Genomic DNA, 101,524 nt, shown 5'->3' on the forward strand with positions numbered 1-101,524 from the left:
AAGACACGTGGATCGTCCTTGAATCAGAACAAGTACATTGTTAGTGTTTGACAGATAGGTTCTTCAGCTGTTTTTGGTGGGATGGAGAAGTTTATCAGTCGTCAGACTGGAAAAGAACACTGAGTTATCTGAAAGAAAAGGTTGTATGCAATATATATCAATATATTTCTTGACGCGCAGCACAAAATTATATTTACACGTATAACATATAAGTCAAATTTCAAAATCATAATGCAACTAATCACTAGTCAACAATAACAATAACAATAACAATTTTCAGTAGAATGAGCAACGTAACAGCGAAACATTTTGCCACTTCAAACCCGGTGTATAAATACAGTGTGGCCTTGTAAGATGAATCATAAAGACAGTGGAGAGATCTAGAGACGATGGGGTGAAAATGTTACTATAAAGAGTACTGTAACACTCTGGTCTGTAACAACATGAACAACACACATTTTTTCTTGTCATAAAATTCCAATCAACACACTTTAGGACAACTAGGTAAATTATCAAAACTGATTGTCGTTATTCCATGTGTATGTAAGAATTAAAGTCACCAAAAATGATCTGGTACCATTTTCATACATTTTTCATAGCACTTTTAGACGCGGATCTGCAAGTCTTTGCATGAGAAAATTGTACTATTTTGTATGTGATATCATAGATGTTAGAGATAGACTCTCCTGGTGGTGATACATGTGTAAAATTTGAGGGCTGTAAACAGACCTCTTCCAGTAAGCTTTACATGATTATGCCATCTTGCAGACTATAAATAGTTTTTAAAGAATGTACCTACATTTACAGCAACTATGAATGTCAAAAAAGGACATATCTTCGGAATCCCCATGATTTACACCACACGTTTCTATCTTCGTCAGGTCTCAATGAGGATGCCACTACGCCAGCGTCAGTGATGAACCAACAGCATAACCCTTCAGCGGATGAGATGATCACACAGAAACCCAAGCTATCAGTAGATGAAATGTTCACGGGTGAAATCCCAACAAAGTTGAAAACTCCGAGTGGTGACGGAGGGGGCGAGGAAGGTGCAGGGGGGCAGGATGGCACGGGCGGTCAGGATGGTGCAGGGGGCACGGGATCCGGAGGTCAAGATGGTGCTGTATCTGACGGCAGTTCGGTTCTGAATACCCAGGTTCTTGCTACATCTATGCTGTATTCATCGGCAATCATCTTTATCGCAGCTGCGCTTTATGTCTTCATAGCACTTGTATGTCTACCTGCAAGACGTCGTAAGAAGCGACGTGAAAGACAGCAAGTGAGATTCGAGCAAGAGAAGTTCAAACGGGAGGAGCACGAACTAGAACCCGTAGCTGTAACTGGTCCCGATGCTCTGCGGTGGCATACAACGGAGAGATCACAAAGTTTTGCATGGATTTAACATTTCGGGAATAAATTTAAAAACGAAACATTTTTGTAGTATTGAACATAACAATTCAGTTTAGTATGACATGTAAACGACTCCAAAGTAAACGCAATCTCCAATGTTTTAGTCCTGCTTGCAGACGGAACAAGTCGGAACTCGGTTCCGACATTGTCCTTGTTTTTGGACAATGTCAGAAGAGAGGTCAATACTCCGTCTGTAAACAGGACTAGCGGACACCGAACACCTAATTAGATTCATCAACAGCAACAAACGTTTTATATTATTTGACAAGGCCATCAATGTCGACAAAACTGACCAAGCAACCAATCGTCATATAAGTACATTGTACACGTATTTAAAGGCATGCATATGTAATTTCACAATTTGCATATTTTATGATATTTATATTAATCACATACTATCGCGTGATAATTACCTTGTAATAATTGGATTCTACATTGCATACAAATAATGGATTTGTATGCAATATTTGTCAGATTAATTTCATCTGATTAATTTGAAAGTGTTTAAAAAGTATTAGAAACTTCATGACAAACGAATATTGTATTTATGATCTCTGGATTCACAGTATTCGTGCATTTTCAGGGAAGCACTTCTCTACATTACATCAACTGTTACTGTAGATATACGTTTTTGGTACACATTTGAATTTACAAGTATTTGATATATATATCAAAATTTAAAGGCCGTATCCCTATTCTTATCCATAATCACAGATTCTTGTTATTTGTGAAAATTATCTTGAAAACCATTCTTGTTAACAGCTAACATTTTTTCTCAGAATGTTCATGTGTGATGGAGAACTGCATGGTAATTTTGCTTTGATTGCACTCCTGAAGCAGTTTGGAAAGACCATTAGATATGCGTTTATTTTATATAAACTATCATGTGTGAAGTTTTCAAGTGTAGTTTGAGACATGAATAGCACCATAAAGGAGTCAAATGCATCAATGACCTAATTTGCATACACAATTGATTTTATTCGGGGTGATATATATTCAGGAATGATATAAAACTTTGAGGTAATTGATTGGGAGACTCAATCTACCACATGTCAAGTCTTACCATAGTTTGTTCCAACATTTTCAATGTATACAGCTATTCAAGATTTTGGTTATTTTTTCATCACATGCCTAACAACCAAACTGAGTCTTTGTAAATGTTATAGCATATGCATTCATTCATTTATTCACTCATTCATCAAACTCTATTTAAAGAGGGTAGCCCAGTTGGCCAATGCTATTTTTATTTCTGTATGTAAGAGCTTATGCTTGTTACCTGTTCTTCTTTTACTATTTTTGTTGCTGCCACGAGCTTCCATGTATTTACCAGCATTTCTTTATCTCTTTATTTACATAAAATTGTATTTTTTGTCGTTATTGTGAACTCGTACCCGCCCAAATTTGTCTTAATTATTTATGTCTGGTCCATGGACTTTGATTAGTTCCTATGGAATTATTTCCATGGCCCTCACCAAAAATGTTCTTTCTGTTGCTTTCAAAGTTTGTGTATATATTTTTCTTCTCTGGTGGAATAAATTTCAATTCAATTCAATTCAATAATCTTCCCTATGACCCTCTGCATCAGCTAAGTGTTATAGGACGGTGTTGCTGCTGTCATTCCTGTGTACGTGTGTTAGTCTCTAAACCCTGGACTAAACATTTTATATTTATTTTAGGGCCTACAGTGTGAACAACTAATGGTAAAATATGCAATAAGACAAACATGCAATAAAACAAGTGATGTATAGCTGACTTGTGAGTGAATCCCATTATTTTTCCCATATCCCTGAACCTAAGAAGAAAATGATTTAGAATAGCATTGTTTTAGCGGATTGTTTTTTCCCCTCGGGATCAATCAGTCAATGAAATTTCTAAAGCGCCGATTTCCAGAGCAATGTTCTGGTCAGTAGCGCTGAATGGCTGAAGCACACCATATGCCTTGGGATAGTGTAAGCTTATGTTTGGCAGTCTGTCCGTTGGACTTCCCTCACATACTGCAGCACCAAACAAATACCCAACTATTTTAATTCCAGGTCACATTGTGATTAGGAGAGTGACAAATTAGATGTGCATGATGCAAGAAACATACAAATGTCTCCAAGTTTTTCATTCAGTCCAGAAATCCTGCTTCCATATTCTAGATGTTCATCACATACTTTACAAATTCACAGAGAGAATAATGCACAAACTGATATGTGTCTCTATGCCTTTTATTTGACAAAGTCAATATAAGATATACAGTATAGTTCTGTACACTTCTTTTACAAACTGTAAACATGAAAATTTTCACTAAAGAATCACTTTTGCTAATTTTGCTGGGAAAACAAAAAGCGCAAAAATAAGTAGTGACTAAAATGCCTTCACTGCACATGAACACATTGTACCAATCTGGTAATTAGTAAAAATTGGTGTTTGAGAACTGGCTGAAGATGTTAAAATTGCAAAATTTTGTAGTATTGAAAATATCATGAGTTTACAGTACATTTGAATGATTTACATACACTGCTTTGCATAGTATCAATATGTGTACTACATGTACATATATTTAGAGAGTTTCATTGATTTTTTCATATTCATTCCTTCCTTCATGTTTATGTACAGTGTACAGTTTGCATTATCTTTATCTGAAGTAGCATTTTACCCCCTAGGCTATGGCATGTTATACAAATAATGATTACATAATTTCTTGGTCAAGACCATGACTTCTGTCTGCTCACCACACTACACATATATTATTACAGGCATGCGTTAGAGTAAATCAACCTTCTTGTTCTATTTTGACCCTCTTGAAGTAAAATGTTACTACAGGTACTGAGAATTGTTATTCATGTCATGTGTCATATTTTGAAATGAATATTTCAAGACATACATTACTTCCATCAAGGTCAAGTTTAAATAACATAATTATGAACAACTGTTTCAATAATCAATTTTGGCAGTGGTATGCAAATAAAGCTGAATTACAATCTGACAGAAAATGTCTCTTCATGTTTTTGGTGAACTCTATTAGGATATACAAATTTCTCAGATTTTTACTTGGAATCTGAGAATTTCTAATAGATTCAATGACTCACTATATTCCATCAGAAAATAATTATTTTAACTTTGAAATCCAAGCACTCCTCATGCACTCACGATTGATTCCTGTGGAATTTACTATATTCCATCAGTAAATGTCATTTTTCATTTCATAACTTTGAAACTGAGGATTCCAAATGAGTGCTTCCTTCCGGAATTCACTGTATTCCATCAGAAAATGTCACTTTTCACATTTTAACTTTTGAATCCTCATGGGTTCAATCATTTCCTTATGGAATTTGGCATATCCGATCAAAAAGTGTTTGTATTTATGTTTTTACTCCAATATTACAGAAACCTTTCGTTAATTGCTTCCTTTAGGCAGTCTGTATACGCCACCAGAAAATATAAGTTTTTGTTCTTTGACTTTGGAATCTAAGAAATGTCTGAGTTCTTCTTCACTGCATTCTACAGCTGATGGGCCTTGCATAGCAAACATCTTTAACATAGAGTAGATACGTTCTAATGGTAAACTTTCTAAATTGGTCAGCATGCCCACAATGTATGACCAGAAAACCTGTAGGAAATCAAAACAAACAAGTTTGTGTAAGGTGCGATATTGTAATGTGAAGCTTCAATACTGTTTTGATAAATTCAATCTGTGTGACAATCTATACTTCTTGGATGTACAGAATGATGTGTTGTTCACTGAATTTGACTCTACCGAACAACGCAGGTTTTCCCCTGGTACGCTGGTTTCATGGGATGGCCCCCTCACTGGACTGCTTGGGAGACAAGTGTTTATTAACTTAAAGAACTATCTAGTATAAATAAAGATTATCATTATTATTATGTTTCCCGGGAAATTTGAAACAAATGTATTTGAAGGAAAGGATCTTGAGATTTGATGTCACAGATAGCACTAGACTATTTGAAAGTTGATGTGTAAAACTAGTCCAGCTGTCAAGTTGTTTTTATTTCATTTACTGTAGTTTTGTAGGACAATAGACAAACCCTATTGTTAAACAGTTTCACATGACTACTACAATTCAATGGCCTAACTATAAAATTTGTTGATCAAAGATCAATATGTATCAGATAACCATGACATGACTTCACTTTTCCAGTAAGTATTGAAAACCTTCATTAACATTTACCAATGTGACCTGGATTCAAACCAAAAGGTCAAGTTCTTACCTGGAGTTCTTCTTCTCTTTGATCTTGTGCTGATGCCATGGCAGACTCGGTTTCCTCATCACTGTCAATCATCATGACCTCATGGTTGCCCCGCCCACCTGGTCTTTCTTCTATTAGTACAAATGTATCTGTGGTCTGTTCTTTGACAACACCCTGACTTTGCCAGAATGCTATCTTCCGTCGTAAAGCAGCACTTGGTACCTGCATGACACTGCTTAATTCATCAACTGTCCACGTATCTGCAATAGTCACATAATACATCATACTATAGTATGCACAAATATCACATGGTATGGGTGATATATCCTGGCATTATACACAAATATCACATGGTACGGGTGATATATCCTAGCATTATACACAATATCACATGGTATGGGTGATATATCCTAGCATTATACACAAATATCACATGGTATGGGTGATATATCCTAGCATTATACACAATATCACATGTCTATTACTAGCAAATTCTAGTCTTAAAATTATGAGATCATCATCCACGTACACATCTCCAAACAAGCAGTGTGCCTTCTAAGCCAATTGACATACCACTGACAACAGTAATTTCTTGTAGCCACACCCAAATTTGGTATTCCTCTATCCCGTGTGTGAAGTAACTGACAAGAAAACCTAGTTCTTATCATTTTGAACCAGAACACAAAATATTGCCTATCATTTAGAGGGCACATTGCCAACAAGTCCAGTATTATGAAGTTCAAAAACATCCCCATCTATTCTTACCTTTTTCCTGGAAGTGCATAATGATAGTGGCGTGGATTGGAGACACAGATAAAGTAAGTTTCCTATCTTTTAGTTCTACATCGAGATTCACCAATCCTAGATGTGGTTTCCAGTTCAGTGTTCTCATTCCTTTCAATGTCTCATACTCCTTGGTGTAATTTTCCATGCCGTCTTTGATAGACTGTGGCAGCTCTAATTTTTCTTCACGGAAAGACGGCCAGAACTGAGCTGATAGAATCATGGTGTTTAAGTCTAAATGCTGAAATAGTAAAGATATACATGTGAAACTTAACTTTCACTGCTGAATTTCCTGGTCCTTTTTTTCAAATTTCTTTTTTATTTGTACATTTACAATATTAGTACTCTCTGAGACTGTTGAATTATCAGTTCTGTTTAGCGTATAAATGATACTTTATAATTCAAAAATTCTATTTTCCATTGTAATTTTCTACAAACAACATTATTTCTCATGGTTCTCTCCTATACCTTTTAGAGAAGTGGCTTCAAGCCTATAATTTCTCAAAAACAACATAATACATGTACTGTCACTCAATTAGTCAGTCAATCAGTGAAACTAGTCAATCAATCAATTGACCAATCCATTTATAGTGTTCAGTGCTTCCAGGGCAAAGTAAATTTCACAGGTGCTTTACAGTTAGAAATTGCCTCAGAGAATATATAAACATAACATTGCATTATTTTGTTAAGCAAATCTCCCTTGGCTATATTTTTTCAGCAAGATAACTTTATGTACATGTACATATAGGTAATAAAATGGTATTGCCATTCTGTTAAATAACAAAGTGGTTGAGAAAATGCAATCATGCAAACAGATAGTTTTATAGGACCATTTGATGAATGTCTTGACCTTTGACATGTAAATGTTGACCTTTGACCCATAATATTGACTCACATCATCTGCCTTCTCATCTTTTTCTTTCTTGTCTTCCTGTTCTCTGATATGTGTGTTAATTCTCTTAGAGTCAGCTACATCTTTCAGCATCACTTCACAGTAGTGTAATTGAGATTCTCCAAATCGAAGTTTCAAGAGTTCCAGGTACCGAATCTCACGGGCTGTGTCGTAATTGAAGCTAGACAGGATCCTATCGGCGAGCAATGTGCGGTACTCGTTGACGAATAATTCACGACTGCCATAGATGTTGACCAGCATACTAATGATGTCAGATGATCGCCGACTTTTGGAAGTCTTGGCTGAAATTTAAGATTGCACAATTTATTCAAATGATTCAACAATTTTCACACTTTCACTCCTTTTTATTTTGGTAGATATGTTTTTGTCTACAGTGCACTTTGTGAGTTGATAGAGAAACACTATTCCAGGAAATAAGGCATAAAGGAGCTTTTATGAACTTTGGGTTTCGGAGAGTCATTTCATGATTTTATATCATTTACAATTCATGAAAAATAACTTGAAACTTGTTCCCCATTCATCATTGTTCAGTGAATGACCTCGTCATGGCCATGCCCCTGTCTCGTGACAATCGGGAGACAGACATTGCATCTTGTGAATCAGCAGATATGCATTGCATCATGGAAATCAGCAGACATGCACAGGCAAAAGCAGAACATAAATGTTCATGATAGTTTCATTTACATATATAATAAGCACTTAACAGTTGTGAATAGGGGTAGTGTGGGTCCTAAAAGCAATTTTAAAAATACAGAAATTATGAGACTCCAGATGTGTCTGTTATGCACTCACATACAACCATTCCAGACTTGCATGACCTGTGTCAAGAGGAACTGAGAACTATTACTAATACTTGTATGCCGCCAGTGTTGTCATTTACTTTCATATCCTAATATTATGCAAATTGTCTCTGCGTGACACCTAAGGACTCAACCTGGTTTTTGTTTTCAGTGTAAATTATATACAATAGTACATTTAAAAAAAAATGATATATGTAAATGTACATGGGGGAAGTTTGAAATGTCACTGTTATGAGACTAACAATTTAGACAGTTACCAAGTAAGTACCAGGAAGTAAAAAGTTCAAAAAAAGAGTTTATACCTATTTGCGGTAAATATAAAAAAAAAACTGCCAATGGCGTTGAAGCACAACTGTAAAATTTGAAATAATAAAAAGAAAAAAATGTTCATCCACATGCCAATCAATACTTGTTACCCATGCAACATCTAAATATATTCTCCCAGTATTTCGGATGAGTACTAAGTCATTGAGGATGAATGATTCCCCTCATGTCAGCCTTGTCCCTCTGAGTCGATAAATGAGGGATACAGACATAAGGGGACTCATGAGTCTGAGATGACGTAGCACGAATGAGAAATACTGGGAGATTATTTATTTATAATATACAGGGACCCACTAATTTTAAATTAATTTTTTTTTTTTAAATTTACAGTGAACACACATTAATTTTATGAAGTGAAGGGGCTACAGTGCTCAGCTGTTCATTCACTTTTCAGAATGTAGTCAGCATTGCGACAGCTATCGTCGCTGCTACAACTACTAACTTATACATTTTGATCAGTAAAATCAAACTACAGACTTTCAGGAAGGGAGTATTTTGTCAACGACGAGACGTCTCTCAAGAGCAGTGACTATTTCTTTGACAAACTATAGACAATTTCATCGGAATAAATGAGAATAACCGAAAGACTGATGTGATCCATGTCATGAACAATTCTTAATCTAAACACCCTTAAGAATGTTCCCACCAAATTTCAGACCGATTTGCCCACTAGTTTTTGAGTTTAAGGTTTTTGACCAAAAATCCCATTTTTTGACCCAAATCACATACCGATGGTAAGATCATTTTGATTTGAACAATTTCCCAAGTAGACACCAAAGGTAATACACCCACCAAATATCATGGCAATCGGCCCAGCAGTTTTTTACTTCAACTTGTTTACACACACACACACACACACACACACCCACACAGATAGACAGACAGATAGACAAACAAACAGACAGACAGACAGACAGACTGACTCTTTGCCATGCCTATAGCACTACTGAACCTTATCAGTTGTGCTAAAAATGAAAGTTCAAAAAGGGAGCACATATGAATATGAAAGTTTATGTAAGTGTCATTGATACAATTAGTCAGATTATGAAAACACCCAATGATGTCATTGTTTCACAAAGGAAGTTACTGGAGTAAAGTTATACTCAGTTCAGTAAACACATGGTTTAGTTAAAACTGTGGCCTACACAAGCAAGGAATACAGATACAAGATCTTTATTTTTCAAACAGCCCATGGAGCTCTCTTTTGATGCTAAACAACCAATGTGACAAGATGTGGATAATCTACAAGTTACATGTTGTACTCCAGCTGGGGTTCCTACTCCTGACTGTTGATATTCCTGTGGTCTCTTCAGATGTAACATGTAAGGTGTACAACCAGTCATATGTTGACTGTAGTTGGAGAGAATTGGATAGCATCCCTGACAATTTACCAACATTTGCCATACATCTTAACTTGTATGGTAATGAGGTTGTATCTTTACCACCAGGCAGTTTAGCAAGTCTAAAACAACTGGAGTACCTTAGACTTCAAAGCAACAATATAGAAACTCTCCCTTCTGGCTGTCTACAAGGTCTTCATCAACTGAAAGTACTGATCATGGCAGACAATTCTATTTCCTATATTGAAACACATGCTTTCAGAGATGTCCCTAAACTAGAAATTCTTGACATGTCTTTCAACTATGACCTCAGAGGAATTCCAGACTATGTGTTCACTTCCCTGAAAAACTTGGTTACACTTGACCTGAGTCATACTGGAATTGAAATTTTGTCATCTACATCCTTGCAAGGACTTGTCAATTTACAAGAATTATATCTTGCTAGAAGTCCAATAACTGAAGTGGCAGATGGTACATTTCAAGACCAGAAGAAATTAAGAATATTAGAGTTGCTTGGTCACAACATAGTCTGTTTTCCTGGTCAATCACTCAAACCTTTGAGAAATATTGAAACACTCATTTTCTCAGCCATGGATATAGCATTTGATAGTGATTGTGGGGACATTGATCTGAGAGACTTTCAAAAACTAGAAGTAGTTTCTCTTGATTCTATCAACATGAATGATTCAAATATACAGAGTATAACATTTGGGGATATCCAACTGCAGAAGTTGGATTTATCAAACAATACTTTGAAATGTCCAATTAATGGTACATTTAATGCATTTAGAGCTACAAAGCTGAACTTACATGATAATTCAATCAATGGTGAATGTCTGGAGAAGTTACTGTATGACCTTGAACATTCTGATGTCAAATTTCTGTATTTGGGGAACACAAGACGAGAATTAGCAGTAAGAACCACAAGCACTACTTTCAGAGGTTTAAGGACATCAAAGTTAGAAGAACTGTTGATACTAAACATGTATGTTGAAGAAACCATCTTGTCTGCAGGAATTTTCCAATGGATGCCATATTTGAAAACCTTAAAAATAAATAGGAGTCGTCAATTAAAACTTCCAAGGAAAATCTTCAATGGATTACAAAATTTGAAAACTTTGGCAATACATAATAATGACATTGATGACATTGCACTTGGAGTTTTTAATGATTTGACATCACTGACAACACTGCAAATACGATGGAATACGTTTAAAGGTTCGTATACAATGAATGACATTTTAGAAAATTTACAGAATCTCACTACTTTACAATACCTGTATTTAGATAACAACTACATACAAGGTGGAGATCTTTCATATTCTTTAAGTCACATGACTTCCCTAATAGAGTTACATATGTCCGATAAAAGTGGAAATGTATTATTTTCTCCTCAAAGCATTGGTGTGGAAAAACTTCAAAATCTCCAAGCACTGTCAATTGGTTTTTATCCTTGGGAAGAATTTGCTCCGAATCCATCACTTAAAAAGTTTTCTTTGACCAGCATGATACAAACACCTGTTCGTTCAAAATTTACAAAAGGTTTTACACTTTTTTTTGACATTACAACAAGTTTGCAAACTTTAACTATCGACAATATACTATTTGAAACCATTCCAAACAATTCAGTCCCTTCTTTAGTATCATTAACACTTAAGGATGTCTATTTTAAAAACCCAGGTGATGTTTTTGAGTTCATTAATCTATTCCCCAATATAGAAGAATTGTCTCTATCTGGTGTAGAAGGTCTGACAAATAAATTTATGGTGGACTTGCTGCCAACATTTTCTCATTTAGAAACACTGACAATTATGAATACAAAAATCAGTGAAATTAATACACAAGCACTGAGAAATTTACATAATTTATCAACTTTTACAATTGAGGATAATCATTTAGACTGCTCCAAATGCAACATGAAGGAATTTGTAAAATGGATGAAAACTGACACAAAAGTCTATGTTGAACCATCCATTATCAAATGTGTAGAGCCATACAATATGAATGGAAAGTCTGTGTTAACTTTGACCTTTGGATGGGAATGTAATCTAGCATTTATGATTTCAGTACCTGTTACTTGTATTTTTGCCTTTTCAGCAATTTGTATAGGGCTTTGTGTTCATTTTCGTTGGTATATACGCTATGGTTGTTTCCTCATCAAACTAAAACGTGGTGGTTATCAACTCCAAGTCAATGATGAGGAGCAGCCATTGAATATCAGATATGATGCATTTGTTTGTTACAATGAAAATGACAGAAATTGGGTCATGCAGCAATTAATTCCTCATTTGGAAAACATTGATCCACCTAGTTTCAAACTCTGTTTGCATGAACGTGATTTTATGCCAGGTATTGATATTTTTGACAACATTCTTGAAAGTATAGAGACTAGTCACAAAACTATGTTGATACTGTCACCTGGCTTTGCACAAAGTGAGTGGTGTTATTTTGAGATGAGAATGGCTCAAGATCATTTATTTCGAGAGAGGAGAAATCTCCTCCTCCTTGTGTTGTTACATGAAATTCCTGATAATGACATGCCCCGAATTTTACGAAAGATGTTATTGACCCAAAAATATATCAAATGGACAGAAAATGCAGTTGGTCAGAGACTTTTCTGGGAGAAATTAAAAGTTGCATTAAGATCTGACAACAGAGTTAACAGAGTGGCAAATATTTGAGGTTTGGAAAGTGCCATTTTTGCCTTTTCAACATCTAGGGTTTTTTTTATGCATTTTTATGCAAGTCTTTATACTGTGTACAAGACGAACTATGTCAGTCACCTATAATTGATTGATAACTTCACGAAAGACATTCAACATGTTTGACTTACTAGTATTTCTGCATTTAATACACTTGTATTGATTACTGCTATCAACTTAAAGGAAAAGACAGCCAGGTTTTTTCTACCTTCAGTATGCTTGTATTGATTACTGCTATCAATTTACAAATATATGAGCAACTCATATATGATTTGGGTGATGAAATAATACGTTGGTAATTTTTCAATTTTGAAACTTGTAAGGAAGCCCTACTGCACTAAACATTTGGTCAACTTCAACCATCTTGTGGATTTCCTGCAAGGGTTTATGGGAAACATGTAGATGACATCATATATACCCCAGTTTCATTGGCTTGATATTCTCCATGTATTTGTGAAAGTTATTTGAAATATTCACATTTTCTTTTTGTTCAGTACCTTCCATGTTTCTGTAGACTGCACTTTAAAAATGTTTTCTGATTGATTGTATTTTATTGTAATATCACTGCAGCACAAATATCGAATTAATTTCTAAGAACTTGAAAAAATCATCAGTAATTTAGTTGAATTCATTGGATGGACTATTACAAGTATTAATATGTATTGTACAAATCTTTTCACTGACACTTTTTTTAAATAGAGATTTTGTTGCAAATAATTCGGCAGCGATTTGGTCAAATTTGATAATAAATAATTTGATAATGGAACACAGTGTCACCTATTGTTTGTCTCCTTTGTGTCAGGTTTGAATGAAATCATGATTGCATGTTAGAGGGTATGGCTGTAGAACCTTTGTAATAGCTCCCTTCCTGATGTATATCATGTGTAGATATTGATATATCAGAACAAAATGTCAATTATTGACATTCATCCACAACTTAAATGCCAGGGATACAATCCTTGGTTTCACATTGGTGCTACCTTATTAGTTGAATCATAAGGGATTCCTAGTACTCCTTGGTTTCACATTGGTGCTACCTTATATTAGTTGAATCATAAGGGATTCCTAGTACTCCTTGGTTTTCACATTGGTGCTACCTTATTAGTTGAATCATAAGGGATTCCTAGTACTCCTTGGTTTTCAGGATTCCTAGTATTCCTTGGTTTCACATTGGTGCTACCTTATATTAGTTGAATCATAAGGGATTCCTAGTACTCCTTGGTTTTCACATTGGTGCTACCTTATTAGTTGAATCATAAGGGATTCCTAGTACTCCTTGGTTTTCAGGATTCCTAGTATTCCTTGGTTTCACATTGGTGCTACCTTATATTAGTTGAATCATAAGGGATTCCTAGTACTCCGTGGTTTCACATTGGTGCTACCTTATTAGTTGAATCATAAGGGATTCCTAGTACTCCTTGGTTTGCAGGATTCCTAGTACTCCTTGGTTTTCACATTGGTGCTACCTTATTAGTTGAATCATAAGGGATTCCTAGGACTCCTTGGTTTTCAGGATTCCTAGTACTCCTTGGTTTTCACATTGGTGCTACCTTATATTAGTTGAATCATAAGGGATTCCTAGTATTCCTTTGTTCTGGATCAATTTTTTCTATAGCTCTATCAGTCAACTGTTCTCCACTACTAATGTTTTACCCTAATCTGAAGTCGGTCTTCAACAATACATAATGTAGTTCAAGATCTGAGGGTAATTAGTAATTATTCATTTTAATATTAATTGTAAGTTGTTAAATGCAAATGTAATGATAACTCACTATCAATGGAGAATATTCACAAACCTAGGATCATGCACTATAGTGTGGTTTAATATGCAAGGGGATCTGTAGACTCCTACATGTAGTGTAAAATCAAAGGTGATTGTTATTCATTTATGCAAATTATATTCACAAGTTTTGTTACCATATGCAAATTTAATGATAACAACTCATTATCAATGAAAAGTATTTATTTATATATAAGTATTCATTGATCTCTCTGATCATACACTGTATATGCCAACATATATGTACATCAACAAAGTTTGTACAATATTTGCTCTTTGTAATCTATATAGATATAACATTTTATAAAGGTTGAACCTTGCATTCCTAAAATATAGTCGACAAGTAATTATGCAAATTACTCACTCAAGCAAAAAGCTATATTAATACGATTTAGAAGACACATGTGCTTTGTCATCATCAATGTATCTACCAAATAATTAATTATATGAAAATTACAGAATTCATTAACATATTGCCTAATTACTGAAAATCATTATTTATGTAAATGCATTATCTATATTCATTTCATGTTTACTATAAAAATCTAATCAGTTTCAGCTATTACCCCAAAGTACCAACTTGCACCAAATTTCATTTGAATTGATATCGCTTTGAGGAAATGACATAGAAAGACACACATACACCAACACAGAGACAGACAGACAGACACAGACAGACAGACAGACAGACAGACAGACAGAGAACCATTTCAAAATATTCCTTTAGAACAGATAATCAGTCATAGTAAAATGTGACCATCCCCTGATTTCATTTTCTTAAATATGGCCCTTCGCTAAGAAATAATTTATAACACCTACCCCCTCCCATTCTGACATACTTCCACTATTTTGTAAACACAGAAGTCTCTCATATCACTGTTATATTTATACTGTTTGTTTATGATATCTGTACATGATAGTTGATAGTATGACTTTGTTTGATATAAACAATTCAAAAAGCTGCCTAAATTTTGAAGTTAACAAAGTTACCAATGCTTTTAATAGTTTTCATACACATAAACAAAAACCCACAATACACCAGGAAGTAAAATATACATGGATACCAACCGGAAGTAAAGAAAATGAAAGTTCAAAAAGGGTTCACATATTAATACGAAAAGCTATGTGAGAGTCATTGATACAACTAGTCAGATTATGAAAACACCCATCCCAATGATGTCATTGTTTCACAAAGGAAGTTACTGGAATACAGTTCTGCTCAGTTCAGTGTACACGTAGTTCAGTTAAAACTGGACTACAGAAGTAAGGAATACAAGATCTGGGAGATTTCTTTCCACACAGCCTGTGTTCTCTTTTGATGCCAAATAACCAATGTGACAAGATGTGGATAATCTACAAGTTACATGTTGTACTCCAGCTGGGGATCCTACTCCTGACTGTTGATATTCCTGTTGTCTCTTCAGATGTAACATGTAAGGTGTACAACCAGTCATATGTGGACTGTAGTCAGAGAGAATTGGATAGCATCCCTGACAATTTACCATCGTTTGCTACAGATCTTGATTTATATCGTAATGACATCACATCTTTACCACCAGGCAGTTTAGCAAGTCTGCAACAACTGGAGCATCTGGGACTTGCGAACAACAATATAGAAACTCTCCATTCTGGCTGTCTACAAGGACTTCATCAACTGAAAATATTGATCATAAAAACTAATGCTCTTTCCTATATTGAACCAAATGCTTTCAGAGATGTCCCTAAACTAGAAATTCTTGACATGTCTTCTAACCATGACCTCAGAGGAATTCCAAATTATGTGTTCACTCCTCTGAAAAACTTGGTTACACTTCATCTGAGATACACTGGAATTGAAATGCTGTCATCGTCATCCTTACAAGGACTTGTCAATTTACAAGAATTATATCTCAATGGAGGTTCAATAACTGAAGTGGCAGATGATACATTTAAAGACCTGAAGAAATTAAGAATATTAGATTTGAGTAATAACAACTTTGCCTGTTTTCCAAGTAAATCACTTAAACCTTTGACAAATGTTGAAATAATTCGATTTTCAGGCCAGTACTTAACATCTGACAGTGACTGTGACAACATTGATCTGAGAGATTTTCAAAAACTAGAAATAGTTTCTCTAGATAGAAATAATATCAATGACTCAAATATACAGAGTATGACATTTAGAGATGTCCCATTACATGAGCTGGTTTTATCAGGCAATAATTTGAAATGCCCAATTAATGGTACATTAAATGCAGTTAGAGCTACAATGCTGGACCTGACTGATAATCTAATCGATGGTGAATGTCTGGAGAAGTTACTGTATGATCTTGAACATTCTGATGTGAAAGTTCTGCACTTGGGAAACATAAGTCCTGAATTACCAGTAAGAATCACGAGCACTACTTTCAGAGGTTTGAGAACATCAAAATTAAAAGAACTATTGATACAAAATATGTATGTTGAAGAAACAAACTTGTCTGCTGGAGTTTTCCAATGGATGCCACATTTGAAAACTTTGGAATTAACTTTAAATCATCAATTTAAACTTCCAAGAACAATGTTCAATGGATTACAAAATTTGAAAACTTTGGGATTACGTGAGAATGACTTTGATGACATTGAACTTGGAATTTTCAATGATTTGACATCATTGACAACACTGCAAATACAATGGAATATGTTTAAAACTTTGTATACAATGAACGACATTTTAGAAAATTTACAGAATCTCACCACATTACAATACCTGTATTTAGATGACAACAACATAGAAGGTGGATTTGTTTCATATTCTTTAGGTCACATGACTTCTCTGATAGAGTTGGATATGTCACACAGTAGTTCAACTGTATTTGTTACTCCTCAAGCCATGGGTGTGGAGAAACTTCCAAATCTCCAATCACTATCAATAGATGTTTCTCCTTCGAGAAAATATACTATAAATCCATCACTTAAAGTGTTTTATTTAACCAGCGCAAGACAAACAAGTGTTCGTTCAAAGGATTTTACACATTTTTTTGACAATAGAACAAGTTTGCAAACTTTAACAATCGACAATATACAATTTGAAACTATTCCAAACAATTCAGTCCCTTCTTTAGTATCATTAACACTTAAGGATGTCTATTTTAAAAACCCAGCTGATGTTTTTGAGTTCATTAATCTATTCCCCAATATAAAAGAACTGTCTCTGACTGGTGTAGAAGGTCTGACAAATAAATTCATGGTGGACTTGCTGTCATCATTTTCTCATTTAGAAACACTGATCATTATGAATACAGAGATCAGTGAAATTAATGCACAAGCACTGACAAATTTAATTAATCTGACAAAGTTTGCTTTTGAGGATAATCACTTAGACTGCTCCTCATGCAACATGAAGGAATTTGTAGAATGGATGAAAACTGACAGAAAAGTCTATGTTGAACAATCCATTATCAAATGTGTAGAGCCGTACAATATGAATGGAAAGTCTGTGTTAACTTTGACCTTTGGATGGGAATGTAATCTAGCATTTATGATTGCAGTACCTGTTACTTGTATTTTTGCCTTTTCAGCAATTTGTATTGGACTTTGTGTTCATTTTCGTTGGTATATACGCTATGGTTGTTTCCTCATCAAACTAAAACGTGGTGGTTACCAACTACAAGTCAACGATGAGGAGCAGCCATTGAATATCAGATATGATGCATTTGTTTGTTACAATGAAAATGACAGAGATTGGGTCATGCAGCAATTAATTCCTCATTTGGAAAATATTGATCCACCTAATTTCAAACTCTGTTTGCATGAACGTGATTTTATGCCAGGAATTGATATATTTGACAACATTCTTGAAAGTATAGAAACTAGTCACAAAACTATGTTGATACTGTCACCTGGCTTTGCACAAAGTGAGTGGTGTTATTTTGAGATGAGAATGGCTCAAGATCATTTATTTCGACAGAAGAGAAATCTTCTCCTCCTTGTGTTGTTACATGAAATTCCTGATAATGACATGCCAAGAGTTTTACGAAAGATGTTACTGACCCAGAAATATATCAAATGGACTGAAAATGAAGTTGGTCAGAGACTTTTCTGGGAGAAATTAAAAGTTGCATTAAGATCTGACAACAGAGTTAACAGAGTGGCAAATATTTGAGGTTTGAAAAGTGTCATTTTTGTGTTTTCAACATCTAGGGGTGATTCAGACAACATTTTTATGCAAGTCTTTATACTGTGTACAAGACGAACTATGTCAGTTACCTATAATTGATTAGTCTAGGGGTGATTCAGACAACATTTTTATGCAAGTCTTTATACTGTGTACAAGACGAACTATGTCAGTCACCTATAATTGATTGATAACTTCACAAAAGGCATTCAAGATGTCTGACTTATTTCTGCATTTAATACACTTGTATTGATTACTGCTATCAACTTAAAGGAAAAGACCAGCCAGGTTTTTTCTACCTTCAGTACGCTTGTATTGATTACTGCTATCAACTTACAAATATATGAGCAACTCATATACGAATTGGGTGATAAAATAATACCTTGGTAAATTTTTCAATTTTGAAACTTGTAAGGAAGTCCTACTGCACTAAACATTTGGTCAACTTCAACCATCTTGTGGATTTCCTGCAAGGGTTTATGGGAAACATGTATATGACATCATATATACCCCAGTTTCATTGGCTTGATATTCTCCATGTATTTGTGAAAGTTATTTGAAATATTCACATTTTGTTTTTGTTTAGTACCTTCCATGTTTCTGTAGATTGAGTTGAGATACTTTTAAAATGTTTCTGATTGATTCCATTTTATTGTAATATCAGCACAAATATTGAATTAATTTGAAGAACTTTAGTTGAATTCATTGGATGGACTATTACAAGTATTAATATGTATTGTACAAATATTTTCACTGACACTTTTTTTAAATAGAGATTTTGTTGCAAATAATTCGGCAGCGATTTGGTCAAATGTGATAATAAATAATTTGATAATGGAACACAGTGTCACCTATTGTTTGTCTCCTTTGTGTCATGTTTGAATGAAATCATGATTGCATGTTAGAGGGTATGGCTGTAGAACCTTTGTAATAGCTCCCTTCCTGATGTATATCATGTGTAGATATTGATATATCAGCACAAAATGTCAATTATTGACATTCATCCACAACTTAAATGCCAGGGATACAATCCTTGGTTTCACATTGGTGCTACCTTATATTAGTTGAATCATAAGGGATTCCTAGTACTCCTTGGTTTCACATTGGTGCTACCTTATATTAATTGAATCATAAGGGATTCCTAGTACTCCTTGGTTTTCAGGATTCCTAGTACTCCTTGGTTTCACATTGGTGCTACCTTATATTAGTTGAATCATAAGGGATTCCTAGTACTCCTTGGTTTCACATTGGTGCTACCTTATTAGTTGAATCATAAGGGATTCCTAGTACTCCTTGGTTTCACATTGGTGCTACCTTATTAGTTGAATCATAAGGGATTCCTAGTACTCCTTGGTTTCACATTGGTGCTACCTTATTAGTTGAATCATAAGGGATTCCTAGTACTCCTTGGTTTGCAGGATTCCTAGTACTCCTTGGTTTCACATTGGTGCTACCTTATTAGTTGAATCATAAGGGATTCCTAGTACTCCTTAGTTTTCACATTGGTGCTACCTTATTAGTTGAATCATAAGGGATTCCTAGTACTCCTTAGTTTTCACATTGGTGCTACCTTACTAGTTGAATCATAAGGGATTCCTAGTATTCCCTGATTTTCACATTGGTGCTACCTTATTAGTTGAATCATAAGGGATTCCTAGTACTCCTTGGTTTTCAGGATCCCTTTTACTCCTTGGTTTTCACATTCGTGCTACCTTATAGTTGAATTATAAGGGATTCCTAGTACTCCTTAGTTTTCACATTGGTGCTACCTTATTAGTTGAATCATAAGGGATTCCTAGTACTCCTTAGTTTTCACATTGGTGCTACCTTACTAGTTGAATCATAAGGGATTCCTAGTATTCCCTGATTTTCACATTGGTGCTACCTTATTAGTTGAATCATAAGGGATTCCTAGTACTCCTTGGTTTTCAGGATCCCTTTTACTCCTTGGTTTTCACATTCGTGCTACCTTATAGTTGAATCATAAGGGATTCCTAGTACTCCTTAGTTTTCACATTGGTGCTACCTTATTAGTTGAATCATGTGGGATTCCTAGTACTCCTTGGTTTTCACATTGGTGCTACCTTATTAGTTGAATCATAAGGGATTCCTAGTACTCCTTGGTTTTCAGGATTCCTAGTACTCCTTGGTTTTCACATTAGTGCTACCTTATTAGTTGAATCATAAGGGATTCCTAGTACTCCTTGGTTTCACATTGGTGCTACCTTATTAGTTGAATCATAAGGGATTCCTAGTACTCCTTGGTTTTCAGGATTCCTAGTACTCCTTGGTTTTCACATTGGTGCTACCTTATTAGTTGAATCATAAGGGATTCCTAGTATTCCTTTGTTCTGGATCAATTTTTTCTATAGCTCTGTCAGTCAATTGTTTTCTACTACTAATGTTTTACCCTAATCTGAAGCCAGTCTTCAACAACACATAATGTAGTTCAAGATCTGAGGGTAATTAGTAATTATTCATTTTCATTTTATTCATTTGTTGTTATATGCAAATGTAATGATAACTCATTATCAGTGGAGAATATTCACAAACCTAGGATCATGTACTATAGTATGGTTTAATATGCAAGGAGATCTGTAGACACCTACATGTAGTGTACAATCAAAGGTGATTAGCATTCATTTATGCAAATTATATTCACAAGTTTTGATACTGTGTGCAAATTTAATGATAACAGCTCATTATCAATGAAAAGTATTTATTTATTAAATTATTTATTTATATATAAGTATTCATTGATCTCTCTGATCATACACTGTATATGCCAACATATATGTACATCAACAAAGTTTGTACAATATTTGCTCTTTGTAATCTATATAGATATAACATTTTATAAAGGTTGAACCTTGCATTCCTAAAATATAGTCGACAAGTAATTATGCAAATTACTCCTTCAAGCAAAAAGTTACATCAACATGATTTAGAAGACACATGCTTTGTCATCATCAATGTATCTACCAAATAATTAATTATATGAAAATTACAGAATTCATTAACATATTGCCTAATTACTGTAAATCATTATTTATGTAAATGTATTATCTATATTCATTTCATGTTTACTATAAAAATCTAATCAGTTTCAGCTATTACCCCAAAGTACCAACTTGCACCAAATTTCATTTGAATTGATATCGCTTTGAGGAAATGACATAGAAAGACACACATACACCAACACAGAGACAGACAGACAGACAGACAGACAGACAGAGAACATTTCAAAATATTCCTTCATAACAGATAATCAGTCTTAGTAAAATGTGACCATCCCCTGATTTCATTTTCTTAAATGTGGCCCTTTGCTAAAAAATAATTTGTAACACCTAACCCCCCCCCCCTCCCATTCTGACTTACCTCCACCATTTTGGAAATACTGAAGTCTCTTGTACCACTAGTATTATATTTAAACTGTTTGTTTATGATATCTGTACATGATTGTTGATAGTATGACTTTGATTTGATATAAACAATTCAAAAAGCAGCCTAAATTTTGAAGTTAACAAAGTTTAATATCATTGTTTTTAGTTATCCTACACATAAACAAACCATCGTACCCCAGGAAGTAAAAGATACATGTATACCAACCGGAAGTAAAGAAAATGAAAGTTCAAAAAGGGTTCACATATTAATATGAAAAGCTATGTGAGTGTCATTGATACAATTAGTCAGATTGTGTAAACACCCATCCCAATGATGTCAATGTTTCACAAAGGAAGTTACTGGAATACAGTTCTGCTCAGTTCAGTATACACGTAGTTCAGTTAAAACTGTGGACTACAGAAGTAAGGAATACAAGATCTGGGAGATTTCTTTTCACACAGCCTGTGTTCTCTTTTGATGCCAAACAACCAATGTGACAAGATGTGGATAATCTACAAGTTACATGTTGTACTCCAGCTGGGGTTCCTACTTTTGACTGTTGATATTCCTGTGGTCTCTTCAGATGTAACATGTAAGGTGTACAACCAGTCATATGTGTACTGTCAGAAAGGATTGGCTAGCATCCCTGATAATTTACCATCATTTGCTACAGATCTTGATTTATATGATAATGAGATCACATCTTTACCACCAGGCAGTTTAGCAAGTCTAAAACAACTGGAGCATCTTGGACTTGGAAACAACAATATAGAAACTCTCCATTCTGGGTCTCTACAAGGACTTCATCAACTGAAAAAACTGATCCTGACCTACAATTCTATTTCCTATATTGAACCAAATGCTTTCAGAGATGTCCCTAAACTAGAAATTCTTGACATGTGTTTCAACTATAACCTCAAAAGAATTCCAGATTTTGTGTTCACTCCCCTGAAAAACTTGGTTAAACTTGAACTAAGTTTTACTGGAATTGAAATATTGTCATCAACATCCTTGCACAGACTTGTCAATTTACAAGAATTGTATCTCAATGGAGGTTCAATGACTGAAGTAGCAGATGATACATTTAAAGACCTGAAGAAATTAAAAATATTAGATTTAAGTTACACCAAGTTTGTCTGTTTTCCAGGCCAATCACTCAAACCCTTGAGAAATATTGAAACAATTCGTTTTTCAGACAAGTACTTAACATTTGAAAGAGACTGTGAGGACATTGATCTGAGAGACTTTCAAAAACTAGAAGTAGTTTCTCTTGATAGAAATAATATTAATGATTCAAATATACAGAGGATGACATTTAGAGATATTCCACTACAGGAGCTGGTTTTATCAGACAATGATTTCAAATGCCCAATTAATGGTACATTTAATGCAGTTAGAACTGCATGGCTTGACCTCACTGGTAATCAAATCAATGGTGAATGTCTGGAGAAGTTACTGTATGATCTTGAACATTCTGACATCGAAATTCTGTATTTGGGGAAAGAACAAACAGTATCATCCCCACTAAGAATCACAAGCACTACTTTCAATGGTTTGAGAACATCAAAGTTAGAAGAACTGTTGATACAAAATATGTATGTTGAAGAAACCAACTTCTCTACTGGAGTTTTCCAATGGATGCCATATTTGAAAACTTTGGAATTAACTTTGAATCATCAATTTAAACTTCCAAGAACAATGTTCAATGGCTTACATAATTTAAAAACTTTGAGATTACTTGAGAATAACTTTGATGACATCCCACTTGGAGTTTTCAATGATTTGACATCATTGACAACACTGAGAATACAGGCGAATATCTTTAAACGTTTGTATACAATGAGTGATATTTTAAAAAATTTACGGAATCTTACCACATTACAATACCTGTATCTAGATAGCAATGACATAAGAGGTGACACTCATTCATATTCTTTAAGTCACATGACTTTGTTGATAGAGTTGCATATGTTTTACAAAAGTACAAATGCATTCTTTTATCCTCAAAGCATTGGTGTGGAAAAACTTCAAAATCTCCAAGCACTATCAATAGGTTTTTATCCTTGGGCAGAATATACAACAAATCCATCACTTAAAGTGTTATCTTTAATCAGCATGATACAAACACATGTTGATTCGAAAATTTCCGGTCTTGGAGGTTTTACACTTTTTTTTGACAATACAACAAGTTTGCAAACTTTAACCATCCAGAATATAGAATTTGAAAACATTCCCAAAAATTCAGTACCTTCTTTAGAATCATTAACACTTAAGGATGTCTTCTTTAAAAACCCAGCTGATGTTTTTGAGTTCATAAATCTATTCCCCAATATAAAAGAATTGTCTCTGACTGGTGTACAAGACTTGACAAATAAATTCATGGTGGACTTGCTGCCAACATTTTCTCATTTAGAAACACTGACCATTATGAATACAAAAATCAGTGAAATTAATACACAAGCACTGAAAAATTTACATAATTTGACAAAGTTTGCTTTTGAGGATAATCACTTAGACTGCTCCAAATGCAAGATGAAGGAATTTGTAGAATGGATGAAAACTGACAGAAAAGTTTATGTTGACCCACCCATTATCAAATGTGTAGAGCCATACAATATGAATGGAAAGTCTGTGTTAACTTTGACCTTTGGATGGGAATGTAATCTAGCATTTATGATTGCAGTACCTGTTACTTGTATTTTTGCCTTCTCAGCAATTTGTATTGGACTTTGTGTTCATTTTCGTTGGTATATACGCTATGGTTGTTTCCTCATCAAACTAAAACGTGGTGGTTATCAACTCCAAGTCAATGATGAGGAGCAGCCATTGAATATGAGATATGATGCATTTGTTTGTTACAATGAAAATGACAGAAATTGGGTCATGCAGCAATTAATTCCTCATTTGGAAAACATTGATCCACCTAGTTTCAAACTTTGTTTGCATGAACGCGATTTTATGCCAGGTATTGATATTTTTGACAACATTCTTGAAAGCATAGAGACTAGTCACAAAACTATGTTGATACTGTCACCTGGATTTGCACAAAGTGAGTGGTGTTATTTTGAGATGAGAATGGCTCAAGATCATTTATTTCGAGAGAGGAGAAATCTCCTCCTCCTTGTGTTGTTACAAGAAATTCCTGATAATGACATGCCAAGAGTTTTACGAAAGATGTTACTAACCCAGAAATATATCAAATGGACTGAAAATGACGTTGGTCAGAGACTTTTCTGGGAGAAATTAAAAGTTGTTTTAAGATCTGACAACAGAGTTAACAGAGTGGCAAATATTTGAGGTTTGGAAAGTGCCTTGTTTGTCTTGTCAACATCTAGAGGTGATTTTTGACAACATTTTTTATGCAAGTCTTTATACTGTGTACAAGATGAACTATGTCAGTCACCTATAATTGATTGATAACGTCACGAAAGACATTCAAGATGTCTGACTTATTTCTGCATTTAATACACTTGTATTGATTACTGCTATCAACTTAAAGGAAAAGTCCAGCCAGGTTTTTTCTACCTTCAGTACGCTTGTATTGATTACTGCTATCAACTTACAAATATATGAGCAACTCATATACGATTTGGGTGATAAAATAATACCTTGGTAAATTTTCAATTTTGAAACTTGTAAGGAAGCCCTACTGCACTAAACATTTGGTCAACTTCAACCATCTTGTGGATTTCCTGCAAGGGTTTATGGGAAACATGTATATGACATCATATATACCCCAGTTTCATTGGCTTGATATTCTCCATGTATTTGTGAAAGTTATTTGAAATATTCACATTTTGTTTTTGTTTAGTACCTTCCATGTTTCTGTAGATTGAGTTGAGATACTTTTAAAATGTTTCTGATTGATTCCATTTTATTGTAATATCAGCACAAATATTGAATTAATTTGAAGAACTTTAGTTGAATTCATTGGATGGACTATTACAAGTATTAATATGTATTGTACAAATATTTTCACTGACACTTTTTTTAAATAGAGATTTTGTTGCAAATAATTCGGCAGCGATTTGGTCAAATGTGATAATAAATAATTTGATAATGGAACACAGTGTCACCTATTGTTTGTCTCCTTTGTGTCATGTTTGAATGAAATCATGATTGCATGTTAGAGGGTATGGCTGTAGAACCTTTGTAATAGCTCCCTTCCTGATGTATATCATGTGTAGATATTGATATATCAGCACAAAATGTCAATTATTGCCATTCATCCACAACTTAAATGCCAGGGATACAATCCTTGGTTTTCACATTGGTGCTACCTTATTAGTTGAATCATAAGGGATTCCTAGTACTCCTTAGTTTTCACATTGGTGCTACCTTATTAGTTGAATCATGTGGGATTCCTAGTACTCCTTGGTTTTCACATTGGTGCTACCTTATTAGTTGAATCATAAGGGATTCCTAGTACTCCTTGGTTTTCAGGATTCCTAGTACTCCTTGGTTTTCACATTGGTGCTACCTTATTAGTTGAATCATAAGGGATTCCTAGTATTCCTTTGTTCTGGATCAATTTTTTCTATAGCTCTGTCAGTCAATTGTTTTCTACTACTAATGTTTTACCCTAATCTGAAGCCAGTCTTCAACAACACATAATGTAGTTCAAGATCTGAGGGTAATTAGTAATTATTCATTTTCATTTTATTCATTTGTTGTTATATGCAAATGTAATGATAACTCATTATCAGTGGAGAATATTCACAAACCTAGGATCATGTACTATAGTATGGTTTAATATGCAAGGAGATCTGTAGACACCTACATGTAGTGTACAATCAAAGGTGATTAGCATTCATTTATGCAAATTATATTCACAAGTTTTGATACTGTGTGCAAATTTAATGATAACAGCTCATTATCAATGAAAAGTATTTATTTATTAAATTATTTATTTATATATAAGTATTCATTGATCTCTCTGATCATACACTGTATATGCCAACATATATGTACATCAACAAAGTTTGTACAATATTTGCTCTTTGTAATCTATATAGATATAACATTTTATAAAGGTTGAACCTTGCATTCCTAAAATATAGTCGACAAGTAATTATGCAAATTACTCCTTCAAGCAAAAAGTTACATCAACATGATTTAGAAGACACATGCTTTGTCATCATCAATGTATCTACCAAATAATTAATTATATGAAAATTACAGAATTCATTAACATATTGCCTAATTACTGTAAATCATTATTTATGTAAATGTATTATCTATATTCATTTCATGTTTACTATAAAAATCTAATCAGTTTCAGCTATTACCCCAAAGTACCAACTTGCACCAAATTTCATTTGAATTGATATCGCTTTGAGGAAATGACATAGAAAGACACACATACACCAACACAGAGACAGACAGACAGACAGACAGACAGACAGACAGACAGACAGACAGACAGACAGACAGAGAACATTTCAAAATATTCCTTCATAACAGATAATCAGTCTTAGTAAAATGTGACCATCCCCTGATTTCATTTTCTTAAATGTGGCCCTTTGCTAAAAAATAATTTGTAACACCTAACCCCCCCCCCCCTCCCATTCTGACTTACCTCCACCATTTTGGAAATACTGAAGTCTCTTGTACCACTAGTATTATATTTAAACTGTTTGTTTATGATATCTGTACATGATTGTTGATAGTATGACTTTGATTTGATATAAACAATTCAAAAAGCAGCCTAAATTTTGAAGTTAACAAAGTTTAATATCATTGTTTTTAGTTATCCTAGACATAAACAAACCATCGTACCCCAGGAAGTAAAAGATACATGTATACCAACCGGAAGTAAAGAAAATGAAAGTTCAAAAAGGGTTCACATATTAATATGAAAAGCTATGTGAGTGTCATTGATACAATTAGTCAGATTGTGTAAACACCCATCCCAATGATGTCAATGTTTCACAAAGGAAGTTACTGGAATACAGTTCTGCTCAGTTCAGTATACACGTAGTTCAGTTAAAACTGTGGACTACAGAAGTAAGGAATACAAGATCTGGGAGATTTCTTTTCACACAGCCTGTGTTCTCTTTTGATGCCAAACAACCAATGTGACAAGATGTGGATAATCTACAAGTTACATGTTGTACTCCAGCTGGGGTTCCTACTTTTGACTGTTGATATTCCTGTGGTCTCTTCAGATGTAACATGTAAGGTGTACAACCAGTCATATGTGTACTGTCAGAAAGGATTGGCTAGCATCCCTGATAATTTACCATCGTTTGCTACAGATCTTGATTTATATGATAATGAGATCACATCTTTACCACCAGGCAGTTTAGCAAGTCTAAAACAACTGGAGCATCTTGGACTTGGAAACAACAATATAGAAACTCTCCATTCTGGGTCTCTACAAGGACTTCATCAACTGAAAAAACTGATCCTGACCTACAATTCTATTTCCTATATTGAACCAAATGCTTTCAGAGATGTCCCTAAACTAGAAATTCTTGACATGTGTTTCAACTATAACCTCAAAAGAATTTCAGATTTTGTGTTCACTCCCCTGAAAAACTTGGTTAAACTTGAACTAAGTTTTACTGGAATTGAAATATTGTCATCAACATCCTTGCACGGACTTGTCAATTTACAAGAATTGTATCTCAATGGAGGTTCAATGACTGAAGTAGCAGATGATACATTTAAAGACCTGAAGAAATTAAAAATATTAGATTTAAGTTACACCAAGTTTGTCTGTTTTCCAGGCCAATCACTCAAACCCTTGAGAAATATTGAAACAATTCGTTTTTCAGACAAGTACTTAACATTTGAAAGAGACTGTGAGGACATTGATCTGAGAGACTTTCAAAAACTAGAAGTAGTTTCTCTTGATAGAAATAATATTAATGATTCAAATATACAGAGGATGACATTTAGAGATGTCCCACTACAGGAGCTGGTTTTATCAGACAATGATTTCAAATGCCCAATTAATGGTACATTTAATGCAGTTAGAACTGCATGGCTTGACCTCACTGGTAATCAAATCAATGGTGAATGTCTGGAGAAGTTACTGTATGATCTTGAACATTCTGACATCGAAATTCTGTATTTGGGGAAAGAACAAACAGTATCATCCCCACTAAGAATCACAAGCACTACTTTCAATGGTTTGAGAACATCAAAGTTAGAAGAACTGTTGATACAAAATATGTATGTTGAAGAAACCAACTTCTCTACTGGAGTTTTCCAATGGATGCCATATTTGAAAACTTTGGAATTAACTTTGAATCATCAATTTAAACTTCCAAGAACAATGTTCAATGGCTTACATAATTTAAAAACTTTGAGATTACTTGAGAATAACTTTGATGACATCCCACTTGGAGTTTTCAATGATTTGACATCATTGACAACACTGAGAATACAGGCGAATATCTTTAAACGTTTGTATACAATGAGTGATATTTTAAAAAATTTACGGAATCTTACCACATTACAATACCTGTATCTAGATAGCAATGACATAAGAGGTGACACTCATTCATATTCTTTAAGTCACATGACTTTGTTGATAGAGTTGCATATGTTTTACAAAAGTACAAATGCATTCTTTTATCCTCAAAGCATTGGTGTGGAAAAACTTCAAAATCTCCAAGCACTATCAATAGGTTTTTATCCTTGGGCAGAATATACAACAAATCCATCACTTAAAGTGTTATCTTTAATCAGCATGATACAAACACATGTTGATTCGAAAATTTCCGGTCTTGGAGGTTTTACACTTTTTTTTGACAATACAACAAGTTTGCAAACTTTAACCATCCAGAATATAGAATTTGAAAACATTCCCAAAAATTCAGTACCTTCTTTAGAATCATTAACACTTAAGGATGTCTTCTTTAAAAACCCAGCTGATGTTTTTGAGTTCATAAATCTATTCCCCAATATAAAAGAATTGTCTCTGACTGGTGTACAAGACTTGACAAATAAATTCATGGTGGACTTGCTGCCAACATTTTCTCATTTAGAAACACTGACCATTATGAATACAAAAATCAGTGAAATTAATACACAAGCACTGAAAAATTTACATAATCTGACAAAGTTTGCTTTTGAGGATAATCACTTAGACTGCTCCAAATGCAAGATGAAGGAATTTGTAGAATGGATGAAAACTGACAGAAAAGTTTATGTTGACCCACCCATTATCAAATGTGTAGAGCCGTACAATATGAATGGAAAGTCTGTGTTAACTTTGACCTTTGGATGGGAATGTAATCTAGCATTTATGATTTCAGTACCTGTTACCTGTATTTTTGCCTTCTCAGCAATTTGTATTGGACTTTGCGTTCAATTTCGTTGGTATATACGCTATGGTTGTTTCCTCATCAAACTAAAGCGTGGTGGTTATCAACTCCAAGTCAACGATGAGGAGCAGCCATTGAATATCAGATATGATGCATTTGTTTGTTACAATGAAAATGACAGAGATTGGGTCATGCAGCAATTACTTCCTCATTTGGAAAACATTGATCCACCTAATTTTAAACTCTGTTTACATGAACGCGATTTTATGCCAGGTATTGATATTTTTGACAACATTCTTGAAAGTATAGAGACTAGTCACAAAACTATGTTGATACTGTCACCTGGCTTTGCACAAAGTGAGTGGTGTTATTTTGAGATGAGAATGGCTCAAGATCATTTATTTCGAGAGAGGAGAAATCTCCTCCTCCTTGTGTTGTTACATGAAATTCCTGATAATGACATGCCCCGAATTTTACGAAAGATGTTATTGACCCAGAAATATATCAAATGGACAGAAAATGAAGTTGGTCAGAGACTTTTCTGGGAGAAATTAAAAGTTGTTTTAAGATCTGACAACAGAGTTAACAGAGTGGCAAATATTTGAGGTTTGGAACGTGCCATTTTGCCTTTTCAACATTTAGGGGTGATTTAGACAACATTTTTATGCAAGTATTTATACTGTGTACAAGACGAACTATGTCAGTCACCTATAATTGATTGATAACTTCACGAAAGACATTCAACATGTTTGACTTATTTCTGCATTTAATACACTTGTATTGATTACTGCTATCAACTTAAAGGAAAAGTCCAGCCAGGTTTTTTCTACCTTCAGTACGCTTGTATTGATTACTGCTATCAACTTACAAATATATGAGCAACTCATATATGAATTGGGTGATAAAATAATACCTTGGTAAATTTTTGAATTTTGAAACTTGTAAGGAAGCCCTACTGCACTAAACATTTGGTCAACTTCAACCATCTTGTGGATTTCCTGCAAGGGTTTATGGGAAACATGTATATGACATCATATATACCCCAGTTTCATTGGCTTGATATTCTCCATGTATTTGTGAAAGTTATTTGAAATATTCACATTTTGTTTTTGTTTAGTACCTTCCATGTTTCTGTAGACTGAGTTGAGACACTTTAAAAATGTTTCTGATTGATTGATTGTATTTTATCTGTAATATCACTGCAGCACAAATATCGAATTAATTTTAAGAACTTGAAAAAATCATCAGTAATTTAGTTGAATTCATTGGATGGACTATTACAAGTATTAATATGTATTGTACAAATCTTTTCACTGACACTTTTTTTAAATAGAGATTTTGTTGCAAATAATTCGGCAGCGATTTGGTCAAATGTGATAATAAATAATTTGATAATGGAACACAGTGTCACCTATTGTTTGTCACCTTTGTGTCAGGTTTGAATGACATCATCATTATATCTTAGAGGTATGGTTGTGGACAGACAGTAGAATCTTAGTTTGTAATAGCTCCATCTGTGATGTACATGTGTAGATTGATTCTGGAATTTTGCAGGCAGTGTCAACATACTCTCATGGCTGTATCATTGAGATTGTGTGGTACAAAATGATCATATTTCCAGAATATTGTCAGTGTAAAATTCTCTGACTTTCAAAAACTGTTAATATGTATTTATAAGACATTCTACTGACAATCCAATCCCAGGTGTTTTTGTAAATAATGAGCTACATCATTAATAAAGCCATAAGGATTACATCGGATTATTTTTTTTTTCTGGATCAACTTTTTCTATACTCTGCCACACAACTGTTTTTCACTCCTAAAATTTAATTCTAAATTCTAACCTGAACTTGACCTTTAACCACACATATCTAGTGCAAAATCTGAGAATAGTGAGAATGCATTTATGAGTGTTGTTGCAATATTGAAATTTCATGACAATGAAATATTACCAATACAAAATATTCCTAATCCTTGGATCATGCACTATAGTGTGATTATACAAGGAGATCTTTAGATACCTAGTATACATGTACATGAATTCTACACAAGGTGATATAGAATTCATTTATGTAAATTACATTCACAAGTTAGGTTAATGTATGCAAATTTAATGATAACAAATCATCATCAATGGAGAATATACATTGATATCTGATTATACACTGTACCGGTATTATGCCAACAGAAATGTACATCAACAAATTTTGTAGGATATTTGCACTTTGTAAACATCAATGTAGATACTAGTATAACATTTTATAAAGCTTGAAGCTGGTGTTCATAAAATATTGTGTAATTACGGAAAATCATTAATTATGCAAATTACTCATTAAAGCAAAAGGTACATCAACATGCTTCAGTAGACATGTTCTTTATCATCATCAATGATCCTACCAAATTATATGGAATTTGAGGCACACATTAACATATTGCCTAATTACTGAAAATCATTATTTATGCAAATGCAGCATCATCATCAATATTCATAGAAGGTTTACCAAAATCTAATCAGCTCTAGGTATTACCCAAAAGCACCAAATTGTACCATATTTCATTTTTGAGAAAATAACACAGAAATCTGATACATTGTAGAAAGACACACAAACTGAGGGACAAAAAGGCTGACATAACATTTCGTAACATTCCTTCATGCAAAGGAAAATGTGACCCTTTGCTGATTTCTTTTTCTGAAGAGGTGGTACCCCCTCCCCATTCTTCAATCCCTCCAGCACTTCGTAAATACTGAAGGCTCCCTTATCTTATATCACTATTACAATGTATATTAACTGTTTATTTATGATATCTGTACATGCCCTAGCCAACATGAACTTGTTTATGAAAAACTTCTTTATTTTAAGTTTAACAATTCAGAGAGCTACCTAAGATTTGAAGTTAAGTATTTTAAAGTAACCAAAGTTTTAGTTATCATACACATATACACCATACACCAAGAAGGAAAATATACATGTATACCACCTGGAAGTAAAGAAAATGGAAGTTTAGAAAGTGGTCATAGATCTATTTAAATATAAAGAGGTCTGTGTGACGGCCATTGTTACATCTAGTCACATGATGCAGACACCTAATGATGTCACCATTTCCCATAAAAAAAGTTGCTGGAGTACAGCTGTGTTCAGTTCTGTATATTTGAAGTTAAGAAAGTTAATATCAGTTTGAAAGTCTTTAGTTACCTTGCACATATACATTAGGAAGTAATAAAATGGAAGTTCAAACAGGATTCACAGCTGTCCACATATCAAATTAAAGGTCTTTAAAAGCCATAGTTACACCAAATCAATCAATCAATCAATCAATCAATCAATCAATCAGTGAATTTTTAAAGTGCCAGTCTCCATTACGATGTACAATTGAGAGGCACTGTGATAGTATAAAAACAACTAATGATGTCATCCATTTACACAATGAAGTTATTAGAGTACAGTTCTGTTCAGTTCAGTATACACTTAGTTCAGTTAAAACTTTGGAGTACACAAGTAAGGAATACAAGATCTGGGAGATTTCTTTCTACACAGCCTATGTCTCCTTTTGATGCCAAATAACAAACTTGACAAGATGTGGATAATCTACAAGTTACATGTTGTACTCCAGCTGGGGTTCCTACTCCTGACTGTTGGTATTCCTGTGGTCTGCTCAACTGCAACATGTAAGGTGTACAACCACTTATATGTGGAATGTAGTCAGAGAGGATTGGATAGCATCCCTGACAATTTACCATCATTTACCACAGTTCTTAACTTCTATGATAATGAGATCACATCTTTACCACCAGGCAGTTTAGCAAGTCTAAAACAACTGGAGTACCTTGGACTTGGAAACAACAATATAGAAACTCTCCATTCTGGCTCTCTAAGTGGACTTAATCAACTGAAAGAACTGATCATGGGAACCAATTCATTTTCCCATATTGAAGCATATGCTTTCAGAGATGTCGCTAAACTAGAAATTCTTGACATGTCTTTCAACTATGATCTCAGAGGAATTCCAGATTTTGTGTTCACTACCCTGAAAAGGTTAGTTAAACTTAACCTGAGTTATACTGGAATTGATATGTTATCATCATCCTCCTTGCAAGGACTTGTCAATTTACAAGTATTATATCTCAATGGAAGCTCAATAAATGAAGTGGCAGCTGATACATTTAAAGACCTGAAGAAATTACAAGTAGTAGATTTGACTTATAGTACATTTGTCTGTTTCCCAGGTCAATCACTCAAACCTTTGAGAAATATTGCAACACTTTATTTTACAAGCATGGACTTAACGTTTGACAATGGTTGTGGGAACATTGATCTGAGAGACTTTCAAAAAATAGAAGTAGTTTTTCTTGGTATTAGCAACTTGAATGATTCAAATATACAGAGTATAACATTTGGGGATATCCCACTGCAGAAGTTGGATTTATCAAGCAACAATTTGAAATGTCCAATTAATGGTACATTTAATGCAGTTCGAGCTTCAAAGCTGGACTTGACTGATAATCCAATCAATGGTGAATGTCTGGAGAAGTTACTGTACGATCTTGAACATTCTGATGTCAAAAATCTGAGACTGGGGAACAGAAACATAGGAATTTCAGCATTAAGGATCACAAGCACTACTTTCAAAGGTTTGAGAACATCAAACTTAGAAGAACTGTTTATACAAAATATGTATGCTGAAGAAACCAACTTGTCTGCCGGAGTTTTCCAATGGATGCCATATTTGAAAACCTTGGAATTAGTTGGAAATCGTCAATTTAAACTTCCTCTACAAATATTCAATGGCTTACATAATTTGAAAACTTTGAGACTACAGTATAATGACTTTGATGATATTGCACTTGGAGTTTTTAATGATTTGATATCACTGACAACACTGCAAATACAATGGAATACATTTAAAGGTTTGTATACAATGAATGACATTTTAGAAAATTTACAGAAACTCACTACTTTACAATACCTGTATCTAGATCACAATATCTTACAAGCTGGATTTATTCTATATTCTTTAAGTCACATGACTTCACTGACAGTGTTGGATATGTCACACATAGGAACAGATGTCCTTTTCTTTCCTCAAAGCATTGGTGTGGAAAAACTTCAAAATCTCCAAGCACTATCAATAGATGTTTTTCCCTTGACAGAATATGCTACAAATCCATCACTTAAAGTGTTATCTTTTAACAGTGTATTTGTGACTTTTGGAAGTCTTACACTTTTCTTTGACAATGCTACAAGTTTACAAACTTTAACCATCGAGAATACACAATTTCAAACCATCCCAAACAATGCAGTCCCTTCTTTAGTATCATTAACACTTAAGTATGTCTATTTTACAAACCCAGCTGATCTTTTTGAGTTCATTAATCTATTCCCCAATATGACACAACTGTCTCTGACTGGTGTACAAAGTCTGACAAATAAATTCATGGTGGACTTGCTGCCAACATTTTCTCATTTAGAAACACTGACCATTATGAATACAAAAATCAGTGAAATTAATACACAAGCACTGACAAATTTGCATAATTTATCAACTTTTACATTTGAGGAGAATAACTTAGACTGCTCAAAATGCAAGATGAAGGATTTTGTAGAATGGATGAAAACAGACAGAAAAGTCTATGTTGACCCACCCATTATCAAATGTGTAGAGCCGTACAATATGAATGGAAAGTCTGTCTTAACTTTGACCTTTGGATTGGAATGTAATCTAGCATTTATGATTGCAGTACCTGTTACTTGTATTTTTGCCTTCTCGGCAATTTTTATTGTATGTTGTGTTTATTTCCGTTGGTATATACGCTACGGTTGTTTCCTCATCAAACTAAAGCGTGGTGGTTATCAAATCAATGATGAGGAGCAGCCATTGAATATGAGATATGATGCATTTGTTTGTTACAATGAAAATGACAGAGATTGGGTCATGCAGCAATTAATTCCTCATTTGGAACATATTGATCCACCAAATTTCAAACTCTGTTTACATGAACGTGATTTTATGCCAGGTATTGATATTTTTGACAACATTCTTGAAAGTATAGAGACTAGTCACAAAACTATGTTGATACTGTCACCTGGCTTTGCACAAAGTGAGTGGTGTTATTTTGAGATGAGAATGGCTCAAGATCATTTATTTCGACAGAAGAGAAATCTTCTCCTCCTTGTGTTGTTACATGAAATTCCTGATAATGACATGCCAAGAGTTTTACGAAAGATGTTACTGACCCAGAAATATATCAAATGGACTGAAAATGCAGTTGGTCAGAGACTTTTCTGGGAGAAATTAAAAGTTGCATTAAGATCTGACAACAGAGTTAACAGAGTGGCAAATATTTGAGGTTTGAAAAGTGGCATTTTTGTGTTTTCAACATCTAGGGGTGATTTAGACAACATTTTTATGCAAGTATTTATATAGTGTACAAGACGAACTATGTCAGTTACCTATAATTGATTGATAACTTCACGAAAGACATTCAAGATGTCTTACTTATTTCTGCATTTAATACACTTATATTGATTACTGCTATCAACTTAAAGGAAAAGTCCAGCCAGGTTATTCTACCTTCAGTACGCTTGTATTGATTACTGCTATCAACTTACAAATATATGAGCAACTCATATACGAATTAAATAATACCTTGGTAAATTTTTCAATTTTGAAACTTGTAAGGAAGCCCTACTGCACTAAACATTTGGTCAACTTCAACCATCTTGTGGATTTCCTGCAAGGGTTTATGGGAAACATGTAGATGACATCATATATACCCCAGTTTCATTGGCTTGATATTCTCCATGTATTTGTGAAAGTTATTTGAAATATTCACATTTTCTTTTTGTTCAGTACCTTCCATGTTTCTGTAGACTGCACTTTAAAAATGTTTTCTGATTGATTGCATTTTATTGTAATATCACTGCAGCACAAATATCGAATTAATTTTTAAGAACTTGAAAAAATCATCAGTAATTTAGTTGAATTCATTGGATGGACTATTAAGTATTAATATGTATTGTACACACCTTTTCACTGACACTTTTTTTAAATAGAGATTTTGTTGCAAATAATTCGGCAGCGATTTGGTCAAATTTGATAATAAATAATTTGATAATGGAACACAGTGTCACCTATTGTTTGTCTCCTTTGTGTCAGGTTTGAATGAAATCATGATTGCATGTTAGAGGGTATGGCTGTAGAACCTTTGTAATAGCTCCCTTCCTGATGTATATCATGTGTAGATATTGATATATCAGCACAAAATGTCAATTATTGACATTCATCCACAACTTAAATGCTAGGGATAGAATCCTTGGTTTCACATTGGTGCTACCTTATTAGTTGATTTATAAGGGATTCCTAGTACTCCTTGGTTTTCAGGATTCCTAGTATTCCTTGGTTTCACATTGGTGCTACCTTATATTAGTTGAATCATAAGGGATTCCTAGTACTCCTTGGTTTCACATTGGTGCTACCTTATTAGTTGAATCATAAGGGATTCCTAGTACTCCTTAGTTTTCACATTGGTGCTACCTTATTAGTTGAAACATAAGGGATTCCTAGTACTCCTTGGTTTCACATTGGTGCTACCTTATTAGTTGAATCATAAGGGATTCCTAGTACTCCTTGGTTTCACATTGGTGCTACCTTATTAGTTGAATCATAAGGGATTCCTAGTACTCCTTGGTTTCACATTGGTGCTACCTTATTAGTTGAATCATAAGGGATTCCTAGTATTCCTTGGTTTCACATTGGTGCTACCTTATATTAGTTGAATCATAAGGGATTCCTAGTACTCCTTGGTTTCACATTGGTGCTACCTTATTAGTTGAATCATAAGGGATTCCTAGTACTCCTTGGTTTTCACATTGGTGCTACCTTATTAGTTGAATCATAAGGGATTCCTAGTATTCCTTGGTTTCACATTGGTGCTACCTTATATTAGTTGAATCATAAGGGATTCCTAGTACTCCTTGGTTTCACATTGGTGCTACCTTATTAGTTGAATCATAAGAGATTCCTAGTACTCCTTGGTTTTCACATTGGTGCTACCTTATTAGTTGAATTATAAGGGATTCCTAGTACTCCTTAGTTTTCACATTGGTGCTACCTTATTAGTTGAATCATAACAGATTCCTAGTACTCCTTGGTTTTCACATTGGTGCTACCTTATATTAGTTGAATCATAAGAGATTCCTAGTACTCCTTGGTTTCACATTGGTGCTACCTTATTAGTTGAATTATAAGGGATTCCTAGTACTCCTTGGTTTGCAGGATTCCTAGTACTCCTTAGTTTTCACATTGGTGCTACCTTATTAGTTGAATTATAAGGGATTCCTAGTACTCCTTGGTTTCACATTGGTGCTACCTTATATTAGTTGAATCATAAGGGATTCCTAGTATTCCTTTGTTCTGGATCAATTTTTTCTATAGCTCTATTAGTCAATTTTTCTCCACTTTTAATGTTTTAGCCTAATCTGAAGTCGGTCTTCAACAATACATAATGTAGTTCAAGATCTGAGGGTAATTAGTAATTATTCATTTTGATATTAATTGGAAGTTGTTAAATGCAAATGTAATGATAACTCATTATCAATGGAGAATATTCACAAACCTAGGATCATGCACTACAGTGTGGTTTAATATGCAAGGAGACCTGCAGGTGCATGTAGTGTAAAATCAAAGGTGATTGTTATTCATTTATGCAAATTATATTCACAAGTTTTGTTACCATATGCAAATTTAATGATAACAGCTCATCAATGAAAAGTATTTATTTATTTATATATAAGTATTCATTGATCGCTGATCATACACTGTATATGCCAACATATATGTACATCAACAAAGTTTGTACAATATTTGCTCTATAAAGGTTGAATCTTGCGCTCCTAAAATATAATCTACATTGAGTTATGCAAATTACTCCTCCAAGCAAAAAGCTATATCAACATGATTTAGAAGACACACGTCCTTTGTCATCATCAATGTATCTACCAAATAATTAATTATATGAAAATTACAGAATTCATTAACATATTGCCTAATTACTGAAAATCATTATTTATGTAAATGCATTATCTATATTCATTTCATGTTTACTATAAAAATCTAATCAGTTTCAGCTATTACCCCAAAGTACCAACTTGCACCAAATTTCATGTGAATTGCGATATCTCTCTCTGGGAAAATGACATAGATAGACACACATACACCAACGCAGAGACAGACAGACAGACAGACAGACAGACAGAGAACCATTTCAAAATATTCCTTCATAACAGATAATCAGTCATAGTAAATTGTGACCATCCCGATTTCATTTTCTTAAATGTGGCCCTTCACTAAGAAATAATTTGTAACACCTAACCCCCCCCCCCCCATTCTGACATCTCTCCACCATTTTGTATATACTGCAATCTCTTGTATCATTGTTTTATTTAAACTGTTTGTTTAAGATATATGTACATGATAGTTGATAGTATGACTTTGATTTGATATAAACAATTCAAAGAGCTACCTAAATTTTGAAGTTAACAAAGTTACCAATGTTTTTAGTTGTCATACATATAAACAAAAACCCACCATACACCAGGAAGTAAAATATACATGTATACCAACCGGAAGTAAAGAAAATGAAAGTTCAGAAAGGGTTCACATATTAATACGAAAATCTATGTGAGAGTCATTGATACAACTAGTCAGATTATGAAAACAACTAATGATGTCATTGTTTCACAAAGGAAGTTACTGGAGTACAGCTCTGTTCAGTTCAGTATACACTTAGTTCAGTTAAAACTGTGGACTACACAAGTAAGGAATACAAGATCCGGGAGATTTCTTTTCACACAGCCTGTCTTCTTTTGATGCCAAATAACCAACTTGACAAGATGTGGATAATCTACAAGTTACATGTTGTACTCCAGCTGGAGATCCTACTCCTGACTGTTGATATTCCTGTGGTCTCTTCAGATGTAACATGTAAGGTGTACAACCAGTCATATGTTGACTGTAGTTGGAGAGAATTGGATAGCATCCCTGACAATTTACCAAAATTTGCCATACATCTTAACTTGTATGGTAATGAGGTTGTATCTTTACCACCAGGCAGTTTAGCAAGTCTAAAACAACTGGAGTACCTTAGACTTCAAAGCAACAATATAGAAACCCTTCCTTCTGGCTGTCTACGAGGTCTTCATCAACTGAAAGTACTGATCATGGCAGACAATTCTATTTCCTATATTGAAACAAATGCTTTCAGAGATGTCCCTAAACTAGAAATTCTTGACATGTCTTTCAACTATGACCTCAGAGGAATTCCGGATTTTGTGTTCACTTCCCTGAAAAACTTGGTTACACTTGACCTGAGTCATACTGGAATTGAAATTTTGTCATCTACATCCTTGAAAGGACTTGTCAATTTACGAGAATTATATCTTGCTAGAAGTCCAATAACTGAAGTGGCAGATGATACATTTCAAGACCAGAAGAAATTAAGAATATTAGAGATGCTTGGTCACAACATAGTCTGTTTTCCAGGTCAATCACTCAAACCTTTGAGAAATATTGAAACACTCCTTTTCTCAGCCATGGATATAGCATTTGATAGTGATTGTGGGGACATTGATCTGAGAGACTTTCAAAAACTAGAAGTAGTTTCTCTTGATTCTATCAACATGAATGATTCAAATATACAGAGTATAACATTTGGGGATATCCAACTGCAGAAGTTGGATTTATCAAACAATACTTTGAAATGTCCAATTAATGGTACATTTAATGCATTTAGAGCTACAAAGCTGAACTTACATGATAATCTAATCAATGGTGAATGTCTGGAGAAGTTACTGTATGACCTTGAACATTCTGATGTCAAATTTCTGTATTTGGGGAACACAAGACGAGAATTAGCAGTAAGAACCACAAGCACTACTTTCAGAGGTTTAAGGACATCAAAGTTAGAAGAACTGTTGATACTAAACATGTATGTTGAAGAAACCATCTTGTCTGCAGGAATTTTCCAATGGATGCCATATTTGAAAACCCTAAAAATAAATAGGAGTCGTCAATTAAAACTTCCAAGGAAAATCTTCAATGGATTACAAAATTTGAAAACTTTGGCAATACATAATAATGACATTGATGACATTGCACTTGGAGTTTTTAATGATTTGACATCACTGACAACACTGCAAATACGGTGGAATATCTTTAAAGGTTCGTATACTATGAATGACATTTTAGAAAATTTACAGAATCTCACTACTTTACAATACCTGTATTTAGATAACAACTACATACAAGGTGGAGATCTTTCATATTCTTTAAGTCACATGACTTCTTTGATAGAGTTACATATGTCGGACAAAAGTGGAAATGTATTGTTTTCTCCTCAAAGCATTGGTGTGGAAAAACTTCAAAATCTCCAAGCACTGTCAATAATTCTTTATCCTTGGGAAGAATTTGCTCCGAATCCATCACTTAAAAAGTTTTCTTTGACCAGCATGATACAAACAGCTGTTCGTTCAAAATTTACAAAAGGTTTTACACTTTTTTTTGACATTACAACAAGTTTGCAAACTTTAACTATCGACAATATACTATTTGAAACCATTCCAAACAATTCAGTCCCTTCTTTAGAATCATTAACACTTAAGGATGTCTATTTTAGAAACCCAGCTGATGTTTTTGAGTTCATTAATCTATTCCCCAATATAAAAGAACTGTCTCTGACAGGTGTAGAAGGTCTGACAAATAAATTCATGGTGGACTTGCTGCCAACATTTTCTCATTTAGAAACACTGATCATTATGAATACAGAGATCAGTGAAATTAATGCACAAGCACTGACAAATTTAATTAATCTGACAAAGTTTGCTTTTGAGGATAATCACTTAGACTGCTCCTCATGCAACATGAAGGAATTTGTAGAATGGATGAAAACTGACACAAAAGTCTATGTTGAACCATCCATTATCAAATGTGTAGAGCCGTACAATATGAATGGAAAGTCTGTGTTAACTATGACCTTTGGATGGGAATGTAATCTAGCATTTATGATTGCAGTACCTGTTACTTGTATTTTTGCCTTCTCAGCAATTTGTATTGGACTTTGTGTTCATTTTCGTTGGTATATACGCTATGGTTGTTTCCTCATCAAACTAAAACGTGGTGGTTACCAACTCCAAGTAAATGATGAGGAGCAGCCATTGAATATCAGATATGATGCATTTGTTTGTTACAATGAAAATGACAGAGATTGGGTCATGCAGCAATTACTTCCTCATTTGGAAAATATTGATCCACCTAATTTCAAACTCTGTTTGCATGAACGTGATTTTATGCCAGGTATTGATATTTTTGACAACATTCTTGAAAGTATAGAGACTAGTCACAAAACTATGTTGATACTGTCACCTGGATTTGCACAAAGTGAGTGGTGTTATTTTGAGATGAGAATGGCTCAAGATCATTTATTTCAACAGAAGAGAAATCTTCTCCTCCTTGTGTTGTTACATGAAATTCCTGATAATGACATGCCAAGAGTTTTACGAAAGATGTTATTGACCCAGAAATATATCAAATGGACTGAAAATGCAGTTGGTCAGAGACTTTTCTGGGAGAAATTAAAAGTTGCGATAAGATCTGACAACAGAGTTAACAGAGTGGCAAATATTTGAGATTTGAAAAGTGTCATTTTTGCCTGTTCAACATCTAGGGGTGATTTAGACAACATTTTTATGCAAGTCATTATACTGTGTACAAGACGAACTATGTCAGTTACCTATAATTGATTGATAACTTCATGAAAGACATTCAAGATGTCTGACTTATTTCTGCATTTAATACACTTATATTGATTACTGCTATCAACTTAAAGGGAAAGTCCAGCCAGGTTTTTTCTACCTTCAGTACGCTTGTATTGATTTCTGCTATCAACTTACAAATATATGAGCACCTCATATATGATTTGGGTGATAAAATAATACCTTGGTAAATTTTTCAATTTTGCAACTTGTAAAGAAGCCCTACTGCACCTCAAACATCTTGTGGATTTCCTGCAAGGGTTTATGGGAAACATGTAGATGACATCATATATACCCCAGTTTCATTGGCTTGATATTCTCCGTGTATTTGTGAAAGTTATTTGAAATATTCACATTTTGTTTTTGTTCAGTACCTTCCATGTTTCTGTAGACTGAGTTGAGAGACTTCAAAGATGTTTCTGATTGATTGTATTCTATCTGTAATATCACTGCAGCACAAATATCGAATTAATTTTTAAGAACTTGAAAAAATCATCAGTAATTTAGTTGAATTCATTGGATGGACTATTACAAGTATTAATATGTACTGTACACACCTTTTCACTGACACTTTTTTTAAATAGAGATTTTGTTGCAAATAAATCGGCAGCGATTTGGTCAAATTTGATAATAAATAATTTGATAATGGAACACAGTGTCACCTATTGTTTGTCTCCTTTGTGTCAGGTTTGAATGAAATCATGATTGCATGTTAGAGGGTATGGCTGTAGAACCTTTGTAATAGCTCCCTTCCTGATGTATATCATGTGTAGATATTGATATATCAGCACAAAATGTCAATTATTGCCATTCATCCACAACTTAAATGCCAGGGATACAATCCTTGGTTTCACATTGGTGCTACCTTATTAGTTGAATCATAAGGGATTCCTAGTACTCCTTGGTTTCACATTGGTGCTACCTTATTAGTTGAATCATAAGGGATTCCTAGTACTCCTTGGTTTTCAGGATTCCTAGTACTCCTTGGTTTTCACATTGGTGCTACCTTATTAGTTGAATCATAAGGGATTCCTAGTACTCCTTGGTTTCACATTGGTGTTACCTTATTAGTTGAATTATAAGGAATTCCTAGTACTCCTTGGTTTTCACATTGGTGCTACCTTATTAGTTGAATCATAAGGGATTCCTAGTACTCCTTGGTTTCACATTGGTGCTACCTTATTAGTTGAATTATAAGGGATTCCTAGTACTCCTTGGTTTTCAGGATTCCTAGTACTCCTTGGTTTTCACATTGGTGCTACCTTATTAGTTGAATTATAAGGGATTCCTAGTACTCCTTGGTTTTCACATTGGTGTTACCTTATTAGTTGAATCATAAGGGATTCCTAGTACTCCTTGGTTTTCAGGATTCCTAGTACTCCTTGGTTTTCACATTGGTGCTACCTTATTAGTTGAATCATAAGGGATTCCTAGTATTCCTTTGTTCTGGATCAATTTTTTCTATAGCTCTGTCAGTCAATTGTTTTCTATTACTAATGTTTTACCCTAATCTGAAGCCAGTCTTCAACAACACATAATGTAGTTCAAGATCTGAGGGTAATCAGTAATTATTCATTTTCATTTTATTCATTTGTTGTTATATGCAAATGTAATGATAACTCATTATCAGTGGAGAATATTCACAAACCTAGGATCATGTACTATAGTATGGTTTAATATGCAAGGAGATCTGTAGACACCTACATGTAGTGTACAATCAAAGGTGATTGTTATTCATTTATGCAAATTATATTCACAAGTTTTGATACTGTGTGCAAATTTAATGATAACAGCTCATTATCAATGAAAAGTATTTATTTATTAAATTATTTATTTATATATAAGTATTCATTGATCTCTCTGATCATACACTGTATATGCCAACATATATGTACATCAACAAAGTTTGTACAATATTTGCTCTTTGTAATCTATATAGATATAACATTTTATAAAGGTTGAACCTTGCATTCCTAAAATATAGTCGACAAGTAATTATGCAAATTACTCCTTCAAGCAAAAAGTTACATCAACATGATTTAGAAGACACATGCTTTGTCATCATCAATGAATCTACCAAATAATTAATTATATGAAAATTACAGAATTCATTAACATATTGCCTAATTACTGTAAATCATTATTTATGTAAATGTATTATCTATATTCATTTCATGTTTACTATAAAAATCTAATCAGTTTCAGCTATTACCCCAAAGTACCAACTTGCACCAAATTTCATTTGAATTGATATCGCTTTGAGGAAATGACATAGAAAGACACACATACACCAACACAGAGACAGACAGACAGACAGACAGACAGACAGACAGACAGACAGAGAACATTTCAAAATATTCCTTCATAACAGATAATCAGTCTTAGTAAAATGTGACCATCCCCTGATTTCATTTTCTTAAATGTGGCCCTTTGCTAAAAAATAATTTGTAACACCTAACCCCCCCCCCCCCCCCTCCCATTCTGACTTACCTCCACCATTTTGGAAATACTGAAGTCTCTTGTACCACTAGTATTATATTTAAACTGTTTGTTTATGATATCTGTACATGATTGTTGATAGTATGACTTTGATTTGATATAAACAATTCAAAAAGCAGCCTAAATTTTGAAGTTAACAAAGTTTAATATCATTGTTTTTAGTTATCCTACACATAAACAAACCATCGTACCCCAGGAAGTAAAAGATACATGTATACCAACCGGAAGTAAAGAAAATGAAAGTTCAAAAAGGGTTCACATATTAATATGAAAAGCTATGTGAGTGTCATTGATACAATTAGTCAGATTGTGTAAACACCCATCCCAATGATGTCAATGTTTCACAAAGGAAGTTACTGGAATACAGTTCTGCTCAGTTCAGTATACACGTAGTTCAGTTAAAACTGTGGACTACAGAAGTAAGGAATACAAGATCTGGGAGATTTCTTTTCACACAGCCTGTGTTCTCTTTTGATGCCAAACAACCAATGTGACAAGATGTGGATAATCTACAAGTTACATGTTGTACTCCAGCTGGGGTTCCTACTTTTGACTGTTGATATTCCTGTGGTCTCTTCAGATGTAACATGTAAGGTGTACAACCAGTCATATGTGTACTGTCAGAAAGGATTGGCTAGCATCCCTGATAATTTACCATCGTTTGCTACAGATCTTGATTTATATGATAATGAGATCACATCTTTACCACCAGGCAGTTTAGCAAGTCTAAAACAACTGGAGCATCTTGGACTTGGAAACAACAATATAGAAACTCTCCATTCTGGGTCTCTACAAGGACTTCATAAACTGAAAAAACTGATCCTGACCTACAATTCTATTTCCTATATTGAACCAAATGCTTTCAGAGATGTCCCTAAACTAGAAATTCTTGACATGTGTTTCAACTATAACCTCAAAAGAATTCCAGATTTTGTGTTCACTCCCCTGAAAAACTTGGTTAAACTTGAACTAAGTTTTACTGGAATTGAAATATTGTCATCAACATCCTTGCACGGACTTGTCAATTTACAAGAATTGTATCTCAATGGAGGTTCAATGACTGAAGTAGCAGATGATACATTTAAAGACCTGAAGAAATTAAAAATATTAGATTTAAGTTACACCAAGTTTGTCTGTTTTCCAGGCCAATCACTCAAATCCTTGAGAAATATTGAAACAATTCGTTTTTCAGACAAGTACTTAACATTTGAAAGAGACTGTGAGGACATTGATCTGAGAGACTTTCAAAAACTAGAAGTAGTTTCTCTTCATAGAAATAATATTAATGATTCAAATATACAGAGGATGACATTTAGAGATGTCCCACTACAGGAGCTGGTTTTATCAGACAATGATTTCAAATGCCCAATTAATGGTACATTTAATGCAGTTAGAACTGCATGGCTTGACCTCACTGGTAATCAAATCAATGGTGAATGTCTGGAGAAGTTACTGTATGATCTTGAACATTCTGACATCGAAATTCTGTATTTGGGGAAAGAACAAACAGTATCATCCCCACTAAGAATCACAAGCACTACTTTCAATGGTTTGAGAACATCAAAGTTAGAAGAACTGTTGATACAAAATATGTATGTTGAAGAAACCAACTTCTCTACTGGAGTTTTCCAATGGATGCCATATTTGAAAACTTTGGAATTAACTTTGAATCATCAATTTAAACTTCCAAGAACAATGTTCAATGGCTTACATAATTTAAAAACTTTGAGATTACTTGAGAATAACTTTGATGACATCCCACTTGGAGTTTTCAATGATTTGACATCATTGACAACACTGAGAATACAGGCGAATATCTTTAAACGTTTGTATACAATGAGTGATATTTTAAAAAATTTACGGAATCTTACCACATTACAATACCTGTATCTAGATAGCAATGACATAAGAGGTGACACTTATTCATATTCTTTAAGTCACATGACTTTGTTGATAGAGTTGCATATGTTTTACAAAAGTACAAATGCATTCTTTTATCCTCAAAGCATTGGTGTGGAAAAACTTCAAAATCTCCAAGCACTATCAATAGGTTTTTATCCTTGGGCAGAATATACAACAAATCCATCACTTAAAGTGTTATCTTTAATCAGCATGATACAAACACATGTTGATTCGAAAGATTCCGGTCTTGGAGGTTTTACACTTTTTTTTGACAATACAACAAGTTTGCAAACTTTAACCATCCAGAATATAGAATTTGAAAACATTCCCAAAAATTCAGTACCTTCTTTAGAATCATTAACACTTAAGGATGTCTTCTTTAAAAACCCAGCTGATGTTTTTGACTTCATTAATCTATTCCCCAATATAAAAGAATTGTCTCTGACTGGTGTACAAGACTTGACAAATAAATTCATGGTGGACTTGCTGCCAACATTTTCTCATTTAGAAACACTGACCATTATGAATACAAAAATCAGTGAAATTAATACACAAGCACTGAAAAATTTACATAATCTGACAAAGTTTGCTTTTGAGGATAATCACTTAGACTGCTCCAAATGCAAGATGAAGGAATTTGTAGAATGGGTGAAAACTGACAGAAAAGTTTATGTTGACCCACCCATTATCAAATGTGTAGAGCCGTACAATATGAATGGAAAGTCTGTGTTAACTTTGACCTTTGGATGGGAATGTAATCTAGCATTTATGATTTCAGTACCTGTTACTTGTATTTTTGCCTTCTCAGCAATTTGTATAGGGCTTTGTGTTCACTTTCGTTGGTATATACGCTATGGTTGTTTCCTCATCAAACTAAAACGTGGTGGTTATCAACTCCAAGTCAATGATGAGGAGCAGCCATTGAATATCAAATATGATGCATTTGTTTGTTACAATGAAAATGACAGAAATTGGGTCATGCAGCAATTAATTCCTCATTTGGAAAACATTGATCCACCTAGTTTCAAACTTTGTTTGCATGAACGCGATTTTATGCCAGGTATTGATATTTTTGACAACATTCTTGAAAGTATAGAGACTAGTCACAAAACTATGTTGATACTGTCACCTGGATTTGCACAAAGTGAGTGGTGTTATTTTGAGATGAGAATGGCTCAAGATCATTTATTTCGAGAGAGGAGAAATCTCCTCCTCCTTGTGTTGTTACAAGAAATTCCTGATAATGACATGCCAAGAGTTTTACGAAAGATGTTACTAACCCAGAAATATATCAAATGGACTGAAAATGAAGTTGGTCAGAGACTTTTCTGGGAGAAATTAAAAGTTGTTTTAAGATCTGACAACAGAGTTAACAGAGTGGCAAATATTTGAGGTTTGGAAAGTGCCATTTCGCCTTTTCAACATCTAGGGGTGATTCAGACAACATTTTTATGCAAGTCTTTATACTGTGTACAAGACGAACTATGTCAGTCACCTATAATTGATTGATAACTTCACAAAAGACATTCAACATGTCTGACTTATTTCTGCATTTAATACACTTGTATTGATTACTGCTATCAACTTAAAGGAAAAGTCCAGCCAGGTTTTTTCTACCTTCAGTACGCTTGTATTGATTACTGCTATCAATTTACAAATATATGAGCAACTCATATATGATTTGGGTGATAAAATAATACCTTGGTAAATTTTTCAATTTTGAAACTTGTAAGGAAGCCCTACTGCACTAAACATTTGGTCAACTTCAACCATCTTGTGGATTTCCTGCAAGGGTTTATGGGAAACATGTAGATGACATCATATATACCCCAGTTTCATTGGCTTGATATTCTCCATGTATTTGTGAAAGTTATTTGAAATATTCACATTTTCTTTTTGTTCAGTACCTTCCATGTTTCTGTAGACTGCACTTTAAAAATGTTTTCTGATTGATTGTATTTTATTGTAATATCACTGCAGCACAAATATCGAATTAATTTTTAAGAACTTGAAAAAATCATCAGTAATTTAGTTGAATTCATTGGATGGACTATTACAAGTATTAATATGTATTGTACACACCTTTTCACTGACACTTTTTTTAAATAGAGATTTTGTTGCAAATAATTCGGCAGCGATTTGGTCAAATTTGATAATAAATAATTTGATAATGGAACACAGTGTCACCTATTGTTTGTCTCCTTTGTGTCAGGTTTGAATGAAATCATGATTGCATGTTAGAGGGTATGGCTGTAGAACCTTTGTAATAGCTCCCTTCCTGATGTATATCATGTGTAGATATTGATATATCAGCACAAAATGTCAATTATTGACATTCATCCACAACTTAAATGCCAGGGATACAATCCTTGGTTTCACATTGGTGCTACCTTATATTAGTTGAATCATAAGGGATTCCTAGTACTCTTTGGTTTCACATTGGTGCTACCTTATATTAGTTGAATCATAAGGGATTCCTAGTACTCCTTGGTTTCACATTGGTGCTACCTTATATTAGTTGAATCATAAGGGATTCCTAGTACTCTTTGGTTTCACATTGGTGCTACCTTACTAGTTGAATCATAAGGGATTCCTAGTATTCCTTGGTTTCCACATTGGTGCTACCTTATTAGTTGAATCATAAGGGATTCCTAGTACTCCTTGGTTTCACATTGTTGCTACCTTATTAGTTGAATTATAAGGGATTCCTAGTACTCCTTGGTTTTCAGGATTCCTAGTACTCCTTGGTTTCACATTGGTGCTACCTTATTAGTTGAATCATAAGAGATTCCTAGTACTCCTTGGTTTTCAGGATTCCTAGTACTCCTTGGTTTTCACATTGGTGCTACCTTATTAGTTGAATCATAAGGGATTCCTAGTATTCCTTGGTTTTCAGGATTCCTAGTACTCCTTGGTTTCACATTGGTGCTACCTTATTAGTTGAATCATAAGGGATTCCTAGTACTCCTTGGTTTTCAGGATTCCTAGTATTCCTTGGTTTTCACATTGGTGCTACCTTATTAGTTGAATCATAAGAGATTCCTAGTACTCCTTGGTTTTCACATTGGTGCTACCTTACTAGTTGAATCATAAGGGATTCCTAGTACTCCTTGGTTTCACATTGGTGCTACCTTATTAGTTGAATCCTAAGGGATTCCTAGTACTCCTTGGTTTCACATTGGTGCTACCTTATTGGTTGAATAATAAGGGATTCCTAGTATTCCTTGGTTTCACATTGGTGCTACCTTATTAGTTGAATCATAAGGGATTCCTAGTATTCCTTTGTTCTGGATCAATTTTTTCTATAGCTCTATCAGTCAACTGTTCTCCACTACTAATGTTTTACCCTAATCTGAAGTCGGTCTTCAACAATACATAATGTAGTTCAAGATCTGAGGGTAATTAGTAATTATTCATTTTAATATTAATTGTAAGTTGTTAAATGCAAATGTAATGATAACTCATTATCAATGGAGAATATTCACAAACCTAGGATCATGCACTATAGTGTGGTTTAATATGCAAGGAGACCTGCAGGTGCATGTAGTGTAAAATCAAAGGTGATTGTTATTCATTTATGCAAATTATATTCACAAGTTTTGTTACCATATGCAAATTTAATGATAACAGCTCATCAATGAAAAGTATTTATTTATTTATATATAAGTATTCATTGATCTCTGATCATACACTGTATATGCCAACATATATGTACATCAACAAAGTTTGTACAATATTTGCTCTTTGTAATCTATATAGATTAAACATTTTATAAAGGTTGAATCTTGCGTTCCTAAAATATAATCTACATTGAGTTATGCAAATTACTCCTCCAAGCAAAAAGCTATATCAACATGATTTAGAAGACACACGTCCTTTGTCATCATCAATGTATCTACCAAATAATTAATTATATGAAAATTACAGAATTCATTAACATATTGCCTAATTACTGAAAATCATTATTTATGAAAATGCATTATCTATATTCATTTCATATTTACTAAAATCTAATCAGTTTCAGCTATTACCCCAAAGTACCAACTTGCACCAAATTTCATGTGAATTGAGATATCTCTCTCTGAGAAAATGACATAGAAAGACACACATACACCAACGCAGAGACAGACAGACAGACAGACAGACAGAGAGAGAATATTTCATAATATTCTTTCAGAACAGATAATCAGTCATAGTAAAATGTGACCATCCCCTGATTTCATTTTCTTAAATGTGGCCCTTCACTAAGAAATAATTTATAACACCTAACCCCCTCCACCTCCCCATTGATATCCATCCACCATTTTGTAAATACTGCAATCTCTTGTATCACTGTTATAACTGATATTTAAACTTTTTGTTTAAGATATCTGTACCTCATAGTTGATAGTATGACTTTGATTTGATATAAACAATTCAAAAAGCTGCCTAAATTTTGAAGTTAACAAAGTTACCAATGCTTTTAATAGTTGTCATACACATAAACAAAAACCCACCATACACCAGGAAGTAAAATATACATGTATACCAACCGGAAGTAAAGAAAATGAAAGTTCAGAAAGGGTTCACATATTAATACGAAAGTCTATGTGAGAGTCATTGATACAACTAGTCAGATTATCAAAACACCCAATGATGTCATTGTTTCACAAAGGAAGTTACTGGAGTACAGCTCTGTTCAGTTCAGTATACACTTAGTTCAGTTAAAACTGTGGAGTACACAAGTAAGGAATACAAGATCCGGGAGATTTCTTTTCACACAGCCTGTGTCTCCTTTTGATGCCAAATAACAAACTTGACCAGATGTGGATAATGTACAAGTTACATGTTATACTCCAGCTGGGGTTCCTACTCCTGACAGTTGATATTCCTGTGGTATCTTCAGATGGAACATGTAAGGTGTACAACCAGTCATATGTGGACTGTAGTCAGAGAGGATTGGATAGCATCCCTGATAATTTACCATCATTTGCTACAGATCTTGATTTATATCGTAATGAGATCACATCTTTACCAGCAGGCAGTTTAGCAAGTCTAAAACAACTGGAGTACCTTGGACTTGGAAACAACAATATAGAAACTCTCCAAGCATATGCTTTCAGAGATGTGCCTAAACTAGAAATTCTTGACATGTCTTTCAACTATGACCTCAGAGGAATTCCAGATTTTGTGTTCACTCCCCTGAAAAACTTGGTTACACTTGACCTAAGTGTTACTGGAATTGAAATATTGTCATCTACATCATTGAAAGGACTTGTCAATTTGCAAGAATTATCTCTCTGTGGAAGTTCAATAACTGAAGTGGCTGATGATACATTTGAAGACCTGAAGAAATTAAGAATATTAGATTTGAGTTTTAATAACTTTGTCTGCTTTCCAGGTCAAGCCCTCAAACCTTTGAGGAATATTGAAATTATTCATTTTTCACTCATGGAAATAACATTTGGCAGTGATTGTGAGGACATTGATCTGAGAGACTTTCAAAAACTAGAACTACTTTCTCTTGCAAGAAACAATATCAATGATTCAAATATACAGAGTATAAAATTCGGAGATATTCCACTGCAGAAGTTGGATTTATCAGGCAATAATTTGAAATGTGAAATCAATGGTACATTTAATGCAGTTAGAGCTACAATGCTGGACCTGACTGATAATCTAATCGATGGTGAATGTCTGGAGAAGTTACTGTATGACCTTGAACATTCTGATGTCAAAATTCTGCATTTGGGCAACATAAGTCCAGTATTTATACAAGTAAGTGTCACAAGCACTACATTCAAAGGTCTGAGAACATCAAAGTTAGAAGAACTCTTAATAAATAATATGTATGTTGAAGATACCAACTTGTCTACTGGAGTTTTCCAATGGATGCCATATTTGAAAACTTTGGAACTAACTTTCAATGATCAGTTTAAACTTCCAAGAGCAATCTTCAATGGCTTACATAATTTGAAAACTTTGAGACTAAAGAATAATGACTTTGATGACATTGCACTTGGAGTTTTCAAAGATTTGACATCACTGACAACACTACAAATAGCGTGGAATTTCTTTGATGATTCGTACACAATGGATGATATTTTAGAAAATTTACAGAATCTCACCACATTACAATATCTGTATCTCAATGGAAACAGCATACAAGCTGGAATTCTTTCATATTCTTTAAGTCACATGACTTCTCTGGTAGATTTGGATGTGTCCAAAAGCAGTACAAATGCATTTTTCTCTCCACAAAGCATGGGTGTGGAAAAACTTCCAAATCTCCAAGCACTATCAATAGATGTTTCTCCTTGGGGAGAATATACTATAAATCCATCACTTAAAGTGTTTTATTTAAGCACTCAAAGACTAACAATTGTTCATCCAAAAGATTTTACACTTTTATTTGACAATTCAACAAGTTTGCAAACTTTAACTATCGAGAACATACAATTTGAAACCATTCCAAACAATTCAGTCCCTTCTTTAGTATCATTAACACTTTAAGGATGTCTTCTTTAAAAACCCAGCTGATGTTTTTGAGTTCATAAATCTATTCCCCAATATAAAAGAATTGTCTCTGACTGGTGTACAAGACTTGACAAATAAATTCATGGTGGACTTGCTGCCAACATTTTCTCATTTAGAAACACTGACCATTATGAATACAAAAATCAGTGAAATTAATACACAAGCACTGACAAATTTACATCATTTGACAAAGTTTGCTTTTGAGGATAATCACTTAGACTGCTCCAAATGCAAGATGAAGGAATTTGTAGAATGGATGAAAACTGACAGAAAAGTCTATGTTGAACCATCCATTATGAAATGTGTAGAGCCGTACAATATGAATGGAAAGTCTGTGTTAACTTTGACCTTTGGATGGGAATGTAATCTAGCATTTATGATTTCAGTACCTGTTACTTGTATTTTTGCCTTTTCAGCAATTTGTATTGGGCTTTGTTTTCATTTTCGTTGGTATATACGCTATGGTTGTTTCCTCATCAAACTTAAGCGTGGTGGTTATCAACTCCAAGTTAATGATGAGGAACTGCCATTGAATATCAGATATGATGCATTTGTTTGTTACAATGAAAATGACAGAGATTGGGTCATGCAGCAATTACTTCCTCATTTGGAAAATATTGATCCACCTAATTTCAAACTCTGTTTACATGAACGTGATTTTATGCCAGGTATTGATATTTTTGACAACATTCTTGAAAGTATAGAGACTAGTCACAAAACTATGTTGATACTGTCACCTGGCTTTGCACAAAGTGAGTGGTGTTATTTTGAGATGAGAATGGCTCAAGATCATTTATTTCGAGAGAGGAGAAATCTCCTCCTCCTTGTGTTGTTACATGAAATTCCTGATGATGACATGCTCCGAGTTTTACGAAAGATGTTATTGACCCAGAAATATATCAAATGGACAGAAAATGCAGTTGGTCAGAGACTTTTCTGGGAGAAATTAAAAGTGTCAAAATGTCAAATTAATTTTAAGAACTGGAAAAAAATATGAATTTAGTTGAATTCATTTCATAGACTATCATAAATATTCATATGTATTGTAAAAAGCTTTTTCACTGACACTTTTTAATAGTGCATGGTTGCCACTTGGTCAAATTTGATATAAATAATTTGATGGACTCGAACACATTGTTTGTCACCTATTGTTTGTCACCTTTGTGTCAGGTTCGAATGAAGTCATCATTGCATGTTGAGGTATGGCTTTGGAAAAACGGTACAACCTTTGTAATAACTCTCTTCCTGATGTACGGTATATCATGTGTAGATTAATTGATTCTGAAATTTGGCAATTCATGTCAAGATATTCTCAAGGCTCTATATCATTGAGATTCTGTGGTACAAAATGGCCAGAATATTGTCAGTGTAAAATTCAATGACTTTTAAAAACTTAAAACTTAAAGACCAAGGATTCAATCCCATAATTGATTAACTGCACTAATGATGCCTACCTTATAAGTGAAGCCATAAGAATTACATATAAATTATTGTTTTGTTCTGTACCAAATTTGTACATAGCTCTGCAATTGAATGATGCAGACACCTAATGATGTCATCATTTCACAGAAGGAAGTTGCTGGAGTACAGCTGTGTTCAGTTCTGTATATTTGGAGTTAAGAAAGTTAAACCAGTTTGAAATTCTTTTCTTTAATAGTTACCTTACACATGTACATCTAGAAGTAAAAAAATGGAAGTTCAAACAGGATTGACAGCTGTCCAAATATCAAAAGGTCTTAAGAGACATAGTTACACCTAATCAGCGGATAAAATCAATTAATGATGTCATCATTTCACATAACAAAGTAGCTGGAGTACAGCTCTGTTCAGTTCTGTATATTTGAAATTAAGAAAGTTAATATCAGTTTGAAAGTCTTTAGTTACCTTGCACATATACATCAGGAAGTAAAAAAAGTGGAAGTTCAAACAGGATTCACAGCTGTCCAAATATCAAATTAAAGGTCTTTACGAGCCATAGTTTCACCTAGTCAATCAATCAATCAATCAATCAATCAATCAATCAATCAATCACTAAGTGAATTTTTAAAGTGCCAGTTTCCACTACGATGTAGAGTTCAGAGGTGCTGTGATAGTATAAAAACAACTAATGATGTCATCATTTCACACAACAAAGTTATTAGAGTACAGTTCTGTTCACTTCAGTATACACATAGTCTAGTTAAAACTCTGTACTACACAAGTAAGGAATACAAGATCTGGAAGATTTATTTTCATACAGCCTGTGTCTCCTTTTGATGCCAAGTACCTAACTTGACAAGATGTGGATAATCTACAAGTTACATGTAGTACTTCAGCTGGAGATCCTACTCCTGACTGTTGATATTCCTGTGGTCTCTTCAGATGTAACATGTAAGGTGTACAACCAGTCATATGTTGACTGTAGTTGGAGAGAATTGGATAGCATTCCTGACAATTTACCAACATTTGCCATACATCTTAACTTGTATGGTAATGAGGTTGTATCTTTACCACCAGGCAGTTTAGCAAGTCTAAAACAACTGGAGTACCTTAGACTTCAAAGCAACAATATAGAAACTCTCCCTTCTGGCTGTCTACGAGGTCTTCATCAACTGAAAGTACTGATCATGGCAGACAATTCTATTTCCTACATTGAAACACATGCTTTCAGAGATGTCCCTAAACTAGAAATTCTTGACATGTCTTCCAACTATGACCTCAGAGGAATTCCAGATTTTGTGTTCACTCCACTGAAAAACTTGGTTACACTTGACCTGAGTCATACTGGAATTGAAATTTTGTCATCTACATCCTTGCAAGGACTTGTCAATTTACGAGAATTATATCTTGCTAGAAGTCCAATAACTGAAGTGGCAGATGATACATTTCAAGACCAGAAGAAATTAAGAATAATAGAGATGCTTGGTCACAACATAGTCTGTTTTCCAGGTCAATCACTCAAACCTTTGAGAAATATTGAAACACTCCTTTTCTCAGCCATGGATAGAACATTTGATAGTGATTGTGGGGACATTGATCTGAGAGACTTTCAAAAACTAGAAGTAGTTTCTCTTTATCTAAACAACATCAAAGATTCAAATATACAGAGTATAACATTTGGGGATTATCAACTACAGAATTTGGATTTATCAGACAATAATCTGAAATGCCCAATTAATGGTACATTTAATGCAGTTAGAGCTACAAAGCTGATATTGACTGATAATCCAATAAATGGTGAATGTCTGGAGAAGTTACTGTACAACCTTGAACATTCTGGTATCAAAATTTTGTATTTGGGGAACACAAGACCACAATTACCTGTAAGTATCACAAGCACTACTTTCAAAGGTTTGAGAACATCAAAGTTAGAAGAACTGTTGATAAAGAATATGTATGTTGAAGAAACCAACGTCTCTGCTGGAGTTTTCCAATGGATGCCATATTTGAAAACATTAAACTTATATATGAGTCATCAATTTAAAATTTCAAGAACAATCTTCAATGGCTTACATAATTTGAAAACTTTGAGACTAAAGAATAATGAAATTGATGACATTGCACATGGAGTTTTCAATGATTTGACATCACTGACAACACTGCAAATACAAAGGAATACCTTCAAAGGTTTGTATTCAATGAATGACATTTTAAAAAATTTACAGAATCTCACAACATTACAATACCTGTATTTAGATAACAACTCCATACAAGGTGGAGCTCTTTCATATTCTTTAAGTCACATGACTTCTTTGATAGAGTTACATATGTCGGACAAAAGTGCAAATGTATTCTTTTCTCCTCAAAGCATTGGTGTGGAAAAACTTCAAAATCTCCAAGCACTGTCAATAATTTTTTATCCTTGGGGAGAATTTGCTCCGAATCCATCACTTAAAAAGTTTTCTTTGACCAGCATGATACAAACACCTGTTCCTTCAAAACTTACAAAACATTTTAAACTTTTTTTTCACGAAACAACAAGTTTGCAAACTTTAACTATCGAGAATATACAATTTGAAACTATTCCAAACAATTCAGTCCCTTCTTTAGTATCATTAACACTTAAGGATGTCTATTTTAAAAACCCAGCTGATGTTTTTGAGTTCATTAATCTATTCCCCAATATAGAAGAATTGTCTCTGACTGGTGTAGAAGGTCTGACAAATAAATTCATGGTGGACTTGCTGCCAACATTTTCTCATTTAGAAACACTGATCATTATGAATACAAAGATCAGTGAAATTAATGCACAAGCAGTGACAAATTTACATAATTTATCAACTTTTACATTTGAGGATAATCACTTAGACTGCTCCAAATGCAAGATGAAGGAATTTGTAGAATGGATGAAAACTGACAGAAAAGTCTATGTTGAACCATCCATTATCAAATGTGTAGAGCCATACAATATGAATGGAAAGTCTGTGTTAACTTTGACCTTTGAATGGGAATGTAATCTAGCATTCATGATTTCAGTACCCATTACTTGTATTTTTGCCTTTTCAGCAATTTGTATTGGACTTTGTGTTCACTTTCGTTGGTATATACGCTATTGTTGTTTCCTCATCAAACTAAAGCGTGGTGGTTATCAACTCCAAGTCAATGATGAGGAGCTGCCATTGAATATCAGATATGATGCATTTGTTTGTTACAATGAAAATGACAGAGATTGGGTCATGCAGCAATTACTTCCTCATTTGGAAAACATTGATCCACCTAGTTTCAAACTCTGTTTACATGAACGCGATTTTATGCCAGGTATTGATATTTTTGACAACATTCTTGAAAGTATAGAGACTAGTCACAAAACTATGTTGATACTGTCACCTGGCTTTGCACAAAGTGAGTGGTGTTATTTTGAGATGAGAATGGCTCAAGATCATTTATTTCGACAGAGGAGAAATCTTCTCCTCCTTGTGTTGTTACATGAAATTCCTGATAATGACATGCCAAGAGTTTTACGAAAGATGTTACTGACCCAGAAATATATCAAATGGACAGAAAATGCAGTTGGTCAGAGACTTTTCTGGGAGAAATTAAAAGTTGTTTTAAGATCTGACAACAGAGTTAACAGAGTGGCAAATATTTGAGGTTTGGAAAGTGCCTTTTTTGCCTGTTCAACATCTAGGGGTGATTTAGACAACATTTTTATGCAAGTCTTTATACTGTGTACAAGACGAACTATGTCAGTCACCTATAATTGATTGATAACTTCACAAAAGACATTCAACATGTCTGACTTATTTCTGCATTTAATACACTTGTATTGATTACTGCAATCAACTTAAAGGAAAAGACCAGCCAGGTTTTTTCTACCTTCAGTACGCTTGTATTGATTACTGCTATCAACTTACAAATATATGAGCAACTCATATACGAATTGGGTGATAAAATAATACCTTGGTAAATTTTTCAATTTTGAAACTTGTAAGGAAGCCCTACTGCACTAAACATTTGGTCAACTTCAACCATCTTGTGGATTTCCTGCAAGGGTTTATGGGAAACATGTATATGACATCATATATACCCCAGTTTCATTGGCTTGATATTCTCCATGTATTTGTGAAAGTTATTTGAAATATTCACATTTTGTTTTTGTTTAGTACCTTCCATGTTTCTGTAGATTGAGTTGAGATACTTTTAAAATGTTTCTGATTGATTCCATTTTATTGTAATATCAGCACAAATATTGAATTAATTTGAAGAACTTTAGTTGAATTCATTGGATGGACTATTACAAGTATTAATATGTATTGTACAAATCTTTTCACTGACACTTTTTTTAAATAGAGATTTTGTTGCAAATAATTCGACAGCGATTTGGTCAAATTTGATAATAAATAATTTGATAATGGAACACAGTGTCACCTATTGTTTGTCTCCTTTGTGTCATGTTTGAATGAAATCATGATTGCATGTTAGAGGGTATGGCTGTAGAACCTTTGTAATAGCTCCCTTCCTGATGTATATCATGTGTAGATATTGATATATCAGCACAAAATGTCAATTATTGACATTCATCCACAACTTAAATGCCAGGGATACAATCCTTGGTTTCACATTGGTGCTACCTTATTAGTTGAATAACAAGGGATTCCTAGTACTCCTTGGTTCTCAGGATTTCTAGTATTCCTTGGTTTCACATTGGTGCTACCTTATATTAGTTGAATCATAAGGGATTCCTAGTACTCCTTGGTTTCACATTGGTGCTACCTTATATTAGTTGAATCATAAGGGATTCCTAGTACTCCTTGGTTTCACATTGGTGCTACCTTACTAGTTGAATCATAAGGGATTCCTAGTACTCCTTAGTTTTCACATTGGTGCTACCTTATTAGTTGAAACATAAGGGATTCCTAGTACTCCTTGGTTTCACATTGTTGCTACCTTATTAGTTGAATTATAAGGGATTCCTAGTATTCCTTGGTTTTCAGGATTCCTAGTACTCCTTGGTTTCACATTGGTGCTACCTTATTAGTTGAATCATAAGAGATTCCTAGTACTCCTTGGTTTTCACATTGGTGCTACCTTATTAGTTGAATCATGTGGGATTCCTAGTACTCCTTGGTTCTCACATTGGTGTTACATTATTAGTTGAATCATAAGGGATTCCTAGTACTCCTTGGTTTTCAGGATTCCTAGTACTCCTTGGTTTTCATATTGGTGCTACCTTATTAGTTGAATCATAAGGGATTCCTAGTACTCCTTGGTTTTCACATTGGTGCTACCTTACTAGTTGAATCATAAGGGATTCCTAGTACTCCTTGGTTTTCACATTGGTGCTACCTTATTAGTTGAATCATAAGGGATTCCTAGTACTCCTTGGTTTTCACATTGGTGCTACCTTACTAGTTGAATCATAAGGGATTCCTAGTACTCCTTGGTTTTCACATTGGTGCTACCTTACTAGTTGAATCATAAGGGATTCCTAGTACTCCTTGGTTTTCACATTGGTGCTACATTATTAGTTGAATCATAAGGGATTCCTAGTACTCCTTGGTTTTCACATTGGTGCTACCTTATTAGTTGAATCATAAGGGATTCCTAGTACTCCTTGGTTTTCACATTGGTGCTACCTTATTAGTTGAATCATAAGGGATTCCTAGTACTCCTTGGTTTTCAGGATTCCTAGTACTCCTTGGTTTTCACATTGGTGCTACCTTATTAGTTGAATCATAAGGGATTCCTAGTACTCCTTGGTTTTCAGGATTCCTAGTACTCCTTGGTTTCACATTGGTGCTACCTTATTAGTTGAATCATAAGGGATTCCTAGTACTCCTTGGTTTCACATTGGTGCTACCTTATTAGTTGAATCATAAGGGATTCCTAGTACTCCGTGGTTTGCAGGATTCCTAGTACTCCTTGGTTTCACATTGGTGCTACCTTATTAGTTGAATCATAAAGGATTCCTAGTACTCCTTGGTTTTCACATTGGTGCTACCTTATTAGTTGAATCATAAGGGATTCCTAGTACTCCTTGGTTTTCAGGATTCCTAGTACTCCTTGGTTTCACATTGGTGCTACATTATTAGTTGAATCATAAGGGATTCCTAGTACTCCTTGGTTTCACATTGGTGCTACCTTATTAGTTGAATCATAAGGGATTCCTAGTACTCCGTGGTTTGCAGGATTCCTAGTACTCCTTGGTTTTCACATTGGTGCTACCTTATTAGTTGAATCATAAGGGATTCCTAGTACTCCTTGGTTTTCACATTGGTGCTACCTTATTAGTTGAATCATAAGGGATTCCTAGTACTCCTTGGTTTTCAGGATTCCTAGTACTCCTTGGTTTCACATTGGTGCTACATTATTAGTTGAATCATAAGGGATTCCTAGTACTCCTTGGTTTCACATTGGTGCTACCTTATTAGTTGAATCATAAGGGATTCCTAGTACTCCTTGGTTTTCAGGATTCCTAGTACTCCTTGGTTTTCACATTGGTGCTACCTTATTAGTTGAATTATAAGGGATTCCTAGTACTCCTTGGTTTTCAGGATTCCTAGTACTCCTTGGTTTCACATTGGTGCTACCTTATTAGTTGAATCATAAGGGATTCCTAGTACTCCTTGGTTTCACATTGGTGCTACCTTATTAGTTGAATCATAAGGGATTCCTAGTACTCCGTGGTTTGCAGGATTCCTAGTACTCCTTGGTTTCACATTGGTGCTACCTTATTAGTTGAATCATAAAGGATTCCTAGTACTCCTTGGTTTTCACATTGGTGCTACCTTATTAGTTGAATCATAAGGGATTCCTAGTACTCCTTGGTTTTCAGGATTCCTAGTACTCCTTGGTTTCACATTGGTGCTACATTATTAGTTGAATCATAAGGGATTCCTAGTACTCCTTGGTTTCACATTGGTGCTACCTTATTAGTTGAATCATAAGGGATTCCTAGTACTCCGTGGTTTGCAGGATTCCTAGTACTCCTTGGTTTTCACATTGGTGCTACCTTATTAGTTGAATCATAAGGGATTCCTAGTATTTCTTAGTTCTGGATAAAATCTTTGTAAAGCTCTGTCAGACAACTGTTGTCCACTACTAATATTTTATCCTAATCTGAAGTCAGCCTATAATCTAAAAACACATATATAGTTCAAGATCTGAGGGTAATTCCTAATTATTTATGTAAATATTATTCATTTGTTGTTATATGCAAATTTAATGACAACTCATTATCAATGGAGAATATTCACAACTCTAGGATCATGCACTATAGTGTGGTTATACAAGGTGATCTTAGACTCCTAGTGTATAATCTGAGGTGATTTAGTATTCATTTATGTAAATATATTCACAAGTTTTGTATGCAAATTTAATGACAACTCATTATCAATGAAAAGTATTCATTGATCTCTGATTATACACTGTATATGCCAACAGAAAGGTACATCAACAAAGTTTGTACAATATGTGCACTTAGTTGTCATCAACATAGATACAGCACTTTATATAAAGCCTGAAACATGTATTCCTAAAATATAGACCAATTATGAAAATTATCAATTAAAAAGCAAAAAACTGCATCAACATGATTTAGTAGACACATGCTGTGTCATTATGAGTGTATCTACCAAATAATTATATGAAAATTATAGAAGTCATTAGTCATTAGTCATTAAATCATTATTTATGTTTATGCGTCATCTATATTCATTTCATGTTTACTAAAATCTAATCAATTTCAGCTATTACCCCAAAGTACCAACTTGCATCAAATTTCATGTGAATTGAGCTATCTTTCTTTGAGAAATGACAGGGATAGAAAGACACACACACAAAGAAACAGACAGACAGACAGAACTAATTCATAACATTCATTCATTCATTCATGTAAGGTAATTGAATTAGTCATAGTAAAATGTGACCATCCCCCAGCTTCACTTTCTTACATATGGCCCTCCTATAAGAAATGATTTGTAAAACCTGAATCTCTCCACCCTCATTCTGCTTTCCCTCCACTATTTGTAATTACTAAAGGCTCCCTTATGTCACTATTATATTAACTATTTGTTTATGTTCTCTGTAAATAATGGTTGGTATTAATGTTTATGACCAATTCTTTAGTTTTAAAAATTCAGAAAGCTACCTAAGATTTGAAGTTAAGAGAATTTAAACCAGTTTGAAAGTCTTTAGTTACCTTTACACATACATGTACATGTATGCACCAGGAAGTAAAAAAAGGGAAGTTCAAACAGAGTTCACAGCTATTCAAATATGAAAAGGTCTTTAAGCACTTCTTAAGAGCCATTGTTACACGTATTCAGTATAAAAACACTCATTTATGTCATCATTTCAAAGGAAGTTACTGGAGTACAGCTCTGGTCAGTTCAGTATACACAGTAGAGTTAAAACTGTAGACTACGCAAGTAAGGAATACAAGATCTTGGAGATTGCTTTTTTAGGCAGCCTATGGTGTGCTTTTTTGATGCCATATACATGTAAGTGACTTGACAAGATGTGGATAATCTATAAGTTACATGTTGTACTCCTGTTGGGGATCCTACTCCTGACTGTTGATATTCCTGTGGTCTGCTCAACTGCAACATGTAAGGTGTATGACCAGTCATATGTTGACTGTAGTGAGAGAGAATTGGATAGCATCCCTGACAATTTACCATCATTTGCTACAGGTCTTGATTTATATGGTAACAAGATCACATCTTTACCACCTGGCAGTTTAGCAAGTTTAAAACAACTGGAGTATCTTGGACTTGAAAACAACAATATAGAAACTCTCCATTCTGGCTGTCTACAAGGACTTCATCAACTGAAAGTACTAATCATGGCATACAATTCGATTTCCCATATTGAAGCACACACTTTCAGAGATGTCCCTAAACTAGAAATTCTTGACATGTCTGTCAACTATGACCTCAGAGGAATTCCAGATTTTGTGCTCACTCCCCTGAAAAACTTGGTTACACTTGACCTGAGTCAAACTGGAATTGAAATTTTGTCATCTACATCCTTGCAAGGACTTGTTAATTTGCAAGAATTAGATCTCAGAGGAAGTTCAATAACTGAAGTGGCAGATGATACATTTAAAGACCTGAAGAAATTAAGAATATTAGATTTGAGGTATAACAAATTTGTTTGTTTTCCAGATCAATCACTCAAACCTTTGAGAAATGTTGAAATAATTCATTTTTCAGGCATGGGCATAACATTTGACAGTAATTGTGGGGACATTGATCTGAGAAACTTTCAAAAACTAGAAGTAGTTTCTCTTGATATTAACAACATCAAAGATTCAAATATACAGAGTATAACATTTGGGGATATCCCACTGCAGAAGTTGGATTTATCAAGCAACAATTTGAAATGTCCAATTAATGGTACATTTAATGCAGTTAGAGCTACAAAGCTGGACCTAACAAATAATGCCATCAATGGTGAATGTCTGGAGAAGTTACTGTATGACCTTGAACATTCTGATATCAAATTTCTGTATTTGGGGAACACAATACCAGAATTAGCAGTAAGTATCACAAGCACTACTTTCAAAGGTTTGAGAACATCAAAGTTAGAAGAACTGTTGATAAATAATATGTATGTTGAAGAAACCAACTTGTCTACTGGAGTTTTCCAATGGATGCCATATCTGAAAACTTTGGAATTAAATTCCAATCAACAATTTAAACTTCCAAGTAGAATATTCAATGGATTACAAAATTTGAAAAGTTTGAAACTACAGAGTAACGACTTTGATGACATTGCACATGGAGTTTTCAATGATTTGACATCACTGACAACACTGCAAATACAGGGAAATACCTTCAACAGTTTGTATACAATGAACAACATTTTAGAAAATTTACAGAATCTCACTACTTTACGATACCTGTATCTAAATTACAACAACATACAAGGTGAAAGTATTTCATATTCTTTAAGTCACATGACTTCGTTGATAGAGTTGGATATGTCCCACAATTCAAATATATATTTGTATCCTCGAACCTTAGGTTTGGAAAAACTTCCAAATCTCCAAGCACTATCAATAGATATTTCTCCTGTGGCAGAATATACCACAAATCCATCACTTAAAGTGTTTTTTTTAACAAGCATAGGACATGCAAGTTATCTTTCAAAAGGTTTTACAATTTTTCTTGAAAAAAAAACAAATCTACAAACTCTAACTATTGAGAATGTATACTTAGATACCATTCCAAACAATTCAGTCCCTTCTTTAGAATCATTAACACTTAAGGATGTCTATTTTAAAAACCCAGCTGATCTTTTTGAGTTCATTAATATATTCCCCAATATGAAAGATTTGTCTCTGACTGGTGTACAAGGTCTAACAAATAAATTTATGGTGGACTTGCTGCCAACATTTTCTCATTTAGAAACACTGACAATTACGAATACAAAAATCAGTGAAATTAATACACAAGCACTGAGAAATTTACATAATTTGACGAATTTTGCTTTTGAGGATAATCACTTAGACTGCTCCAAATGCAAGATGGAGGAATTTGTAGAATGGATGAAAACTGACAGAAAAGTCTATGTTGAACCATCTATTATCAAGTGTGTAGAGCCGTACAATATGAATGGAAATTCTGTCTTAACTTTGACCTTTGGATGGGAATGTAATCTAGCATTTATGATTTCAGTACCTGTTACTTGTATTTTTGCCTTTTCAGCAATTTGTATAGGGCTTTGTGTTCATTTTCGTTGGTATATACGCTATGGTTGTTTCCTCATCAAACTAAAACGTGGTGGTTATCAACTCCAAGTCAATGATGAGGAGCAGCCATTGAATATCAGATATGATGCATTTGTTTGTTACAATGAAAATGACAGAGATTGGGTCATGCAGCAATTACTTCCTCATTTGGAAAATATTGATCCACCTAGTTTCAAACTCTGTTTGCATGAACGTGATTTTATGCCAGGTATCGATATTTTTGACAACATTCTTGAAAGTATAGAGACTAGTCACAAAACTATGTTGATACTGTCACCTGGATTTGCACAAAGTGAGTGGTGTTATTTTGAGATGAGAATGGCTCAAGATCATTTATTTCGAGAGAGGAGAAATCTCCTCCTCCTTGTGTTGTTACATGAAATTCCTGATAATGACATGCCCCGAATTTTACGAAAGATGTTATTGACCCAGAAATATATCAAATGGACTGACAATGAAGTTGGTCAGAGACTTTTCTGGGAGAAATTAAAAGTTGTTTTAAGATCTGACAACAGAGTTAACAGAGTGGCAAATATTTGAGGTTTGGAAAGTGCCATTTTTGCCTTTTCAACATCTAGGGGTGATTTAGACAACATTTTTATGCAAGTCTTTATACTGTGTACAAGACGAACTATGTCAGTCACCTATAATTAATTGATAACTTCACGAAAGACATTCAAGATGTCTGACTTATTTCTGCATTTAATACACTTATATTGATTACTGCTATCAACTTAAAGGAAAAGTCCAGCCAGGTTTTTTCTACCTTCAGTACGCTTGTATTGATTACTGCTATCAACTTACAAATATATGAGCAACTCATATATGATTTGGGTGATAAAATAATACCTTGGTAAATTTTTCAATTTTGAAACTTGTAAGGAAGCCCTACTGCACTAAACATTTGGTCAACTTCAACCATCTTGTGGATTTCCTGCAAGGGTTTATGGGAGACATGTAGATGACATCATATATACCCCAGTTTCATTGGCTTGATATTCTCCATGTATTTGTGAAAGTTATTTGAAATATTCACATTTTGTTTTTGTTCAGTACCTTCCATGTTTCTGTAGACTGAGTTGAGACACTTTAAAAATGTTTTCTGATTGATTGTATTTTATTGTAATATCACTGCAGCACAAATATCGAATTAATTTTTAAGAACTTGAAAAAATCATCAGTAATTTAGTTGAATTCATTGGATGGACTATTACAAGTATTAATATGTATTGTACAAATCTTTTCACTGACACTTTTTTTAAATAGTGATTTTGGTGAAAATAATTCGGCAGCGATTTGGTCAAATTTGATAATAAATAATTTGATAATGGAACACAGTGTCACCTATTGTTTGTCTCCTTTGTGTCAGGTTTGAATGAAATCATGATTGCATGTTAGAGGGTATGGCTGTAGAACCTTTGTAATAGCTCCCTTCCTGATGTATATCATGTGTAGATATTGATATATCAGCACAAAATGTCAATTATTGACATTCATCCACAACTTAAATGCCAGGGATACAATCCTTGGTTTCACATTGGTGCTACCTTATATTAGATGAATCACAAGGGATTCCTAGTACTCCTTGGTTTTCACATTGGTGCTACCTTATTAATTGAATCATAAGGGATTCCTAGTACTCCTTGGTTTTCAGGATTCCTAGTACTCCTTGGTTTCACATTGGTGCTACCTTATTAGTTGAATCATAAGAGATTCCTAGTACTCCTTGGTTTTCACATTGGGTGCTACCTTATTTAATTGAATCATAAGGGATTCCTAGTACTCCTTGGTTTTCACATTGGTGCTACCTTATTAGTTGAATCATAAGGGATTCCTAGTACTCCTTAGTTTTCACATTGGTGCTACCTTATTAGTTGAATCATAAGGGATTCCTAGCACTCCTTGGTTTTCACATTGGTGCTACCTTATTAATTGAATCATAAGGGATTCCTAGTACTCCTTGGTTTTCACATTGGTGCTACCTTATTAGTTGAATCATAAGGGATTCCTAGTACTCCTTGGTTTTCAGGATTCCTAGTACTCCTTGGTTTCACATTGGTGCTACCTTATTAGTTGAATCATAAGGGATTCCTAGTACTCCTTGGTTTCACATTGGTGCTACCTTATTAGTTGAATCATAAGGGATTCCTAGTACTCCGTGGTTTGCAGGATTCCTAGTACTCCTTGGTTTCACATTGGTGCTACCTTATTAGTTGAATCATAAAGGATTCCTAGTACTCCTTGGTTTTCACATTGGTGCTACCTTATTAGTTGAATCATAAGGGATTCCTAGTACTCCTTGGTTTTCAGGATTCCTAGTACTCCTTGGTTTCACATTGGTGCTACATTATTAGTTGAATCATAAGGGATTCCTAGTACTCCTTGGTTTCACATTGGTGCTACCTTATTAGTTGAATCATAAGGGATTCCTAGTATTTCTTAGTTCTGGATAAAATCTTTGTAAAGCTCTGTCAGACAACTGTTGTCCACTACTAATATTTTATCCTAATCTGAAGTCAGCCTATAATCTAAAAACACATATATAGTTCAAGATCTGAGGGTAATTCCTAATTATTTATGTAAATATTATTCATTTGTTGTTATATGCAAATTTAATGACAACTCATTATCAATGGAGAATATTCACAACTCTAGGATCATGCACTATAGTGTGGTTATACAAGGTGATCTTAGACTCCTAGTGTATAATCTGAGGTGATTTAGTATTCATTTATGTAAATATATTCACAAGTTTTGTATGCAAATTTAATGACAACTCATTATCAATGAAAAGTATTCATTGATCTCTGATTATACACTGTATATGCCAACAGAAAGGTACATCAACAAAGTTTGTACAATATGTGCACTTAGTTGTCATCAACATAGATACAGCACTTTATATAAAGCCTGAAACATGTATTCCTAAAATATAGACCAATTATGAAAATTATCAATTAAAAAGCAAAAAACTGCATCAACATGATTTAGTAGACACATGCTGTGTCATTATGAGTGTATCTACCAAATAATTATATGAAAATTATAGAAGTCATTAGTCATTAGTCATTAAATCATTATTTATGTTTATGCGTCATCTATATTCATTTCATGTTTACTAAAATCTAATCAATTTCAGCTATTACCCCAAAGTACCAACTTGCATCAAATTTCATGTGAATTGAGCTATCTTTCTTTGAGAAATGACAGGGATAGAAAGACACACACACAAAGAAACAGACAGACAGACAGAACTAATTCATAACATTCATTCATTCATTCATGTAAGGTAATTGAATTAGTCATAGTAAAATGTGACCATCCCCCAGCTTCACTTTCTTACATATGGCCCTCCTATAAGAAATGATTTGTAAAACCTGAATCTCTCCACCCTCATTCTGCTTTCCCTCCACTATTTGTAATTACTAAAGGCTCCCTTATGTCACTATTATATTAACTATTTGTTTATGTTCTCTGTAAATAATGGTTGGTATTAATGTTTATGACCAATTCTTTAGTTTTAAAAATTCAGAAAGCTACCTAAGATTTGAAGTTAAGAGAATTTAAACCAGTTTGAAAGTCTTTAGTTACCTTTACACATACATGTACATGTATGCACCAGGAAGTAAAAAAAGGGAAGTTCAAACAGAGTTCACAGCTATTCAAATATGAAAAGGTCTTTAAGCACTTCTTAAGAGCCATTGTTACACGTATTCAGTATAAAAACACTCATTTATGTCATCATTTCAAAGGAAGTTATGATGCATTTGTTTGTTACATTGGTGCTACCTTATTAGTTGAATCATAAGGGATTCCTAGTACTCCTTGGTTTTCAGGATTCCTAGTACTCCTTGGTTTTCACATTGGTGCTACCTTATTAGTTGAATCATAAGGGATTCCTAGTATTCCTTTGTTCTGGATCAATTTTTTCTATAGCTCTGTCAGTCAATTGTTTTCTACTACTAATGTTTTACCCTAATCTGAAGCCAGTCTTCAACAACACATAATGTAGTTCAAGATCTGAGGGTAATTAGTAATTATTCATTTTCATTTTATTCATTTGTTGTTATATGCAAATGTAATGATAACTCATTATCAGTGGAGAATATTCACAAACCTAGGATCATGTACTATAGTATGGTTTAATATGCAAGGAGATCTGTAGACACCTACATGTAGTGTACAATCAAAGGTGATTAGCATTCATTTATGCAAATTATATTCACAAGTTTTGATACTGTGTGCAAATTTAATGATAACAGCTCATTATCAATGAAAAGTATTTATTTATTAAATTATTTATTTATATATAAGTATTCATTGATCTCTCTGATCATACACTGTATATGCCAACATATATGTACATCAACAAAGTTTGTACAATATTTGCTCTTTGTAATCTATATAGATATAACATTTTATAAAGGTTGAACCTTGCATTCCTAAAATATAGTCAACAAGTAATTATGCAAATTATTCCTTCAAGCAAAAAGTTACATCAACATGATTTAGAAGACACATGCTTTGTCATCATCAATGTATCTACCAAATAATTAATTATATGAAAATTACAGAATTCATTAACATATTGCCTAATTACTGTAAATCATTATTTATGTAAATGTATTATCTATATTCATTTCATGTTTACTATAAAAATCTAATCAGTTTCAGCTATTACCCCAAAGTACCAACTTGCACCAAATTTCATTTGAATTGATATCGCTTTGAGGAAATGACATAGAAAGACACACATACACCAACACAGAGACAGACAGACAGACAGACAGACAGACAGACAGACAGAGAACATTTCAAAATATTCCTTCATAACAGATAATCAGTCTTAGTAAAATGTGACCATCCCCTGATTTCATTTTCTTAAATGTGGCCCTTTGCTAAAAAATAATTTGTAACACCTAACCCCCCCCCCCCCTCCCATTCTGACTTACCTCCACCATTTTGGAAATACTGAAGTCTCTTGTACCACTAGTATTATATTTAAACTGTTTGTTTATGATATCTGTACATGATTGTTGATAGTATGACTTTGATTTGATATAAACAATTCAAAAAGCAGCCTAAATTTTGAAGTTAACAAAGTTTAATATCATTGTTTTTAGTTATCCTACACATAAACAAACCATCGTACCCCAGGAAGTAAAAGATACATGTATACCAACCGGAAGTAAAGAAAATGAAAGTTCAAAAAGGGTTCACATATTAATATGAAAAGCTATGTGAGTGTCATTGATACAATTAGTCAGATTGTGTAAACACCCATCCCAATGATGTCAATGTTTCACAAAGGAAGTTACTGGAATACAGTTCTGCTCAGTTCAGTATACACGTAGTTCAGTTAAAACTGTGGACTACAGAAGTAAGGAATACAAGATCTGGGAGATTTCTTTTCACACAGCCTGTGTTCGCTTTTGATGCCAAACAACCAATGTGACAAGATGTGGATAATCTACAAGTTACATGTTGTACTCCAGCTGGGGTTCCTACTTTTGACTGTTGATATTCCTGTGGTCTCTTCAGATGTAACATGTAAGGTGTACAACCAGTCATATGTGTACTGTCAGAAAGGATTGGCTAGCATCCCTGATAATTTACCATCGTTTGCTACAGATCTTGATTTATATGATAATGAGATCACATCTTTACCACCAGGCAGTTTAGCAAGTCTAAAACAACTGGAGCATCTTGGACTTGGAAACAACAATATAGAAACTCTCCATTCTGGGTCTCTACAAGGACTTCATCAACTGAAAAAACTGATCCTGACCTACAATTCTATTTCCTATATTGAACCAAATGCTTTCAGAGATGTCCCTAAACTAGAAATTCTTGACATGTGTTTCAACTATAACCTCAAAAGAATTCCAGATTTTGTGTTCACTCCCCTGAAAAACTTGGTTAAACTTGAACTAAGTTTTACTGGAATTGAAATATTGTCATCAACATCCTTGCACGGACTTGTCAATTTACAAGAATTGTATCTCAATGGAGGTTCAATGACTGAAGTAGCAGATGATACATTTAAAGACCTGAAGAAATTAAAAATATTAGATTTAAGTTACACCAAGTTTGTCTGTTTTCCAGGCCAATCACTCAAACCCTTGAGAAATATTGAAACAATTCGTTTTTCAGACAAGTACTTAACATTTGAAAGAGACTGTGAGGACATTGATCTGAGAGACTTTCAAAAACTAGAAGTAGTTTCTCTTGATAGAAATAATATTAATGATTCAAATATACAGAGGATGACATTTAGAGATGTCCCACTACAGGAGCTGGTTTTATCAGACAATGATTTCAAATGCCCAATTAATGGTACATTTAATGCAGTTAGAACTGCATGGCTTGACCTCACTGGTAATCAAATCAATGGTGAATGTCTGGAGAAGTTACTGTATGATCTTGAACATTCTGACATCGAAATTCTGTATTTGGGGAAAGAACAAACAGTATCATCCCCACTAAGAATCACAAGCACTACTTTCAATGGTTTGAGAACATCAAAGTTAGAAGAACTGTTGATACAAAATATGTATGTTGAAGAAACCAACTTCTCTACTGGAGTTTTCCAATGGATGCCATATTTGAAAACTTTGGAATTAACTTTGAATCATCAATTTAAACTTCCAAGAACAATGTTCAATGGCTTACATAATTTAAAAACTTTGAGATTACTTGAGAATAACTTTGATGACATCCCACTTGGAGTTTTCAATGATTTGACATCATTGACAACACTGAGAATACAGGCGAATATCTTTAAACGTTTGTATACAATGAGTGATATTTTAAAAAATTTACGGAATCTTACCACATTACAATACCTGTATCTAGATAGCAATGACATAAGAGGTGACACTCATTCATATTCTTTAAGTCACATGACTTTGTTGATAGAGTTGCATATGTTTTACAAAAGTACAAATGCATTCTTTTATCCTCAAAGCATTGGTGTGGAAAAACTTCAAAATCTCCAAGCACTATCAATAGGTTTTTATCCTTGGGCAGAATATACAACAAATCCATCACTTAAAGTGTTATCTTTAATCAGCATGATACAAACACATGTTGATTCGAAAATTTCCGGTCTTGGAGGTTTTACACTTTTTTTTGACAATACAACAAGTTTGCAAACTTTAACCATCCAGAATATAGAATTTGAAAACATTCCCAAAAATTCAGTACCTTCTTTAGAATCATTAACACTTAAGGATGTCTTCTTTAAAAACCCAGCTGATGTTTTTGAGTTCATAAATCTATTCCCCAATATAAAAGAATTGTCTCTGACTGGTGTACAAGACTTGACAAATAAATTCATGGTGGACTTGCTGCCAACATTTTCTCATTTAGAAACACTGACCATTATGAATACAAAAATCAGTGAAATTAATACACAAGCACTGAAAAATTTACATAATCTGACAAAGTTTGCTTTTGAGGATAATCACTTAGACTGCTCCAAATGCAAGATGAAGGAATTTGTAGAATGGATGAAAACTGACAGAAAAGTTTATGTTGACCCACCCATTATCAAATGTGTAGAGCCGTACAATATGAATGGAAAGTCTGTGTTAACTTTGACCTTTGGATGGGAATGTAATCTAGCATTTATGATTGCAGTACCTGTTACTTGTATTTTTGCCTTCTCAGCAATTTGTATAGGGCTTTGTGTTCACTTTCGTTGGTATATACGCTATGGTTGTTTCCTCATCAAACTAAAACGTGGTGGTTATCAACTCCAAGTCAATGATGAGGAGCAGCCATTGAATATGAGATATGATGCATTTGTTTGTTACAATGAAAATGACAGAAATTGGGTCATGCAGCAATTAATTCCTCATTTGGAAAACATTGATCCACCTAGTTTCAAACTTTGTTTGCATGAACGCGATTTTATGCCAGGTATTGATATTTTTGACAACATTCTTGAAAGTATAGAGACTAGTCACAAAACTATGTTGATACTGTCACCTGGATTTGCACAAAGTGAGTGGTGTTATTTTGAGATGAGAATGGCTCAAGATCATTTATTTCGAGAGAGGAGAAATCTCCTCCTCCTTGTGTTGTTACAAGAAATTCCTGATAATGACATGCCAAGAGTTTTACGAAAGATGTTACTAACCCAGAAATATATCAAATGGACTGAAAATGAAGTTGGTCAGAGACTTTTCTGGGAGAAATTAAAAGTTGTTTTAAGATCTGACAACAGAGTTAACAGAGTGGCAAATATTTGAGGTTTGGAAAGTGCCTTTTTTCCTTTTGCCTTTTCAACATCTAGGGGTGATTTAGACAACATTTTTATGCAAGTATTTATACAGTGTACAAGACGAACTATGTCAGTTACCTATAATTGATTGATAACTTCACGAAAGACATTCAAGATGTCTGACTTATTTCTGCATTTAATACACTTGTATTGATTACTGCTATCAACTTAAAGGAAAAGTCCAGCCAGGTTTTTTCTACCTTCAGTACACTTGTATTGATTACTGCTATCAATTTACAAATATATGAGCAACTCATATATGATTTGGGTGATAAAATAATACCTTGGTAAATTTTTCAATTTTGAAACTTGTAAGGAAGCCCTACTGCACTAAACATTTGGTCAACTTCAACCATCTTGTGGATTTCCTGCAAGGGTTTATGGGAAACATGTAGATGACATCATATATACCCCAGTTTCATTGGCTTGATATTCTCCATGTATTTGTGAAAGTTATTTGAAATATTCACATTTTCTTTTTGTTCAGTACCTTCCATGTTTCTGTAGACTGCACTTTAAAAATGTTTTCTGATTGATTGCATTTTATTGTAATATCACTGCAGCACAAATATCGAATTAATTTTTAAGAACTTGAAAAAATCATCAGTAATTTAGTTGAATTCATTGGATGGACTATTACAAGTATTAATATGTATTGTACACACCTTTTCACAGACACTTTTTTTAAATAGAGATTTTGTTGCAAATAATTCGGCAGCGATTTGGTCAAATTTGATAATAAATAATTTGATAATGGAACACAGTGTCACCTATTGTTTGTCTCCTTTGTGTCAAGTTTGAATGAAATCATGATTGCATGTTAGAGGGTATGGCTGTAGAACCTTTGTAATAGCTCCCTTCCTGATGTATATCATGTGTAGATATTGATATATCAGCACAAAATGTCAATTATTGACATTCATCCACAACTTAAATGCCAGGGATACAATCCTTGGTTTTCACATTGGTGCTACCTTATTAGTTGAATCATAAGGGATTCCTAGTACTCCTTGGTTTTCACATTGGTGCTACCTTATTAGTTGAATCATAAGGGATTCCTAGTACTCCTTGGTTTGCAGGATTCCTAGTACTCTGTGGTTTCACATTGGTGCTACCTTATTAGTTGAATTATAAGGGATTCCTAGTACTCCTTGGTTTTCAGGATTCCTAGTACTCCTTGGTTTCACATTGGTGCTACCTTATATTAGTTGAATCATAAGGGATTCCTAGTACTCCGTGGTTTCACATTGGTGCTACCTTATTAGTTGAATTATAAGGGATTCCTAGTATTCCTTTGTTCTGGGTCAATTTTTTCTAAAGCTCTATCAGTCAACTGTTCTCCACTACTAATGTTTTACCCTAATCTGAAGTCGGTCTTCAACAATACATAATGTAGTTCAAGATCTGAGGGTAATTAGTAATTATACATTTTAATATTAATTGTAAGTTGTTAAATGCAAATGTAATGATAACTCATTATCAATGGAGAATATTCACAAACCTAGGATCATGCACTATAGTGTGGTTTAATATGCAAGGAGATCTGTAGACACCTACATGTAGTGTACAATCAAAGGTGATTGTTATTCATTTATGCAAATTATATTCACAAGTTTTGTTACCATATGCAAATTTAATGATAACAACTCATTATCAATGAAAAGTATTTATTTATATATAAGTATTCATTGATCTCTCTGATCATACACTGTATATGCCAACATATATGTACATCAACAAAGTTTGTACAATATTTGCTCTTTGTAATCTATATAGATATAACATTTTATAAAGGTTGAACCTTGCATTCCTAAAATATAGTCGACAAGTAATTATGCAAATTACTCACTCAAGCAAAAAGCTATATTAATACGATTTAGAAGACACATGTGCTTTGTCATCATCAATGTATCTACCAAATAATTAATTATATGAAAATTACAGAATTCATTAACATATTGCCTAATTACTGTAAATCATTATTTATGAAAATGCATTATCTATATTCATTTCATGTTTACTAAAATCTAATCAGTTTCAGCTATTACCCCAAAGTACCAACTTGCACCAAATTTCATTTGAATTGAGATATCTCTCTCTGAGAAAATGACATAGAAAGACACACATACACCAACGCAGAGACAGACAGACAGACAGACAGACAGAAGGAGAATATTTCATAATATTCCTTCAGAACAGATAATCAGTCATAGTAAAATGTGACCATCCCCTGATTTCATTTTCTTAAATGTGGCCCTTCACTAAGAAATAATTTATAACACCTAACCCCCTCCACCTCCCCATTGATATCCATCCACCATTCTGTAAATACTGCAATCTCTTGTATCACTGTTATAACTGATATTTAAACTTTTTGTTTAAGATATCTGTACCTCATAGTTGATAGTATGACTTTGATTTGATATAAACAATTCAAAAAGCTGCCTAAATTTTGAAGTTAACAAAGTTACCAACGTTTTTAGTTGTCATACACATAAACAAAAACCCACCATACACCAGGAAGTAAAATATACATGGATACCAACCGGAAGTAAAGAAAATGAAAGTTCAGAAAGGGTTCACATATTAATACGAAAGTCTATGTGAGAGTCATTGATACAACTAGTCAGATTATCAAAACACCCAATGATGTCATTGTTTCACAAAGGAAGTTACTGGAGTACAGCTCTGTTCAGTTCAGTATACACTTAGTTCAGTTAAAACTGTGGAGTACACAAGTAAGGAATACAAGATCCGGGAGATTTCTTTCCACACAGCCTGTGTCTCCTTTTGATGCCAAATAACAAACTTGACCAGATGTGGATAATGTACAAGTTACATGTTATACTCCAGCTGGGGTTCCTACTCCTGACTGTTGATATTCCTGTGGTCTCTTCAGATGTAACATGTAAGGTGTACAACCAGTCATATGTTGACTGTAGTCAGAGAGGATTGGATAGCATCCCTGATAATTTACCATCATTTGCTACAGATCTTGATTTATATCGTAATGAGATCACATCTTTACCAGCAGGCAGTTTAGCAAGTCTAAAACAACTGGAGTACCTTGGACTTGGAAACAACAATATAGAAACTCTCCAAGCATATGCTTTCAGAGATGTCCCTAAACTAGAAATTCTTGACATGTCTTTCAACTATGACCTCAGAGGAATTCCAGATTTTGTGTTCACTCCCCTGAAAAACTTGGTTAAACTTGACCTAAGTGTTACTGGAATTGAAATATTGTCATCTACATCATTGAAAGGACTTGTCAATTTGCAAGAATTATCTCTGTGTGGAAGTTCAATAACTGAAGTGGCTGATGATACATTTGAAGACCTGAAGAAATTAAGAATATTAGATTTGAGTTTTAATAACTTTGTCTGCTTTCCAGGTCAAGCCCTCAAACCTTTGAGGAATATTGAAATTATTCATTTTTCACTCATGGAAATAACATTTGGCAGTGATTGTGAGGACATTGATCTGAGAGACTTTCAAAAACTAGAACTACTTTCTCTTGCAAGAAACAATATCAATGATTCAAATATACAGAGTATAAAATTCGGAGATATTCCACTGCAGAAGTTGGATTTATCAGGCAATAATTTGAAATGTGAAATCAATGGTACATTTAATGCAGTTAGAGCTACAATGCTGGACCTGACTGATAATCTAATCGATGGTGAATGTCTGGAGAAGTTACTGTATGACCTTGAACATTCTGATGTCAAAATTCTGCATTTGGGCAACATAAGTCCAGTATTTATACAAGTAAGTGTCACAAGCACTACATTAAAAGGTCTGAGAACATCAAAGTTAGAAGAACTCTTAATAAATAATATGTATGTTGAAGATACCAACTTGTCTACTGGAGTTTTCCAATGGATGCCATATTTGAAAACTTTGGAACTAACTTTCAATGATCAGTTTAAACTTCCAAGAGCAATCTTCAATGGCTTACATAATTTGAAAACTTTGAGACTAAAGAATAATGACTTTGATGACATTGCACTTGGAGTTTTCAAAGATTTGACATCACTGACAACACTACAAATAGCGTGGAATTTCTTTGAAGATTCGTACACAATGGATGATATTTTAGAAAATTTACAGAATCTCACGACATTACAATATCTGTATTTAGATGACAACAACATAGAAGGTGGATTTGTTTCATATTCTTTAGGTCACATGACTTCTCTGGTAGATTTGGATGTGTCCAAAAGCAGTACAAATGCATTTTTCTGTCCACAAAGCATGGGTGTGGAAAAACTTCCAAATCTCCAAGCACTATCAATAGATGTTTCTCCTTGGGGAGAATATACTATAAATCCATCACTTAAAGTGTTTTCTTTAAGCACTCAAAGACTAACAATTGTTCATCCAAAAGATTTTACACTTTTATTTGACAATTCAACAAGTTTGCAAACTTTAACTATCGAGAACATACAATTTGAAACCATTCCAAACAATTCAGTCCCTTCTTTAGTATCATTAACACTTAAGGATGTCTATTTTAAAAACCCAGCTGATGTTTTTGAGTTCATTAATCTATTCCCCAACATAAAAGAACTGTCTCTAATTGGTGTACAAGACTTGACAAATATATTCATGGTGGACTTGCTGCCAACATTTACTCATTTAGAAACACTGACAATTATGAATACAGAGATCAGTGAAATTAATACACAAGGACTGACAAATTTACATCATTTGACAAATGTTACTTTTGAGGATAATCACTTAGACTGCTCCAAATGCAAGATGAAGGATTTTGTAGAATGGATGAAAACTGACAGAAAAGTCTATGTTGAACCTTCCATTATCAAATGTGTAGAGCCGTACAATATGAATGGAAAGTCTGTCTTAACTTTGACCTTTGGATGGGAATGTAATCTAGCATTTATGATTGCAGTACCTGTTACTTGTATTTTTGCCTTCTCAGCAATTTGTATTGGACTTTGTGTTCATTTTCGTTGGTATATACGCTATGGTTGTTTCCTCATCAAACTAAAACGTGGTGGTTATCAACTCCAAGTCAATGATGAGGAGCAGCCATTGAATATCAGATATGATGCATTTGTTTGTTACAATGAAAATGACAGAGATTGGGTCATGCAGCAATTAATTCCTCATTTGGAACATATTGATCCACCAAATTTCAAACTCTGTTTACATGAACGTGATTTTATGCCAGGTATTGATATTTTTGACAACATTCTTGAAAGTATAGAGACTAGTCACAAAACTATGTTGATACTGTCACCTGGCTTTGCACAAAGTGAGTGGTGTTATTTTGAGATGAGAATGGCTCAAGATCATTTATTTCGAGAGAGGAGAAATCTCCTCCTCCTTGTGTTGTTACATGAAATTCCTGATAATGACTTGCCAAGAGTTTTACGAAAGATGTTATTGACCCAGAAATATATCAAATGGACTGAAAATGAAGTTGGTCAGAGACTTTTCTGGGAGAAATTAAAAGTTGCATTAAGATCTGACAACAGAGTTAACAGAGTGGCAAATATTTGAGGTTTGGAAAGTGCCTTTTTTGCCTGTTCAACATCTAGGGGTGATTTAGACAACATTTTTATGCAAGTATTTATACTGTGTACAAGATGAACTATGTCAGTTACCTATAATTGATTGATAACTTCATGAAAGACATTCAAGATGTCTGACTTATTTCTGCATTTAATACACTTGTATTGATTACTGCTATCAACTTAAAGGAAAAGTCCAGCCAGGTTTTTTCTACCTTCAGTACGCTTGTATTGATTACTGCTATCAATTTACAAATATATGAGCAACTCATATATGATTTGGGTGATAAAATAATACCTTGGTAAATTTTTGAATTTTGAAACTTGTAAGGAAGCCCTACTGCACTAAACATTTGGTCAACTTCAACCATCTTGTGGATTTCCTGCAAGGGTTTATGGGAAACATGTAGATGACATCATATATACCCCAGTTTCATTGGCTTGATATTCTCCATGTATTTGTGAAAGTTATTTGAAATATTCACATTTTCTTTTTGTTCAGTACCTTCCATGTTTCTGTAGACTGCACTTTAAAAATGTTTTCTGATTGATTGTATTTTATTGTAATATCACTGCAGCACAAATATCGAATTAATTTCTAAGAACTTGAAAAAATCATCAGTAATTTAGTTGAATTCATTGGATGGACTATTGATAATGGAACACAGTGTCACCTATTGTTTGTCACCTTTGTGTCATGTTTGAATGAAATCATGATTGCATGTTAGAGGGTATGGCTGTAGAACCTTTGTAATAGCTCCCTTCCTGATGTACGGTATATCATGTGTAGATTGATTTTTAATTTTGCAGGCCATGTCAAGATATTCTCAAGGCTCTATATCATTGAGACTCTGTGGTACAAAATGGCCAGAATGTTGTCAGTGTAAAATTCAATGACTTTTAAAAACTTAAAACTTAAAGACCAAGGATTCAATCCCATAATTGATTAACTGCACTAATGATGCCTACCTTATAAGTGAAGCCATAAGAATTACATATAAATGATTGTTTTGTTCTGTATCAAATTTGCCCATAGCTCTGCAATTGAATGATGCAGACACTTAATGATGTCATCATTTCACATAACAAAGTAGCTGGAATACAGCTGTGTTCAATTCTGTATATTTGAAGTTAAGAAAGTTAATATCAGTTTGAAATTCTTTACTTTAATAGTTACCTTACACATGTAAATCTGGAAGTAAAAAATGGAAGTTCAAACAGGATTGACAGCTGTCCAAATATCAAAAGGTCTTAAGAGACATAGTTACACCTAGTCAGCATATAAAATCAATTAATGATGTCATCAATTCACATAACAAAGTTGCTGGAATACAGCTCTGTTCAGTTCTGTATATTTGAAATTAAGAAAGTTAATATCAGTTTGAAAGTCTTTAGTTGCCTTGCACATATACATGTACATCAGGTAGTAAAAACATGGAAGTTGAAACAGGCTTCACAGCTGTCCAAATATCAAATTAAAGGTCTTTAAGAGCCATAGTTTCACCTAGTCAATCAATCAATCAATCAATCAATCAATCAATCAATCAATCAATCAATCAATCAATCACTAAGTGAATTTTTAAAGTGCCAGTTTCCACTACAATGTAGAGTTCACAGGTGCTGTGATAGCATAAAAACAACTAATGATGTCATCATTTCACACAACAAAGTTATTATAATACAACTCTGTTCAGTTCAGTATACACAAGTTTAGTTAAAACTCTGTACTACACAAGTAAGGAATACAATATCTGGAAGATTTCTTTTCATACAGCCTGTGTCTCCTTTTGATGCCAAATAACCAACTTGACAAGATGTGGATAATCTACAAGTTACATGTAGTACTCCAGCTGGGGTTCCTACTCCTGACAGTTGATATTCCTGTGGTATCTTCAGATGCAACATGTAAGTTGTACAACCAGTCATATGTTGACTGTAGTGAGAGAGGATTGGATAGCATCCCTGGCAATTTACCATCATATTCAACAAATCTTTATTTAAATAGTAATGAGATCACATCTTTTCCACCAGGCAATTTAGCAAGTCTAAAACAACTGGAGTATCTTGAACTTGGATTCAACAAAATAGAAACTCTCCATTCTGGGTCTCTGCAAGGACTTCATCAACTGAAAGTACTGATCATAAAATCTAATGCTCTTTCCCATATTGAAGCACATGCTTTCAGAGATGTCCCTAAACTAGAAATTCTTGACATGTCTTTCAACTCTGACCTCAAACGAATTCCAGATTTTGTGTTCACTCTCCTGAAAAACTTGGTTACACTTGATCTAAGTGATATTGGAATTGAAATTTTGTCATCTACATCATTGATAGGACTTGTCAATTTGCAAGAATTAATTCTCACTGGAAGTCCAATAACTGAAGTGGCAGATGATACATTTAAAGACCTGACGAAATTAAGAATATTACATTTGAGGTATAACAAATTTGTTTGTTTTCCCGATCAATCTCTCAAACCTTTGAGAAATGTTGAAATAATTCATTTTTCAGGCATGGGCATAACATTTGATAGTAATTGTGGGGACATTGATCTGAAAGACTTTCAAAAACTAGAAGTAGTTTCTCTTGATTATAACTACATGAATGATTCAAATATACAGAGTATAACATTTGGGGATTTCCCACTTCAGAAGTTGGCTTTATCAGGCAATAATCTGAAATGCCCAATTAATGGTACATTTAATGCAGTTAGAGCTACAAAGCTGATATTGACTGATAATCCAATCAATGGTGAATGTCTAGAGAAGTTACTGTACGATCTTGAACATTCTGATGTCAAAACTCTGTATTTGGGGAACACAAGACTAGAATTAGCAGTAAGAATCACAGGCACTACTTTCAAAGGTTTGAGAACATCAAAGTTAGAAGAACTGTTGATACAAAATATGTACTTTGGAGAAGAAACCAACTTGTCTACTGGATTTTTCCAATGGATGCCATATTTGAAAACTTTGGAATTAGTTGGAAATCTCCAATTTAAACTGAGGCTCCCACTACAAACATTCAATGGCTTACATAATTTGAAAACTTTGAGATTACAGCATAATATCTTTGATGACATTCCACTTGGAGTTTTCAATGATTTGACATCACTGACAACACTGCAAATACAGGGGAATATCTTTACAGGTTTGTATTCAATGAATGACATTTTAGAGAATTTACAAAATCTCACCACATTACAATACCTGTATCTAAATGACAACGACATACAAGGTGGAATTCTTTCATATCCTTTAAGTCACATGACTTCTTTGATAGAGTTGGATATATCCAAGAGTGGTGATATTGTATTTTATTCCCCAAGCGTAGGTATGGAAAAACTTCCAAATCTCCAAGCACTATCAATAGATATTCCCCCTTTGGAAGAATATGCTATAAATCCATCACTTAACCCTTTCACCACCAATTCCCGCTATTGCGGGAACGCTCTAGGGCGCCCACCAATTCCCGCTATTGCGGGAACGCCAAAGTTCATTCACCTACCTCGCCGTTAAGCCGTTTAACGGCAGCTATTGCTGCAAAAATTGCTGCCATAACTAGTTCCACACATGCGTATTAGCCTTGTTTATCTACACAGCCATTTTGAAAGCATGACAGTGAACGGTATCTCGAGTACGATCCAAATGACGAGCGATCGTAATTTTTTGTGCGTTTTTCGCTCACGAAATCGAATTTCAACATGGCGGAAGTAATTAACGGCTCTCATAACATGGCCTACGATATAAATTATGTCACTATCTTTGGATATTTCGACAGAATTTGACTTGAAATACATCGTTGAATACAAGTTATTAGCTATGGGAACACATTGTACTTGTATGTAAGCATCAAATTCCCGCTAAGGCCGTGTGAGCTGCCGACGGCAGTTTACGGTTGAATTTTTGAATGTCGTTCAAATTTACGCAATCTTGTGACGGTGCCGACGCCCATGCTAACGTTCTGGGGGTAATTTTGGGCTATATAGTGGATTATTTTGGTTTTATTTCTTTTTGTTACGGCTCAATAATGACTTGTATTTGTATTAGATCAGTGTGTAGAGGTCAGTGGAGGGAAACTTACTCGTGATATGGGCGATTTTCCGATCGGATTTTTTACGCGAGTTTTTCAATGTAAAATTCAAATTTCAACATCGCTGAGGCAAAATCTGTCTCCCCTAACATCGTTTGCAATGTAAATAAAGGTGCTGTTCGTAGAAATTTCCACTCAATTTTGACTATGAATACGATGTTTTATACAAGGAGATGGCTGCGTGAACTCGATGCAGTATATGGAAGGATCAGATTATCGCAACGTAACTTCAAAGTCCCGACTGCAGATTTGCTTTTGTGGGTAAACATGTCGGCGAAAAGCGTCACGTTGGCGTCCCGATTCGGACTCGTAAACTACCAACTTGGGGGCATTTTTTACTGATTTTGAGGATAAATTTGGTGATAATTTTTTGTTGTTCTGTCAAATAATGATATATAATTACACAAACTGATTTTTCAGAAGGTATTGGGGCGACGACTTCAGATATTTTTGTCCCTTTGATTGCCGGTGTGGGGCTGACTATTGCGTCGTAATCGGATTAGTGAGCCGTTAATTATTTTCGTTCAAATTTATTACGACTAAAAATAACATTTTCTGACAAATTTTCGCCGATTTTGACCATTTAACCAGTATACAGAAGTTTTGTAGGAACATAAATGTTGGTAATTTGAATTTTGTTTGTAATATAAATATTTCGTTTATTTGTGATATGTCAATAAATAAACAACCTATGCTTGTTTTATTAATATTTTATTACATTAATCCATATTTCGGTTATGTGTGTGATATTTGAATTTATGTATTTGCTACTATGATGTAGAAAATTTATTTTCCATTCAAATGATACCTCATTTTAAAAAAATAAGCAACTCTAAGTATTTTTATATCAGTTTGATTACACCACACTCACTCTCACATTATGTTAGTGAGGGGGCTGGTGGACAACACACAATCCCATGAGGCCATTGGTGGTGAAAGGGTTAAAAGCAGTTTTCTTTCACCAGGACAGGGCAAAAAACTATCCTTTTAACACAATTAAAACTTTTCTTTTACAATGCACTAAGTTTGCAAACATTAAATATTGAGAATAGACAATTTGAAATAATTCCAAACAATTCAGTCCCTTCTTTAACATCACTGACACTTAAGGATGTCTTTTTTAAAAACCCAGCTGATGTTTTTGAGTTCATTAATCTATTCCCCAATATAAAAGAATTGTCTCTGACTGGTGTACAAGACTTGACAAATAAATTCATGGTGGACTTGCTGCCAACATTTTCTCATTTAGAAACACTGACCATTATGAATACAAAAATCAGTGAAATTAATACACAAGCACTGAAAAATTTACATAATCTGACAAAGTTTGCTTTTGAGGATAATCACTTAGACTGCTCCAAATGCAAGATGAAGGAATTTGTAGAATGGATGAAAACTGACAGAAAAGTTTATGTTGACCCACCCATTATCAAATGTGTAGAGCCGTACAATATGAATGGAAAGTCTGTGTTAACTTTGACCTTTGGATTGGAATGTAATCTAGCATTTATGATTGCAGTACCTGTTACTTGTATTTTTGCCTTCTCAGCAATTTGTATAGGGCTTTGTGTTCATTTTCGTTGGTATATACGCTATGGTTGTTTCCTCATCAAACTAAAACGTGGTGGTTATCAACTCCAAGTCAATGATGAGGAGCAGCCATTGAATATCAAATATGATGCATTTGTTTGTTACAATGAAAATGACAGAAATTGGGTCATGCAGCAATTAATTCCTCATTTGGAAAACATTGATCCACCTAGTTTCAAACTTTGTTTGCATGAACGCGATTTTATGCCAGGTATTGATATTTTTGACAACATTCTTGAAAGTATAGAGACTAGTCACAAAACTATGTTGATACTGTCACCTGGATTTGCACAAAGTGAGTGGTGTTATTTTGAGATGAGAATGGCTCAAGATCATTTATTTCGAGAGAGGAGAAATCTCCTCCTCCTTGTGTTGTTACAAGAAATTCCTGATAATGACATGCCAAGAGTTTTACGAAAGATGTTACTAACCCAGAAATATATCAAATGGACTGAAAATGAAGTTGGTCAGAGACTTTTCTGGGAGAAATTAAAAGTTGTTTTAAGATCTGACAACAGAGTTAACAGAGTGGCAAATATTTGAGGTTTGGAAAGTGCCATTTCGCATTTTCAACATCTAGGGGTGATTTAGACAACATTTTTATGCAAGTCTTTATACTGTGTACAAGACGAACTATGTCAGTTACCTATAATTGATTGATAACTTCACAAAAGACATTCAAGATGTCTGACTTATTTCTGCATTTAATACACTTGTATTGATTACTGCTATCAACTTAAAGGAAAAGTCCAGCCATGTTTTTTCTACCTTCAGTACGCTTGTATTGATTACTGCTATCAACTTACAAATATATGAGCAACTCATATACGATTTGGGTGATAAAATAATACCTTGGTAAATTTTCAATTTTGAACCTTGTAAAGAAGCCCTACTGCACTAAACATTTGGTCAATTTCAACCATCTTGTGGATTTCCTGCAAGGGTTTATTGGAAACATGTAGATGACATCATATATACCCCAGTTTCATTGGCTTGATATTCTCCATGTATTTGTGAAAGTTATTTAAAATATTCACATTTTGTTTTTGTTCAGTACCTTCAATGTTTGTGTAGACTGAGTTGAGATACTTTAAATCTGTTAACAGAGTGGCAAATATTTGAAGTGTTTTAATAGTGATTTTGTTGCAAATATAAATTTGGCAGTGATTTGGTCAAATTTGATAATAAATAATTTGATAAGGGAACAGTGTCATCTACTGTATACATGTCACCTTTGTGTCAGGTTTGAATGAAATCTTCATTGTATGTTAGAGGTATGGCAGTGGTAAGACTATAGAACCTCTGTAATAACTCACTTCTTGATGTGCCTGCTAAGGCAAAAATATAAAAAAATAGTGTGTTTCCGATATTGTGAGCCTAGTTTATGGACTTCAATTTGTTCCCTGTGAACAGTATCCATAGTCCTGAATTTCTTGATCCTAGTTTTTTCTGTTTCTGTTTATTTCACTTTTTCAGTGTGCAAGGTTATGATATGCTGTTAAAATACTCAATATATGAACTGTCAACTTCTACTCCTCAATGTTTTGACAGAAAATAGATTAACAAATATTTCAATTTTGAAGTTTACATTAACATAGCCATATCCTTGTTTTATAGCATGTAGTACTAAACCATTGTGGAATGCATACTGTAAAGATAAACACATACAAATTTACCATGTTCCCGTTGCTAAGCCTATGCGTGTCTGTCCAAGGCTTCACTATGAAGTGTCAGGCCATTAGAATTTGCCATCTGGGCCAATCTGATTAAAATCCGATGTAGTGTATACTTTGCGACTTCTTTTTTGGGCTGTTACGTTTATTGGTGGTTGTTCTTCTGTGAGTGCTTGTTACATACATGCGACACAACACCACCCTTACGAAAATGGTCTATAGTATTCCTAAAAGATTATTCCTATAAGATCTTATAGTATTTTGGCCCCTTTCTTAAAGGAATACTTTGCAATTCCTATAGGAATTAGGATAGTCCTAAAGGAATCTTTTAGGACAGTCCTATAGGAACGATCAGTCCTATAGGAATCTTATAAGAATACTATAGACCATTTCAATAAGGGCATAGGCGTATGTGAGCCTACTTCTGTGTTCCGCATCATCAATCACACATGGCATATCATACACTTTGTAAGGGAATATAGGTCACAACATGATGTATAGGTCATAACATGATACATGTATATACATGTAGGTCATAACATGATCATAAGATAAAATGTCCTTTTGTCCAAAGCTGATGTTTCATGAATAATCCTTCAATCAAAGTTATAAATTCAGTTGAAGAAACATAAAACTGAGAGACTGCAGAACTACAAACGTCACTTGTATTCTTGTAAGCATGCTAAAAATAACTGTCCTATCAATAGCCTAAAGGGCGACATAGATACATTGTGTCCAGTGGTTGTTATTTTCTAAACTGTCTCCCTGTTGATGGTTGTGATTTGTCAGCCACTATCATGAATATTAAGTAGTTAAGAATTCAAAAGGTCATGATTATGCAATGTCAGGTGTATGAAGTGATTGTCTGTAGTGCAATAAGCCAAAACTACAGCAGGGAACTACAATTTTTGAGATTTATGGGGTTTTAGCATGAAAATCGAATGGAAAGAAAGACAGTTTGTTTGGTTTTTATGAATTTGGTATGAATGGGGGAAAAGTATCTATTTGCCATGGCGATAGCATTCTCGCCAGTTAGAACTTTTTGTTACATTTTGCTACTGTGGTGATCCGCTCACACTAACCCTGCTATCTGATTCAGTGAAGCCACAAGGATTACATAGGATTATTGTTTTGTTCTGTACCAAATTTTTGTACCCATCTGCCAGACAACTGTTTTTCACACCTAAATTTTAATCCTAATGCAAACTGGGCCTGTAACTACACCCATAGCCAACAGTCTGAGGGTATTTAATATTCATTTATGTTAATCATATTCATGAATATTGATGTATGCAAATTTACATGACAAAGAATATTGATGTATGCAAATTTACATTACAAAGAATATTGATGTCTCAAAATTTACATGACAAATAATATCGATGTATGCAAATTTACATGGAAAGATTCATTATCAACAGGCAATATTCAAGGACTCTGATTATGCACTGTATATGCCAACATAACAGATGAAATAATAAATAGTAAATTAGCTTTACCTGGATCAGCATCAATAGGATCTGGTTGCCAGGTTTCAGGGTCACCATTCTCTTCATCGCTATAGTAATTCTCATCCATCAGTAGTGGTTCTCCCTTGATGAGTTCATCTGCCAATTCACTGCTACTCTCGTCTGTTAAACTTGACACAATACATCGCACAGTGTCTTCTCTGGTTCTAAACATCAGATGAAGATAATTACATGTTATTCCCCAATATTTGTCTTCATTCAGCCAAGGAAAATATGAGTGACCTAAGGGGCTTTGTTACTACGAGTCACTAGATGAGTAGGGGCAACACTAAGGTCACAAGTATATTCCGGTTGAATGAAGAAAAATATTAGAGAATAACATAATTATACCAGCGACAGTAATACCAAAGAAAACTCAGGGAAATTAATGGTAATTTTGAAAGTTTGGAGTCAAATTTTGAACACAGCAGAACCAGTGATGTAGACATGCATTGGACCACTACCAATGTTCTCTCATCTTTTGAGTTATTCTGACACTGAATATTTCAATAAACTCAGAATTAATACTGGACAACATTCTCCCTATGTATTCCTTACAAGGGGGCATAGGGATTTGTATGGTGCACAAATTCTGTAGTTGCCAGTTACAGAGTTGATAACAATCGCAGACAAAATGTCAGGGCTCAAAATTAACAGTAGTCCCATGCCCACAGACTACCAATTCAAGTCATGGAGCTGCCCTAATTTGCAGTTGGTAGCCCACTCAGGCTACCACTGATTATGTGATGAGGATGAAAGATTTATGGACATGAATGTATTTTAATAACACATATTTCCAATAGAGGAAATCTGTTTTCAGTTCAGGAATATAGGACTACAGGTCACAATCCTTGGGCTGACAATTTCTGACATTGAGGCCCACTAGGACTATCATATCAAAGAAAAAAAGTTAATTTCAAACCTTGAATGTGTACATAAAAGCCCTATTAACAGAAGATACTGCTATGACAAATGATCCTAACACAGTAACAGTATGTACATGAACATTCTAGAACACATACATGTAATAAAGAGTAACTATAGCAACAGAATATTATCGTACCTTAGATACTTTCTGACTGGTTCACACACCAATTCTAAGATAACACCAGCTGGATCTAGTACACGTAATGCTCTGATGGACGATATATACTGAGTCAGAATGTCAGCAGTGTTTGCACCTGTAAAATAAGACACAGAGTTAGACTATGGTTGGAAGGTTTACAGAGTTGTACCAAAATCTAATCATAATGTATCCATGCAATAAATGATAACATGAAAGACTAAAAAGATTCTGTTTCACTGGTGAATTTTCACTATTATATCATTCACAAGCCAAGTTGAACAAAAAATATGGAATTTATACCTTTGTCGTTCCACACTATGACAATGTGCATCTATGTCACAACAACATGTGTCTACATCACTGGTTCTGCCATGTTTGAAATATAAATCAAAATGTTCAAATTTGCCATTACTTTCCCCAATTTTTCTTTGATATTACTGGCACTTGTATAATTATATTATTCTCCAATATCTCTCTTCATTCAGCTGGAATATACTCATGACCTAAGATTTTGTCCTTACTCGTCCAGCGACTTGTAGTGACAAGGCCCCCTTAGGTCACTTGTATTTTCCTTGGCTTACCAAAAGAAAAAACACTAGGGAATAACATCTAATTACATACCTGGATGAAGTAGTCTTGTTTCCAGGGCACTCTTCAACGACGTCACAAGTTGTTGTCGTTGATCCGTCTTCTCTAGACAACACTTCAAATCTTCCAGTGCTGGCAGTGATTCTGGATACTCTACGATGATGTTAAACAGTTCCTCAATGCGTAGGTTGGCATATGTCTGGTATAGGAAATACTGTAGTCTGTCCTTCCACTGAATTAGAGAAGCCTCGGTGCTGGCACTAAGAATACGATGACTTGTATCACCTCTGAATACTAGATTCAACCAACCAACAACTTTACCCTGTAACCACTGAAATGTGAAACATTTGAAAAAGAATTAGAATGTTCTTTTGAGCCCCAAGGAAATGAAATGGATGAAAAGAAGTCAGAATACCAGTAGTAAAACAAAAGAGTATATCACAATATTTTGAATCTTGGCTTTAAAATTAGGATAAAAATTCAGCTATGAAAAATAGTTGTCTGGTACATGTTTAGATAAAAATGGTCCAGAAGAAAAGAATGATACATGTACCTCAGTTCTTTTCAGCAACCATTATCGTTCTTTTTAGTACCATGCAATTGTTTTTAGTATGTCTGTCACTGTGTATTAAATACATGTACATGTACCACAGTTCTTAATACGAACAGCAACCATTATCATTCTTTTTAGGACCGTGCAGTTGTTTTTAGTATGCCTGTGTAATATACATAATGCTATCTTTTGTATTGCTCTTATTTTTGTTTGACCTGCAAGAACTGTCGTTTTAATTTTGCGTGGTGGGATGAATAAAGTATTTCTGATTCTGATTCTGATTCAGATTCCTACACAGAATGAAAGTAACTGAATTTTCCAGTTTCTTATGAATGATATAAAATAATACACAACATCATTTTGTCTTGTTATACTACTTACCTAAATTCTCTCATTATTTTCTGGGAAGAAAATCAAACCCTTACCTTTTCAAGTGTGTGTATAAATGATGATTCAAATTCCCCTTTACAAGTGTGTTGGATATGGTGTTCTGTTTTACTGTGTATAATAGACGTCACTGCCTGGGCTGACACTCGCTCTAACAATCCTAACTCATATCTACATGTAACAAGATAAAAAAAAAGGAAAGTTGTGATTGTAATTTCTAATTAGTGCAGGGCTTGAAATTAAACATTTTTCTTTGATAGTCCACTTGTACTACCAATTTCAGAAGTTGGTAGCCCACAGATTGTGACCTGTATTCCCATATTCCTGAACTGAAAACAGATTTGCTCCATTGGGAATTTGTGTGTTTTTAAAATACTTTCATGGCCATAAATTTTCCATCCTCATCACATAATCAGTGGTAGCCTGATTGGGCTACCAAATGCAAATTAGGGCAGCCCCACGACATGATTTGGTAGTCTGTGGACATGGGACTACTGTTAATTTTGAGCCATACAGGGGAATATATCTTGATAATAGTTTAGTTTTATTTCAGTTTGCATGTCAAAAATTACTGTCATATTATGTATTCTAAAATAATTTGTAATTATCAGAAGTACATGTAATCACCAAAACACTCAACTGCAACCAGATATATTTATATACTGTTTTTGCATGGCTCATCCACCCCCCCCCCCTCACCCACCCACCCACCCACCATCAACATGCACAATGACCACCTCAAGAGTTTTCCAAACGTTAACCATGTTTTTAATTTCTTACAACTTAGTCAAATGGATGTCAATAAATGACCATTAGCATTAGAGAGCAAGCCCCAGCAGAACAGCCATCTGTCCATAACAACCACTTTATGATAGTTGTGTAGGTGGCAGCTTTAATACAGGTTAAACTACATTTTCTTGCAATTACATAATTTTTCACCAAGTATATAAGACCTACATCGCAAAATCCTATTAGTCAATTTTACCCAAGGCACTGGAGATTTTGGTCATTAGCTCATATCACAAAATCACTATGTTTGTCAAAGTAAGTAGTCGATAAAATCTACCCGAGTTCCTCAGGTATTTACAATGTACATATATTGGGGTTCCACACAACAATTAAGTACATACACATGTAGTGTGGAAACTGGCACATCTTATTAGATTTCTCCTACTCACTCTGTTAATGGGTTCTCAAACTTAACTAAAAATAATCAACATACTCAACTTACAATTCTTGGTTGACCTGATGAAAGTTTGCCAATATCTTAGCACATTCACACTGTTCACTATCCCTGCTACATCCTGGACACCTCGGTCCAGTCATCTCCTCATCATTGCTCTCTCCATCATCACCATCACCATCATCATTATCACCCCCTTTCTTCTCCACATCTTTGTGTATCTGATGGAAAGCTCTGAATGCCTTGGAGTAAAACTCACTCACAACATCAAAAAAATGGAGAGGCACAGTAGAAAAAAGAACAGCTTTGTAAAGTGTTTGTACTCTCTCTGTCAAAGTATAAAGTCTGGGTCTTGCTTTGGATTCAGTAAATTCTTTCAATGCTTCTAATTCTGTGACATATAGTATGTATGGAGCTAGGTTTCTGTGCAGTTCATTTGTGGCAGTGGCAAAACTACCCTGGCTTGCTGCTACATCATGAGAGCTTTCATCAAAATTTTTCCAGAATTCAATCGCAATTCTTCGCTGCAGATCTTGCTGCAGTGTCTCTGTGAACCAATCTTCAATCACATAACCCAGGTCATGCTGTTGTAAGGTTTGCAGTGCAGACTTGATCTTTGTGGTCGGTAGGTTAGTCTGTCAAAATTGAAACAAATAATAAATTTTAGTACTAGCTGATATTTAATACATACTAAAATGTGTACAGTAAAATAGGGAACTTGCAATCCAGACTGAGCATGCTCAGATGCAATGGACTATGGGATTATCTGTGGTTATCGTAATACTTAATCTTGAGCTACCGATAAAATAAACCTCACACAATGGTCAGGGTGACTATGAATTGACTATTTGTGGTTACAAACAATGTAACATCATTGTTTACAATACTATTTGATTAGTATTTATCATCACATTTCCCATGATGCAACATTCAACATGGCAGGTTTGCAAGTTCCATATTACAAATTGAAATCACAGTTATGTTTTCTAAATAGTTTATAATACATAGTCACTGTCTGTGTTACATCATGGAAGTATTCATGTATAATGGACCTTACACTTCCATACAAGCTGCAATAATTGTAGCATTCGTTTTGGTTTTGAGTTGTTATTTTATCTGTTTTTTAGCTCTCTTTTTTCGAAAAAACAAAAAACACTAAAAAAGCTCAACAACAACAACAACAACAATAATAATAATAACAACAACAACGACAGTTACTATATTTCAAACCACAACGAACGCTACAATTATTGCATCTACTTATGAATTTATATCTCTTCATAACTTCACTTTATTCCAAGATCAGACAGTCTGTACAAGTTCACCTAATTCCAAGTTCAGAAAGTCTGTACAAGTTCACTTAATTCCAAGTTCAGGCAATCTGTACAAGTTCAAAAACAGATTTTGTAAAACTTACTTAGTCCACAATAAATCAAGCTTCTATATTATTACTACAGTGCCTATGTTCATATTCACAGTCATGAGGCTATTTCTGACACAATCATTCTGGGTTGGGAGTAGTCCTGCTTGCATACGTAGTCATTCGGGACTCGATTGAGGGTCATGTCAGTAATCTAGACCAGTGCACCGTCTGCAAGCAGAACTAGGCACAGGCATTTGTTTCCCGAGTTATGGCTCAGAATATTTATGTCAGAATACAATAAAATGACGATAATATCATTAATATTGACGTATTAAACCAACACTAAATGAAAGGGGTAAAATTACACTTGTTTCTGTGATCGCGCAGTTTCACTAAATGTGTCTTCCTTCGCATTTAGTGAAACTGCGCGATCACAGAAACAAGTGTAATTTTACCCCTTTAATTTAGTGTTGGTTTAATACGTCAATATTAATGATATTATCGTCATTTTATTGTATTCTGACATAAATATTCTGAACCATAACTCGGGAAACAAATGCCTGTGGGACTAGGGACCAGTGTGATGAGCATATCGAACAGTACATGTACATGTCACATCGGTCACGGTGGCATATACGGTACCTTTAACAAAATAAAAGAATTCTTAGTGCCCGCTGAAATAACAGATTCAAGATATATTTCTTTCTGTACAAAAACTCACCTTTCTGTCATGTTCGTAGAAGGTTGCAGTCAAAATTTGCCATGCAGAGTTTAGACCTTTCACAGAGACCGCCATTTTGTCATCGCTTTTGGTAACCCTAGCTTCTTTGAAATTCAACAAGACAAAACTGCAAAACTCTGGAAATTTAGAGATTTCATCAGTTTTTATTTAAATGAATTTGAAAAATTAGTCTCAGTACAGCAAATTTAAGTTGGTGACATATCTAATATGAATTCAAACTCTTTGCAACTATTTACAGAATTATATTGGCACACCTAGAGGGTCTTGGGATATCCCCAACCTCGGTTTCGTTTTAGTGTGTGGACAAACGCCAAACGCACATGCAACGTCAGTGTCCTGACAGTAAAATCACCGATTTTATTCCAGTTCTCCCCAAATTCACCAACCCTATTGATAATGGTTAGTAACAATGATTAATTTCACTGTCTTTTTAAGTATGAAATGTAAATACATCGTGGACTGATTGCTACTAGTGCTAGCTTATTATCCTAAGCTGTAGTGTCATGAGTGTTGTGTTGACATCATTACATGTACTTCCATGACCGGACCAAGGATGTATATTATAATATTACCAGAAGTACTGCCACCATGGTTTAACTCTATTTGGTTATTTTGAAACTATTCGCATGTTGACTTAATAGGTAGTTGGGCATTTTAATCAGAATTGTTCAGCAACATTTTAAATACAAATTAATATACATGTATATGTGATAGTAGTCCTGCTTGCAGTCGGTGCACGGGTCTACATTACTGACGCAACCCTAAATAATGAATGGAGGGACAATTGTCAGAATCGAGTCCCGGATTACTCCGTATGCAAGCAGGACTAATGTGATAGTTGACCCTTGGAGTAAGTATACTGACAGCATAATTACTCCAAGGTTGACCAAAAACGTTTATCAGCTTGGTCATAGACACTCCACCAACGAGGGACTCAGGGTCTATGGCTTGGTAGATCAAATGACTCACAAAGGTTATTATAACACACGAGCATGAGCACGAGCAGTCCAAAGTTTTTAGCATTGAGCTGTGGAATATGTCATTCTGATGAGGATCTTCACCCAAGACAGATCAATGCTTAAAAACTTGGAGTGTGTATGCATTATAACCTGTGTTAGTTATATAGTTGTTGGTGAATATTCTACCATAGTATATGATCCTTTAAAGATATGTAGGGAACTATGTATCATGTGATGACTTTGTTATTGACTGTTGGTGACAAATGAAAGTATTGAAGAGTTTCAAACTCTCTCACAGTCCTCAGAGCTTTGCATCGCTAAAAGGGCTGTTTTGTATGTACCGATATCTACTGCATAATTGTACTTGAATATCCTTGTAGTGTGAGCCCTTATCAACTACATAGGCCGTACCATTCATTGACTTGTTATTCTGTGTTAATGCAAAGCCTGGTCACAGTAACACATCAACAAATGGTTAGCCCTATGTAGTCAATGAGGGTGCACAGTACAAGGATATTCGAGTACAATTTATGTGGTAGATATCAGTACATACAAAACAGCCCTTTCTGCTAGCTATGCTCCTGAGACTTTAGAGTCTATTGAAGAGTCAGACTAAACCATTTTTGTCTCCCCCCCCTCCCTTTATTTTGATCAGTCCCTGACACTGCACACAGATCTTGGTGACATCAAGATGGAACTATTCTGTGACCAGGTTCCAAGAGCATGTGAAAACTTTTTAGCTTTGTGTGCCGCTGGTTACTATGACAACTGCATCTTTCACAGGTAAGATCCTTCCAATTTACCATCACCTTCATTAAATGTGTTTGTGTGTGCTACATTTACATCTGTGTGATACAACAGCAATCAATGAAATGTTACCAGTTGGAAGTTGTGGATACAACATGATATGGTCTGTTCAATTGAGAGAAATCAACACATGATTGTGATTCAGAAAACCATGCTTTGATATCCATCCCAATATCAGGTCAAACGGCGGCTCCTATACAAGGTGACAATGCATCATGTCATTAAGATGTCTGCTCCATAAAATAGGCATAGTTCAAACTACATATTTTTCTGTAATTACGCACGACATCATACTTTAAATGAAGTAAAATTATGGCAAATCATTCTCAAAGATTTCCTAGTAATGCACATGGCTTCATTTCCTTTACTAGCATTTAAATGTGTACTACATGGTATACTATGGTACTCCTGCTGAAAAAGCAAGTATAGAGAACACAATTTGTCCTTGCTTGTTGTATCAATTTGTAATATGTAATTTGTAATATGTAGATTTGTAAAAAATTTGAAATATTTTGGTATACAATGTGAGGTTTGATGTCACAATCTACATGTATGTGAGCCCTAAGATGTCCCTTATGTTGGTCGTATTGTACAAAGAAAGGAACGTTATATCGAATTGTTTTACTGACTGGCTGACTGACTGACATGTATTGTTTTTCACTTCCAGAAATATCAAGGGTTTTATGGTACAGACGGGTGATCCTACAGGAACTGGGAAAGGTGGACGCAGTATATGGGGAAGGAAATTTGAAGATGAATATGTAGATTCACTTAAGGTATGTTGTGTTAGACATGGACTAGTCCTTAATACACACATCAAGTCATTTAATAGACTTTTCCATCTGTTGATGAAGTAGATCAAGCGTTGAGGATTTCATGGATGGAGTAAAACAGAGAACTTATTAGTTCCATGAAGAGGGGTTATTACAATTGGCTTCATTTGTCATTTCTCTGACATGCAATATCCCATTTCGTTCAGACTTAGCACAAAGATGGCATATCATGGTAGTCACACAGAACTTATGTATGAGAGAATTGTGTCTCCTACGACTTGTTTACGTTCCGATGAAGTATGCCCTCTAGTGTTGAAGTAGAAGTGATGCCAATAGGTAGAAAGATGCTTTGTGGTAATATACCTTTCAAGTAAACTATGCTCTCTAGTGGCTATGTAGAGCTGTGATGTCAATGGATACACCATCAAGTTAGTGATAGACCTTTCAAATGAATCATGCCCTCAAGAGTTGAAGTATGGGTGAAAAGACAAGTGAGGATCGAGAGCTTTGATCATTCCAAGCAATTTATTGAGACCTTCCAGGCCAGAATGAAGGTTTCTTAATGTTTTGTAATCTTGACAGGGTTGGCGAATTAACATGTTCTGGTATATCATTTTGTGTCATTGTGTTTATTACATTCTTACCTTTTCTTTTCAGCACAATGTGAGGGGCGTGGTTTCCATGGCAAACAGTGGACCAAATACAAACGCATCTCAATTTTTCATAACATATGCAAAACAGCCACACTTAGACATGAAATATACTATATTTGGAAAGTAAGTATTTATGATTTTAGGTTTCACACAGATGAGATAGATTAGAAAAACATCATTTTCATTTTTTGTTTCCATAGTAACTTTCATTATTCAAAGGGGAACAGACCTGTCATTTGAAGGGCATAGTAACAATTATGCAATAAGGAGAGGGTTAGGTGTTGTGTGTCACTTGGGTTTTACTGTATATACCTGTCCTACTGCCATATTTGTCAAACTTTGGTATACATCAGACCACTAAGGTGTTCTAAGCAATGTTTTTTAAGGGTGGTAAGTATGTAAAATCTACTTGAGTACCCAGTCATTTTATCAGGGTTCCCCACCAAAGTTATGGTACACTGTATTGGAAACTATGCCAGTTTTACTACATTCCACCATTCTGTTACCATTGTTCCCTTATCCTAAGCAAACACATTGCCTGCTCTGAGGGCATACACAAAACTTCATCGGAGTAATGTTGACATTCTGGTACATTACATTTTGATCAATCTTTTCATTGATATTTCAGAGTAATTGATGGACTCGAAACATTAGACGACTTGGAAAAATTACCAGTGAATGAGAAAAACTTCAAACCATTGAATGATGTCAGACTAAGAAGGATAACAATACATGCTAACCCAATAGCTGACTTGACAGACCAGTGATATGCTCAAACTTTGAGGGCGCTGTTTATACCCAAATAGTAGATTAACTCTGAGGGCGCCGTTCGTGCCCAAGTTGTCAGAGACTGTACATATACATTGTATTATAATATACCTAGTGATAATGCTGTGCCATGATTCGCTAGAATCAGTCACCTGATAGGAAAATAGAATGACTATTTCCCTAGGGAAATAGTTCCATCAACTTTTACATGGTCACGTGACCACCGCGCGTTCACAGCAGGTCAAAATGGCTGCTTCTGACGATGTCGTCTGCCACCGCGAGTTCACAGCATGAGGTATATTGTAAAACACATATTGCCTGTCCTATATTCGGGCTATAGCACCCGTTCATTACCCCCTCGTGACTGTGAGTTACCAGAATCACATGCTATTTCACTCGGCCTTTGGCCTCGGGAAATAGCATGTGATTCTGGTAACTCACAGTCCCTCGGGTGTAATAACGGGTGCTATAGCCCTCATGGCCAGGCAATATGTGTTCAATATGACACTATATGGCCGGCCAACTAGGCCCCAGTTGGTGATTTGCTGTTGTTTGAATACTTGCCCATGATTAAAAATAGAAAGACAAATATCTTCTCAAAAGATACCATTTGAAATTCTGACTATTGAGGCCTACAGCTGTAGTCTGTGAAATGAGGCCATTTTTTGCTGTCTAGTGGTAAACTAATTTTAGTACATATACATACAATGAAATTACAATTACATTGTGTACTGATGTGCTACATTGTAACTAAAAGTAGCCACACTTGACCATACAAGGACATTATGTTTATATCATATGCAGTGGTAGGGGGCACATTTGTGCAAGGTTTGAATGATGGTTGTACATGTGTATGCACAGCAGAGAAAAGGCTTGGATGGATGGACAAAACTCTATGTACTAGAACTCTCATATTAAACCTTTTGGGTTGATAAATAAACAAGAAGTCAGTTTGTGATGGTACATTGTATGTATTTTATTTCATAATTTCCTCCATAGACCCAAAGATCTACATCAAGTTATGAATTTTGAATTTTTACCCTGTATCTTCACTCAAAGCAACAGGATTCAGTTTACACTATTACAATTTACACAAAGCATCAAATACATGCACAATGTGGTTTTTTGACTAACAGTTCATACAGTTGTTACGCTCATACATTCACACACACACACACACACATGCGCGCGCACACACACAGACATACAGAGACTGTGACACTGCAATTACATTTTATACATGTATCGTGTACAAGCTGAAATGTTTCACAGACATTGCTATCATTTTTGCACTCAAGTCTTGCAGAATAATACTAAGGCTATGTGCATGTTACATAGACAGTTGTAATTTCTATAGAAATACCAATGACAATGCAGTAAAATGATCAATTTGAAATCAGCTCCTTTTTATATGACATTGTAAAATACAATTCCAGGTGGTGTTCTGCAGCCTAGACTATCAGAATATCACCAAGGAATGTATTTCACAGTTTAATGTTAGATTTTGTTTAAAAAAATAGTCTAGCTGCTAGATCTCAGACTTTCTTCTGGCTATTGCCCTCACTAGCGACCTTCGGTCACCTTCACAGTGAGCAGAATAGCCCAAGGGGTCTAGCAGCAAGACTATATAAAAGACAGACAAAAGAATTACCAACGTGTGAAACCACGGTATGCTTATATTTGCTACCAAGTATTGTGATGACTGATGAAAAGATGGGATGACATTGCATTATTTATTCTTTTCAAAGTTTTGTGTGTGTTTAACAATTATATACTTTTAAATTTCTGACTTATTTTGGTAAGAAAATAAAACAATTTGATGAGTAATATGGCATACAAAGATGTAACGTACTGTAACATACTAGTACATAAGAATGGCTGCACAAGTATTATGACTAGTGTGAGATTATTTGTGTTAAGTTTCTACACAGAACAAGGAGTGTTGTAAGAATGCTAGAGACAAGTCCAGGTGATATAACTTGAGTTTGACCTTTCATGTAATTGTGGGGAAAATGTTCAAAAGTAGCAGATGGCAGCCAAAAGGTTCAGCCCAGTGAATAGAGACAGATATCGCAGTAACCTATTGTAGAATGCTGACGGCTCTGATGGGCCAAAATTCAAACTGGAAAAGTCAACTCTTGCCAGCTGAGATACTGTGTCTGTGGACTACAATCTGACAATAGAAGGAAGAATCTATTGACTGATGTGATTTTCCACATCACTAGTCCTATACACATCTATAACACAAATATTACTGAAGAATCGTACCATACAAAATTGGAAAATCCCGAAATCACAAACTTGTACATATCTGGAAAACAACCTGATATAAACAAAACATTCACAAGGTATTGACTAATAGGTTTCACTCTCTATTCATCAGTAGCCAAATCCATTGCCATCGTCAATATCACTCCCACTGAATTTCCATGACATTATTTAAAATTTCTACCTCCCTACTCCAGCTACCATTTATGAAAATAAACATTTAAGAAAGAAAGTACATTTCACATTGCATATTGAACACACAAATACAAACTTTGCATGTAATACATCTTCTTAACAATAGATTCCAGTTTCTTACATTTATTCTCGCCTATGAAACATATCTAGCACCATAGATACATATTACTTGTTTCATTTCATATTTTGCATATCATTATGGCTTGTCAAGTAGACATTCAATGTAATTTCTATCTTGTATAGAACTCTTTGGGTACATATTTCGTATTACAACACATCATGTTCATTTATCCTTCTGTGATTGGCTTAGATCATGCCATGTGCTATGGACAATTGACCCATAGTGAACTTAATTTGCATACTGGGGCACTATTCATGTTTCTATTTTCCCTAGGGCAATATTCCATGTAGAACAGAAGTCTTGTCAGTGATTTGCTTTGACTATATAAAGTATACATGCAGGAGAATGTGATGTGTGATAAAACAGTTATTGCCTGGCCTCATTTGGGCACTAGTCGACATAGTACCCCTTGTGCTGTTGTGTTGCAACTATTTTCCTCGGCTTTCAACCTCTGTGGTAATAGACATCT

At 34.4% G+C, this 101,524-nt stretch overlaps 4 protein-coding genes across 4 annotated transcripts; 3 read left to right on the forward strand and 1 right to left on the reverse strand.

Moving 5' to 3' along the window:
- Positions 1-3,706: 3,706 nt before the first annotated feature.
- Positions 3,707-94,565, reverse strand: LOC144441147 (anaphase-promoting complex subunit 2-like). Its single transcript, XM_078130685.1, has 10 exons — positions 94,491-94,565; positions 92,455-93,041; positions 91,262-91,394; positions 90,317-90,614; positions 89,693-89,810; positions 88,621-88,796; positions 7,279-7,581; positions 6,370-6,621; positions 5,626-5,864; positions 3,707-5,005 (listed from the first exon to the last, which is right to left on the reverse strand). Exons 1-10 carry the CDS (start codon positions 94,563-94,565, stop codon positions 4,793-4,795), a joined length of 2,394 nt encoding a protein of 797 aa, XP_077986811.1. The 3' UTR covers positions 3,707-4,792.
- LOC144440942 (uncharacterized) lies at positions 15,475-19,171 on the forward strand. The gene has a single exon (XM_078130414.1). The coding sequence runs from the start codon at positions 15,565-15,567 to the stop codon at positions 18,367-18,369; it is 2,805 nt and encodes a 934-aa protein (XP_077986540.1). The 5' UTR covers positions 15,475-15,564; the 3' UTR covers positions 18,370-19,171.
- Positions 71,221-74,951, forward strand: LOC144441061 (uncharacterized). The gene has a single exon (XM_078130579.1). It carries the CDS (start codon positions 71,375-71,377, stop codon positions 74,192-74,194), a length of 2,820 nt encoding a protein of 939 aa, XP_077986705.1. The 5' UTR covers positions 71,221-71,374; the 3' UTR covers positions 74,195-74,951.
- Positions 94,566-94,815: 250 nt separating the features above from the next.
- Positions 94,816-98,830, forward strand: LOC144441057 (peptidyl-prolyl cis-trans isomerase-like 3). The gene is made up of 5 exons (XM_078130574.1): positions 94,816-94,910; positions 96,126-96,253; positions 96,945-97,053; positions 97,708-97,826; positions 98,332-98,830. Exons 1-5 carry the CDS (start codon positions 94,908-94,910, stop codon positions 98,468-98,470), a joined length of 498 nt encoding a protein of 165 aa, XP_077986700.1. The 5' UTR covers positions 94,816-94,907; the 3' UTR covers positions 98,471-98,830.
- The last annotated feature ends 2,694 nt before the right edge of the window (positions 98,831-101,524 follow it).

The sequence above is a fragment of the Glandiceps talaboti genome, chromosome 10, assembly GCF_964340395.1.
Source record: "Glandiceps talaboti chromosome 10, keGlaTala1.1, whole genome shotgun sequence".
NCBI lineage: Eukaryota > Metazoa > Hemichordata > Enteropneusta > Spengelidae > Glandiceps > Glandiceps talaboti.

Bases quoted from the DNA above. Each gene is read 5' to 3' on its own strand.
- LOC144441061 (XM_078130579.1), top strand. From the start codon at position 71,375: ATGCCAAACAACCAATGTGACAAGATGTGGATAATCTACAAGTTACAT.
- LOC144440942 (XM_078130414.1), top strand. From the start codon at position 15,565: ATGCCAAATAACCAATGTGACAAGATGTGGATAATCTACAAGTTACAT.
- LOC144441147 (XM_078130685.1), bottom strand. From the start codon at position 94,565: ATGGCGGTCTCTGTGAAAGGTCTAAACTCTGCATGGCAAATTTTGACT. The intron at 93,042-94,490 runs GTGAGTTTTTGT...CAATTTTGACAG, and splicing joins TCTACGAACATGACAGAAAG to ACTAACCTACCGACCACAAA. The intron at 5,865-6,369 runs GTAAGAATAGAT...TGACTATTGCAG, and splicing joins TATGCACTTCCAGGAAAAAG to ATACGTGGACAGTTGATGAA.
- LOC144441057 (XM_078130574.1), top strand. The intron at 97,054-97,707 runs GTATGTTGTGTT...TTTTCTTTTCAG, and splicing joins AATATGTAGATTCACTTAAG to CACAATGTGAGGGGCGTGGT. The intron at 97,827-98,331 runs GTAAGTATTTAT...TTGATATTTCAG, and splicing joins AAATATACTATATTTGGAAA to AGTAATTGATGGACTCGAAA.